Source organism: Rhinopithecus roxellana, chromosome 1 (assembly GCF_007565055.1).
Source record: "Rhinopithecus roxellana isolate Shanxi Qingling chromosome 1, ASM756505v1, whole genome shotgun sequence".
Taxonomy (NCBI): Eukaryota; Metazoa; Chordata; class Mammalia; order Primates; family Cercopithecidae; genus Rhinopithecus; species Rhinopithecus roxellana.
This window is the reverse complement of record NC_044549.1, coordinates 106,643,336-106,787,514: the sequence shown is the minus strand read 5'-3', so window position 1 is coordinate 106,787,514 and position 144,179 is coordinate 106,643,336. Positions and strand designations below refer to the sequence as shown.

The 144,179-nt window shown below is 38.1% G+C and overlaps 2 protein-coding genes and 1 long non-coding RNA gene across 7 annotated transcripts; 1 reads left to right on the top strand and 2 right to left on the bottom strand.

Annotated features, from left to right (window-relative positions):
• Positions 1-2,998: 2,998 nt before the first annotated feature.
• LOC104668000 lies at positions 2,999-8,001 on the bottom strand. The gene is made up of 2 exons (XR_748757.2): positions 6,559-8,001; positions 2,999-6,281 (listed from the first exon to the last, which is right to left on the bottom strand). It is a non-coding gene; the product is annotated as an uncharacterized LOC104668000 (long non-coding RNA).
• A 17,112-nt stretch (positions 8,002-25,113) lies between these two features.
• On the bottom strand, positions 25,114-26,700 carry LOC104667997 (translation initiation factor IF-2-like). Its single transcript, XM_010370599.1, has one exon. It carries the CDS (start codon positions 25,812-25,814, stop codon positions 25,491-25,493), a length of 324 nt encoding a protein of 107 aa, XP_010368901.1. The 5' UTR covers positions 25,815-26,700; the 3' UTR covers positions 25,114-25,490.
• On the top strand, positions 25,348-91,255 carry TSC22D2 (TSC22 domain family member 2). 5 transcript variants are annotated; one of them, XM_010370600.2, is made up of 4 exons: positions 25,348-28,335; positions 40,683-40,754; positions 75,302-75,353; positions 76,607-78,350. In XM_010370600.2, exons 1-4 carry the CDS (start codon positions 26,378-26,380, stop codon positions 76,865-76,867), a joined length of 2,343 nt encoding a protein of 780 aa, XP_010368902.1. In that variant the 5' UTR covers positions 25,348-26,377; the 3' UTR covers positions 76,868-78,350. The 5 variants fall into 5 exon arrangements, 4 of the variants coding, with proteins under 4 accessions (XP_010368902.1, XP_030784691.1, XP_030784692.1 ...); XR_004056836.1 differs by lacking the exons at positions 40,683-40,754; positions 76,607-78,350 and adding an exon at positions 56,071-56,227 and having other exon boundaries at positions 26,343-28,335; positions 75,302-75,342; XM_030928831.1 differs by lacking the exons at positions 40,683-40,754; positions 75,302-75,353; positions 76,607-78,350 and adding exons at positions 82,674-82,754; positions 91,239-91,255 and having other exon boundaries at positions 26,343-28,335.
• The last annotated feature ends 52,924 nt before the right edge of the window (positions 91,256-144,179 follow it).

Genomic DNA, 144,179 nt, shown 5'->3' with positions numbered 1-144,179 from the left:
TAGAATACTATACAACAACTAAAATGAGCCACAGGCTGGCTGCGGTGGCTCACGCCTATAATTCCAGCACTTTGGGAGGCCAAGGCAGGTGGATCACTTAAGGTCAGGAGTTCAAGACCAGCCTGGCCAACGTGGTGAAACCTCGTTTCTATTAAAAATACAAAAATTGGACAGGCGTGGTGACAGGTGCCTGTAATCCCAGCTACTTGGGAGGCTGAGGCAGGAGAATCACTTGAACCCAGGAAGTAGAGGTTGCAGTGAGCTGAGATCACACTATTGCGCTCCAGCCTGGGCAACAGAGCGAGACTGTGTCTCAAAAGGAAAAGAAAAGAAAAGAAAAGAAAAGAGAAGTGGAGCAGAGCCATATACAAAAACTGAATGACTCTCACATGCATGATGAGAGGTGGCACCCCGCCAAAAAAAAACTACATACTATTGTATGATTCCATTTATTAAAAAGTCTAAAACCAGATGCTGAGGGGAGAAGATCTATGCTTTACAAGTCAGGATCACTTTCAGCATAGTGCCTGGAAGGGGATATGAGGGAGGCTTTTGGGGTGCTGTTATGTTCTCTTTCTGGAGCGCTGTCCTAGTCTGTTGGTTACATGGGTATATTCACTTTGTGGCATTCATCAAGCTGCACACTTACAATTTGGGCATTTTCTGTATATTATACTACAATAAAATTTATATTAAAAAATCTTTTTTACACATATTTGTATATTTTCTTTTTTTGTACTTTTTCTATATTTCTTAGATTTCCTTAAGTGAACATATCACTATTGTAATAATAAAAGATAAACACTGTTTTTATGCTCCTGCCAGGATTTATACACAAAGAATAAACCAGATTTATCAACATATAGGTGGTCTTGCCTGCCTAGGCAAAAGAAAAAGTTTTAAGCAATTTTCTTCAATGGTTTGGAAAATTGTGTCAAAGTGCCAACCTGATATGAAATACATCTTATATGAAATAGATTATTGAGGTGCTGTGAAGTCAATATGGTCAATAACAAACTGCCTCTTCGATATCAGGAACTTCTTGCTTTAGAAAGTATCTGAAAAACTACCTCAGTTTGCCTATGAATCCTAGCATAGCAATAGTTTACCTGCCAATTGGACATTTTAAATACCTCATCAGAAGTCCAGTGAAGTGCATTTTAATAAGTCACAGGATATCCCAGCTTTCTTCTAATATAAGAAACAAATTGAAAAAAAAAAAAAAAAAAAAAAACAGCCTGGGCAACACGGCAAAAGACCAGTATTTACAAAAGATACAAAAATTAGCCGGGCATAGTGGTGTGTGCCTATAATCCCAGCTACTCGAGAGGCTGAGGTGGGAGGATTGCTTGAGACTGGGAGGTCAAGGCTGCAGTGAGCCATGATTGCACCACTGCACTCCAACCTGGACAACAAATCCAGACCCTGTCTCAAAATAAATACATAAATAAAAATAAAAGAAAAAAAGAAATGGGAGTAAATGTTTTCTCATTCTGTCCTTTTCTTCTCCTTCTTTGCTTGTGTCTTCTACCTCTCTCCCTTTTCTTTTCTTCTCTTCCTCTTTTTCTTCATTTTCTCTATTTAATCTCAGTCATGCGATCACCAGTGAGGCTAGAAAGTTTTAAGCTTAGTTCTCCTAGTGTTTGAAATACAAGCTGAAGTGAAGGCCCTTGTTATAACTGGGAAATTAGCCTCCAGCCTCTCTAAAATTGGAAGTGCAAAGAGAGAAGGGAAAGTGAACAAGTATCTGTTTCTTCTTCCCTCTCCCGCTCCAGTCCCTCCCGCTTAGTTCTCCAACAGGCCTCACTATAGGTCAAAATGAATGCAGCTGCCCAACACTGTGATGCGAGCTTGTTCACATTGACGGACACTTTTCTTATGTTCACGTGGTAGGTCACAGAGCAGTAGGGGAAAGGGAAGTGGTGATGCAGTATCTCCTAGCCACGCTAGGGGTGGGGGACCAAAAAGTTGTTAGGGGAAAAAAATACTCGAACAGTGAAATGGAGCGTGTATCAAAGTGGAGGAGAGTGGCTCTTTGAACCGCTATAGTGACAGAAAGAGCAAATCAGGTGCTGTACACATTACAAAAGAACAGGGAAAAATTGTACAAGTGAGATGGTGTGTATCCAAGTTATCTGAAGACCCTGAAATCCTTTAAATATTAGAGATTACAGCTATGATGCTAAATGCCTTAGGGACTTTCAGAAGAACTTATACATTTAAAAGGGGTGCAAAACCTTGAAAATTTATAGGCATCCTAGAAAGTCCCCCAACAGAAACTCTGAAACCTGCATCGAGACTTCCCATTTTACAGGACGAGGAAGGTGGGGGTAGGGGATGGGGTGGTTTCCACCAGGCCCAGCAGAAAAAAGTAGAAAGGTCACCTTCTTCCAATCTGCAAGTATTTGAAATCCCCTCATGGAGGATTGTGACATGAGACTGGAAGACTCAGAGCACCCAGGATGGGACCTCAGGCTAGAGCCAGGTCAGCTTGCAAAAGAAGGGCAGGAAGTCCCTACTCTGGTGCTGCTGGCACACCATCCCCCAGAACGGAGGCAGAAGTGGGAGGCAGGCTGCCTGGCAGAACTAGGTGGAGAGGGGAGCAAATGGCCTGAGAATGCTGACTACATTTGAGTATTTGATGTCTGAGGGGGAGTTGGGGCGAGGCAGAGAACAAATGACTTAAGAAAACCACAAAGGCAGATGAAAGACACAAGATAGAAGAGAGGAGGCTAACTATAAGAAAGTGATTGTGGGCAGGTTGAGAGATAGCCACTGGGACAAAATAAAGTGGTCAGTGATGGCGAGGAAGGAAGAAATCAGCCTCAGAAGGAGCAGAATTCACACCAATCTGAAGCTCATATCTGAAATAGATTCGCACATTATTCAAGCCCAAGAGTTGTGGTTTGGGGTGCCCTTATATTGGGCTAGGGGGAGGTGGCAGGAGGGGTTCTTTTTAAATAAATGAACCATAAATGATTCAAAAGGTTTTTTTAACTTATTATGAAAAATTGAGCATACAAAAAAGTAAGCAGAATATAATAATGACCTTCATGTACCCAGTACTCTGATCCAACAATTGTCTAATCCTGGCCAATCGTGTCATTCAACCACAACCATTTTCCCCCTTCTCATACTAGTTTTTTTTTTTTTAATTGTTGTAGTTAATGGCCGGGTACAGTGGCTCATGCCCGTAATCCCAGTACTTTGGGAGGCTGAGGCGGGCTGATCACGAGGTCAGGAGCTCGAGACGAGCCTGGCCAACATGGTGAAACCCCATTTCTACCAAAAATACAAAATTATCTGGGTGTGGTGGTGCATGCCTGTAATCCCAGTTACTTGGGAGGCTGAGGCAGCAGAATCGCTTGAACCCAGGAGGCAGAGGTTACAGTGAGCCAAGGTCGTGCCACTGCACTCCAGGCTGGGTGACAAAAGTGAAACTATCTTAGAAAAAAAAAAAGTGACCACAATGTCATTATAACTCAAAAATTCTTACCATCAGGGGACATTTTGGTGGCATTTCTATATTAAAGTCTCTTTTGTTACTGTACCCAAAAATGCTTGTGCGTTTTAGAAGAATTTGGAAGGGTGAGAAGAAATTTTACTAAGAGAAGGGATCAGGAGGTAAAGCTGTATCAGGAACCCTGGGAAGGACAAAGACCTAGGAAGAAAGACTGTTCTAGGCCGGGCACGGTGGCTCACGCCTGTAATCCCAACACTTTGGAGGACGAGGCAGGCAGATTACCTGAGGTCAGGAGTTCGAGACCAGCCTGACCAACATAGAGAAACCTCTACTAAAAATACAAAATTAGCTGGGTGTAGTGGCGCATGCCTGTAATCCGAGCTACTCGGGAGGCTGAGGCAGGAGAATCACTGGAACCCGGGAGGCAGGGTTGTGATGAGTCGAGATCATGCCATTGTACTCCAGCCTGGGCAACAAGAGCAAAACTTCGTCTCAAAAAAAAAAAAAAAAAAAAAAAAAGAAAAGATTTTGTTCTGTGGTTGGTCATAGAATACAGCTGTTCAGTGGAGGACATGCATCTTATAAAACTCCATACTTAGCTCTAGAGAAGTCTGCAGCAATCAGTAGACATCAAAAAGCCAACATTGAAACTGCTCTCATTGAAAGCAGAGAATGAGGGGATCTATGTAACAGGAAAAATGGTGTTTTCTGTTCTGTCTCCCCTCCCCCAATCTATTGTACTAATATATTATGTGCATCATAAAATATTTTAAAAATATATCATTAAAGGATGTGATTAAAAAATAAACTTCTCATATTTTTCTCACACTCTAATAGATCATCTTGGACCCCTCACTTTGGAGACCACAGAGCTTGATTGTCACTGTTACCCAAGTGTAGTCTTTAAGTGGGTGAGAGAGAAATCCGGTTTGGCAGGTTGAAAAAGAGCCTAGGGACACCTATGCAAAGGACAGTAGAGGCCAGTGGTCTCAACTCTACTATACATTAAAGTCAGCCTGGGAGGTTCTGAGAAATGTGAACACTTAGGTCCCACCCTATATGAATCGGATTAGTAATTCAGAAGGTGAAATCTGTGCTTTTTTTTTTTTTTTTTTTTTTTTTTGAGACGGAGTTTCGTTCTTGTTGCCCAAGCTGGAGTGCAATAGCGCGATCTTGGCTCACAGCAACCTCCGCCTCACCGGTTCAAGTGATTCTCCTGCCTCACTCAGCCTCCCGAGTAGCTGGAATACAGGCGCGTGCCACCACGCCCGGCTAATTCTTTTTGTATTTTTAGTAGAAACAGGGTTTCACAACGTTAGCCAGGCTGGTCTCGAATTCCTGACCTCAAGTGATCTGCCTGCCTTGGCCTCCCAAAGTGCTGGAATTACAGGCGTGAAGGTCTGTGCATTTTTAAAAAGTTCCTCCAGTGATTCTTACAGGCAGGGTTGAAAATCCACTGGTGTAGGTGTTTAAAAAAAACAGTTGCTTAACGTGAGGATATTAGTTCTGATTTTAAAACATTTTATTCTGCTATTTTCTCGTCTATGAGTGGGACAATGTTTCGCAGGGAAGTGAAAGGAAAAGGAGGGTAGAAAAACTTTAAAGTAGAAATCAGACCTAATAAAAGAATAGTGAAGTTCTCTCGAAAAAGGGTGGTTTTCATTTCCATATTCCAGGTTCTAATTTACTACATTTTAAACTGATCCAAAATTTTGACAGACGTTATTTTCATTCAACCAAAAGCACTTACCCTACTAGATTATTAAAATTATCTAATGACTATTTCATATTGTGATCATGGTTATTTCATATGTCAAAATAATTAATCCTGGCTACTTACATATTTTCTTTTTAATCAAGTTTATCTCTCAGTTGGGAAAAGAAACAAATCTGGTCTTAAAAAAATAGAAAGATATTTTCTATCTCTGAGGAACTGACTTCATCAAATTATCCTGGAGGGAAAAGCAAGTACAAAAATATGAACTATAGGCAGCTGGAAAGCAAAATTCTCCACAGTGAATGACATACCAAATCCTGCAGGGAAATATGCACCACAATACATTGTTTCCTGTGGCTTCCTGCCTGAGGAACACTGAAGAACAGTAAAAATTATTCCAGAAATGATTTCCTCAGCTGTCTCATGAAAGAATTTAGCACAGGTATTTGGTCAAAATGTTAAATCACTGTCAACTCCAAACGTGTATATTGATAAATGTTTATATATGTAATCACGGGTTCCTAAAAACGAAGGTTAAAAGAAACTTGAACTGGATTCCATTTTATCACAAGCCTGGAATGCTGAAAATGCTGTGGCAAAGTCATCCATTCATTCATCTAAGTGAAAAGCCTATAAAACCATGGGCATCTTCAGCCATATCCTTAAATTTCACCATTTTACGTTTCACAAAAGTTATACTGGCATTATATTTTGTGCTGGAAACAAAGTTAATTGTCTTCTGCAGGATACTTAAAATAAAATGGGCAATCTTAGTTTATTTTATGATACTTAAGAGGCTAAAATGAGCTTGTTCCACAAATAGCCTTCCTAGTAAATCCTGGGAAGTCATGAGAAGGCGTGTGATGGTAGCACGCGCCTACTGTAGATGGCATTGTGCATTTGGCTTGGCCACAGCAAGTATTTACTAAACTAGGGGTGGGTTGCCACAACAGACTCCAAGGTCATGCAGAAAATTAATATCAATAATTAATATCTTTGTATGGTTTTACATGGTACTTCACATTTTTAGATGATTTATAATTAGTTATCATCCATCTTTGATATGTTATTGCCATAATTTGGGACCTCCATATCTCTTACCTGGACCACCTCTTTCTTTTTTTTTTTTTTTGAGACAAGTCTCGCTCTGTCACCCAGGCTGGAGTGCAGTGGCGCAATCTCCCGCTCACTGCAAGCTCCACCTCCAGGGTTCACGCCATTCTCCTGCCTCAGCCTCCTGAGTAGCTGGGACTACAGGCGCCCACCATCATGCCCGGCTAATTTTTTGTATGTTTTTTAGTAGAGATGGGGTTTCACCATGTTCGCCAGGATGGTCTTGATCTCCTGACCGCGTGATCTGCCTGCCTCAGCCTCCCACCTGGACTACTTCTAAATAGGTTCTCATCTCACTCCAGCCCATCCTTGCCATCATATGTTCTCTTGACAATGCATCTGGGAGCCTGTCACTCCTGTTATTTATCTATGGAATGTTCTATCTCTTGTTTCTTGGTTCTCACCTCCTACTACCTTCCCACATTCACTGCTTAACACAACCACATGGAGCTTTGTGCCATTATGCAAACATACTGTTTGGTTCTAAGCTCTGTTTCTTCACTGTCCTTCATGAGTATCTTCAGTGTCTCTGACTGACTGGCAAGCTCTCACAAGGCCTGGGAAATCAAGCCACAACTTTATCTCTTCTGTGGAAGCCTTTTTGGAAAGCTCCGGGGTTGGCCTTTCTATCTTTTGTCTTATCTTAACCTTTGTATATACTTTTATTGTCATTCTTATCACCATTGTCTCTTTCCAAATCTGGGTTCCCCTCTCCCCACTATCACCCCCAAATAGAAATTGAGTTCCTCCAGGGAAGATACTCTTTCACAGTCATCTTAGTATCCCCAGAATCTAGCAAGTGTTCAATTAAAGAAACTGATGAGCTCAATTGATTATTAAAAGAATTTTTGTTCCTGTTTGAGGTAGAGAAAGTAGAATAATATAAAGCAGAAACAAAGTTATTTCAAAGTTATTTCACCTAAATCAGAGGTGAGAAATCTATTTTACTGTGAGCCAATTATGAAAATTTAAAGATGCTCACTGGTTATATTTTTAAATTATTTAAAACAAAAAATATTTCTACTGAATGAAAGAATTTCAAGGTGAAAATAGGTACTTCCTGTTATAGGCACTAAATTGTTAAAATGTGAGCAGATGTCAGATGCAGCAACACCGAGATGGTTTTCTGATCTTTGATCAAAGCTTAGAAGTGGCAGATTGCTCTTCATCAACCAGGATCATTTATTCTTGGCACTAAGTCTTGGCACTTAGATTACAGAGGATCACAGGACCACACGGTCCTTGTTCCTTAGGGAGGCCTTTCTTCAAAGGTTGACTTTCTTTGCCATCCTCTCTCTGCAAGGGGTCTCTCTGGCCTCTCTAACTTAGTGGATTTTTCCTTCCCCTCTCCCTCCACTTTCGTGAGTCAGGTGTTAGAGTTAATACTTAGCAAAGAAAATATATACACATATTAAAGTTGATCTTTAGCAACCTCATATAAAAAACACCCTGGGGAAAATGCCTATATCTATGAATAGTTGCTTATAAACTATGATTCACAGGGTCTCAAGGGGTTATGTAGCAATTTGGGAGACTGGCTGGATGGGGCATGTTTTGACTATTCCATCACCTACAGGCCTTGAGCATTTCTGAAGTCTTCTCACAGTACTAGGCCATATGTGACATATAAGCACTCAAGTTGTGTCTACGGGACATCAAAATAGCCATCTAATTGGACTAAATAAATTATATTTAAAGCATATCTTTCTAGGATAGGAAAACTGCTTGTTTTGTATCATGTAAAAGTTAAAACAAGGAGATATTTAAATATGTATTTTAATTCCCTACCTGATTGCATTAGAGATGAATATACATTATCATCATATGATTCAAATGATTACTGCTCTGAATCTGTGAGGAGATTCACTACTTCAGAGAGGAAGAAACTGATATTTTTTGAGCATCTGCCAGATACTTTACAAACATAAGTTCATTTAACGGCTTAGCACATGAGGTGGATATCACATGGCCCCATTTTATGGATGAGGAAATTAAGATTCAGAGGGGTTGGGTCACTTCTTAGGTCACATAAATAGTATATGATTGAGCTGGCATTTGACGTGGGGTCTGTGTGTCTACAAATCCAGTGCTTTGTCTTCACACCACACCACCGCTGGAGGCCCACAGAATTATAAGGAACCCAAATGAGACAGGGAAATGCACACAGCCTTACTCTAACTGCACCTAAACCATGCCAGGCTATTGAGTGTTGATTGCTAGTCCCCCATAGCTCCAGGAAAGGGAATGCCTCATCTGTTTAGAAACTCCCATACAACAATCCTTACCAGAACTTACCACTAAACCAAAATCTTGACTTTGTAAATACAACAAGCAGTTGTCATCATCCTGAGAAAAAACAAATTTCCTTACTTTTAGTGATTATTAGGTCCTTAAATATATTTTATGTAGTTAAATAATTTAATTTTTGTTTGCCTTAACCAAAGTTATACAAGCTCATGGTTTAAGTAAGCTTTAAATAAGGTTTGATGTGAAAAATAACGGTCCCTTGTTCCTCCCCTCAGTATATTTCTCTCCACTCCAAAGGCGGCCACAGTCAATGTTTTCAGAAATTTTGTTTTGCTCATTTGATTAATTTGTTGGTTGGTGGTTTTGATGTTTACTTCCACAACTTTTTAACGCTATATTTGCTTATGTTATTAATTTGATTTTTCAAGTGTAGGCATTTTCCATGACTTCTCACTGTGGAACACAAGGGCACAACTTTCTTTCACCACCCTCTCCCGCCCCATCCCACACATCCACCCTTCCCATCTTTTCATCTACTTACTATCTTTATATCAAAATTTTGATTAGATTAATACTTAGTATTTATGTTAGTTATAGTGAAGCTCTGTAGTATATATAATTTTTCTTTTCATTTTGGCTAAAACTTTTGCTTCCCTGGAGTTGGTTTTTGTTGGTTTTAGCAAACATTCTCTGTGTATATCACTAATTTAACCCCAAACTCTCCATCAAATGCTTAACATTGTTTCTTTCTTTTCTTTCTTTCTTCCTCTTTCCTTCCTTCTTCTTTTTCTTTCCATTTTTCTTTCTCTCCTTCTTTCTTTTGAAATGGGGGTCTTGCTATGATGCCCAAGCTAGAGTGCAGTGGCTATTCACAAGCATGATCATAGCATACTGCAGCCTAGAACTTCTGGACTCAAGCTACCTTCTTGCCTCAGCCTCTCAATTAACTGGGATTACAGGCATGTGTTACCATGCCCTTTTTCTTAAAATATTCAAATGCATCAGGAATTCTTTTATTTTCACCTTCCTGAAAAATATCTCCCCTTACACCTTATAACACCTATAACAGATAGCCCTGGACATCAGGTGCACTCTTGCTACCTGGGATGTCCCTTGCTTATGTCCTGGGAACTCCCTTTGCCTGTCTCTTGTATTCATTGTCTTCCTTTATATTGGCTTCATATCCTCATTTTGGTGGAGCACATCCTTGAGTAGCTTCTGAGAATGAAAATATGAGAGATAAAATATTTTGAGACCTTACATGACTAAAATTCAACTTATTTTCTTTTTTCACATTCCTAAATTTCTAACCTTCAATTATTTTCTATATCTTCTAAATCTCATACACTTTGTTACAAATCTCTTAAACTAGTAGGACTGAGACTGACCATAGTATTCCAGTAATAGTCTGAAGAATGTAATATAAGAATGATTAATACTTTGTTATTCTGAATTTGGTCTTCTAAATTCCTCCCTGCCACAGTTGCATACTGCAGTTACAGTGCATTTGTCTCCCCACATGTGTTCCTATTTAGGATCAACACCTCTCAATTTTTCCAAGGTCATTCTGAATTCCATTCTTACGTTCTGAAGTGCTAATAACCCTGTCTCTTAACATCAGCCATACTGAGCTTCATAAATATCATAAAAATTACTGATAAAGTACACAATATATAATACTTCTAGGCCCTCAAACCTGCTGCCATTACTTCTAATGGCCAATTTAAAATTATTCCAAACCACTAAATAACGAGAAAGCTTGACACATATGACCAAATTATTTCTTCATAAAAAAAAGAATGCTTTTGTGGTTGAGTACCAAGATGTCTGAGTTCTGGGGAATTTATCCTATTGTTTTTCCACGGGTGTTCAGCTTCTACCTTTCAAAGGTAATCTCTTTCCTTATGTAAAAAATTAGGCAGTACGTATAGCTCATTTTCCATACCTCAAGCATTCATCCTGTTAATACTAAACAGGTTTATAATTACAGAGGCAGCAAGGCATAGTGAAAAAGTACTTACTTCAAGAGTAAGAAGACAAATGCTAGTAATATTTTCCTATGATCCAGTATTTGTTGGAGCTACTATCCATCAAATATGTTTGGTGGATTTGTTAATCCATCAAATAGGTACTCAAATGGAGCATCTATTATGTGCCAGGTACTGTGCTAGGCGCTGGAACTACAGAGTGAAAAAGATAGACATGGTCCCAGTCCTTGTTTAAGGGATAACAGATACTGGGCAAGTAATAACAAGTTGAGCATTATAACTTAACCTCCATGAGACTCAGTTTCCTGTGTAAAATAAGGAAAATAATAACAGTACCCCATATGGTCAAATGAGGTCAGATTGTAGAAAAAACCTTATAAGCTCTCTTTTTCCAGATGAACTACAGGCATCTTCTACTAGCTTTTGATTTTCCAGAGCCACAGAGCATATCTTACTTATCTTTGTAATCTCAGCAAGTAATGCAGTGCTTGTCAAGTTAGCAGGACTCAACACGTGTCTGCTGAGTAAGCAACAACTCCAAAAGAAGACAAATCCATATTTTTACACAATTAAAAGTCTTTTCATTTTCTTACCAAGATTATCCACCCATTCATGAATTTATGAACATTATTAGTAGAAAAGCATAAAGTAAAACTACAGTAAACTGTTTCCAGTCAGCATGTATTCATCATCAAAGTGTATATGTTGGAATAACTTAAATATTACAGCATTTAAATTTTCATCTATTCAATTTAATATAACAAGTAATTTGTACCTAAAATAACTTCTGAGGGCAGAATGTAACTTTGCAAAGTTTGACAAAATTATTTGTGGCTTAAAAAGCACCTATGTAAGGTACTCAAAACAAGTGATTTACTTTAAATTTCAAAATAAGATGTAAAAAACTCGAATTAACTTCTAGCAAAATTTTCCCCTACAGAAAAATGTTCTAACAATGCTAAAACATGGTGAAATAAAAAGTGTATGAAAATGCCAACTGACTTGTTTCCCCACAAGTCTAAAAGATTGATGGACTTTAATCCTTTGGAACATTAAAATGTATATAGCAGACAGTTTTACCATGGAAGGTAATTGTTTTAGTTTTTTTCCTTTTGGAGGGCTTAAAGGATAAGCTGTGCTTTCTGTTTCTCGTGGAACTGCAGAACAGAAGGACTGGAAGTGACGCCTAGGAATTGTCTGGCTCAGCCTCCTTATTTTTCAGAGGAGGAAGAATAGAGGCTCAGAGAGGTGAGGTGATCTGCCAGTTGCAGAGCTGGGGCTAGAATTAGAGTGTCTTCTTCTCTAGGAGAGGAAGTAGCAGCAGCCTACCTCAAACAGCAGCCTGGTATCCTGGGAATTTGCTTGTATGCTGTGTGGACATAGTCTGACCCTGGAGAGTCAAATTCCAAGACAGTTCCACATACATTTCAGATAAAAATGCATCTTCATTTGAAGTGAAATACAATGACAGACCAACACCCCCCCACACATACACACGCCCCATTTTAGGAATAGAAACATAAAATTATCTAATATTTTAAAATCTCTACTCCTTAATATAACAGAAAGACCATCAGAGAGCATCATCCAACCACATCGGCAGTTCCCAACACACCAGCTTAACAGGTGCACCTTAAAGCCTACACTGGTCCATTGCTTCTTTCACTTGTCAAGCAGCTACTTTCTGCTCACTTCATTCCCCTGTGAAGAACCTCACACCTGTAATCCCAGCATTTTGGGAGGCCAAGGCAGGAGGATTGCTTGAACCCAGGAGTTTGAGACCAGCCTGGGCAACAGAGCGAGGGACTGCATCTCTACAAAAGCTTTAAAAAAAAAAATGATTAGCTAGGCCTGGTGGCGCGTGCCTGTAGCCCCTCACTATCAGGGGCTCTTATCCTCACATTTATCCACATCAGGTTCAACCTCTTTCTCCTGACCCCTCCCTCCACCAATATGAGGTTTCAAAACAAAACAAAAAACCAGAATGTAGTTCCTCTTCACAAATTCGGGAACATCTGATCTGGTGGTTCCTAAATTATAAAATGGAGTAATGGAGAGAACATACACCTGGGTATCACTCAGATCCAGCTCAAATGTGGCTCTGATTATAAACTCTTGAGGAAGCCCTCAATCTCTTGAAGGTTCAATTTCTTTATCTCTAAATTAGAGATAATAATGCTTATCCTACAGAGCTGTTATAGAGATTAAATAAAGACACATTTAAAATGTATTTACCACACTGCCTGGCTCATGCTAGATACTCATTCCTTTCCATCTTTCAATGAAATTATATTTCCTAGCTTCTGAATTATTGTTCTTTACTTATTAGGTTGGTGCAAAACCTAGCTTAATTGAAACTGACACATCTTATCAAATATCTGATGTTCTTCAGCAGGTTTTATACTAATACATGAGCTACGTGAAACATTAGTGACAAGGCTGACCACTTTATTGTTTATACAATATTATTCAGAAAATATATGTATTTGGAAAATATTATTTTGATCAGAAATATTATCAATTTATCTTCTCAGTTTATGTAATTCATAATAATTCTGGGATTAATTGCCTCCAAATTGGGTATCTTTTCAAGAAAACTGGTTGTCATCCACTGTTACATGTAGCCCGAATATTGATCAATAACTAATAAAATCATACTGTTTGACACATTTAAATAAAAGTAGTGAGTTCATGGTTCAGAATGAATATGTGGTTATATTCTTTAGAAAGCAATATTCTCTACTTATGAGGTAGTATTTTGCCCTTTATGATAAAATCTCATGCTCCTTATCTAAACCAGAAAACATCAACCTTTTAATCCATGGTTCTGTGTGTTTCCTGGGGCCAATGTGGCCACTTAGAGCCAACTCACTTAGTCTCCCTAAATTTTAGGGTCCCAAGCTAGGTGAATAAAATAATTTTGCATTTATAATAATACCTTTCTTTTACAGAATTCACAATGCATTGAACTACTCTATTATTAATTCTGAAGCATTCCTATAGACTTAGTAGAGGGTATCTATTAAACCCAGCTTCCAAACATGAGTCACAGTCATGGGCTGAGTGATTTGCTCAAGGTCACACAGATATAGGGTTATAAAGATCAAATGGTATCATGCATGCCAAGATTTTGACAACCATAGAGTGCTATATGTGTGCAGGGTATGACCAGATATATGAACAGATCTGTGATGAGTTTTCATAGTTATTGGCTGCTTTCTCAATACTCTTTTCCTTTGACTTTCTGGCCAAAACCAAAATAATATATGCCACCAAAAAATCTCACAGAGCATAATGAGTAATAACAAGAAGTTGGGACACATACAGAATCCCTTGGAAATATGATGCCATGTAAATGTTTTGAATATTACTGGTGACCCTATTATTAAAGTATAAAACAACTTGTTTATTTACTTTTTAAGAAACAATAAAACAAGTTTGAAATTCTGACCAAACTCTAACTTGGGGATTGACTTCCAATACTTTTGAATCTCTTCTGCTGCATCTACTTAATTTCCTACTTGGCTGGAGAATTACTGAGAAATCTTGTAGGATATTTTAAGTACTTGCTACACGATGCTGGCTATACAGTTATAGAATATCAGCAAAACTTGTGTATTATTCTCCCTGATTCTCAGAACTGTTTCAGAGTATAATGAACTGCTTCAGAGGGGTCTGAAGGCTTCTAGTGAAAAGTGGTTTAGGACGTGCCAAATACCATGGTTGCTATGAAAATTATCAACCAACTAGAAACATTAGCTATTTTACGCCAAAAAAAAACAAAACAGTGTTTTAATAATGATTCTTTTCTGGTCATTAGCTGATTATTCTGAGTTCTCATTATCCTGAAACTATATTAGCACTGAAGAAAAATATGTTTGCAAATTTGGCTTCTTTTATGTGATGGTTCTATCTCTCATGTACCAACCATAAATTCTTTGCCTCTGGGACTGCAAATGCTTCAGCATGTAATGGAAAGTTAGTATCACATGGCAAGACATTTGTTCTCATTGCAGAGTGAGGCCAGCTCTGAAATTCAAACCCTAATGAGAGCAAGTATGTAAATGAGAGCAGCCAAACCAAACAGATGAAGAAAACAAAGCCCAAGGAGTCTACAAAAGACATTTTTAAAAAATCTAAGTATTCATTATTAATCAATAGCATTTAGACTCTATGAATTCAAAATAGAGCTTTTCCTAATACTTCGTTACTACAGTGACATATCTATAGACCTACATTTAAAAAACTAAGGAGTTTGTACCCTTAGAGTGTCTACATTTTTTAGATTTTTCTATGCAAAGGTTATTTTAGTCATTATACCAAGTATTTAAAATATTTCAATGTGTCTTGAATTAAATATGATTAAGAATGGCTAGTGTCAAAGTAACGTGTATTCTTGATCAAGATTTTAATCTTATACTTTCTAAATACTAAATAAGCTATTTTCTCAAGGACTTCAACATATGATCCAATACATACCTTGCATATTTTCTGAAAATTTTGCAACAAATAAAATGCATCAATAAAAAGGTAAAGAAACCTTTATCTTGTAATTAAAATGGTATCTTTCTTTTTTTCCCTTTAAAAAAGACATGTTTTGGCCGGGCGTGGTGACTCACACCTGTAATCCCAGCACTTTGGGAGGCGGACGCGGGAGGATCACCTGAAGTTGGGAGTTTGAGACCAGCCTGACCAACATGGAGAAACCCCGTCTCTACTAAAAGTACAAAAATAGCCAGGCATGGTGGCACATGCCTGTAATCCCAGCTACTCGGGAGGCTGAGGCAAGAGAATCGCTTGAACCTGGGAGGCGGAGGTTGCAGTGAGCCAAGATCATGCCATTGCACTCCAGCCTGGGCAACAAGAGCGAAACTTCATCTCAAAAAAAAAAAAAAAAAAAGACATGTTTCAAAAGTATCTGTCATTGCAGGGAATTTCCCACTTTACCAATGTTCCACGCTTTTCAGTATGTTTATTTACTTTCATAAATATTGAATAAAATTGTTGTAGCATGTTGTAAAAATGGAACATTCATTTATTTATGTAATATTTACTTAGAATCCAGTATGTCCAGGTTATATTATTCACTCTGAGAATATAAGAATGAACAAGACAGATTAAAACCCTCTTCCTCTTGGAATAATCCATTTCAGTATAGGAAGAGAGACCACAAACAAAACAAGTAAATAATATAGTATATTAGAAGGTTATAAGTGTGCTAGAGAAAAATCAAGCTGAAAAGAGGGATGGGAGGTAGAGAGGCTTGCAGTTTTAAACAGTGTAGTCAGGGAAGTCCTCACTGAAAAGGTGACATTTAGGCTAAGACCTGAAGATGAGGGAATTAGTCATGCAAACAGCTTAGGGAATAAGGAGAAAGTATAGTAAGTACAAAGGTCCTGAGGCAGGAGGGTACATTGGTAGGCTACAAGAATAGCAAGGAGATCACTGTGGCTGGAGTAGGGTGAGCACAGAACAAATCATATAGGATCATATAGGTTATTGTTAAGACTTGACTCTTATTCTGAGTATGACAGGAAACAATGAATTTGAGCAAAGTTGTACGAATCAGAAAAATAGAAATGACTTGGATGTATTCACCTAGTCCTAGCAAGAAACTGAAGGCACAGTTCCAAGGGGATTTTGAGTACAAACTAATGTAAAGAACAATTACAGAAATGTGGGCAGTTAAGAGTCCAAAAAAGGAATGCTGAGGCATTCCGGGGCTAGTACACTGGGGTTCTATCACCACACCTGGATCTGAAGCAGCCCAATAAGAGTTAGAGCCATGGGCGGGGATCTGATATGGGATGCAGTTGTAGAGGGATGGCATCACTACCAGAATCTCAGCCTAGTTCAAAGGGAGGGGGAAAGAAATACCCCAAGTTCTTTTTTCTACTACCCTCTGGCCTCCTGCCTGCAGTTCTCATTGGCTAAACCCAGGGAAGACAAGGGATCCCTGGTGATGAGGGCCACAGCACCCCATTCCTGGAATGCAAGAGTGCACAGAAGAGCAGGGAAATGATAGAGAAGTGGAATCAGGCAATAACCAGCACACGTGAGTGTTACCAACGCTGAAGCAAAGACATCTTCTGGACCCATTTATGTATTTATTGCTGCACGTAAAAACAAGAATCCAAATTTGTTTGGGGAATTTAGATTCATGAAGTATTGGCACTGAAAATAGTCATCTGTTCAGCCAACTCTGTAATTTTACAGTTAAACAAACTGAGGCCCATCGAGACTATGACTTGTTCAGGGACACACAACTAGACACAATGCTGCAGAGACTGTAACAGAACAGAGGTTTCCCGACGTCCGTCTTTTTCAACTTTGCTTCTAATATTTTAATTATTTTTCTGTCCTTTCTGTCCTTGTAATTCCATTCTAAAATCCTTTTGTATTTCATAAATTAGCTCTTATAAGTTTCTCTGCATTAGTTTGCTTCAACTGAAAAGGCACCAATTATTTCTAATATTATCTTTGAGGGCATTCAAATATATACTATTCCCAAGGGACAATTTATCTTTGGATAGCAGTTATGAACTATCGTCGATCACAACAGCTAAAACTATAATCTTGGCTGTTGTTAATACACCCTTACAAAGTTATTTTTGGCTTAGCCTGGAGTCTGTGGGAACATTTTAAAATATATAAAAGTAATATATTTAAATAAAAATGATATGTGATCATTGCAGACATTTTGAAAAATATATATAAAGCAAAAAAAAAAAAAGCCTATTATCTCATCCCTTAGATATAGCCATTATTAAAGTTCTGATGTATTTCTCCCAAATTCTTTTCCTATGCATACATGTAATTTTTAAAAGGCATGATATAATTTTAATTTTTTTACTTGGTATTCTAACATACTTAACATTTTTTAAATTTTTCAACAAATGACAAATGTTCATCTTCAAAATGATTTTGACTTTTGAAAACAGAAGTCAACTAGAAGGTCAGGAGTTTGAGACCAGACTACCCAAAACGGTGAAACTCCATCTCTACTAAAAATACAAAAAATTAGTCAGGTATGGTGGTGGGCGCCTGTAAACCCAGCTACTCGGGAGGCTGAGGCAGAAGAATCCCTTGAACCCAGGAGGCAGAGGTTGCAGTGGGCTGAGATTGCACCATTGTACTCCAACCTGGCAGACAGAGTGAAACTCTGTCACACATACAAAAAAAAAAAAAAAAAAAAAAAGGAAAGTCAACTAGAAGCAAAGTTCATTAATAAGGTGGGCAATAAAGTTTGGGTAATATTTTTCTACCCATAACAAGGTGCTATTTTAAAGCAATATGATCAGGATTTGTAAGCTTTATAATTAAGTTGTAAAATAATCTAAGTTTTAGGATGATATTTAACAAAAATGCAGCATGAGCATGTGTACCCCTTTTAAAGAATTTACACAATAACTTTGGCATGCTATCCTTTTCTTTATTGAGACGGGGTTTCTGTCTTGTTGCCCAGGCTGGAGTACAAAGGCACAATCTTGGCTCACTGCATCCTCTGCCTCCCAGGTTCAAGCGATTCTCCTGCCTCAGCCTCCCATGTACCTGGGATTACGGGTGCCTGCCACCACGCCCGGCTAATTTTTGGTATTTTTAGTAGAGATGGGGTTTCACCATGTTGGCCAGGCTGGTCTGGAACTCCTGACCTTAGGTGATCCGTGCACCTCAGCCTCCCAAAGTGCTGGGATTGCAGGCGTGAGCCACCGCGTCTGGCCTTCCTTTTTTAGTCTTAAGGTTTTATCATATCTTATAAAATGCCAACATATTTCAACGCATTGGATAAGATAAGCAAACTTTCTTCTTTTTGCTTGGAATTTATATCACCTATTCACGTTTACATTGGAGCCTATGGTATAAAACATCTAGGTATTTCTTCTCTCGTGTTCAACTAGGAAAACAGATCACCTTTGTGAGCTCTAGAGAAAGTAATAATGGCCTATGGTGGCCTTGCTTTAGATTTTAATGGCCTTGCTTTAGATTTTAACTGAGTAGGAACAAATTTAACCTTTGAATATATAGGCCTGAGTTGAGAGAAGATAAAGGGAGATATGAAGAAAGTGCCCAGGCCAGTTGTCCCCACAGGTGCTTGAGAGTGTAACCTTGCTAATAAAGAAATAGCCTATGAAAGACAGTAATAATCATCTACTGTTCAATTGTACTGGACAAGGAAAAGAAAGTAGTTTCTACAAGAAAAGCAACCCACCAATATCAAAACGCATGGCCTTTCCACCGACCTCTTTCAGAAGAGGCTCCCGCTCTGAGGCCCTTGTAAAGTGTCCCTAGATTTGCCTATGGATATTTTTATCCACTGAAAAAAAGGAGTCTCAGCCCTGAGCATCCCTAAAATTAGCTCTATTTTTGTCACACTTATCTAATAATTACATTTAAACAAAATGACTTCTTTTTCCCTGTTGTCCAGAGTTGTTTTTTTTTTCAAGTGGGGCATTTCAAGCTTCTCTTAAATATCGAAATCACTGCCCTTAAATTAAAGTTAAGGTTTCATTAAGAAAACGATTTCTCTCTTACAAAAACTTAGTCATTTTGCAACAAAGTTATTAAATCTCTATAAGAAATGCCATATAGATTGTTAAATATTTCTTCCATTTGGTATCACACAAATAGTACAGTCCTACAAAAAGAAACTTACCTTTGACCATATAAGTTATTTTTAAATCTCTCTAAACATAATACACAATATATTATAAACTATTAGAGGTTAAGAAGATTTTTTTTTAAAGTTTCCTTGTAAGTGTAAATCAGATCATGTTAATCCTCTGCTTATAATCTGCCTGTGGCTTCTCATTGCATTTAAAATAAAATATCGGTTCCTTCACTTGGCCAACAATGTCCATATGATCTGGCCCTTGCCTACTACTCAGATGCCCCCTACTCCCTTCCAACCACATACTGGTTTCCAGCACAAAGGCATTGTCCTCATCTGTCTGCCTTCCTAAAATGCTCCCCTGATGAGCTTGTCCTTAGCTCAAAGAACACTTCCTCAGGCCTACCTGCAGGACATCCGAGTAAGGTACACTGTCTCCCTTCTCACCTTGCATTGTTGTTTCATTTTGTTGTTAACACTTATGAATATTTGAAATTATATTTTTTTGCTTATTTCTTTGGTGGTTGTTTCCCCCACTAAAATATAAGACCTATTTGAACAAGGACTTTGCTTTTCATGTCTGGTTCACAACTGCTTTCCCCAAGTCCAGCAAAGAGGCCAACATAGTAGGTTTCTTATGGAGTCTTGTTCTGTCACCCAGGCTGGAGTGCAGTGGTGTGATCTTAGCTCACTGCAATCTCTGACTCCCAGGTTCAAGCGATTTTCGTGCCTCAGTCCCCCAAGTACCCGTGCCTGCTACCATGCCCAGCTAATTTTTGTATTTTTAGTAGAGACAGGGTTTCACCATGTTGGTCAGCCTGGTCTCAAACTCCTGACCTCAAGTGATCTGCCCACCTCGGCCTCCCAAAGTGCTGGGATTACAGGTGTGAGCCACTGTGCCCAGCCAGGTTTCTAAATTTATGTTGAATGCATGAAGAAGTAGAGCTGCTATTATTATATTTGGAGCTGTTTGTTCAAGATACAAGCTTGATGTTACTATCATAAATCTTTTTATTCCACAGAAATAAAATATCTCAAACGAAATATTAATACAAAAATTATTTTGAACACAGTAGTTACGCTTAAAGAAATTCAGTGGTAAATACTTACTATGATTGAATCATCACAATGTAATTTATCTTTCTTGAATATATGCATTTTTGTGTGACGGGCTGATTTTTTTTTCCTTGGAGGGTAGAGTCATTGTATTGATGAAATACCAATGAAACAAACAAAAATGAAATGTGGATAAGCTAAAAATCAAAAATTAGATTAGTTGTTGAGTAAATATACACAATATGCAAAGAAAAAAGATTAGTATCAAAATCCAGAAACAATGGGGAAGGATAAAAATCCTAAACATTTGAAGATGAAAATATATTTACATCTAGTCAATTTAGTTTAACAATAGGTAAATGCCACAAAATGGGTATCAAAACAATACTGTTACCATTATTCACTAGGGGTTTGATGGCCAAAATTAAAACAACCCTCTGGTTAACTTTTCACCTTGATTTCGCATTTCCCTATCTCTTTAGTTTGGTCACTTCCTTTTCCTTCAAAGATCCCACATTAAGGATGGGAGAAGGGAGTGAATACTAATTTGCAGAGAAGCAGCTCATTACATGACCATTTTGAGTAACATCCAAATCCTTATGTAAATATGGATCATGTGTTGAGTTTTTAATGAATATGAATGCTTTCAAGGTAGGATTTCAAGTATTCTAAAGTTAAATGCTAAAAGTGTTTTATTTCCAGTGACTAAAGAGCTAGCTATTTTGGAATTAAAACATAACTGGGAATGCAAGGTAGTCAAGATTCTATCTGTACCTTTCAAAACTTTGGCTTCTATGAATAAAAGTAGTTCAATCAGCCAGGTTAGAATGACCTTCAGATTATCAGTCCGGAGCATTTAGGCTATCCTTCATGTGTGAACACAGTTTATATAAGTTTCTACACTCACACTTTTAAAAACTTTATAAGCTGATAGTAGTAACATACAGAGGGAATTATTACCCCCAAGTCTAGAAATTTGCAGTCTTTCAATGTTCTTTTGTGAGTATTAAAGTTTTACAACTTAAAATTCCAGGTATACTACAACTTTAATCAATACTTCAAATTCATATACAAGAAAGACTAGACAGTGATGATTCACTTTGTCAAAGAATGTGTCATTGAAAGTCTGTAAATAGCTCATCTATGACAGCATATGGCTTCTCCATAAAATCATGGATATCTAGTAACTGCTTTCTTCTTTTTTTTTTTGAAATTAACAAATGGTATTGCCAGTAGTATCACATTGAGTTGCTATCTTTTCTTCTGAAGATGCCAAAGCACTGCCACATCTGTGACCTTTTTCCAAAGTTTTTCAGTGGGTTTGGTAGTTTAACACCCCTTTACCACAATGTTATTTCTTTTTAGTGATAGGGAAACTGAGGGATTAATAGACTTGTCAGCAATCACAAAACAAGATTATAGCAAAACTGGAGCTTCCTCTTGATCTGTCCAACTAGGAAATGTAGTTTTAAAAAAAACTTTATCCTGAGTGGCCACTATCATATTTAAAAATAAAAGTAAAGAAGTAATATAGTCATTAATTGATTTTGTTTGGCTTTTCTGTTGCCCTACATTGCAGCATTTAAACAACTTGTAAAACCACAGAGCTAATATCTTACATTCTAAGTTAAATTCCATAAAATATAATACAGGCCTTAATAGGACATTATGTTTATTATCAGTTTGAAATGCACCCTTTACTTTTACCAAATTGCTACATTTTGCTTGAACATCAAAGGTCTTTGGACATCAAGGAAATCTTCATTAAAAAAAAAAAGACATCATTGTTTCACAGTATATTAAACTCAAAAACAGTATTTAATAGAAGTTTCCTTAAAACACCTCATTATCAAGTAGGCATTTGTGCATCTCAGTCAAATTATATTTTTCTTTATAAAAGTATTTATGGAATTTTATTAGCCTTAGTTCTCTCTCATTACATTTTTTTTTCCTTTTTGGGCAATACCACACAATGGACTCACTGAAAGGGTTTATTAATATGATATTGTTCCAGAAATGGAACCCTAGGAAAATCATACTAATAAATCAAGTACTACTTATTTAGACAACTGATATTTATTTCTACCAAATGCTTTCTGGAACCTGAAAACTATTTCTCCATTTTGTATTTTTCTATTAGGTTGACGCAAAAGTAATTGCGGTTTTTGCCATCATGTAAGTGGCAAAAACCACAATTACTTTTGCACCAAACTCTAATAATTTGGTAATAAAAAACACAGAAAATAAGCATAAGCTATTTCTAAACTCCGGAAAAAATTGTTAACTGGGCTATAGGTAGTCCAATTCTTAATTCACAACACAGAGAATGTTCAATAAATGTCACTGTCTGATAGTATTAATGCTAAAGGGTTACTTCTCTTTGCCTAGGCCGTTGCTTAATTTCTATGGAAAGTATTTTCTTTATCCCATAATGTTTAATGTATCATTATTATTTTAAATATATTATATCTTCATTTTAAGAAAAAGTCAGGTTTTCTTGAGTATCTAGAGTTTACATTCCAAGATTTTCTATGAAATAATGCACCATCTGGTACTGATATGGTTAGATAATAACCTACAAAAATTTGGGGGTATGATGTTTACAGATGATGAAAAGATCTTGCTGCAGCAGTTTTTTATTTTATATCAGTAGAAACTCTCCTTAATTTTTAACTGCTTTTATTCCCCTGCATTATGTTTTCTAAACGTACCTCATGCATCACTGCAATTTGAAATATTTGAAAACAGTACCAGGTACAGAAGAAAGAGTCAAATTGGGGGCTCTAAGAGCAGTAATCGAGGATTCCCACAGCCTCTAGTATGGTCTCTGGGTGCAGGCATGCAGCCTGGTAACTGCATTAAGACTCCTAGTCTTGAGGTTTGGGACTCCAGGGATCTCTTTCTTCCAGCGAGTTAGGCTACCATGCTACTTATTAACAACGCTCTATACAGGGAGAATATGTACTTGCATATACATCCTCCTTTCTATCATTTAAATTAGTTATTTAAAGGCTTTCATTTCTTTGTGGACCAACTTATGAATTACATACTTTTTTATTTAGATATAACTATGCCACTTTTTGTCCTCTACATTGATTTCAAACTTAATTGCAAAAATCAGAATTCTTATTTCTTCATAGCAGTTTGATGTAATAAATTCTGTACATTTTTTTAAGGGCAAATTTATAAAAGTAGCTAGGGCCTTTAAACTTTTGGAAAACAGTATTTTCAAGAGAACTATTAAACACAAACACAAATCCTTAAACATCTAAATGAGACTTTTAAAAGTTATAAATCATATGCTTTTCCTAAGATGTCTTTGAACACCTTTAGCACCCTCATTACCAGAAATTTAGTCCACTTCTGGATCTCTTCTAAATTATCTTTATCTTTCCTTTCACCTCATAATATAACCTTTTAAGGAGAAATGGTCTTACAGATTAAGATTTTTCCTTTAAATATATGATTTAAGAGTATCATAACGAGTAATCAAGAAGTTTATATGATAAAATAATGTAAAGGGATGAGCAGGCATATAATACTCATTTTTCCAAAAGCACCACCATCAACACTACCCATTGATAACCACCTTAAACAATCTGGTAAATCAATCCAAAATTAAATTAAGCTTTTATAAATTCATATTGGATTTAACCATTTGATCTAATTTATTGATGGAAAACTGCCTCTGACAATTACTGAAATTACAGATTTAGAAAAGAAACATTCCATTAGCTATCGCTGCCACAATAGCATAACGTCACATTTTATTCCATTACTTTCGCCCATCTGCTTAAGAAATAGGGATTTTATGTGGTCTTATTTCACATTCTGACTCTAGTCACTTGGGTTTGGAGGGCATGGTTTCCACTCAGATTAAAAGACCTGGCTGTATAAATTACAACTAAAGACCTAAAAAATTCTCTGCAAATTTAATTCTCAAAACACCTTTTGGGATTAAAAAGTATTTCTATTCTTCAAAGATTAGAGAACCGAGTTCAACGATTTACTGTTATAATGTGATTGCTAACGCTGCAGTAGATATGAAATCTCGATTTCCATTAAGACTTAGATTTTACCTAAATGATGACTGCTCTAGTATGTCAAAGTTTAGGAGCCCATCCCCATTTTTTTTTAACTGTTTAAAAGAATGGCCTTACCATTTTCTTTGGCCAGGAACTAGCTACAAGATGATAAATTTGCCAGTACTTTCTTTTCATAGTTATGCTTTGTACCGGAACAGGAAAGGGTGCTTTATCACTCGTTATGGTTGTTTGTGGCCCAGTCCAAATCATGTAACACCCTGGCTGCTACTAACAGTTTTAGAATAAACAAAAAGAAGAACTATAATGCAGTAGGTTCTACATTTATAAAGCCCATAAGCTGATTTCGTGCCGAAAGTAAAAACAGTGTCAGGAGTTTAAATGAATCCTGGAATCACAGCAAATTCAGGAAATTTAGGAATACGTTGGTAACCCTTAAGCTTTTTAAAAACTGACTTCACCCTGGGCAAGTAACCATCCCCTGATGCCGTTGTTGGAGACAGAATTTCTGGCAGGAAGATAATTTTCTGACTCAATCTGGCTTGCTGTTCTTGTTTAATCATCCCCATTTCTCTGAACATTTTACTCCTCTGACGACAATGGTCAACATTTATTTTCAGAAGTTTTAAAGTGATTTAGTTCTTTCAGCCGCATCTCTCTTTATCCCATCTAAGTTTTCCCCAGCCCCCATTCCTATCGCCCTCGTTTCACTAAGATTTTGCTAAACATTAGACACAAGCACATGACCTCCAGTCTTCCAATGTCTCGGAACAAACCGACGTAAAAACATCTGATTAGTTCCATTGTAAGCTTCGCTAGGCTTGGAATTTAAAAATTGTCTTTAGCTCGTCAATTCTTAAAGAACCTTCAACACAAAATTTAAATTTAAAAATTTTTAAATAAAGAAACCGCTCCCTTTTTTAACCTTTAGCTCCGCCCATTGACCCCCCACCCCAGGTTCCACGCGATACTGCAGGAAACCGGAGGGGGCGGAGCGGTGACGTCACGACGCCGGTGCGTCACGGAACGGCGGCGGCTGCGGCGCTGGCGGTGGCTGCGGCAGCGGCGGCATTTTAATCGGCAGCGGCGGCGGCAGCGGGGCTGCTGCTTCTCCCAGCATCCCTGGCGCGGCCATTTCAGCCCCATCTTGGCCCAGCGGAGGGAGCTGCAGCCGCCGCTTCAGCAGTTTGAATTTCAGTTTCTCCGGGGTTTAGGAATTGGGCGCACCGAGGAGGAGCCGAAGAAGCCACCACCGCTACCTCACACAGCCGGGGCGCCTCCGCTCCCGTGCCAGCGGTCTGCCGCCGCCGCCGCCGCCCCTCTCTGAGAGAAGCCGCGAGGGGAGGCCGAGACCGCCGTCGCCGCCCGCCCGCAGGGGTGGTTCCCCCTGTAAGGGGAGGACCGAGCCGGCTTTCCCCTCCCCCAGAGCGGGTTTCCGCCAGAGACAGTCGACATGTCCCTGGGGTTGAGCTCCGGCTAGAGCCGGGGAGGGAGGGCCGCCTGCCCGCGCCGCAGCCCCACCGCCCGCCGGCGGACCTTCAGCCAGCCCCGGCCCGCGGCTCCCGGCTGAATCAGGCATCTCCGACTCCGGACTCGCCACTCCTTCCCTCAGTCGGAGAGCCCAGCGCTGACGCCGGCACCGGCCTGAGGAGCCCGAGCGGGGCAGCACCGCCCCTCACGCCGCCGCCGCCACCGCCTCCTCCTCCTCCTCCTCCTCTTCGCCCTCCCACTCCCACCCCCAGCCAAGGCCTGCTGACCGCGCCGAGCGCCGAGCTGGACTGACCACGGCTGCCCGGAGACGGGAGAGGAAGCAGCCGGCCCGCCCCTGGGTTCGCGCTCTCGCCGCCTCTGAGGGAATTGAATTGAGGCGCCGCGGCTGCGGGAGCTGAAAAGGAAGGAGGAGCCGCCGCGGGACTGAGACGGGGCCAGAGCCGAAGAGACAGACATAGAGAAGGAAACGAGGAGGAGGATGTCTCACCGGGCGACCAGCGCCTGGATCAGCTCGTGACTCTTACAGCGGCGGGCCTCAGACCCCAGCGCAGACTCGGACTTTTGTCTTTGGGGGCCGTGCTCTGCCCTCCCTGGTTTCCGGCAGGACCCGGAGGAGTCGGCGTGCCTCTCTGCCCTCCAGCCTTCTTCACCATGTCCAAGATGCCGGCCAAAAAGAAGAGCTGCTTCCAGATCACCAGTGTCACCACGGCCCAGGTGGCCACTAGCATCACCGAGGACACTGAGAGCTTGGACGACCCGGACGAGTCACGTACAGAGGACGTTTCCTCCGAGATTTTCGACGTCTCTCGGGCCACGGATTATGGCCCTGAGGAGGTCTGCGAGCGCAGCTCTTCCGAAGAGACGCTTAACAATGTTGGGGATGCGGAGACTCCCGGGACCGTATCCCCAAACCTCCTTCTGGATGGGCAGCTGGCAGCGGCGGCTGCTGCTCCCGCCAACGGAGGAGGAGTCGTTTCGGCCCGGAGCGTGTCTGGGGCGCTCGCCAGTACCCTGGCGGCAGCCGCCACTTCGGCCCCCGCCTCAGGAGCACCCGGCGGCCCCCCGGTCGCGGGCTCATCCGCCGGGCCAGTGACTGCAGCCCCATCTCAGCCTCCCACCACTTGTAGTTCCCGTTTTCGCGTGATCAAGCTGGACCACGGGAGCGGAGAGCCCTATCGACGCGGCCGATGGACGTGTATGGAATACTATGAGCGGGATTCAGACAGCAGCGTCCTGACTAGATCCGGGGATTGCATTAGACACAGCAATACTTTTGACCAGACTGCGGAGCGGGACAGCGGCCTGGGCGCCACCGGAGGGTCGGTGGTGGTAGTAGTGGCCTCCATGCAGGGAGCGCACGGGCCCGAGTCGGGAGCTGACAGCTCCTTGACTGCTGTGTCACAGCTACCCCCGTCGGAGAAAATGAGCCAGCCCACTCCGGCCCAGCCGCAGAGTTTTAGCGTTGGGCAGCCACAGCCGCCGCCGCCGCCCGTAGGTGGGGCTGTGGCTCAAACCTCGGCTCCGCTGCCGCCGTTCCCTGGAGCCGCGACCGGGCCGTCGCCAGTGATGGCAGCCGCGCAGCCCAGCCAGCCCCAGGGAACGGGGCCCGGGGGACAGACTCTGCCGCCGACGAATGTAACCCTGGCGCAGCCGGCTATGTCCCTGCCTCCGCAGCCGGGCCCTGCAGTCGGCGCTTCTGCTGCGCAGCAGCCCCAGCAGTTCGCGTATCCTCAGCCTCAGATACCGCCCGGACATTTGCTGCCCGTCCAGCCCTCCGGCCAGAGTGAGTACCTGCAGCAGCACGTGGCCGGCCTGCAGCCGCCAAGCCCCGCGCAGCCCTCATCCACCGGCGCCGCAGCGAGCCCCGCCACGGCGGCTAGCCTTCCCGTGGGCACTGGCCAGAATGCCTCCTCGGTGGGCGCGCAGCTTTTGGGCGCATCTTCCCAGCCCAGCGAAGCCATGGCCCCCCGGACGGGACCAGCGCAAGGTGGGCAGGCCGCGCCATGTCAGCCGGCTGGAGTGCCCCCGGCTACTGTGGGAGGCGTGGTGCAGCCGTGCATGGGTCCTGCCGGGGCTGGGCAGCCCCAGTCCGTGCCTCCGCCGCAGATGGGTGGCAGTGGTCCGCTGTCAGCCGTACCTGGTGGCCCTCACGCCGTGGTGCCCGGAGTTCCAAACGTGCCTGCAGCCGTGCCCGCTCCAAGCGTGCCTAGTGTGTCTACCACTTCTGTTACTATGCCAAATGTACCCGCGCCTCTGGCCCAGTCTCAACAGCTGAGCAGCCATACACCAGTCAGCAGGAGCAGCAGCATAATCCAGCACGTTGGGCTGCCCTTAGCGCCAGGCACACACAGTGCACCAACAAGTCTACCACAGTCTGACCTAAGCCAGTTTCAGACTCAGACCCAACCTTTAGTCGGGCAAGTCGACGATACTAGAAGAAAATCAGAACCCCTACCTCAACCACCACTTTCTCTCATTGCTGAAAATAAGCCTGTTGTGAAGCCGCCTGTTGCAGATGCCCTGGCAAACCCCCTTCAGTTAACACCTATGAACAGTCTGGCCACCTCTGTATTCAGCATAGCTATTCCTGTTGATGGTGATGAAGACAGGTATGGAAATCTCTATTTTAAATATTTGATAGAAATGCTTGGCCAACATTGTAGCTTAGGATGCAACTTTGGGAGATTTGTTGTCAACTGAGGCCCTTAGCATTTTTAAATACAAAATTTAGTGTTTGGTAAAATTGATTTAGATTGCTGATGTCAAAGAGTGTAATGAGCGTATTGGTCATGTCACAGTTGTTTAAAAGCACTAAAATGGGTCAGGATGCAACATTGTTTACTCAAAAAAAAGTGAATTTAAGCTTAATCCTTACCATTTAATGGTGGTAGCTAGTATGTTATGCTCCCATAGAATTGTCCTTTTCTTACATATCAGTCACACTCGAACACTTAAGGCAGAGAGATTTGTCAGTGTGAGTTCTGAGGCTGAGACATAATATTACTTACAAGTTTTCCTTTCTGGAAAACCAGAAGGCCCTCTAGTGAAAAAAAAAAAAAAAAAAAAAAAAAAATATCCATGTGAAGAATCTCCTCCAGTGTATCTGGAAAGGCTGGAGACATAGTGGTGAAATGTCAAACCCGGCTTTGAAGATCATACTTAGTTCAGCCTTTTGATTAAAGAAGGTACACCCAGAGACTTCTCTAAGATACTTTTTTTTGTTGTTAAGTAAAAACTGTACTGGAAAGATGTTCTTACCTTCCATCAGTCTATTTACTATAGGAAAGAGAGGTTGAGATCGATCCTTCAACTGTAGTGAAAGCTATAGTTCTTGAAATTTAAGAGTAATTTTTTAATAAAAGTGTAAATGTTAATAACTGGCTCCCTGTATTTAGGGATGCTTTTTTAATGGCCTAAATAAGAATTGGTGTATTGCTACACCAATACCACAACAGCTGATGTTTGGTTATGGTTTAATGAGGATTTTTGTGGTTTTGAGGAAATGTCACATGTAAATTTGACATACATATTGCAAATTTTTAAAAGCTGACTTGTTGCAGTGTTTTAAAATTATATTTTAAAATTATAGAAAAAGTTTCACGAATTTCACAGACATTTCTTTGCTGGGGTTTTTGTTTAGCGAGAGGCTAATTTTAGGTGTTTTTAAAAGATGAAAACTGGTATTACGGATTTCCAGAATAATGAGTGTGTGGAAGAATACAATGACATATATGTTAAAGCTTTCTCTTTCTATGGTTTCTTCTGAGTTCCTTCACGTTTCTTAACCCCCCATTTCTAATTAGCCTTGTATTTTTGTTATATACTTCTGTTGGTTTGAAAAATACTCACTGAAATTCATTCATCTTCTCTGCTTTTTGTAATTCAAAGTTCATCTTTTTTTTGTAGGTGACTTACTTATGGGGAGTCTTTCTTCACTTGAGAACGCTTAGAGAACACCACGTGTCCATAAGTGCACTCAGCTAGCTAGTCATTGAGAAATTTTGTGTCGATAGGACTACCAAGTAAACTGATTCCACAAGCCACTCAGAAAAATCTGTCTACTTTTTATAGTTGTTCCCATTGTCATACACAGGGACACACCTGTAACACAGATTGAGTTTATTTTTTTGCCTTTGGTAATAATCAACAGGCATCTTCTCTTTTCTAGCTGCCACAAGCCAATTTTTTCCTGATAAGTTGGCAAATAACCTTTTCTTTCCTCTGTTCCTGTATACTGCCCCATATCTCTTAAAGAAATGATGACTGGTTTCCTGACCTACCCCACTTTCTATACACACACACCCCTCCACCCAAGAATGCACCCAAGAATGCAGATTACGTTTTCCCTCCTCTTCACACCTCTCAGTTCACAGCATACATACTTAGGTTCCTCAGAACTTTAGTATGATGATAAGGCATGAAGCAGATAGTTCTGTTGATAGATGGAAATTGAAATGTATTCTTTAGGGTATGACATCAAAAATGCATTTATTTTTCCTCTTATTGTGTTAACAGTTGGTAATCTGAAGAATCTCATTTCCAAATTTGTGAATGTTTGAACTACAGATACCGCTGTATCAGTGTTCTTATCAATTGCAACAGTTAATTCAGTTCAGGGGTTTTGATGTATGTGCAGTCCTATTTTAAACATGACACTTACCGCCCTCACCCCAATCATTTAAAATCTACATTGCTTACCAAATGTTCATTTCTAATTTTTGTTATAGTCTTTCATTGGTTTTTAACTTGACATGTTAGTTTCCAAGATGTAATCTTACACATTTGACTGTTTTGTCACTGGTCCAACATACCTGGTGAAGGAATAAATCCATTAAGTAGAAATAGTTGGGGTTTTTTTGTTTTGTTTTGTTGTGTTTTAATAGAAAGCCTTAGTAAAAAACAGGGCATTTTAAAATTTTGTGTTTGAAATTAAATAACAGTTTTCCAGGCATATGTTTAAATTACTGAGATGAGTACTTTTGAGGAGGCTACTATCTTAACTGAAAAATTTAATTTTAATGTGATTTTGGGTTACCGCCTTAAAATCTGCATACAGTTTTATATGTAGTCATTCAAATTTGAAATAAAACCAACTGGAGTGAGAGGTCTTGAGTAATTACGATTTAAACTTTGCAAGTAGTTTGACAAATTTCAGATCCTAAGGAAATATTTGTAAATAAGATGTATGCTTTTTTAAAAAAAAAAAAATTAGGACTTTAGTAAACAGTCTATTTCTTTGAGAAAAGGAAGGAAAATGCGAAATTAAAAAGATTGAGGTGGTTTAGGTTGATACATTGAAAACTCTATCTTGAGATTTTGGTTCCACTACCTAATACAAAGCTCTATATTGGCTTAATTTTTGAGATCATTTAGAATTAAAGAACCAGGCCTTATAGTAATACATCTTAATATTATCACACCTTTAAAAGGCTGATGGTTGTATATGCAGAAGGTTCTCAATTAGTATTGCCTATTGACTCTACGTTAATTACCATAAAGTTTATCTTTCTGGCCATTTTCATTAGAAAGGTTTATGGTCAGTTGTTGAGACTTTTCAAATTGATTTTGTGTAAACTGATGGATGTAATGGTTGAAAATACAATTCTTAAATGTGTAACTCCTTTTATAGTGAACTTTACAAAACTTGTTTAAATTGCATACACACTTAACAGTCTCCTATAAATGAGAGGAGGTCCAAAGTATTACTGGCCCTTTTGGAAAAGGACTACAGTACAGATCACTTTCCATAGATAGCCGACCAGTGTGAACTCTGTAGGCCGCATTCCAGGAACTCTTATGAATGGCTGCAATTGTGAGCTGTCATCTGTGGCCAAAAGACTGTTGAAAACCTGATTCTAAGGATCCTTTGGTGGCAGATATTTCTATGTCTTGTTAATGGTTTTGTGTGGTTTGCTAATGACCACTGATAAAGTATTATACATTGTGAAAGTTAAGTGGTATGTCCTGGTATGTGCCATAAATACACATTTTGTTTGTACACTTATATATATTTTAAAATTCTGCCTTTTTTTTACTTGAAGTTTAAGTGAGAGGATTACATAAATGTATACCAGGAGGCAGAACTGTCTCAATCTTAGACCTCTGTTACATGAAAGTCTCACTGAATTGAAGTCTCTAAAGATGGACATTTCTGTCTTGAATATATTTCTTGGAAGCTGACATTTATGTGTTAAATTGTGAAGGTAATTTTGCTCTTGTAGGTTTACAGTTGATGTGTGAATTACATACTAGATACTATCTTAGGCTTATCTACATGTTTAAGAGTGTTCTTACTGAGGAGTTAGTAATAAAAATGTAAAATCATATATATGTGATATTATTGCTTAGTATAAAAACTGATATTGATGTATTCATCAGGAGCGCCACATGGATTACTAAAACATACTTTATTCATAAACGTGGCTTGGAGTAAAAGGAACTGACAGTTTTCCAAAAAGGCTTACGATTTTCCGAAGTACCTGAAATTCCTGAACCGTGAGCTATATCTGTAGGAGTGTGGCCTTTTGTATTCACAGTGACACATATTGTATAAAATTTTATGTGAACTAAATCATATAGGCCAAACATTGTTAAATATTTTTAGAAAACATAATGGCTTATATGTGTGTGAATAATACAGATTCCAACTAACTATTTTAGTAACACTTGTTTTTTCTCTTTAGGAGATCACAACCCCTGAACTAAATCACCTTTATGAGAAGTCATTTTATATAGGACTGGTGGTAGGGGTATATATGTTCTCTACTTCCTGAGAATAAATATAATGCCAATTCATTTGTTATTTAAGAATCCTGGGCCAGGGGTGGTGGCTCATGCCTTGTAATCCCAGCACTTTGGGAGACCAAGGTCGGGATTGGTTGATGTTTGAGTTTGAGACTAGCCTAGGCAACACAGTGAGGCCTTGTCTCTACAAAACATTTAAAACTTAGCCAGGTCTGGAGGCCCACACCTATAGTTTTAGCTACTGGGGGAGGCTGAAGCAGGAGGATCGCTTGAGCCCAGGAGCTGGAGGCTACAGTGAGCTATGTTATAATTTTGCACTGAAGCCTGGGCCACACAGCAAGACCCTGTCTGTAAAAAGAAAAAGAAAAAACAATTCTGATAGCACTAATTTGGAAATAGTGAAATACAGTACTGGATCTGTGAATCTGGTACTTCCCAATTAGGAATGGGAGTCTATCTGTCTCTGCACCAGAAAAGATCAGAAGCAGTTATGAACAAATGGCAGCCCCACCAATCAAGTAGTAAAGAAACCCAAATAAATCTGTTTTCTAATAGAGGAATGGTAGTTAGGAAAGTATAAAAGGATTCTGACCTTCCTTTCCTAAAATGGCAGGAGTTGGGGGCGGGGAAGTGTAGAATGATAGCAGATAACCAAGATGGAAGAAAATACAGTGGAATAGCATGAAATATAGTCTCAAAAGAAATAGGAACACTTGTGAATATTGAGGAACGATGTTCTAATTCTTTCTTTGAAGAATTGTTTTAGTCCAGTGTGTATTTCCTTTTCTGAAGATTCTGTTTATTTCTTAATTGCATTACTCTCTAAATACTTAAAGTATGAGGAAGGAGAGGCCTTACAAAAGCAGGTCTGTCTGGTTAAACATAGCCTGGATGATATTCCCTAAGTAATTCCTTAATTGGAAAAGCAGATTTTTAGTAAGAAATATTAAGAATATTTAAGGGGTATGTGTAGCAAAACTCCTGATATTTAAGTGTATGGTTTTTCTTTATACTAAACCAATGGGCTTGTGATTTGAGGCTACTATTTTCAGTGGTATTCTGTGAATTATTGAGTCCACAAAGAATATGTATACCTGAATCATTGGTATAATGTCTTTCCCACAGCAATTCTTGAACGTATCAAATTACTCAATATTTGTTATATTCTTAATCTGGCATTGCTTAGGGCAAAAACTGGGTCTCCCTCATAAAAAGATAGGAACAGTAGCCAGTTTGCACCATTCCTATACATCGTTCCATGACTTTAGTAAGCATCTTTGATATATACTCTTCAAATTTGGCTTAGTAATGTTAAAGGTGTATTGATGGATTGTTTCTTGTATGAAAGTATTGCATGAGTTCTGCTCTTTTTGGTTTTTTTTTTTTTTTGAGATGGAGTCTTGCTCTGTCGCCCAGGGTGGAGTGCAGTGGCCGGATCTCAGCTCACTGCAAGCTCCGCCTCCCAGGTTTACGCCATTCTCCTGCCTCAGACTCCTGAGTAGCTGGGACTACAGGCGCCCACCACCTCGCCCGGCTAGTTTTTTTTGTATTTTTTTTAGTAGAGACGGGGTTTCACCATGTTCGCCAGGATGGTCTTGATCCCCTGACCTTGTGATCCGTCCGTCTCGGCCTCCCAAAGTGCTGGGATTACAGGCTTGAGCCACCGCGCCTGGCCCTCGAGTTCTGCTCTTAAATCAGGTGAATTAAATTTCATCTAGATTGCTTATCTCAAATTTAAAGCCGCAAATCAGACTTAAATAATTAGTGTTTAGTATTTATCCTTTTAAGTTGTACATTTATTTGTGATGTTAAGTGAAAATTCTGCAGATAATTTAGTTAATTTTATTAGAGTTTGCCTGGGACATATACCTGTTGTTAGGGTAGGCAGGACAAATAAGTAAAGTCTAAATGTTAAATTACTTAAAGCTTCTTTTCCCATAAGCCTTTACTAAAATTTGTCTAAAGAATATTGCCTTGTAGAAGATGGAGTTTGTGATTAATGTGTCAATTATTATAAATAATGATGGCATAGTTTTAAATGTTAGTGTTAGGCTCTTCATCTTCATTATTACACAAGTATATCATTTAATCTGAATAAAGGATTCCCAAAGCTAAGTGTAAAGCCCGCTAGTTTCTAACGTAGAGTTAGTATTTAGTTTTTATCAAGTGGTTTTATATGTTAAAGCAAAACAAATCTTTGCTTGGTATACTGTCTACCTAGTCTTTGAAGACAAAACAAAGGAGGGAGGAGCTATTTTGATCAAATAAAACCAATAGCATGTTTAATTATGTGTTAATATATGTGAATGACCATTACAGAGACAGTGGAATCAGACATACCTGAGCTAAAATCTAACTGCTGTATTTGACCTTGAGCTAGTTGGCGTAGATCCCTTGTTTCCTCTTATGAAAAATGGAGATTGTACCTACCTGGGAGAGTTTTAAAGTATTAAATGATGTATGCAAGTAATTTGAACAGTCTGTAACGTAATATATGTGGCAAACGTATGTCACAGAAATATTAATATTTCAGTGTCCAAACTGTTCTCCCAGATCACCCCTTCACATGCTATAAATCATACCAAGAATATTCCATTTTAGTATAAAAGCATAATTGTATGGTATGGTTGTAGTCAGAAAAAAGGAGATGATGTTTTAGTGCAGAGGAGTCATGATGTTGTAAGAAGTATAGGGAATTGTGTTCCAGTCATGGCTCTTCTATCATTTAGCTGGTTTCTTTGGTCAAGTCATTTCACTTGTCTGTTTTTCTTTTTTGAGACTTTGTCAAATTTTAACATTTCTTCTAGCCTTATGTATATGAGACCATACATACAGGTGTGCTTCATGCGAGAACGGCAAACTTAAACCTTGTCACCCCTTTCCTGCCACTTGACTATTGTGTGGCAATAAATGAAGTTTGCAAATACTCATTAAGTAGGTTGATGGCCCAAGAAAACATTTAAAACAGCGTATCAGTCATTCAGCTTTCATGATGCTCTGCGAGTAGTGAGCACTGGAATACAAATATGAGACTATCCTGCCCTCCATCTTAGATCTCAGGCATTTTCATCACCATGAAAATGATGATCAGATGTGTACTTTGACATCATTGTAGGTGGTGATGGAGTAATATAAGGTGCTAATGGGAACAATTTGAGACGTCGGATCAGGTTGGGATTGGGAGGGTAGTAGACTGACTTCTATTTAAAAATTATTCTCTGCATAGGTATTTATATAGTTCAAAACTCAAAATGTATAAAAGAGTAAAATCGAAAGCCTCTCTGCTTTCTCTGTCCTCTAGCCACCCAGTTTGTCCTTAGAAGTACCCATTATTACTTGTACATTCTTTTGAGGCTAACTCTTGAACTAAATCTTAAAATGGTCATTCAGATTAGGTCACTAAGAAAAGAAGGTGATAGTTTTCCAAGCAGAGATAAAAGGCAGTTTGTATAATGATTTGTGAAAGAGTGAGAATGTATCGTTTGGAAAATGGTATTATTAATTTGACAGGAAACCAGAGTGAAGGACTTAAATGTCATGGTAAGAAATTTAGATTTTTTTTTTTTTTTTTTTTTTTTTTTGAGACGAGTCTCGCTGTGTTGCCCATGCTGGCGTGCAGTGGCCGGATCTCAGCTGACTGCAAGCTCCGCCTCCTGGGTTCACGCCATTCTCCTGCCTCAGCCTCCCGTGTAGCTGGGACCACAGGCGCCCGCCACCACGCCCGGCTAATTTTTTTTTTTTTTTTTTTTTGTATTTTTAGTAGAGACGGGGTTTCCCCGTGTTAGCCAGGATGGTCTCGATCTCCTGACATCATGATCCGCCTGTCTCGGCCTCCCAAAGTGCTGGGATTACAGGCGTGAGCCACCGCGCCCGGCCAGAAATTTAGATTTTTATAGTAAGTTGCTGTTAAAGGTGTTTATTGAAGCTTTTATTGTTAAAATAATGTATATCTTGAAATGATTTCAGTATCCTTTCAGTGATTATTGCATTTTAAATTATAATCTTATGATAAAGTTGTGTTAAGGGAATACCTTCGGAGTGCTGAGTCCCAAAAATCAGAATTCTTATCTAATGAAATGTGCTAAATATTTTGGTACACCTAGCTCTAAGTTTAAGTATTTTGTTTCCCTCAATATTACCTTGGTAATATCAGAACATTTGGTACATGTTGAGATACCCTACCAAAATTTGATTTATAGGCAGCATAATTTGGAAACTAACCCTATATTAAACACAAAGGAAACTTACTTGTGTCAGGTTCTATGTGTATAGACTTTCATTTGATCTTTTCAACAATTTGTAAGAAAGTGGTTTCTTCCCTTCCTCCTTTCTTATGGTTTAAGGAAACAGAAACTCTTAGAATTTGAGTCACCTAGGTATTGGGTGACAAAGCATAGACTCATATTCAGACCTTTAACCCAAAGCCGGTGTTTTTGAATATTCCGAGTTACAAATTTGTTTTATTACTTGGCAAACAGTAAGTTAGGAGGAAGGAAGAGCTACCATAGCCACTGATTTGTTGTGTTGTAACCCTTTACCTAAAGGATATTTTTAATCATTTAAATTCCCCAGGTGATAATACTGGAGATGGTGCTTGTTGATCTTCTTCATATCGGATTTCCCTGGTTTCTATTTAGAAATCTCTGAAGTCATATTTTGGCATAGATAAGAGAAAGAGGTGTTTGTTGAGTGCTCAAGTACCTTATGCTTTAAGCGTTGGCAATTTTTGTAGCTTAGTTTTGAGGTATGGAATGTTTGTGTTTTTCTCCCTGTTGTAGTCAGTTACCCTACAAAGTAGTATCTTGCAAAAACAGGTAGACATGCCACATGCTTTGAGTCATTTTCTGATGTAGTATTTTGACTTACTTGGAAATTAATGTGATGGACTATTGAGTATATAAAGTCAGGGAGAAAACAATATATTTTGTTCAGTGATGTTGAAGAATGTTTACAACTAGGAAAACAGCATTTTTGTTTAGGTGGCTGAAGTACAGTGTAAACCACATGTTAGTCTTCCTATAATTGCTTCATTGTCTCTACATTTAGAGTGGTAGTTTATATTAATATCAAATAAATTGTTAGAAAGCTGGTTTCAAATTTTACTTCCTGAGTGGAAGATAATTTGTGACCACAGCTGCATAAAAAATCAGTATTTCCTTCTAATAAAATATTTAATTTCAGTTGCCTCTTCATGCTTTCAGGTTTCATAGACTGTAACCTTGAAATGATCCCATTAACAGCCTTTTCCTTGGGCTGTTAATCTCCTCAATTTTATGCCATTCCAAAATAGAAGTCTCTCTGATGATCAAGTCCTTCAGTCTTTACAAATGGCTCTTTTCCCTTCTACTTCCTTGATCAGTGATTTCACAGACTTGACTCCTTTAATCTATACCTGTTAATCAGTGTTTGGAGACTAATTATTGTTGCTGTTTGCTACAAATCCCTCAGTTTATGGATAACATCCCAGTTGAAGTATCCCAGAAATAAAATTTCATAGCTTATAAGACTGTCTAAATTTTTACCTTTAAAATCTAGGCTGTTTAAAGTTTTATGTAGTACATAGATTGTATAACTATGTACTATAGAAAACCAGGTACTGTGGCTTCTTCACTTTGAATGTATGTAGAGTGATTATTAATTGTTAGCTTTTTTCTGATTAAGTGTATTCTAATATGTTCTAAAAACTTTTGATCCATTTATACAGTATTTTATTTCACAGGTTCTTTCCACATCCCAGTATTTACTACTGACTACAAATATGTTTGTTTTTCACTTTTACATTTGTCTTAAGAGATATTTCACAATTCTGTAAAACTGCTGGAGTTTTATAACAAGTCAAATGACTTCATTTGGAACCAACTTACCTGGAATATGAATTTGATTCAAATTAAATATTTATATTTCCAAAGTCAGAGGATCTAAAGTTCTTTTAAAGAGGCCAGGTGTGGTGGCTCATGCCTGTAATCCCAGCACTTGGGGAGGCCAAGGCGGGCAGATCACCTGAGATCAGGAGTTTGAGAACAGCCTGGCCAACATGGTGAAACCCCATCTCTACCAAAAATACCAAAAATTAGCTGAGTGTGGTGGTGGTCACCTGTAATCCCAGCTACTCGGGAGGCTGCGGCAGGAGGATTGTTTGAACCCAGGAGGCAGAGTTTGCAATACAGCCACAATTGTGCCATTGCACTCCAGCCTGGGTGACAAGAGTGAAACTCTGTCTCCAAAAAATAAATAAATAATAGTTATTTTAAAGAATATCATCTCTATAAATATATTGTGAGTACTCTTTAATGAATTTTGAATTGTAGACTTGAAGAATAACTTCCAAGTACTCTCTTTCTTATTCTTTTGTATATACTACCTTCCTCTCTGAGTCACTCCATTTAAACTGGAGGTTTCCAAACAGACCTTTGAGGAGAGCAAACTAGTTCTCATATGTTCCTGGGCAAGCCTGTTTTTTTTTAAAAAAAAAAAAAAAAGAAAAAAGAAAAAGAAACAACAACCAAAAAAAAAAAAACAAATTGAATGTTCAGTTGGTTCAGTTTTCATTTGATTTGGCAGACTGACTTCTAAGTACAGTGAAAAAAGTGGCCTGACAAATACATCTTAAGAGGATGTAAGCCGTTAAACAAACAGTAGTTAGAAACCTCTTAAGCTTTTCTTGTTATTAGCAGGTCTAATCAGTGTCTTTGATTGCCTTAGACCTAGTTAGGAGAAAAGCGGAGAAGGAGTTAAAAGAATAGAAAGGAGTTGAAGTAGGGCAAGCAATGAGAAATACACGTATTAGTCTCCTAATTAATCAAACAGTTACTTTAATGATTATCTGGCATCTTGGAAGTCATTTTTTTTAATTGTACTAATAATTCTGCACAGAGTTTAAGGCTGTTAATAGGACCCCAGAATTGCCATGTTGTATCTAAACCTCATTTTGTAGATTAAAATAATAGCTATTAAGGATTCACTGTATGCCAGGAACTTTACATTTAGACTCAGTTCTTCAGCCATCCTGCAAAGCTAGGTAGTAATGTAACCAGTTAACAGATAAAGAGACAGACTTAAAGAGGTCAAACTAATGCTGCTATGTGTTTAGTGTAGTGGTTTAAGAGCATAAACTCTGGAACTAGATTGCCACCTACTAGCTCAGTGATGTAAGCCAAGTTACTTCTATCTGACCCAGTTTTCTCATCTATGAGATGGGAATAGTGGTTCCTACCTCTTAGGACTATTGTCAAAATGTAGTTAATGAGTGTAAAGCACTTAAAATAGTGTGCGGTACCTAATAAACACATTCTTAACCACTGCTGTTCTGCTACAAAGTTATGTGGCAAAGTTTTTGTTAGCTTCCAGACTTACAGGTTGAAGGTGGGGGAAGACTATGAAAGCATGCTGAGGAGGAGGGAACAGGTTTGTCAAAAGTTTAGGTCCCCGTGGAACCAGTCCCTAGATAGGAGGTGAATCATACTTACTGGGAGATAGTCCAGAAGAGCCCATCAGTTAAGAGTCTGTGGTGATAGCCCTAGGGAATGTATCCCTAGGGAATGTTAGAAATGAAAAATAATTACGATAAATAGGCTTTTACCCCTTAAAGTGGTACAGTACCAATGCTAGAATTAGAAAGCTGCCAAACAATTAATTGCAGCACCATTTTTTGCCCTAGACGAGAAAAAAACACATATAAATAAATGGGTTTTGAAGGTAGAAATGTGTCAAGTCCAACCCAGGAAAGAACTCTTCATTGTTAATTATCAAACCTTTGCTACTTTTAACAGAGCCTAAGAAAAGTTTTTACATCGTGAAGATATAGCTTAACTTACTTTATATGGATACTCTACCTGAGAATAGCCTTGTTAAACTGTTAAACAAGATAGATATTTATAAAGGCATTTGGTACAGAACAGTGTTGATTAGGCTATGAATTAGTCACATTTATATGCACACACACACAAAATTGGATGCTACTTAGTATTTAGTTTCATCTGCATTACCTCTTTATAACTGTGATCCTGAATTATTGTTGAAGTCTGCTGGATTTTGTCCAGTTTTTAATTTCTTTCGAAGTGTTGTTTTAAGCAAACTTACGTGGTTTTTAAATCTTTTTATTATTAAAAGTTACACTGTTTTAGAAATCTAAAATCTTCCATCTTCTTTTGAAAAGTAGTGATTATACTGTACGTTCTCAACCTCATTTCCATTTGATTCTCGGATCTCACAGGAATCCTTCAACTGCTTTCTACCAAGCGTTCCATTTGAACACGTTACAGGAATCAAAGAGCCTCTGGGATAGGTATGAATATTTACATATGGAATGCATACATGCAAAACTGTATGCATGAATTGCTTTGCACTGTACTGGTTTCTCATCATTAAAACTGATCTTTGTTATTTTATGGGGGGGAAATCACATGGTATCTAGCATGGGACAAAGCAGCAAAATAAACCAAAAGGACAGTCTATATTTTATATAGAAAATAAACATACTTTTCTGCATCCTGTGTACTTTAAGTTTATATTTCTGAAGGGTTCATATTGTGTTGAATTTTTGATATGAAATAGTCACTTCCCCAGTGTATTTTAATGCAAATGCATATTCTATAAAATAAACTCTATTTTAATTTTTGTGCTATTTTATGTTTTTTTTTTTTTTCCTGTAAAAGCCATAGTGATTCAAAGTAAAATGTTATTTCAAATTGTGAAATTGGAGGAGGAACAAGACCAAGGTATCAAAGTAATCGTTGTTTAATTTTTGGCAAGAAACCTTAACTTCAAGTTTGTTTGCTAGAATTCACTAGGTCTGCATTACTGATTTTTAAGCCCCTAAAACAGTTTGCTTTCTTACAGAAATGCTATATAGATTTTACTCTTAACTTTTAAAAATACAGAATGAAGTCTTGGAGTTCTTTTATGGCAAAAGATACTTTGGTTTATCTTTCTGCTTAACACACATTTTAAGTAGTGTATGCTCTGTTCAATCGTTTTGCTGAATATTTATTAGCACTCCATCATTTTGTGTTTAGTTAATAGAAGTTGAGTTCAAACAATGTTTTTAAAATTCACACAAAGCTCGTTAGATTCTTTTAACTCTGCCTGGCAATGCATTTGTTTCTTCTGCCATAGGTTTGGATAACACTCATGAACTCAACTCCATCTCTTTCATTAGAAAAGAGTATTGCTAAGTGCATGTACATGTCATATTAAGACATGATACACATTGCCTAGAAATGCTAAAACAGTCTTACTTCTTCGGCTTGATTTGCTTGTGTGTGTCACTGTAGGGAAATAACAGTTTTTTTTTGATGGTGTGTTCCAGAAATGTTTTTAAATAGTTACTTTTAGAACAGGAAGTTTTAAAATTTGTAGTACCATGTTTATAAAATAAATTTTTAAATAGTTTTCTAGCCATTTAAATTAATACATAAATGTAAATTGTGAGATGAAATAAACATGAAGGTTTAATCATTCAGATAGTTTTCCAAATGTAGCCAGAATGTGAGTACTTTGGAGTATGCTTTATAGTTTCCCTTAGAAAAAGGAAAAATAGCACTCTGTTTAGAAATGTAATAAGAGTAGCTTTCAAAAGTTTGATGATTTATTTCAAATAGCTAACTTTGAGCTGTCATGGTGTCAATATGAATGATATATATTATTTTTATCAGTGTAGAAAGGTTTGAGCTATGTTTTTAATAATTTGAATCTAATATTGAAAGGTTTATTTTGTTTCATAATAAAACAACCATAGAAGGTGGCTGTACATCATTTGTTGTTACAGCTAAATACTCCTTATATGTTTTCTTTTTTAGATACCAGAACCTTTTAAGTATCAGAAATGAGGCAGGTTGCGTATCTATGGTTTCTCATGAGTTGAAAATACTTATTTTATCTTCTCCTTGGAGCCTGTTGTTCAGAGCCAAAGAAGTTAGTGGATATTTGTCTGTAGTGTGTTAATGCCAAAATATAATAAAATCAAAATATAATCAGATCAGCCATTCTTCACTGTAAATTGGCCTTGTTCGTACTAAGGTGACAAGCCCAACCCAATAGAAACTGGCTAGTGGCTTTCTTTGAACTTTTCAACTAGCTTATTAAATTTTCCATTGAGAGGAACAATCATGGCTAACTTTGTTAGTTTTAATAATCTACACTTTCAATTGGTAACTACAGAATTACTGATAGGTATATCAGCTGATAAAGTATCGTGAGACCGTTTATTCCTTGCAAACGGGTTGAAGATTTGTGTGTGTTAAGCTTTAAAAAATATTAAATATAACTTCTGACCTTGTTTGTTTTGGATATCACCAAATTACATTGTTCATTTTTACTCTTATAAATTCAGGGTTTTTTATTTTACTAATTTGTCAAAGAGGTATTTGGCAGGGATGATTCTACTATTAAAGAGAGACATTGACTGGGTGCAGTGGCTCACGCCTGTAATATCAGCACTTTGGGAGGCTGAGGCAGGTGGATCACCTGAGGTCAGAAGTTCGAAACCAGCCTGGTCAACATGGTAAAACTCCATCTCTACTAAAAATACAAAAATTAGCTAGGTGTGGTGGCACGCGCCTATAATCCCAGCTACTCAGAAGGCCAAAGCAGGAGAATTACTTAAACCTGGGAAGCGGAGGTTGCAGTGAGCTGAGATTGCGCCATTGCACTCCAGCCTGGGTGACAAGAGCGAAACTCCATCTCAAAAAGAAAAAGAGAGATGTTTGGGAGTTTAAGGGACTGCAAGTCCCTAATGTTATCTTCTACATTATCTATTTATTTTGAGGCATAGATTTGTCTCGCTATTGCTAGATAACAAATTTTAGGCTCCAATTTATGAAATGTTGGAAATCATTTTCAGTAGGGGCAGCTTTTAAGTGCCCATTTTCAGTAAACCTGCTCTAAATAGCTGAATATCCCTAGTTTGATTTTGCCTAACTAGAAAGACAAGAATCTCCTTTTTTCCCCAGGAAATCTTTCAATGTAGCAGAATATCTTTTAAAATATAAGTAACTAATGTACCTTTCTCATATTGACTTAAAGTTCTCTAATGGCCCCTTTGTTTCCTTCCATATTTAAATTATAATTGGCAAATTAATAGACTTTTCACCAAGCAGCCTGCCTCTGCCTGTATTTAGATACTTCTCCTTGCATTTATATCCAGTGCTTTACTCAGTTATTGTACTAAAATTGAAGCTACCCTCAAGCCTTCCTTTCCCTTTTTCTGTAGGTGCCATCATGGTTTCTGTCTTCTCTGTTTGCCATTTGCAGAGTCCTCAGGGAATCAATTAGCTGAAACCATCTTCAAATGTAGGGACAGTAGATACTGATAACTCAAAAATAATCCAACCCTTTCTTCAGTAGCCCAAACTGTTTTTGAGTTGACTCTTTACTAAAATAAGTACTATAACTGCCGTAGCTTTCTGGGAGATTATCTTATTATGGAGGAGTTAATTTTTCATGAGATCCTGGCCTATTGGTATTTCAGAATAGTAACTTTAAAATTTGACTTCCTATTTTCTAAACAACAGTTTTCCAAAGTTAATACTTGGCATTGCTTTGTTAAATTGGCAGAATTAGTTTAGAAACCTCTCCTGATGATCACTGGGGTGCAGGGAGCAGGTTGTCTTTGGGAGTCCTTTGTTTACAAAAGTTCAGCGTAAGAATTTATAGCAAACAATTTTACCCTCTTCTAAATACCAGGTCACTAAAGTAAAGGAGTACTAAAGGGAAGAAACTTCAGCTAGACTAAAGGAAGAAATTAGGTAGGTTGTAAGGCTTTAACCTTATTGATAAGCACTTGCAGAGCTTTTGTCTTCATTAAGAAATGCATAAATGTTGTTAAAACAAGTGAGAGAACAGTTGCTAGGTGTACATCCCCTTGAGTCTGCTTGTCTATCCTTATGCTAACATCAGTATTTAGAGAGAAGTTTATAAGGAAAGTAGTAGAGATGGGTTATTAACTTAAAATGAAAGTCTAGTAAGTTTATCCTAAATTTTTTCACTAGATAATTGATCTCTCAGATTGTTTTCTACAGTGATTATTCACTTACATTTATTACCTCTAATTTTAAAATTATTGGATAAAAAACGTCTTCTTACTTCAATAGCCTCAAGTATTTTGTGTAGGGAACACCTTCCAGTATTTCCTATCATTGTTCCCTATGAGATGTTTTTGAAGCTAGGAATAAATTAGAACTAAACTGCTTGTATCATAAATACCTTTGGTACCATATGAGACAATTTATTTTGTTTTGCTCATCTCTAAGAAGCTTGTCTCCATCATGAACATCCACCAGTACTTGTTATCTCAAATGGTAAAACTCAAGTTGTACAACTTAGCTGATCTAGTTTTTGAATGCTTGGTGATAGGACTTGTTAATTTTTTTTATTGAAGTATAATTTGTATCAGAAAAGTGCACCATTCATAAATACATAGCTCTAATTGAACACACCTGCGTAACCAGCACCCAGCTCAAGACATAGAATATTATAAGCCCCTTTCATGTCCTCTTCATGCCCCCCATCAGTCACTTCCCCTCCCAATCCTAATTTCTAATGTGTTATATATGTAGGACCATACACTATGTGTTTTGTGTCTGAGCTCTTTCACCCAGTATTATATTTGAGATTCATCTGTATGGTTCTGCATAGTTGTAGATATGAACTATATAATTTTAAAGAATCACCCAAGTAAGTTATTTGTTGGAGATTGGTATTGGTTAGATGTTCTCTCCTAGTGATTATGCATAAGTATCTTGAGGATATGTACCTGAACCATTTTGTGATCAACCCCAACAGATTCCTTACTAATTTGTATCTAGTACTTACATAATTTATTATCTGATTATATTTCAACCAATTCCACTAAAAGACGTCTAGTAGAGGATAGTCCAGGAAGCTAAAAATTAATAAGAGTATAGCTTTTTAGTGATTGTCACCTTTTATTCTTTCTCCCTCCCTCTTTCCTTCCTTCATTTCCTCCTTCCTTCCTTCTTCCTTTCCATCCTTCCTTTTATTTTACTTTTTAATCTGAAATAATTTTAAAGTTGCAAAAATAGTGCTGAGGGTTCTTGTATGTCCTTTACCTAGCTTCCCTTAATGTTAACATGTACAACCTTAGTACAATTATCAAAGTTAGGAAGTTAACATTGATAGAATACTATCAACTACAGATCTTATTTTAATTTTACCAAGTTTTCCACTTTTTTAAGTGTCCTTTTTCTGTTCCAGGATCCAATTCAGGATTCCACATTGTGTTTAGTCATTATGTCTTCCATTTTAATTTGTAACATAGCCCTGTTCCTTTATTGAACATAGTAAGTACCAAGTCTGGTCTGATTGGTGTGGAGAGTCAGTTAAGTAAGGTTGCCTCCAAATTTCCACCTTTTCTGCAGTGCTTACTACAGTTGCTATTCTCACAGGACTCTTTCGTACCACGTATATAAATATTTTCATCAGTAGTTTAATCTGTAGTTCTTAAGTGGGGAATGGGACAGGCCCAGGGTAGGAGGGGCAGGTAATCAGTGGTACTTAGAGGATGAAAGCTTTATATATTCATTCTAAAACTCATTTTTGAATCTCTGATTTAGATGGAAACCTCAGGGTGTGGTTATGTTCAGATGATGTTAAATCAAGGAAGTGACAGCCATTGAGGATGACAGCATTTATACATTTAACTGAAACAAATACAGAAACCAAGAAATTGGAAGAACTTACATGTAAATTCAGGGAGGTTGAAACGTAGGTTGACTAGTTATAGCATAAAAAAATACTTAGATATGTGTGTTAATGTCATTTTGTAGTATTGGTTAGCAAGTGACAGGGCTGCCACAAGAACTAATGTGATTTTAGGTGATGTTTCTAGAACTAGAGTAAGAAATGATGGTGACTAATCTGTTGTACTCCATTTCTGCAGAATAGTTGTTCTAAATACAAAACTAACTAGAAAACCAAATTTTTTTATACTCTACTTGCACATCCAGGGGTATTTCAATAGGCAGACCTGAGCAAGCTTACTAAAAGTAAACCGATCCCTTGGGAAATGGTCTTGCCATCACTGTCTTCCTGTCTGTTAACCAAGGATGCTGATTTTAAGTGAAATTTAGTTTTAGTTACTTTAAAATGCCTACGCTGGAGTTTTATTTCCCCCACTTTTCTTTTTTTTTTTTTTTTTTTTTTTTGAGACGGAGTCTCGCTCTGTCGCCCAGGCTGGAGTGCAGTGGCCGGATCTCAGCTCACTGCAAGCTCCGCCTCCCGGGTTTACGCCATTCTCCTGTCTCAGCCTCCCGAGTAGCTGGGACTACAGGCGCCCGCCACCTCGCCCGGCTAGTTATTTGTATTTTTTAGTAGAGACGGGGTTTCACCGTGTTCGCCAGGAAGGTCTCGATCTCCTGACCTCGTGATCCGCCCGTCTCGGCCTCCCAAAGTGCTGGGATTACAGGCTTGAGCCACCGCGCCCGGCCATTTCCCCCACTTTTCTAAATGGAAAAGGAAAGAGGTAAGTACAAGCATTGGAATTGAACTCATTTACTTGTTTTGTCATTATTGGCTGTGATTATCAGTAAACCTTAAAGAGCTGTGTATTTGCTTAAGGAATGGAAGACTAGCAAATTATTCTGCTCTTTTAGGAAAGAATTCCATGTCAGAGGCAGTAAATGTTGGTCTGAATAGAGAAACCAGTGGAGCTTCCCTCAGAAGAAAATGAGTGACAGTAAGCTTATTTGGAAATGAGAATTGCTGTAGATAGTGGTGGTAAATGAAGCCCCACAAATAACTAGGCACCAGTTATCACCATGCTGATCATTTCAGCAGCATCTTAAAAACTAGTGAATTCTTCATACCCAGGTGCCAAGTGGAGGTAGAGTAACTCATGGAGAGAAATAACTACACATTACAGACTGACTGGCAGAATTTAAGGTTAACTTCATTTAGAAATCGTGGACTATATATATAAATGGGCATCATCAGTCTAGGTCACAGTCATAGGACCATAGGGAAAACCAGGCCTCCAAGTTTTTAAAAGCCACATGGTTGGTTATGAAATTGATGCTCTCAAAAATTCAAATTCTTGTTGATCTGGAAATAAGAGTAGTAGGTAGGAAAGAAATACAATTGTATGTAGAGTGTAGTGAATGTAGGTCATTGGAATTTTAATGAAAGATGAAAGAAGCCACTTGAAACTGTTTGAAACCCGTGCCTACAATGTTCTGAAAAGCTACTTGGGAAGCTCAGTAAAGTATTAGATGCTTGGTCATATTATAAAGTAGTCTGTTTACCAATACATGTTTGTCCCAAATTATAGATACTTGCTGTTTAAGGCATTTTCCTGTTACTATCCTAAGTGGTCTTAGATCACCTTTTCCAACCAAAAGACTCTAAAACCTTAAAAATCTCACTTTTTTAGAGTAGCTCTGAATGAATCTAAGGGAAAATATCAGGAACGTTTGCAATTACTTGACTCAGCAAAAGCTTGTTCTCCTGTAATTAAATACTAGAAGAAACAGTAAGATTTAGTAGCATCTTTCAATGAGCTTGGTGTTAATAATGGAAAATAGTAAAGACATTATCACATGATTGAAAGTGATAACATATAAAATGTAAGCACTTCATGTCTCTCAAGTACAGCTGGAGGGATTGATCAAAGTTTCTTCAAGAGGTGGCTTTTGAGTTGGAAACTGAAAGGTGGGTAGAATTTGGTCACGCAGAATTAAAGAACTGAGGGGAAGGGATCATTCCAGTTAGAGGAAATACTGTGCGCCACTATGAAAGTACTGGGCTTATATGATAAGGATAAAATTAAATTTGGTGGGTGTATAACATATTTGAAGACAGGAGAGGAGAGCGGTTAGATTAGAGACGGTGATTCTAGAAAGGTACTGAAGCCTGAATTAGGCAGTGGGGATGAGATAGGAATTGCAGGATTTTACAACTGACTGGTCATGATAGGGGAGCAGTCGAACCTCACTCCAAAGTGCCAAACCTAATTGACTGAGGGAATGCTGGTATTGTTAGGAAGTATTAGTGAAAGAATTAGTTTGGGAAGGAGGAAGTAGTGATGAGGTTTTTGGTTTTAGCTGTTTTTTGGATAAGGACATCCAAAAAACTGGCTGGTACAAAGTCAAAGTGAAAATATTTGGTGTGCAGCTGAGGCTGCAGACTTGCAGCTTGATATAGAAATTAAAGCTAGTTGAGATTTAAGAATGTTTTAGTAGAGTTCAAGCTTTAGGAAAGGCCAAGGTTGCCAAAGATTAGAGTAGGGTAAAGGGTCCAGCCAGGACCTTGGGCAATATCACCTGTATTTAGAGAACAGAAGGAAGTCTGAAGAGGATGATTGGTCTTAGAGATTAGAACATTCTGAGGATATTATTTTCCTATCAAAAAGAAGAGAAATGTCTGAATCTTTATTTTGAAATAATTTGAAATTTACAGAAAAATTACAAGAATAGTGCAGAGAATTAAATCTTCTTACCAAGATTCAATGTTTGTTAACATTTTGTCATATTTGCTTTATCATCCTAACATTATTTTAGGAACTACTAACAAGGTGAAACCCCATCTCTACTAAAAATACAAAAATTAGCCAGGCATGGTGGCAGACACCTGTAGTGCTGGGTACTCGGGAGGCTGAGGCAGGAGAATGGTGTGAACCCAGGAGGTGAAGCTGGCAGTGAGCCGAGATTGCGCCACTGCACTCCAGCCTGGGTGACAGAGTGAGACTCCGTCTCAAGAAAAAAAAAAAGTGGATAGGAAGTACCATATCCATTTAACTTCAATACTTCAGCGTATGTTTCCTAAGAAGATTATTCTCTTAACAACAATATAATTACCAAATTGAGGGTATCTTATATTAATGTGCTGTTATCAAATACAAATATACAGTGCATATTCAGATTTTGTCAGTTATTACAATAATATCCTTCATAACCATTTTTTAACCTATTAGAAGAGCCAGTATAGGTTCACCAATTATACTTATGTTGTCTTTTTCCCCTCCTGTCTTGTTTGAATATGTGAGTACTTGTATTAGTCACCTATAGGATTATTTAAAATTTAGATATTTACAAAAAAGGCAGTATTAACGTTTTGGATAAAATACTAGAAAAAAATGTATTTGCTTAGCTAGTTTCTATTATTGGAAGTATTGGGAGGCAAGGGAGTACTGCCTAAAATCCAGCTGAAACAAATACTAGAATTGGTGAAGTTTTATAAGGGGAGGTCTTTTATTGCTCAAAGTTGGGGTGGTGGGTGGCAAGACTAGGAGAACATTTGTATATTAATGTATCCATTACAATAGAAATTGAAGTATATTCATGTACTTCCCTTTCTGTACTGTGATTTTTGTATGTATGTATTAAATTGGGCTTTTAATTATTTTGAGTTGGAAAAAATAGTATAATTTTAAAGACATTTTACATCACCATTTGGGTTTGCAAATTATGTATTGCTATCCTTTATATTCTGTTGTATCCTCTTAGTTTTATTCTGGTAGTTGTGTTAGGTGTCTTGTCTGCTGTGAGATTTTTAACCACAAATCCAAATCTCATTATTCGAAGTGGTGTTTCACTGAACCCTAAACATCTCTTCTCTAAGCTTTTCTATGGCTAGCTGAAGTGGGACACTAGACATTCTGACATCTATTTTCAGCACATTACTAGATTTCAGAATTGGCAAAGAGAAATTATTTCTTAACTGCTCACCCACCATTATATATGCTTTCTGCTAATACGTCTACCACCTTCCTCTTTAGTAAATTTAATGTTATTTAATAAATTTCTCAACCTAAGTCATCCCAGCCTATTTTGAGATGTTTTGATAATTATTTTCAGGTGAAATTTGAGAAACAGTTTTGAAAAAGGTGGGAATAGCTGGTAAGGTCTCTTTATTATTTATTTATTCATTTATTCAATTCTTTTAACTTTTCATCAAGTAGATTTTGAGTAAACCAAGGCTTTGAATAGAACAGAAAAGTGTATGTATGTGTGTACATATGATCTAATTTGCCAAACTCAATGTATTTTTTTCTACAGAATCTAAAATTCTATTGCAGAGCTTTAAAAAAAAAAACTAACTGAACTTGTTCAGACAAGAAGGAAATTTAAGGAACCTGGAATTGTTGAACCAGGATAAACATAGAGCATCTTTTTGGGTTTTGTCATTCTTGTTGTTTTGTTTTTCCATTCTAGTCCTCAGCAATTTAAAATTTTAAATTCATACCTCTTCAGTTGTGTTAAGTCCACAGTTGGGCAACCTTTTGGGAAGAAAGAAATATTAATGGAATTATTTTAATTTTTTATTTTTATTAAGATTTGGGGTGGTAGGTAGAGGTAGAAGAAAGAGATGACTGACTGTATTCTAGCCTGACATTCTTTTAGTTTGTGTGCCTAAACATGCTCATAATATTCCAAGTTACTCAAATCAGGGAATATATTAGATTTTTGTGATTGATACAGAGCTTTTAAATGCCTTAGCTTACCAAAAATTAGCTCCTGTGTTTAAGCTTTAGTTGGCTACTTCTAAAGTATTTTTCATATTTGACAGAAATAAATTTAAATAAGTGATAATAATTTAGAGTTTATCCATTAGTAAATATCCTTAAGAAATAACATTTTTATGCCAGTTTATCTCCCACTTGTTTCAAAGTTTGAAGATTGTTGGTTATAAATAATAAAAGATTTGGAAGGTGCTATTGTGTTTTTCACCTCTTAATTGTGTGATATTTAGCCCAAAAATAGTGGTGTCTTCACTAAGTTAAATTATGTATGCGGGCAGCATGGCTGTCAGTGTCCTCAGCTATTTATATGGCCACATATTGAGAATTTTCTTTGTGACTTCAGTATCAATACTAATGGTGGTATCCATAGTAGCTACATATTTTCTACCAATAGCAAGATGTTCAGAATATATGTAACCTTTGTCGTAGAAGACAGAAACATCTTTCTACTTATCTGCCTGCTAATGAGGTATATTTTCCCTAGTCCTACACACTATTGGAAGGGGAACAAAGAGGGAAAAGAGTTGCAGTGTCTGGCTAATAACACTCCTGTTCACAGTGATGCTAACCATTGGTCTTCAGAAAATTTCTGCGTTTATTTGTAGTAGCTGTTTTTATTTTAGATAGTACTTAGTCCAGAAAATGTTGCTAAATGTGTTTTTCTAGAGTGGTCGTAACTACTTTTGTTTCAAGAAATAAGAGATACCATCTCTTCAAAAAGCGTAATATATTACAGTCTCTTTACAAGTTCTATTTCTCCCGAGCATGATGGCTCATGCCTGTAATCCCAGCACTTTGGGAGGCCAAGGTGGGCAGATTGCTTGAGCTCAGGAGTTGCGTCCAGCCTGGGCAACATGGCAAAACCTCGTCTCTACAAAAAATACAAAAATTAGCCGGGTGTGATGGCGCATGCCTGTAATCCCAGCTACTTGGGAGGCTGAGGCATAAGAATTGCTTGAACTCACAAGGTAGAGGTTGCAGTGAGCCGAGATTGCACCACTGCACTCCAGGGCCACAGAGTGAGACTCTATCTCAATAAATATATAAATAAATGTTCCGTTTCTTTTGTGTTAGCTATTATTAAGCTCTGAGTCAAAAAATAGGAGGCTTTTTTTTTTTTCTTTTTGAGACAGAGTTTTGCTCTGCCACCCAGGCTGGAGTGCAGTGGCACAATGTTGGCTCACTGCAACCTCTGCCTTCCAGATTTCAGTGATTCTCTTGCTTCCCGAATAGCTGGGATTACAGGCGCCACCACCAGGCCCTACTAATTTTTGTACTTTTCATAAAGACGGGGTTTCAGCACGCTAGCCAGGCTGGTCTCAAACTCCTGTCTTCAAGTGATCCACCCTGCCCTGGCCTCTCAAAGTTCTGGGATTACAGGTGTGAGCCACTGTGTCCAACCCAAATATTCAGCTTTCTGCTAACAAAACATGCGGTTCCTTATTATACATATATTTGAGTGTTATGTAACTGGCTTACACTTACTTTGATTTTCAGTTTTTAGAGGGAGCTCTACCTTTAATTTCAATATCTTTTTCCTTTGCCTTCTTTATAAGCTGTTTCTACTCCTTTTGAAAGGATCAAGTGTATAAATCATTTGAAAATAAGCATGTTAAAAATACCAATAGCCTATCTTCTTAGAGCTGTTTTTCAAAGCTGTATTAATGAAATTCTTAAAGTTGTATATTTTGTGTTTCTTCTACCAATAGGTGCATTTGATTTAATGCATAAATACCCAACACTTTATATATGTGTATACATGTACTTATGCTTATATATGTATGTGTATATATGTACATATGCTTATATATGTATATATATGCTTATATATATTTAGTTTCTGGTATAGCTAATTGTGTCTTAAATGATATCTTGGATCAACCACAGATAGATGAAGTTTCTTGTCATTGTGTGTTGTGTGTCTTTTTATATGTGTCTTTTTTATTTTATTTTATTTTTTGAGATGGAGTCTTGCTCTGTCACCCAAGCTGGAGTGCAGTGGTGCGATCTTGGCTCACTGCAACCTCCACCTCCCGGGTTCAAGCGATTCTCCTACCTCAGCCTCCTGAGTAGCTGGGATTATGGGTGCCCACCACAATGCCTGCCTAATTTTTGTATTTTTTAGTCAAGATGGGGTTTCTCCATGTTGGTCAGACTGGTCTTGAACTCCTGACCTCAGATGATCCACCACCTTGGTGTCCCAAAGTGCTGGGATTACAGGCGTGAGCCAGTGCACCTGGCCCGTCTTTTTATATGTTAATTTTTTGGGACATACTGTCTTCCCAGCAGTTTTATTTTTATTTAGGTACATTTGTACTAATTTTTAAAGTAAATTTATCTTTGATATTTTAAAGCTTGTTTTTTCAATGTATAACCTATGGAATGACTCTGTGTTATTTATTGGAGGACATAAAGAGTTGCCCTGTTTGCCCCCTTTCTCCATTTAAAAATAAGTATTTCTGACCAAGCATTGTTTTATCATGGCTAGGATTTCTCCAAACAATGTAGTGAACTTTTTTGAACAGCAGGGTGAAAATATGGCTATATTAGTGGATAGTCTTGTAGAATTTTCAGAATCTTTTAAGGAAATATGGTTTAAACCTGAAAACAAAATTTTCTATCAAACTAAGATAAGCACATTCATTAGAAAACCAAGTTCCTTTAAGAACTCTTGTAGACCTGTTTGAGTTAGCTTATCCATTTTCAAGTAATTACGTGGAAATTATAAATCATCCACCTTCCTCCCCTTTCACTGTTTTTTTCTTTTAATATAGATTCACCTTCTCACAAAAGGAAATGATAAATAACTGTAGAGAATATATGGGATTTGGTTTTGGTAGCAGTCTTGCCAGAGAATCAAGATTATGATTGATAATATTAGTACAATTTTCTCATTAAGTATTCATTTTTAGGAAGAATTCTAATTTTAAATTTTAAAGGGTATCTGGTTAATCTGAACGCTGTTCATCTGTAACCACTTTACCCAGTTTCATTTCAGGTTGTTAATAAGGATGTCCTACATGTTGGAATTTAATGATTTAAACTCTTGGAATATGACCCTGTACTTGGTAACAACTAGTTTTGAAAATATATGCTTAGGAAAATTTTGATACATAAGTTTTGTATCTTTTAAAATGTATACAGTTCTAAAGTCCTGATTTAACCGTACATTTGTGTAATGTACACACTCTTAAAAAAAAATTTTTTTCTACGTTTTCGTAGTAAAATAACTGCTTCACATGACTGGTTTAATTGTATCTTCCAAAAAGACTTTCTAAGCATTTACCATAACAAGGCTTTTTTGTTGGCAGGCCCTTTAACAAAGGGTCAAGCAGTCGGCCCTTTAAATGACCTTAAATCAAAGCCTTGCAGACAAGCAGATTTACCAACATTATAGATAAGTATTTCAGGAAGTATTTACTTTACTAAATATGACTGTATGTTTGTCCTATAAAAAGTACATCTTCAAAAGATTTAAAAATTTTTAGTATATTGGTTGATAGGAGATAAGAGTTTTATTAACACTTTCTAAAAACGTTTGGTAATACACTAATGAAATGACCACAACTTTAAACTACTTATCCTCATAAATACGGATTTTTGCCTTCACCAGGTGATTACATTATAAGGCTGTGCTTTCACAGAAGACAAAATAAAGTTGTATGATTTATATTGAAGTCAAATGTGTTGTGAGATTACATTTGGAAAGATTATATTGGAAAAATTCTAATAGTTTTTCAGGCTGTGTGAGAGACTTAAGTGACCATGTGTAATAGAAAAGTTCCATTGAAAGTTAAAATCTGCAACAGCATGACCCAACCTGTACATTCGGGTCAAGTATCTTTTTAGATAGCTGCAGAGCAATGCTGTCTTTCAGTTTTCTATAGCTTTATGCGTATTGATCATCTTCAGTAAGGGCCCTTTTCTTTTTCCCCCATCTCCTCTGCCCCTTTATAGTGTTCTGTTTAGGGGGTTAATTTAGGCAAAACTATGCCCACAAATCTATAGGTTTCCTTTTCTGTGGATTACTGGCAACCAAAAATATAAATGTACATTCTTATCAGACAGAAAATGTTATTAATGATATTATTCAGTGATTAGCATAGATGCCCAACTGAAAACTTTCTGGTAAAATTTAATAAATTTAACATGATATTTTTAATGAAGTGATTTTTGCCATTATTAAATCTTCCTACCTCCAGTTTTCTTCCCTGCCCATATACAGATGAGCAATAGGGACCACTGCTGCATAGGATACATTGTTATGTCAGTTACATAAAGCACATAATAAAATTTAATTCTTGCCATTATGTTGTCTGTTTTCAAAATCGGGGATAGTAGAGACAGATGAAGATTTAGATATAAAAATGGAATTCTTTCTTAAGCACTGAAATGATCGGTATGGATTGTTACTGATCCAGCCACCCATGCTGTAAGTCTAGAAACTCGGCCAGGCATGGTGGCTCATGCCTGTAATCCTAGCACTTTGGGAGGCCGAGGTGGGTAGATCACGAGGTCAGAGATGGAGACCATCCTGGCTAACATAGTGAAACCTTGTCTCTACTAAAAATACAAAAAAAAAAAAAAAAAAAAAAAATTATCCGGGCGTGGTGGCACTTGCCTGTAATCCCACCTACTCAGGAGGCTGAGACAGGAGAATTGCTTGAACCCAGGAGATGGAGGTTGCAGTGAGCCAAGATCGCGCCACTGCACTCCAACCTGGGCGACAGAGTGAGACTCCGTCTCAAAATAAATAAATAAAATAAAATAAAATAAGAAACTCATATACATGGATGTGGACCAAACAATAGAACTCAAATGCTGTTCTACAGGACTACAAAGCTGTCTGTATCAGGTTATGGTGTTAAATCATAATTTCTGGATTATGATCTTAAACCTTTAATTGGTTCCATTTCTACTTTACTCTCTACTAACAAGTATCCTGATGGCCTGAAAATCCATGTTGAAATTTAAAGTTTGAATTTTCCAGATCAAATATGAAATTTATTTTCATTTTTTAAAGTACAAAATAGCAGTTGTATAATCATGGTAAAACATAGAATTTTGCTATAAAAGATTTTTAAAGGCTATTTGATTAAAACACTTATTTACTTAAACTCTTTGCTAGAATTTTTTTTAGAATTCAGCATCGGAGGAGGAATGTGACATAATAATGATCGAAAGCCGAAAGTTTAAAAGTTGTGATGCCCTCACATGGTTGGAGGGTTATTCTAGCTTCTAAGGACTGAATGTTGTCCACAAGAGTGTCATCAGGTCATAAATTGGTAAGACTTAATGGCTTAGATTTTATGTATTATACCTGATGTTATTGTATTGAGATGAATATTTATGAACAAAATGAGCACATTGTGTAAGAGTACAGTATTAAATATTAAGTTAAAACGTGGAATTTTAAATATTTGGAGTATGTAAGCCTTTCAAAGTCTCTTGAGGCTGAAGACTGTATCTTTGCAGTGGTGTTTACTAAATACATCAGTTTAAAAAAAAGAAAGTGAAATCCTGTATTATAGTAAGATTATTAAAATATTGCTATTGCATCTGCTGTAGATGCCTACAATATAGTGAAGAACCCAAATACTTTCTAGGTGTTATACCAGGAGATATTTGAGAAATAATATATTCATCTTTTCTTTAAAAAAAATCCATTTTTCTTAATAATATGTAGCTTAATTGTATTGCTTTGGAGGATTTTGTTTCTTAATAAAAGACATGTTTCCTCTAAATGTCTAAAATAAAGCCAAGAAAATGTTTTCAGTTCTTACATTGAGAATACCTAAGATGCTAATATCATATGAAAATGATATATTAGAAGTCATTGCACATTTTTTATATTCCCTGAAAATTAATTTTCTCTCAGAATTGTATTCTGCTTAGAAAAAAACTACTTTGTTTTGTGCACTTTCTTATTTTGCTTTGTTTTACACAGCTGTATTTTGTAGGGGGACCATTGGAAGGGTAGAGTTTAGCTCAGGATAAGACCTTATACCTTTTAATCTGAAGATCATATTTTGTAGATGAAGAAAAGGAGTCTGGATTATTTGTCCAAGGTCATATAATTGTAGAATTCATGTTTTCATTAAAGTGTGGTATACATATCCTGCATGTCAGTCAAGAATTACTTGAAATTATTTATTTTCCAAAAAAGCCAGAAGGTATGGGTTGATACCAGCTAAACAGGCCACTATATATATATTCCAACTTTATCCTTAACCAGAGATATGTTATTTTATCCCTTGCCCATTCTGCCTTTTGAATAATATTCTAAATTGTTTCTGATATAGTATTCCATGATTTCATTACATTCTGTAAGCTTAAGTCCCTTAAGCCAGTAATTACAATCAATAGTAGTCTGGAGGGAAATACAACAAACTAATTAAGTTATCTCTTATTCCATATACTTTTCTATTTTCTTTATTTTCTATAATCTACATAACTTTGATAATCAGGAAAATAATTTCTAATTTCTCTAGTATAGGATATCCATATTTAGTACTCAGTGGCTGGGACTCAGGAGATCATGAACCATGTGGAATTTTGGGTAGAATTTTTTTATGTTCACTTTTCTGTGAAAGGTTCAGAGCATTTGTCAGATTTTTTTTTTCAGGGCGTTTGTCAAATTTTCATCTGTCAAAAACAGTTAGGAAACATTGCTAGTGAATGTTTTGTGTCAAAAGGACAATCCTTGTTGGACACCTAAGTATGACTCATGAAAAATTTCTAGCGAGAACATTGATCCTATGACTCTTACTGATGTTTATTCAGTGCTGGGTTACTATAAATGCCCATTAGACTGATGGGACAAATCAGAGCCAAGCCACATTTAGTTTAGGAATTTCGTACTGTCAGTCTCTGTGCTCAAGGGTCAATTGGATTTTTCTGCAAAGTAGTTGTATTTTGGCCACTGAGTGTCAGGCACTGTGCTGAATATTTTTGGCATGTTATCTCATTTAATTTTCACAAGGTCATATATTAATAGACATTATCAATATCCTCAGTTTACAGAGAAGAAAATTGAAAGCTTAGGGAAGTTAAGTAACTTGCTTAAGCCACATAGCCGTTGAGTTCTGGAGCTAGAATTCAAATCTTATTACTAACTGGAACCTGGGTATCAGTATGCTGGTATGCTGGTAACCTCTGAAAACTTGAAGGATAAGATAAAGGAGAATTTTATATTGTAGGAAGATGTGAATTCATAAATTTGATTTTATCTTGAACTTAAGTAGCAATGGGTCATCCTCCATTACAAAACTATCTTTTAAAGTATTTGCCAAAAAATAAATGTTGGAGGTTACTTACTATCTAAAAGTTAAGTATTAATTGCATTTAAAAATAAATTCTTTTCAGATTTAATGCTTATGAATATATGCAAATATATGTTTTTTGTTTTTTTTTTAGAAAAGTCTTAGTACTTATTAGAATAGTGTTATTAAGGAACTCATCCTTTCATATTTAGGATTTATAAACAGCAAACACTAGGAAGCATTAATTTAAAAAGCAGCTTTGAACTGCAGATATTTCTTGGGATAGTGGAATATATTGCATGTAAAACCCTTATCAAATGCTATGTGAGAGTTTTCCATTTGCCTTTAGTTATGAATAATTCTGTTGAGAAACCTCTTTTTTTTGCCCACTTTTAAAGCATTTATCAGGCAAAATTAATTTTTTGGGATACATGAGATTTTTTGGTTTTGTTTTCTCTTGTACTTTGTCATATCCTTTTTATTGGTTTAATTTTACTCTCAGATGAGCTCCACGCCTTATAACCTTTTCCCTATTTTTAAGTATTAATAATAAAAGGTTGAATCTATAATAATAGTACTGCTTAAAACCGTAAGAATTTGTTTGCTTCTGAGTGATGTTGAAACAGTCTGCAGATCTAGTATAAACTGTTTCTTTAGCACCATGGTTAAAAATGCACAACTTGGTAGGTCATCAGAATACGAGAATTCTATCTAAAAGTCTTTTTATTTTTAATAATACATTTGTACCCCAACTCCTGTAGTAGTAATATGTTTGCCTTTTCAAAATTCAAACCGGGAAATTTGGAAAATAGAATAAGAATAATCATACTTAATCCAAGTTTTTAACAATTACCATCTTACTGTTTGCATATTCCCAGACTTGGAATACATATATATTAATAGTTGCAATCATGGTAGATAAGTAGATTTTCAATAGTTTTAAAACTATTTAGTTAAAACTAAAGCTAAAACTGATACGTGATAGGTTTTTAATTTTGAACTGATATTTGTTATCTGTGATACTATTCCCTCCTGTTTTTCCTTCTGCCTTGCTGGTTGTTGCTTCTCAGACCAGTTTGCAGGCTTTCCCTTCTGTCTGTTCTTTTAAATATTATTGGAGGCCGGGCATGGTGGCTCATGTCTATAATCCCAGCACTTTAGGAGACTGAGGTGGGAGGATCACTTGAGCCCAGGAGTTCAAGACCAGCCTGGACAACATAGGGAGACCCTATCTCTACAGAAATAATTTGCTGGGCATGGTGGTGCACACCTGTGGTTTCAGCTACTTGGGAGGCTGAGGTGGGAGGATTGCTTGGGCCTGAGAGGTCAAGGCTGCAGTAAGCCATGATCACACCACTCCACTCCTGCCTGGGCAACAGAGTGAGACTTGGTCTCAATAAATAAATAAATAAAGGAGTCATCAGAATGCTGTCTTCTTCTTACATTCTTCATCGTAATAAGAGCTTATAGATGGCTTCCAGGCACATACCATCTTTATGCTATAGGAAGTCACCTGTATGCTCTAAGGTGCTCAAACCTATTACTTTCAGCCTAGGTATCTCTCCTTACATTCAAACTTCCCTGATCTCTCATAGCCAGTTAATCACAAAGTACTGCCATGTCTGCGTCCTGAGTGTTTTGCCAGCCTATCCATCTCTTGTCCCCATTCAGTGCACTATCCTTTCTTATGTGAAAATGCAACAATCTTCTGACTGCTCCTTGTGGTTGGAGTTTTCTAATGTGGCCAACTGCACCTACTGTTCTTTTTACTTGGAACATTTTTTTGTACCTGTCTTTTTTTCTCCACCCAACTGTGTCACTTCCTCTTTCCTGATCCAAGAGCTTGATTATGTGCCCCCAGAACACCCTGTCAGATCTTGCTCTGTCTTAGCACTTATCACACTTAACATCTTGTATATCTCCTGTACTAATTGTAAACTCACAAACTCTGGAATTATGTTTATTTGATGTATCCCCAGTGTCTGATAAATGTTTTAAGTTCATTACAACCCCTTTGGAATGTGGCATCACAAAATTTGGTATCTGAAAATAATGTTAGAGATTATTGTATGCAATTAGAGACAAGACTCAAATGTAGAAACCACATTACCTAACTCCTAAGTCAGTGTTTGTTGTGTATTTCATGACATTTAGATTTTGACCACTGTAAATTATTACTGCAAGTTATTAGGTAACATAGTAAGTGTTTACCATGTGCCAGATACTAATGCATTATCTCACTGAATCCCAGTACCCGGTCCTATTATTGTCCTTTGGGGAGGCTAAATATTAGCTTGTCTAAAGTCATATCTCAGTTTTGATGCAGTGGCTCAAGACTGTAATCCGAGCACTTTGAGAGTTCAAGGCAGGAGGATTGCTTAAGGCCAGGAGTTCAGGAGCAGCTTGAGTAACCCTGTCCCTACCCGCAAAAAAAAAAATTAGCTAGACATCATGGCACATGCCTGTAATCCCACTGAGGCAGAAGGATCACTTGAGCCCAGGAGTTTAAGGCAGCAGAGAGCTATGATGGCGCCATTGCATTCCAACCTGGGAGACAGCAAGACTGTGTGTTATAAAATAAGATGAGAGATGGGATTCCAAACTGGGTATAACTCCAGAACCGATGCCCTTTTATTTAATACCACCTCTCAGAATTTATCTTCTGAGTTTTGAATTATAAAGCTGAGTTAGAAGGGAATTCAGTGGTCATTTATTCTAACCACCTATCCTGTACTTGGATCATGTCTACAGTGTTCCTTCCAAGTTGTCATCTAGTCTCTCAACACCTCCAGTGATATCTTACTTTGCATCCTGGTCTCTTTTTGTATTTATAAACCTCCCATAAACCCTTTCTGTAAAACAGAATCTTAAAATGTGAAGCAGAGAAATCAAATGATTGCCATCACTTAAATCATATATAAGCAGCACTAAAAAGTCTGTGGAGATATTGAACTGGGTACATCCTCTAGTTATTTCTGTATTTTCATAGCTGCTGTAATCAAGAATGTGGTTTCCAGTTCATGGCTGTAAGTCACTGGTTTTAGTACATAGTCCTAAAGTTCTTTTTCAAAAATGGATAAGGAGACATTGCTTAATACTTTAGAGATCACAAGGACGTTTCTCTACTTATTGATTGTAGTGATGATACAAGGACTTCATGGGAAACCTTTATGTGTGACGTGATGCTCAATGTAAAAAGAGTGAAATAAATGTGAATTATCTTCAGACTCCTGGGTCTAGTTTACATAGAACTTGCACTTATTCATGAGTCATACTTAAAGGCATGGTAGTTTGAATTGTCTTTTTTATCTGACCAAAAGCCGTTAGGATTTTTAATTCTCCCTGTAGACCTAATTTTGATTGAATAGAAAGTGAGATTAGTCAGCTGAGAGAACCCATAAATAGATACTATGAGGCATGATTATACAATCAAGCTTTTCACTAGATTTACAAATGGTTTCTCCTTAAATCCATGATTCTAATGTAAAAAAGTCTCTGTCAAGGTTTTTATCTTAAGATCATTTAGAGTTTTTAACATCCACTTTATTCATGAAGTCTTCTGTGATTTAGTCATCATCATGATCAGTATATGGAGTTACCAAGTTTCACTGGCCATGGCAGCGATAACCTGGAAATTCATAGAGCCTGGCCCTTTTCTGTTACTCAAACTTAAAACCGTTTTTCTATTTACGTCAGTTGTCTATACTATATAGAAACTGGCACACTTTTCTTCTTAGTGGGTAACAACCAGATTCAAGAAACGTCAAAACCTTACCTTTATTAGCAAGAAAAAAAGTCTGGAGGTCTGCCCATATTTTACTCTGTTCCAGTGATACCCTTAATTAGTTTCTAATAGTTTAAATAGTTGGTTAATTTCTTAGATCTTTGTCCTGGCATGATGAGCCCAATATAACATCTGTTTATACCAAACTTATAAAAATATATATTAGATAATATATTGTAAGTCGTATTCTGTCTTTTTCTTCAAGTAATATGTTTACTATCAATTCTATGCAGAGTAGTGTTGTAATAAGTAGACCCTGGGGATGGACAGTTTCTGCTTTTATGGTTTAATTCAAGAGAAGGGAATATTTGATAAAGACAAAAAATTATGGACAAATCAGAAGTGCAGCCTGTTGGCAAGAAAGGAAGAAGGCTAAGGACAATGTAGGTGGAGCATTCCATCTCAAGTGACAGTCTTATCTCTGGAATCTAAATCGATTTAACAAATTTCAGGTCATGATGTAAGTGTAGAATTCATCGTAAAAGATTTCACAAAAACAGTTGTAAAATTCTTTCATTCACCATGTCTTAATTATTAGAATTGTTATTGCCTAAAAGAATTCAAGGACATGAATCTAGACTGAAATGATAAAAACTTGGATGTCAAACTTTTTGTCTCTGAAAATGTGCCTACTTGAGTACAGTTTTGCTTGAGTGAAAAAAACCTAATGACCCTTCAGATTTTATAGTAGTGCTGTTTTTTACTTTACATCAGAATTCCTTCTTAAATAAGGTAATTCTAAAGCAGTGATTCTTAGCTAAGGTAATAATTTGTTTAAAAGCAAACAACACTTTATACCACTTTTCTTGCTTGCTTTTAGTAATATTTATTGTTGAATTTTCATATAACAGTACTAAAGGAAGACCTGGGATATTTTTAAATACCCATTTTGGAAATTTTTATTTGAATTAAATTGGTTATATTTCAGTGGCCTTTGGAAAAATTTCCCACAGTAAGATAAGTTTATTTTACTCTAAATAATGAAACATCAAGATCCCAAAGAAGATCCATAAGAACGTTATTGACATTCAGTCCACAGGGATCCTGTGTTTAATAAGCCTTGTACAGGAGAATCACTTGAACCCAGGAGGCAGAGGTTGCAGTGAGCAGAGATCATGCCATTGCACTCCAGCCTGGGTGACAAAAGCAAGACTCTGTCTCAAATAATAATAATAATAATAAGCTTTGTAAATGTAAATCTCAAGTCAAACAATTTTTGTTAACATATATTTTGTGGCTGCATTAAATCTTTAACATTTAATTGAATACAAAAAAATCAATTTATTAAGGAATAACTAGGATTTTATTTTGGGTGAAACATAAATATAAAACCTGTTTCTTAATACTAATCATAATTGATTTTTATTCGTGTTTCACTGCATTGGGAGATTAACTCTCATTTAATTTTCCCAAGATACACTGGGAAAGTAGACCTTATAAAGTATCAAAATTCAAATTGATCCAAATGATAAAAGGAACTAATTGGGTTGTTGTGTGTACTGTTGTAAACAGTCTCACATAATCCTTATAGCAGTCCTTTAATATATGTACAACTGTATCCCATTTTATAGTTGAGATAACTAGTTTCATTATGTTAACTTGCTAGGATCACCCCACCAGGAAGTGGGTGGAGTTTGGATTAAAGGTCAGCTAGCCTCACACCTGTAATTCCAGCACTTTGGGAGGCCGAGACAGGCGGATCATGAGGTCAGGAGTTCAAGACCAGCCTGGCCAGCATAGTGAAACCCCATTCCTACTGAAAATACAAAAATAACTGGGCATGGTGGTGTGCACTTGTAGTCCCAACTACTTGGGAGGCTGAGGCAGGGGAATCACTTGAACCCGGGAGGTGGAGGTTGTGGTGAGCTGAGATCGTGCCACTGCACTCCAGCCTAGGCAACGAGACTCCGTCTCCACACACACACAAAAAAAAACTAGCCTAATTCTAAAGCCTATGTTTTTAAACCATTTTATTATTCTTTCTGAATTCAACTTTTTGCTTAGGCTAGGCAACTGCTAAGTGAGAGGTTGTCTTACCCCTCAGTGTCTGACCCCAGAATGAAGTAGAGAACAGAAAATACTTTAGACAAGAGATAGTAAACTGAAACGTAGACAACTTTAATTCTTCAGGGCCTATATTTAGAGCGTTGACTTTATATTTGTTGAAAGTGAAAAGTGTAATCCTTGGCTGGGTACAGTGGCACACGCCTATAATCCCAACACTTTGGGAGGCCAGGGCAGGAGGATTGCTTGAGCCCAGTAGTTTGAAACCAGCATGAGCAACAGAGGGAGATCTGTCTCTACAAACAAATAAAAACATTTTAAAAAAGAAAGATGTAATTCCTTGTTCAAACCCAATCCACTATAATTTTAGAAAACATTCCAAATGGAAAACATTCATTGGTTTATTAAAAATAAAGACTAGGCTTCCCCCCACCCCCAATATGATATATTCTGTTCATTTCACTAAGGAATGATGACCATGCTTGGTGCTCTCCCTTTAGTCTAAATCAGAATCAAGCAACTGTCTCTTTAAAAACCTGATGATACTCTTCTGAGTTTCGCCCTATTTTGAAACGGTTCCATGACAACCTTTATTTATTACCATACTTGGACTTTGGGGGACAGATTAGGAAGGAGACTTAAAGTAGCAAAGAAAAATTAGTTAATAACTTCAGAGCAAATTGTAGTCACGAAATCCTAGTGACTAGCCTAATAGAATTTTACTTTGTCAAATACATTGTTCATAGAATTATACTTTTTCTAAAAAGCTATTTTAACTAACATTTCTGCACTTTGAAGAAATAGTCATAAAGAAAAGAAATAGACAAAATGAAAAGATGGCAAAAATTATGTACTTTTCACTGGTGTTTGGCTTTTGGTATATACATATACCAAAGGGGATAGTCTCATTTTTACTTTAGTTAAGTCTCATTGTAGAAATGGGATTGAGAAGATATTTAAACAAGGCATCTAAATAAGAATGACCTTAATAAAAAGAAATAATACGTAGAGAACGAGGAGGCAAATGTGAGGCCATTAGATGAATAAGTAGCATTCCTAAGAATAGTTTCTTCCCAATCCCATCTTTTTCCATGACTCTTTACATGTTAGTGTTCTCCAGTGTTTTGGCCCCACTTGTCTTTTCATTGTTTGTGCAGGTTTGTCTTCTCCTATGGTTTGAGTCGCGTACTGCATTCTTACAGCTTTCAAATCTAGACTTCTAGGCCAGAGATTACTCTGGAATTCTCAATACCTATTTCCAGCAGCCTTCTCTCTATGTTTCTCCAACAGGATTCTACATTTCCATGTCTCCAAATTCAGTAGTTCCAAGTGAAACTTAAATTTCTTTTCTCATCTTTATTTGCAGCGCTTTCTTTGCACATCTTTATTTGCACCACCTACTCCCCACCCCACTTCATCCTCCCCAAAATGTAACCACCTTTCTGTAATACACCAGCCAACTCCTAGTTGCTCCAAGAATAAAGCCCTAGGCATCCTTAGCATTTTCTTTGTCATAGATAGTCTCTTTCCCTTATCATCTCACTGATCTCTCAAGATTCAGTGTGCTTCAGTTGAAACTTGAAATATTTTCTAATTCCTCTCACCCTTTTTTTCCTCTGAGGTACCAGTGTACATCTAAGTCTAGGTAACTGTCAGTCTTATACTATTTTTCCAGTCACCAAGAAATAATTTAAAGTAGCAGGTATTATAGTGTCAAGTTTTTAATTTGGGCTTATTATTGGTATGTATTATCAATTACTTGGTATGTATTATTCACTCCTCAATAATATACTTTCATCAGATTAGGTAGTAGCTGCTATGTAAACAGTAAAATGAAATTTCTTTCAAGAGAGCCTGCTCTAAATGTTAAGTACTTCAATATCAAGGAAAATGCCACCCTCCTCATATCCCTTTATCCTGTCCTTTCTTAGATCTTACTCAGAGGAAGGAAATAATCTTTTCAACCTGTTAAACCTTGCCTATTGTTAGTCTATTAAGAAGTAATGATTTCATCTAATAAGAAATAATGCTAGGTATGATGACTGGTTCCTGTAATCTTAGCTACTCAGGAGGCTGAGGTGGGAGGATTGCTTTAGCCCAGGAGTTAGAGACCACCCTGGGCAACAGGATGAGGCCCTGTTTCTAAACAACAAATTTTAAAAATCGGCTGGGAATGGTGGCGCACACCTGTAGTTCCAGCTGCTCGGTTGACTGAGACTGAAGTAGGAGGATTGCTTGAGCCCAGGAGTTTGAGGCTGCAGTGAACCATGATCATGCCATGGCACTCCAGCCTGGGCATCAGATCAAGACCCCATCTCTAAAAACAACAACTAGCTAGCACACAAAGTCAAGTATCTTAAATAAATGTAACTCCATATTATTATAACATTTAAGTGTTAACTTGAAATAGGATATTTGACTTTGGAATATTTGGACTGCATAAATAGTGAAACTGCTGTGCAAATTTTACTTTTGTACCAGTCTTCAGTTTTTCCAGACTAAATTCTTATCTCTTCGATTTTGAGTATTTTTGTGGATTTTTAGTTCAGCTAGTTTTAATACGAAGTTTCTTTAAAATGGCTCTACAAGAAAAATGTAATTTTATCAGAATTTTACTACCAAATATTAAAGTGATCCCCCCAAAATATCATAACTTGGAAATGTGAAAGAGATCTGGATAAAGAAGATAATGTTAATTTTAATCTTGTATATATATTGGGGGATAAATTTTTAATGTAAAGTTTTTATTGTGTAAGTTTACATAACTTTTTGTAGTGGAGATCTTTACCGCAAATTTTTATCATTTGCTTACCAGATTTACTTTGAGTAAACAGAAATCACTGTACTGGGAGCTATAATCATAATTTACATCATATTTGCAGATGGTTATAATTCACTCTAAACCAAGAAACGGAATTTTTACAAATCACAAATATCACTTACGTTGATCATTGTTTTGTTTGTTGAATATAGTACCTTATCTTGCAGAATGAAATAGTTCCTAGAGAAAATAGAGTTGGCACCTTTTCTCTCCTTTCTCCCTTTTCTATTTTCTATCATTACTTTTCCTGTCTGCCATTTGTTCATGTCTGGAGTTTACACTGTACAAGATAGCTCCTTCATGAGTCATTTTCATTTTGGAACACGGTTTTCATTGTTCTTCAACATGCAGTAAAAGTACTCTTGCTTCTATCTCTGTCCTGCATCCGCCTGCCTTCCCAAACAGAGAGCCACTTCCTTAATGTGTGTGTATCCTTCTTTATGTGTATATAAGAAAACCAATGTGTATTATCTTCCTTAATGTAAATTATGATGTATTGTACACACATCTGTACCTTTACTTTTAAAGATCTCCAGGATACATTATTTCCATCTCAGTACTGAGAAAAGTATCTTCATGGTTCTTTAATAGGTGCATACTATTTAATTGAATGGATGGCTATGCCATGATTCATTTAACCAGAATTGTTGCTGTTATAAACAGTATTGTAATGAGTAGCCTTGTTAAATACATTATTTGCTATGTATATAAAGTATCTAGAGGATAAATTCCCAGATGAATGATTGCTGGCTTAAAGAGTGAATAATTAAGGGGAGGTCCGGAGAGAAGAAAGGGAAAAGGAGGCCGGGCGCGGTGGCTCAAGCCTGTAATCCCAGCACTTTGGGAGGTCGAGACGGGTGGATCACGAGGTCAGGAGATCGAGACCATCCTGGCTAACACAGTGAAACCCCCGTCTCTACTAAAAAATACAAAAAACTAGGCAGGCGAGGTGGCGGGCGCCTGTAGTCCCAGCTACTCGGGAGGCTGAGGCAGGAGAATGGTGTAAACCCTGGAGGCGGAGCTTGCAGTGAGCTGAGATCTGGCCACTGCACTCCAGCCTGGGCAACAGAGCGAGACTCCATCTCCAAAAAAAAAAAAAAAGAAAGGGAAAAGGAGAGAAATCTGTTTTAGAAAATAGTATTACATTATAGTTTTAATTTGTATTTTTATTTTATGAGTCAGATGTTGAGTCTTTTTTCAATAGTATTACATTATAGTTTTAATTTGTATTTTTATTTTATGAGTCAGATGTTGAGTCTTTTTTCATGTCTTTCTTGTTAATGTTCAATGTGAATTCCCTCCATTTTTCTATTGTGCATCTGGTCTTACAGATTTTAGGAAAATTATTAGAGACTTTTTAACTTTAAAAAGAAAATTAGGCATGCAGTTACATAGTCCTCTCTCACCAAAGTATTAAAGAAATTCTAATTAAATGGGTTTATTTAAAGTTCTTAGTACAGATGATAAGACTGACTCTAGGCAAAGGGAGTCTAAGGTAGGACTTCGTATAGATTGCATGCTCTTTCATCTACGCTTTACTGGCTAGCCATTTGATAAAATTAACAAGATAAATATAAAATATGCTGAGGGCATTGGTGAACAAGGTTTTTGTAGAAGATGCTGACAATAAATATCAATCATTATATAAATATTTAACTGGGTTTTTAATAGTTCTTTGGTAAAAGCATTCATCACACCATTGCAGGACTGGCTACTTGAGAAAAAGTAACACTTAAGTTTTATAAGTAGAAATTTTACCTGTTTGCTCAGGATGAATAATAGCTTTAAAATAACTTATTTTGTGTTACTGCTAATAATAATCTCTATGGGGCATTTTGGGTTTCTTTTTTTTAATCATGAAATTAAACATTATTTGTTTTACATTGGTAGAACCTGATGGTCAATAATTAGAATAACATAACATTTTGAGTTCTTATTATTAACTTCACCCAATTTTTATTCTTAACCATAGAGGTTTGCATTCAGCTAGAGATTGTCTACATGAATTTTATTTATTTAGGCCGTTTTGAAAGGAAAATTGTTATTTGTTCTTGAGTAAGCTATAAATATTTTTTTAGTCCCCTCTTACAGAAGAGTGGTGGATTTTTAAAATTACATTTAACCTCACAAGCTTGCTGAACTGTAGATTTATTCGATTTATTCCTTTGTAATCAGTGACTTGCATTTTCTTAATTTTCTTTCTAAAAAACAAAACATGCATTTGTTAGAGAATAGGCAAAATGTTACCCAGGTTAGAATTAATGTATTTTAGTAGTAATGATGTTATTACAGTGCTTATTTTGGGAGATGGGAGTGGGTGGAATAAAGGTTATAGATGATTTACTGGAAACAGTATATGATTCCTGAGGACTGCCCCCAAAGAAAGGTATAGCTTCCTTCTGCTTGTGCGTTTCTGAAGAATCAGTTTCAGTTGGTTTGGGCAAGGGGGGGTGAGCATGAAGTACGCCAGATTTACCAACTCAAAGGAGTTTGTATTACAAAAAATTTGTGTAATTTGGAGAGTTCCTGTAGTGCATTTATAGTTGTGATTGTAACTCAATGCAAAGTTAGAGGAGTCTTTGAGTAAAACAAGGCATGCATTTTATTTATTTATTTATTGCAGTATTCTAATTAAAGATACATAAAATATTTAAGACATCTTCAGCTTTCTAACAAACCAGAAGAACATTTTCGTTCTTAGCAATTAGGTAAACTATATTGGCTATAAAAAGATCACTAAGCAAGTGCCTTTTCTAAGAGGTTCCCTCCCTTATTCTCAGAGCTGAACCTCTTCTAGGAATATGCCAGATAAGATAAATGGCATATTCTGAGCATGGTTTAATCTTTGGATCCATGCTTATGGTTTCACAACTTAACATTTGGTACTTCGTTAAAGCACTCTTAATAATATACATAATTCTGGATTTATTTCAGGTCACTAGAGATTATTTTTTCACAGTCTTACTATTATGGAAGAAAATACATGTGTTTTGACATTAGGTCCAGGTTTGAATCCTGTTCCTAGTGTTGTGTCTTTGAGCAAGTTACTTGACCTCGGTTTCCTCAACTGTAAAATGAGAATGTTGCTCAGGCTTGTTGTAAGGACTCATTAAGATAAGGTGTGCCTGCCCTAAAGTAGACAATCATTAAGTTTTCTTTTCCTCTATCTTGTTGATTTGTTAATTAGCATTTATATCTAGGGGAAGATGGAAAGACAAAGTAGTCAAAATATGTCCATTTTGAAAAAGAGAAGTAGTTATTTTTCTTAGAGACAGGTCTGGCTCTCTCACCCAGGCTGGAGTGCAGTGATGAACCCTGAATTCCTGGGCTCAAGCAAGCTTCCCACACAGCCTTCTGAGTAACTGGGACCACGGGCTTGCCTTCTTTTCTCTTTTTTCTTTTCTTTTCTTCTTTCTTTTCTTTCATGGGTTCTCACTATGTTGCCCAGGCTGAATTTTTTTATTTTAAATAAGTAGTCATGATGTCTCTGTCCACATTACTACAGATAAAGAAAAAAGTTGGTTTCTCATAGTTTTTTAAAAATAGAGATCAAGGAGGCCGGGTGTGTGGCCCATGCCTGTAATCCCAGCACTTTGGGACGCCGAGGCAGGCAGATCACCTGAGGTTGGGAGTTCGAGACCAGCCTGACCAACATTAGAGAGTCCCCATCTCCACTAAAAATACAAAATTAGCCGGGCATGGTGGCACATACCTGTAATCCCACCTACTCAGGTGGCCGAGGCAGGAGAATCGCTTGAACCTGGGAGGAGGAGGTTGCAGTGAGCCGAGATCGCACCATTGCACTCCAGCCTAGGCAACGAGAGTGAAACTGTCTCAGAACAAAAAATTAAATTAGATTACCTGTTTCTTTAGTGATTTTAACTTGTGAAGTTGGAAATTCTTCATCCGTCCTCTTGCTTTCTCAGTAATGTTGCAAGTAATCTCATGGTAAGAGTAAGGAAACCTAGGAGGAAAAGCTGTGGTAGGGAACCAGTTAGGATCAATTAAAAGATGAACAGCATGGAAAGCCAACCTGTCTTACTGTAGCATTGATACTTTGAGTTTTACTTTTTCTGTGAGTGTAAGTGTAATTAGCTTTAAACAGTGAATTCAAGGTCATTTATTTGTTTTGCAGCAGCAATTCTGGTAAATAAATACTTTGCTATAGGTCTTTCTTACTTTCCACAGCTCTATATTTCTGTTCATTCTCTCCATATCCACAAGTTTTAATGCATCTATAAATGCTAATAATGTTTGATTTTTATTCTAAGAATAATTAATAGTAAATAGAAAGTTTGTTTTTAAAAATTATCTTTTGACTTTATTTAGCACTTCTAGTTTACCATAATAGTTTAAAAAAGAAAATTCTGAACTCATTTTTCCCTCATGCTTCTGTGGCAGTAATTGTAACACTTGGTTTAAAATTGACGTATTTCAGTTTGAGTGTGTATATACACATTCACACTAATCTGAAATATTTGTTTATACTACCACCATTATAGGTTACTAGGTATATATACTTTGTGCTGGGAATAAAGACAGAAAGCCTTTTCTTAGGGAGCTTAAGTTTGGAAACTGGTTAACCATCAAAATATAATGTGCTGAATGTGATAATTAAAAGGAAAACAAGGTATACAGTATTACAACGTTAGGTGAAGGAAGGAAATTATTGATTCTGCTTCAGTTGATCTTTCTCATTTTAAAAGAGAGTCAAATCTCAGTATGATAGCTTTGAACATAATAGAAAACATCTTGATACCCTCATTGAAACAGTATTTTTAAACCATATTCTAGGATCTTGAAATAAAATAGTCTCTTATTTGCTTAAGACTACCATATTGGTGTCTTCATTGTAAATCTGGCTGTTTAAAGCAGTGGTTCTCAAACTTTAGTTTCTATCTGAACCGCCTGGAGAGTTTGTTAAAATAGATTACGGGGCCCACCTCAAGAGTAAATCTGGGATGGGTCCAAATATTTACATTTCTAACAAGGTCTGGGTGGGTCCAAATGTTTACCTTTCTAACAAGTTTCCAGGTGATGCTGATGCTTCTGGTTCAGGGGCTACACTTTGAGAACTGATTTATCTGAACTTAAAGAATTTTAATGCCTTCCTCATATGAACCAATAATTGTTTCAAGTCTATCATATCTAATTACTGTCAGTATGCATTGAGTTGCTGTGTGCTAAGCACTGAATTCACTTATTCACAAAGGTGAAGAAGTTATGGAACCTTTCTCAAGGAGCTCAATCTAATAGGATCAACAGTGGTAGTATTATAATACTCAAAGTAATCACCATCTGTATTGAGTGCTCAGTGTGCCAAGTACTATGCTGAGCATTATTTAAACTCATTTAATCCTCACAATTGGCATATAATCCTTATTTTAAATGAAAAAACTGAGGTCTAGAAAGATTGAATAATTTCCATATAGTGAGTATATGGAGGAGCCAGAATTTGCTATTCTGCCTTTTTGCACTACAGAAAGTTTGCGAAGATTGGTAGACCCCAGAAGGGATGGAGTAATTGGCTCTACCTTAGAAAATCAAACAGCATCACAGAAGAGGTGGCACTGGAGCATCTTAAGGGACAGGTGTAAGATAGCCAGATGAATTGGAACTGTGAGCATTTCCAGCTGAGGGAGCAGTTTCTGCAAAGCCAAGGAAACCTGAGAGAACATATTTCAACAGACTGCAAATAGTTATATAAGACCATAACACAATAGGCAGATGGAGTATAAGAGGAAAACAGATTGTATAAGGCAGAGGTCAAAGTCATAAAGAATTTTATGTACCAGGCTAAAAAGTTTTAAAAATAGAATTAGGCTTCTTAATTTTTCCTCCTATAACTTTCATTTGTAAGCCTGCAGTTCTCAAAGCATAGTCAGACAGCAGATTCCACATCATCTGGGAACTTGTTAGAAATGCAGATTCCTGGTTCCATGCCTACTAAATCAGAAACTCTGAGGGGGAAGCCCAGCAACCTGCGTTTTAACAAGACCTCCAGATGATTCTGGTGCGTGCTAAAGTTTGAGACCCCTGCAGTAGGTTATAGAATTCTTGAATAATAGCCTTCAAGATAGTTAAAGGTCACTATAGTGGTAGTAATTATATTTGACACTGATTTATTCTATTAGAGTATAACACCTAATAGTTGAAATATTAATACCTGTTAAGGGATACATCTTCATCATTATCTATTTATATCTTGCAAACCTGTTTCTTCTGTTGTCAAAAGAGATCTTAGGAAAAGAGTTTGTTAAATCACCATTCAAAGAATAGCATGCTAATTATTCTTCCTTAGCTATGGGAATCATTTTAAAACTCGCTGACTGATTTTAATTATCAAAAAAACAAAACAGTAAACCCTTTTTTAAGGATTTTGGGGTTTTTTGTTGTTTTACTGCTTATGAATACATAAAACTGATGTTGTAGTTAGTATTTAAGGTGTGCTATTTAAACCAAATGTGTTGAAGGAATCAAATGATTTAAGTCATGAAATGACTTGAAAGTAATTCAATCTTTCCTTGCCATGTCAGTAAAAATATAGAACATATAATCTGGGATTCCCAAGCAAGCTAATCTAAATGCCTGTCACCGTCTTTTTTGCCAAAATGTGTTCAGTATTTGTGGTGAATATATCTGCATGGTATCTGGCACTGAAGTACATATTAAAGCCTTATGGTTTACTTAGTGGTTCTGTAGTTTATAGTTACATATAGTCACACTTTGCACAGCTCACTAAAAGCATTTAAAGCCCAGCATGTATAAAGTATTTGTTAATGATCCATAAATCCTTTCTAGATATTAGATATACAAAACCTCTTTTCATCTTAGAAATAGTAGCAGCAAGAAGTAAAGGTAGTATGCTGTAATTAATGTGGTTAATGCTCAAATAAACAAACTTAGTTTTCCATCTAATGATTTAAGGTTTCAAGGATTTAGAAGTGGAAAATCCATTGAGGCATTGACATCAACCCCTTTGTTTTACAGATGGGGAAACTGAGATCCAGGGAAGTTAAATAGGTGATTTGCTGATGGTCACATAGGAAATGAATAGCAGGAAATCATAGGACAGGATATTTCTGAGCCTCAATCTGATATGACATTGTGGGTCCACACCATCAAAGTAAAGTAGTTTCCATGTATTTTAGCACTAAAATCTTAGGTGGAGTATACTTTATGAAGAGTATTTAGTAACATATGAAAATTATCTTTTTGTATTGATATAGTAAGCTAAAGTATCAGATTTTTCTTTACAAGAGTAATTTTTAAAAACCTAATAACTGTTTTTTGAAATAAAATTTAAAGAAAAGAAAAGAAAAGGGTATAAATTCCAGCTATTCTTACTACTTAATACATGGTAGAATATAAACCACCAGAGAAGACAATTATTCAGCCTTCTGTGTTGTTATCGTACAGTTGCTAAGGTGATATTTGAACTTGGAATGTGCTTACAGGCTGGATAACTTTTCAGTTATTCCCAGGTAAAACTGATCTAAACTACATACCTTATAGGTGATTAGGTTATTCTCGCCAGCAAGTAACCTACAAAGACGTGTAGGTCTGCCAGAATGTTGAGTTTCGTTTCTTTTTTCTTTTTTTTTTTTTTTTTTTTTTTTTTTGAGATGGAGTTTTCTCTTGTTGCCCAGGCTGGATTGCAACGAATGGCATGATCTCAGCTCACTGCAGCCTCTGCCTCCTGGGTTCAAGCAGTTCTCCTGCCTCAGCCTCCTGAGTAGCTGGGATTACAGGCTCCCGCCACCATACCTGGTTAATTTTTTTTGTATTTTTAGTAGAGACGGGGTTTCACCATGTTAGCCAGGCTGGTCTGGAACTCCTGGCCTCAAGTGATCCTCCCACCTCGGCCTCCCAAAGTGCTGGGGTTACAAGCGTGAGCCACCACACCTGGCTGAATGTTGAGTTTCCTGTTAACCAATCCTGCCCAAAGGCTTTCTGAAGCATTTTTAGAAGCCATTAAAATTTTTTTAAAAAACTAGATGTTTATAAAACTTAGAGCAGAAAAGTCTTACTAAGAGGACTAGAAAAAAAAAGTCAACCCATCATCTGAATTTTACTACAATAAGTAATTACTGGAATTTCTACATGAAAGGCAATTAGAATATATAGTTGGTTAATGAAGAAATTTAAGAGATACAGAGAAGGCACTGCCCATTTAAAATGTATCCTTTTAAAACCACTGAACAGAGAAATTCTTAATACAATAGAGAGTTAAAATAGCATACATATATCACAGGCAAATTAGAAATGTTGGCACTACGAAAGACCTGTAGAAGTCGTCAATTTACTAAGACTCTCATTTTAGAAATGAGAGCTTTGAGTACTGAAATTGTTAGAACAGAATAAGCTATTTTAAATTACTAGATATTTGGTTTTAAGTGAAGCATGAATGTCTTTTACATTCTTTAAGAGTTGGAAGGGAGGTTAAATTTTTTAGAATAATTTAATGACATATTCTAATTTTTTCCAGTGCATCTGGGGGAGGTGTTGTAGCCATTGACAACAAAATAGAACAAGCAATGGTAAGTAAAAGTTTACAGTTCTCCCATTTCATAGATTGTTGGTTGTATGAAACACTTAGCTTTTGTCAATTTTAGAAAACAAATAATTTATTTAAACCAAAGATGACCAAATCATGTTTTTTGATAATGAGATTTCATTGTAGATGCCAGAACATTGAGAATTTTTAGTCTAGAAATACTAATTGAGTAAATATTTCTCCCATTTGAATATCTCACATTTCATGCATTATCATTGATAAGGGTCATTGGTGAGGGGGCATACATATTTAAAGACAACATGTTCCCCAAATATTTCAGCATTGAAAATACTTTAGAGCAAAAAAGAGTATTAAAGCAAAAACATCTAGAGGTCTGATGGAAGTAGACTATAAGTAAGCTATAAGTAGGCCAGGCACAGTATCTGTAATCCCAGCACTTGAGCTGAGGTGGGAGGATCAGTTGAGGCCAGGAGTTTGAGACCAACCTGGGCAATATAGCAAGACCCTGTCTCTACAAAAAAAAAGTTGGTATTTTTGTTTGTTTTGAGATAGTTTCGCTCTGTCACCCAGGCTGAAGTACAGTGGCACGATTTTGGCTCACTGCAACCTCCACCTCCCAGGTTCAAGTGATTCTCCTGCCTCAGCCTCCTGAGTAGTTGGAACCACAGGTGCATACCACCACATCTGGCTAATTTTTGTATTTTTAGTAGAGACGGGGTTTCACCATGTTGGGCAAGGTGGTCTCAAACTCCTGACCTCAGGTGATCTACCCGTCTCAGCCTCCCAATGTGCTGAGATTACAGGTGTGAGACCTTACAGGACTGTTAGTCTCAAACTGTTTTTTTTTAATCCTAAAATTTTAAAGTCCAAAATGTTATCTTTAAAGCAGAACTATGACTAGTTTAACATCAAACAGCTTTCCATTGGAATATTGTTCCTTTGTTCTCTTGATCTACCATTTTAAGCATGTGATTTTAACCTTTTTTTTTTTTTTTTTTTTTATTCTAAGCCTAAAGAGTTGACAGTTTAAGAAGCTAGTATTTTTTGGAAATCGTCCCAAACTTTGAAAAGAAAATTCTGAGCTCACTGCTCTAGTTGGGAACTGGATTTTTTCCAACCCATCTTCCATAGGCTCGGTCAAGATAAAGCAGAAATCTTAAAAGCAAGAGCAGGAAAACTAATATAAAAACTTAAACGGCACCAAGTAGGCCAGAACCAGATAGCACCACCTTTACCTTTTCACTCTTTTGACATTCCTAATTTTGTTTTTCACAGGATCTGGTGAAAAGCCATTTGATGTATGCAGTAAGAGAAGAAGTGGAAGTTTTAAAGGAACAAATAAAAGAATTAGTTGAAAGAAACTCTTTACTTGAACGAGAAAATGCACTGTTAAAATCTCTTTCAAACAGTGATCAATTATCCCAACTCCCAACCCAACAGGCCAATCCTGGTAGCACTTCTCAACAGCAAGCAGTGATAGCACAGCCTCCGCAGCCAACGCAACCTCCACAGCAGCCGAATGTCTCCTCAGCATAAAGCTTTCTTAAGCCTCATTAAGAAAAAAACTGAAAGCAATCTATCCTTGTGTGCCACTGGTGTTCTTTCCACTTTATACGAAAGCAAGTAGCCATGCTTTGGTTGTGTGTTTGGCCTTTTCAGTATTAGACAATCATTCTACAAGAGCTTTTCCTCTCTCTGAAATGTCATGCAGCGCTGTTGATGTCCAGTTCTATGTCATCAGTACACAAGGAGAATAATAGATGGGGTTTATTAAAGCGAGCAAAGTCTGCATTTTACCTGGTGCGCATGAGTGGGGTCTTTAAGAGTTTTGGTGGCTCTCCCATGTTTCCTATTACCCTTGGATTTACCCTGAGCCTTCCTATCACATTATAAATAACAGTTCATCTAAAGAGCCACTTTTCTTTCAATATCAGTAACATTTGCCTACATAAGTTTTCATTTATTTGTGTTTTATTTATTACAGGGCTGCTATTTTCATAATGTACATGAACAATGTCACAGAACTTTTTTAATTTTTTTGAATAATTATAAGTATCAGTAAAGGAAGTGAAAGACAGGATTGCATTTAATAGATAAAAAGTTTAGGCAATAATTGAACAAAAGAATCCTGGCATATTTCTAACACTAATGGCAATTTACTTTTGGTATTTATTTTCAGTAGTAAAGACCCAGCTTGAATGTAAATTTTGTATAGTGTAAGTATGAAGAACATAGTGCAACTGTACAGGTAGTCACCAGTTATTGTGATATAATAAATAATTGGGCTATTTTGATGAAGAAAACTTTGTTCATTTGTTTCTACTTTCTAAGAGAAATTGCCACGATTCCTCTGCTTTTCAACATTTCGTATGACTTTTTTTTCGGGTGGGAATAAAAAGCTGTGAAATTGTTCAACCTACTTTGTAACCAAAGAAGCAAAGCTGTGTAATGGAGTTTTTTTTTTTGTTTTTTCGTTTTTTTTTTTTTTTTTGTCTTTTTTTTTTATAATGCACATTCTTTATGTATTTTTATTTAGTGTTTTCTCAGTCACAATTTTCTTTGCTGTCTAGCATGATCTGCATGACCTATAATCTTTGAACCACTTTCGTACCTCATGTTTTTATCCAGCACTCTTATTGTAATATGTACTAGTCTGTGAACAATGTCAAATAAAAGAGAATGAACAGGTAGTTTGGTGGAGCTGAGCTAGTGTACAATACACTAGTTGTAAAAAAAAAAAAAAAGTGAGCCATCTTTTGTTCATTTAAAATGGTGTTTTGAATTTCGTATGCAGAAAACGTTTTGTTACATTGCAGATTTTAATGTATTTAATAAATGCAACATGCAGATTAAGTGCAGTGTATACTGAGTATTTAAATTAAAATGTACATTTCATAAATACAGTTTCAAAAGAAAGCATCATTTTGTGTATACTAACACATTAAGTGTATGTCAGAAATTGATGTATAAATATATATTTTAACACATTTTCTGAAATTAAACTGCAGTTTTGTTGAAATATTTGGCTCTATATGTGTTCAAAATTTGACTAGATTTGTATTTTCACAATTCAAAATACTCCTTAAAGACCTGTTAATAATGACTTACTGATAGTTCTTAAATTTTCAAAGTAAAACAATTTAAAGAATGCAAGAATAGTGAGCAATATTTGTACTCAATATTCATATTATGTTAGTGATACTTAAGTAGGAAATCCTTGTCTACCAAAACTTTTACTTGAATTCAGAAAGGTGCCTGTAGAAATTAATATGCGCTGCATCTGTAGCCAGCTAGCTAATCAGAGTTAATGAGAACCAGTAGTTAGTTCTCCCTGTTAAAAGATGGGTTTATTTGAAGTAAAAATTTAATCAGATTAGCCACAAACGAGGCATAAAATTGGGATGTACATGAGATTGCCAAATATTTTCTATTCTAGTTGCGCTGTAAGACATTGAACAAAGTGTTAATGAATAACATTATAAATAAAGGAACTAAGTACATAGGCTTGAGTAAGCAACCCTAAGGATGTGTAGTAAGATTCCAAGTAGAGCTGCTACAGGTGAGATACTTAATGGAATGTGAAACTTCACTGTTGGACTGTTAACCAGAAAGGTTTGCTGGCTGTGCCCCTCCAGTGCTAACTGTGATATATGATATTTAATACAGGTGGAGAAAAACTAGTCTTAGAAAAAGGTGGGATTTTTGTGAAAATGGATTCCATTTTGATTCTGGGGCTGGAAAAACACTTTATAAACAAAGTAATAGTCTCCAAGGAAATGAATAATATGTAAAGGTTTAAAATGGTAACAGCAGTTATTACTACTTTTATAGTAAGAAAAAAATAGAAAAGGAGAGAAAACATGGGTAGTTCACAGAAGAGATAGAGCAGTTTCTAAAGGTTCAACTTCCAGTAACCTAAAAAATGCAAATTAATATTTTTAGCTAATTGTAATAAGTGTCCAAAGTAGCAGGACTTAACATAGAAAGACAGGCTTTCCTGTGTACTTTTAGAAAGTAATTTGGCAATATGTTTCAAGAGCCTTAAATAATAAGCTTTTCAGTGTAACGACAGAAGATACTCAACTTATGGTGCATTGTTCAAAAATGCAAAATTATTGTCGTGCCTGCCCTCTGCTTTCCCATCATCCCCTCCTGCTGTCAAAATCCAAACTATCCCTACTGTCAACCCTTCCCCCAGCTGATTGTTTAGGATCTTAAGTAACTTCCAGTTCAGCTATTTGGAGTCTTACAGGAATGCCATCTATCTAATTCTGCCAGTGTAATGCCCATAGAGCAAGGTCCCACATAAGCTTTTCTGTTTTAGCCAGTAAATCATAAGTAAAATTTTTTCTGATATGGTAATTGTGTACAGTTCAAACCTAACTTTCCCCAAATAAAATGTATTTTAGGTTGTTCCAATGTGATCTCACAGCTTGCCACACCAAAAACAGATAGTAGGAGTTAGGAGGCGTTAAATGTACAGTTTCCTTAACTCCTAATTGTCCAAAATAGCTGAATTTTTCCAATTCTATTTATAATATCCTATACTAATTTAGAAGTATTGAGATAACATTTTATAATCAAGCCTCCAGTGATTGGGGATCACAACTGCCATTATTCACAAGAATTTTCACAGGTGAATGATTATGTTTCTCAAAGTTGCAAACTCCAGTAATTCATGGACCTTAAAAAAAAAAAAAAAAAAAAAAAAAAGTCTTAATAGTACCAGAATATCTCTGTTCTTGAAAATTTATCTTTGCAGAACCAGAAATAGCTAATTGTCTGGAAACAATTTTTAAGATTTGAAGTCACATTTTTAAAAGAAACTTGACGACTCAGTGACAAGCACTTTGTGACATGGCTCAATTTTCTTAAATAATCCTAGGAAAAGGACAAAACCCAGCCCTCAAGATTGACAATTTGAGGACATAATAAGCCAACTAATAATGCAGCGAGAAATACTTGTTACTATACACAGTCAGGGATGGTTTTTTCAGGGTAGGTTTCCTCAAAAACATGACACCTGAGTCTTGAAGGTCATAAGAGCCAGAGGGAAGGGCGTTCCAAGCACAAGAAAAGAGAATTTAATGGCTTAAGAGCATAAACAAGGCTCCTAGGGCAGCCACAGAATTGCATTGGAGACAGGCAGACAATGACTTCCCTTCCCACTGACCTAGTAGTTTGGCATCTATTCAGAAAGCAAGAATGATTTATTGAATGGTTTTAAGCAATGGGATACTGTGCTCAAATTCTGCTGGATGTGCACAATTCCAGTGGCAGATGGGAGGTAGATTAGAGTAGCTGAAACTGGAAGCTGAGAAATAATTTAGGAGGGATGATAATCCAAAAAATAAACAACGCAAAGGCAAAATTACAAAGGCAATTTTGTGAAGCTCATGAAGGAAGTTTGTCTTGTGTCTTTCTGTACTATTTTCCTCTGCACAATGAACATCCCATTCCCAGTATCAGGTGTTAGGTGCCTATTTCCTTTTTTTTTTTTTCTTTTCTTTTTTTTTTTTTTTTTTTTTTGAGACAGAGTCTCGCTGTTGCTCAGGCTGGAGTGCAGTGGCAAGATCTTGGTTCACTGCAACCTCTGCTTCCCAGGTTCAAGCGATTCTCCTGCCTCAACCTCCTGAGTAGCTGGTGTTACAGGTGTGTGCCACCATGCCGGGCTAATTTTTGTATTTTTAATAGAGACGGGGTTTCACCATGTTGGCCAGGCTGGTCTTGAACTCCTGACCTCAAATGATCTCCCCTGCCCGCCCGGGCCTCCCAGAGTGTTGATTACAGGCGTGAGCCACCACACCCAGCTGCCTATTTTCTTGTCCCTCCAAAAAAAAGATTAAAGAGTCCCAACTCTTACTTGAAAGTTTGACTCAGTCTTTTCCTTCCAACAGTCATAAATCTGTGAAATGAAAGTCTTTGTTTCCTTAAAGGAATTTCAAGAATTTAACAAAAGGGTCGGGGGAATGGAACCTTTGCTGTTGCTATACCTCTGTGTCAATTCTACCCTAAAGGTAAACTAAATGTAATTCTTTTATAGTGACTAGGATTAGGATGATTCCAAAGTCTCCCTAAAATCTATTCCTTGCTCCCTGGAAAGGATAATATTGGTTCTGGCCCCCACTGTAGGTACTGACAACCCAAGGCAGAATAGGTTTTGCTAGGCTTTGGCCTTTTATTCTTTGACATAGGTCAGTCCTGCAGGCTTCTTTTTTCTAAGTCTCCTGCTTATCCAAAACTAGGCCTTTTCTCCCACCTCCTTCTGCTTCAAGCCTCTTAATAATCCATATTTCTATTTCCTAGCAGTAGTAATAGTTTATTATTTAGTGATGTATACTTGCACCCTATTTACTCCTTTTCAACATTTCAAGATAAATCTTTGTCATATATTTCTGTACCAGTACACAGAATTTCTACAGCAAGATCCCTTTAAATGCATGGCTTTCCTTCATTGGTTGCAAGGATTACTTTATACAAGTGCTATTGTAACTATATCTTTCGTGGAGTATAATTGGTATGACATGCTGTGTTCATAGATGAAAATGCTAAGTGAGGCACTCTGAAGCAAGTTAAAGTTCACAGACATTCTTGCTTCCCCCCCCCCCCCCCACACCCCGCCATGGAATCATCAAATAAGAAAAATAAGACAAATTTTCAGATTGGCGATGGTCAAGTAAGACGCTGGTATTTTGCACTGGTGCTGTCCACTTAGTTGTTGAGTTTGTTCAGCATACCTGGATGGTGAGTGAGTTAGCTTTATTTTTCATTCTCAGCAGGGAAACTGATAGACTAGGCAGTTTGGGGAGTTTTCCCATTGTCTACTGTCATGGGTCCAGAGTATCTAAGTTTACAGACTACGACGTTGTCCACAGAAGCCATATTTATCCCTTTGGAGGGAAGGGAAAGGTGTGCTTAGATCGTAAAAACAACTGAATTTTAAAACAAGGCAAATGCCACAGTTCAACTTTTCCATAAAAAAGTTAAGTTCATCTCTTCATCCTTTTGCATTCCTACAATATTTCCATATAACAACTGTAAAATACTCTTGCCTGCTGCAATCCAAATGTTATCCAGATCACAGTTCTTGCTGTCATTTCACAGGCATGCAATGTATCTATAGATAGGTCATACCTGAGGGAGATCAGAGACAGCAAGGGAACATTTTCCCCACATTTGAGACTAAAATAATAACAGGTCAGTGTCTAATTCTAGTTTTCCTACTAAAAAGAAACATGTATGACATTGTAAAACCCTAAAAGTGACGTTTTCAAGAAATTTAGGCTTCATTATTTTATTTTTAAAAAATATTGACATGCAATTTAATTCTATTTCAATTTAGGTGCTGCAACCTGTACTGGATGTTTGGGGATAGAAAGATGATTGGGACATGATTTGTGTGCTCCCATGAGCTCAGTCCAGTGTAAGTGTAAAAGTTAAAGTGCCATATTGTTTATTCAGAGTATATGTTATAGTTTGTGAACCTTATATCATTTGTTAAATGAAAGGTTTTTATAAATCAACAGTAATATTGCCATCCCATGTAAAAATCCTTTGATATTGCCAGGAAACAACTTCAAATCACCAGAAAGCTTTAACATCAAATAATACTTTCAGAAGGAGGGGAAAAGCCTCCCACCTCGACATTGAGCCTGTGAAGTATTCCCTAAAAAAGAGGAACTAATCTGAGAAAAGTTTACACATTTTTAATACTCTTAAGTTGTAGATAATGGAATTGATTTAAATCAAAGTTAACTAGAATAGGATTCATGTGTCATGAATTATATTGTCTATTGTCTCATAAGCAACACACTTATTATCTTGGCTGACAAAATCAGCTACCATTCAATGAACCAAGTTAAGAATAACTCAGGTGACTGATGCCAAAAATAAATCTCTAATAGAGCTGAGAATCCAGAAACACAAATATATGTTGAGTAAGTAATAAAAGTGATATTTCAAATTAGTAAGGAAAAAATTGATTATTCAATAAATAGTATGGGATAGCATAACAATTTAGAAAAAATATAAAGTTAGATCTTTCACAAAAATTAACTCCAGCTAGACTAGCTGTTAGTCTTCTACTTTTTGGTTACTCCCTTTTAGAAATTGGAAGCTATATACCCTTTCCCTTTGAAAATGCACATAAGCAAAGAACTTTACAAATCGGTTATGAAGAGATGCTCCATCTCAGCAAAATAAGGAAAGTGCACATTAAAACACAAGAAACCATCTCAGATCCAACTAATATTTAGCATGCATACAAATAAAAAACTGGAAAGGGTGTGGAAAAACAGGAATACATTGCTAGTGAGCATACAAATTGGCACAGCCTCTTTTAAAGACAATTGTGTATCACCCATTAAATTTTAAAAGTCGCACACCCTGTGACCTAACAATTCCAACTTTTAATGTCCTAAAGAAACATACATGTGTTCACAAGATAACTTGTACAATGATGTCAATTGCACCTTTGTTTGTACAGTAGACCCCCTTATCTGCAGTTTCACTTTTTGAGGTTGCGGTCATCCAAGGTCAACCACAATACAAAAATATTAAATGGAAAATTCCAGAAATGAACATAAGTTTTAAACTTCAAACCTTTCTGCATAGTATAATAAAAATCTCTCACTATCCCTCTCCATCCTGCCTGGGACAGGAATCATCCCCTTGTCCAGTGTATCCACAGTGTGTACTCTCTGCCCATTAGTCATTTCTTTTATCAGATCATAAAAAAACATAGTACATAGAGGGTTTGGTACTATTCATGGTTTCAGGCATTCAGTGGGGGTCTTGGAAAATATCCTCCATGATGGGGGAGCTACTGTAATACTATGAAATTGGAAAAACCAAAATACTCATCAAGAGGATGGAATATGGTACACATGATGAAATATTAAGTATCAATGAAAAAGAGAAAGTCCTACATGTCTGGCATGGAAGGATCTCCAGGAGACAATGTTAAAAGTTTGAGGGAAAAAATTGAAAGACAATACCTGTAATACATACGATACTATTGATGTTACATCACACACACACACACACACAAATACTGTATAGTGTACTTCTACAAGTACATATTTGTGTATTATATAGAGAGAAGGTCTGGAAGGATACTAACCAAACTGTTAACAGTAGTTTGGTAGCGTGCATTAGCTTTAACTGTAATGTTTGATGTTTTTGAATATGCATTTATGTATTGTTTGTGTAATGACAAATTAATAAATTAGAAATAAAATAATGTTTTCTTCTTGTCTGCTGCTGTTTCCACTGGTACCTGGGGTCTCATCATGTTCAGTGTCTTTCCTCCCCAGGAATATCTTCCCCTTCTACCTGTTTCTTCTGCTTCGCCTTCTCCTATGGCTTTTTCACATCAGTATTTATACAGGCTCAATAAATAACTGGCCAATAAATGAGTAGCCCACCTCCCCTAACTGAAAATGTGTTCCCTCCACTTGCTTTTTCAGCTCCCTCCGCTTCCTTTCCACTTTTACCTCTTCCACGTACAGCTCATCACAAACGCAGTCTGGCTTTAGCTCCCACTGTGCCACTGAAACTGTTCTCGTCAAGGTCTTTGATGATCACTTTGTTGCTAATTCTATCCCATATCTATTGAACTGCTTTACTCCTAATTTCTCTTTATGATCATTTCATTACTCTAGTAGTTTTCTATCTCTTCATTTTCTAACTTTACTTTTTTTTTTAAGAGTTTCCCTTATGAAAAGTATATAGTTGAATTTTCTTTTTTGAACCAGGCAACACTTCATTCCATAAAATAGAATAAGTGTTCCCAATTTTTTCTTTTATAGAGATGAAGTCTTGCTATGTTGCCCAGGCTGGCTTTGAACTCCTAGGCTCAAACAATCCTCCCTCCTCAGTCTCCCAAGTAGCTGGGACTACAGGTATCCATCACTGTTTCTGGCTTGAATTTTTAATTTCTTAACCCAATCTGTCTTTTGATAGAAAAATTAGTCGATGTCTGTTTCATCAGTGGCATATTTGGATGTATTTCTGCCACCTTATTTCATGTTTTCTCCTTAAAATGCTTTCTAGGCAAGCCCCACTCCCACCCCCGGCCACTGCCCCACCACACACACACCCTTTTTCCCTTTTCTTGGCTTTCATTCAGTTGTTTCTTACTCATTTTTGATCCCTCTCTTGGTTGGGAAGTTATACATTCCATATGCATTCTTCCAGTGGTTACAATTTTGTTTAGCATTTTGTTGTGGATTTCTCAACCATATACAAAAGTGAACTGTATAATGAACTCCCATGTACTTATCATCTAGTTTAAACAATTACCTACTCATGGCCAATCTTGCATTATTTATACTCCCACTCATTTCCCCTCCCCAGGATACTCAAGAATGTCACCCCCCAGAAGAGAGTTCTAAGAGGAGGAGGAAAACGTGAGCCCCAGGAGGGGAATTCCAGGCGGAGGAGGAGAAAGGGCTCTGGGACCTACATATGGGGTTTAAAGTGAAGACCTAGGAAACTTGGGGTGAGAGGATGCCAACACTTAGAAATAATCCATGATGCTCTGGATTATTTTGAACGAAATCCAAGATATCATAGACTTCATCCATATATATTTCAGTGTATACCTCTAAAGGACAAGGATTTTTTAAAGAAAAATTATAACCAAAATACCATCACCCTACCTCAAAATTAACAATTCCTTAATATCATTAAAAATCTACTCAATGTCCACATTTCCCTGATTATCATACATTTCTTATGGTGTATTTGTTTGAATGTGGATCAAAATAAGGTCCATACACTGCAATTGGTTGGCAGGCCTCTAAAGTCTTTCTTAATATGTGGGCTTCCCATACCTCTCTTTTCCCCTTGAAATTCTTCAAGAATCACAGTTATTTGCCTCATAGCTTTTTCTGAAGTTTGAGTTTTCCTAATTGCATTCTTGTAGAATCCTCTGTCCCTGTATTTCCTAAATTAGTTCTAGAAGTTTAATCAGATTTATATTTTGTCAAGATTAATTCGTAAGTGGTGGTATATACTTCCATCATATAATGTCTGTCTCTATTTTGTGATGTTGGAAGCATTGATAATCATTACCTAGACCCATTAGCGTATTAATTCTATTATCCCTTCTCACTCATTAGCGAAATACTTCTCTAAAGAGAGACTTGCCCTTACCAACTATTCAGCTACCCTGTGGTACAGTTTGTATAAGAAAGGGAGAGGCTTAGTTCTTTCCTTTTATTTCCCAGTTTTCAAAATAGTGAGTACCTACCAAGGAATAAAAATAAATAAGGTATGATTAGGGAAGACTTACTCTGATATTTTATTCTGGGAAGAAGGCAAAGAGAATGTAGTGAGTTGATTTTGGATGCTATGACTCAGGGGTTAGTAGAGAGAAGCCAGGAAAAAGCCCCCAAAAAGTTGTTAACAGGAAATGATGACCTGAAGATTTGTCTGTTTACTGCTGAGTCTGGGAGTAACTTCTAAGTGAAGAGTACCTTGAGGGAATAGGGGTGGGAAGCCCCATATCTGGGCAGAGGCGGGGCTGGTTCAGAAGAAGCATCTGCGGGTAAGAAAAGCAAGTCAGTTAGCCCACGGATTCAGAGAGTGAAGAGTTACAGAAATGAGCAGTGGATTTTTGTGGGTTTACTTTCTGCCAAACGGAGACTAGGCATATTCTCCTTACAATCTGAGCATGAACCAGAAAACCTACTAAGAAAGGCTGCATGGGGTAGGTAACATTTAGCACATGCAACAATATTTTTTATTTTATTTTATTTTTTAGATGGAGTTTTGCTCTTGCCGCCCAGGCTAGAGTGCAATGGTGCTATCTCGGCTCACAGCAACCTCCACCTCCCCGGTTCAAGCCATTCTCCTGTCTCAGCCTCCCTAGTAGCTGGGATTACAGGCATGCGCCACCACGCCTGGCTAATTTTTGTATTTTTGTAGAGACAGGGTTTCACCATGTTGGTCAGGCTGGTCTCAAACTCCTGGCCTCAGGTGATCCACCTGCCTTGGCCTCCCAAAGTGCTAGGATTACAGGCGTGTGCCACCGCGCCTGGACAACATGCAACAATACTTCTAAGTATTTATTTATTTTTGAGACGGAGTCTTGCCCTGTCGCCCAGGCTGGAGTGCAGTGGCACCATCTCTGCTCACTGCAAGCTCCGCCTCCTGGGTTCACGCCGTTCTCCTGCCTCAGCCTCCAGAGTAGCTGGGACTACAGGCGCCTGCCACCACTCCCGGCTAATTTTTGTATTCTTAGTAAAGACGGGGTTTCACCGTGTTAGCCAGGATGGTCTCAATCTCCTAACCTTGTGATCCGCCTGCCTCGGTCTCCCAAAGTGCTAGGATTACAGGCGTGAGCCACCACGCCCAGCCTAACTTCTAAGTATTAAAGATCAGCAACTCTGGTGCTGATGTGTTCTATTGCCTTTGGTATCTGTGTCTTGATTCTCCATGGAGACCAATTTTGTTACCATCCTCATGGTCTTTCCCATAAGGAACGCACTAAGAGGTTTCAGTGTTGGGACATTAGCTTAAGAACCTAGGTGGTCAGCGGGAGAATCTGTCTGTGGGACCCTCCTATTAATGACTCCTCTTACCTACCATTCTCCAGCCAGCGTTGTCTCCTGTTCTTCTCCCCTCCCCACATTCTATCCTGCCCCGAGTAGTCTATTCGTGCTAAAGCATTCACTGAGAAAAATTGCAAAGGGAGAGTCCCTTCTCAGAAATATCAGCTTATTTTAAAATGGAAATTTTGAATACCTGTTCTGTTCTCTGGAGAGAGTGAACAAGTGGAGACTTGGCAATAGCTGTGGAAACACCGCCAGCCTCTTGCTTCCAGCAACCTTGAATTCCAAACCTGTGAATCTTAGTTTTATATTCACTGACTTCAGCTTCCTGAACCCATCCCAGTTCAGCATTAGGTAATGGCTGTGATGACAGCTGACTCATCTGGGAATGCAGCTTTCCTGGAGGCTTCCTCTGCTCAGATAATCACACTCTGGGAGGGAAAAAAGGTTACAACAATCTTCTACCCCGGGATACTCAAGAATGTCATCCCCCAGAAGGGAGTTCTAAAAGGAGGAGGAGAATGTCAGCCCCAGGAGGGGAGGTCCAGAGGGAGAAGGAGAAAGGGCTCTGGGCCCTACATAGAAGGTTTAAAGTGAAGAGCCTAGGAAACCTGGGGTGAGAGGGTGCCAGTACTTAGAGACAGAAGCTGAGTGGTGTAAAATGGAATGAGAATCCCCTCATTGCCCTTTGACAGCTGGGAAACTTCAAACTGGGCCCCGTTTAAGGGTAAGTTCTGTAAGAGTAGAGACTTCTTATTTATTCACAGTTGTATTCCTGGTACCTAGTGCAGTGATGCTTTGCTTAACAACAGGAATACATTCCGAGAAATGTATCGTTAGGTGATTTTGTCATTGTGCAAACATTATAGAGTGTACTTATACAAACCTGGATGATCTAGCCTACTACACACCTGGATTATATTGTATAACTATTGCTGCTAGTCTATAAAACTGGACAGCATGTCACTGTACTGATACTGTACTGTGACACATGATAAGTATGTGTGCACCTAAACATAGAAAAGGTAAAGATACAGTATAAAAGATTTAAAATGGTACACCTGTATAGGGCACTTACCATGAATGGAGCTTGCAGGACTGGAATTTGTTCTGGGTGAGTCAGTGAGTGCGTGGTGAATACAAAGGCCTGGGGGCATTACTGTGCACTACTGTGGACTTTATAAACACTGTACACCTAGGCAACACTAAATTTATTTTTTAAAACATTTTCCTTTAATAATAAATCAACATTAACTTATTGTAATTTTTTTTTTTTTTTTGAGACGGAGTCTTGCTCTGTTGCCCAAACTGGAGTGCAGTGGCACGATCTCGGCTCACTGCAACCTCTTCCTCACAGGTTCACGCCATTCTCCTGCCTCAGCCTCCAGAGTAGCTGGGACTACAGGCACACGCCACCATGCCCGGCTAATTTTTTTTGTATTTTTAGTAGAGACGGGGTCTCACCATGTTAGCCAGGATGGTCTCAATCTCCTGACTTCATGATCCGCCCGCCTCGGCCTCCCAAAGTGCTGAGATTACAGGCGTGAGCCACCGCGCCTGGCCTTTTGTTTGTTTGTTTGTTTTTGGTTTTTTTTGTTTTTTGTTTTTTTTGAGACAGGGTCTTGCTCTGTCACTCAGGTGGGAGTGTAGTGATATGATCATGGCTCATTGCAGCCTTCATTTATTGGGTTCAAACAGTCTCTCACCTCAGCCTCCCGAGTAGCTAGGACTACAGGCATATGCCACTGGGCCTGGCTATTTTTTTACAGAAATGGGGGTCTCCCTTTGTTGTCCAGGCTGATCTTGAACTCCTGGCCTCGAGAGAGTCTCCCTTAGGCCTCCCAAAGTGCTGGAAATACAGGTGTGAGCCACCATGCTTAGCCACTGTAATTTTTAGTTTTATAAACTTGAAATTTTGTTTTAACTTTTTTACTCCTTTGTAGTAACATTTACCTTAAAACACAAACATTCTATAAGTGTACAAAAATATTTTCTGTCTTTATATTATTACATAAGCTTTTTTCTATGTTTAAATCTTTTAACTTTTTAAACTTTTTTGTTGAAAATTGAGACACAAACCCATATATTAGCCTAGGCCTACACAGGATCAGGATCATCAATATCGCTGCCCTCTACCTCCACATCTTGTCCCACTGGAAGAGGTCTTTAGGGGCAATGAACATGCATGGAACTGTCATCTCCTATAAGAACAATGCCTTGTTCTGGAATAACTCCAAAAGGGCCTGCCTGAAGCTGTCTTACAGCTACTTTTTTTTTTTAATAAGTAGGACTGCACTCTAAAAGATAAAAAGTAGAGTATGTTAAATACATAAACCAGTAACGCAGTTGTTTATTATCATTATTAAGTATTATGTGCTATACATAATTGTATGTGCTAGACTTTTATACGACTGGCAGCGCAGTAGATTTGTTTACATCAGGCATCACCACGAACATGTGAGTAAAGCGTTACCCTATGACTTTACTGATGGTGGCCCACAGTTGACCTAAATGTTCTTATGCAGCACATGATTGTACTCTTATTAAATGAATGAATGAGGGTTCACGTCTATCTTACGTATTCTTTATTCTTGAGCTTTCTGATCTCTAAATGTAGCCTGAGATAACCAAATCATAGCCTTGTTGTGAGGATCAAACAATATAAAATATGTAAATCACGTAACTGGGATCTGGCCCACAGCAAACATGCAGTAAATGCTGGCTCTTGCTTTCTTTCTCACCCCTTTCTAGGCATCTAGTTGAAGCAACGCTCTTTCTCCTCACTGCTTTTTGACCAAAACCTTGGGAAAAAGACTAGGCAATTAGCACCTGTGATAAATCCAAGGTCACCTAGATAGGTTTAATCACCTTCTCCAAATAATAACACTACCAAGTTTTACAGCACTCCTGACAAAAAAATCTATTTTTCCTCCTTTTTTTTTTCCCTTTAAGACAGGGTCTCACTCTGTCACCCAGGCTGGAGTATAGTGGCACGATCACAGCTCACTGCAGCCTCAACCTCCTGGACTCAGGTGTATTTTTCCTCCTTTATCTCTTTAGAACCTCAAAACTACCCTAAAAGCCTTGGGAAAGCAAGTGTTTGGCTCATCTGACAGATAAAGAAACAGGTTCAGAGAATCCAGAGAGCTTGTGACCTGCCCAAGATCTCAGATCAGATTAGTGGTAGAACTAGATTCCAGCCCATGGGACGCCATAGCCCACATTTTTCTCCCCATTGTGCTTGAATAGGTTAGAGGTCACAGAAAGAAAGAACTCCTTTTCTGGAAAAAATTATGTTGAAACTACCCAATTTATACTTATTCATTGATTTGTCTACTTGATTTCATTAGGCAGCTCTGTGATTCAAGAGATGGCCATTTAGGATGGGCAAAAGAGAAAAATATATGACAATATACACTCCTTGGAATGAAGAAAGGTAAGTCTCCATCCACAAAACACCAAACAGACTTCAATCAGAACACTCTCAGTTCAAGAGGATGAGCGCTGATTGTTTATTTGTTAGAAATGTATATTTTCTGGCTGGGCCCAGTGGCTGACGCCTGTTGTAATCCCAGCACATTGGGAGGCTGAGGCAGGCAGATCACTTGAGGTCAGGAGTTTGAGACTAGCCTGGCCAACATGGTGAAAACCCATCTCTACTAAAAATACAAAAATTAGCTGGGCCTAGTGGTGTACACCTGTAATCCCAGCTACTCAGGAGGCTGAGGCAGGAGAATCACTTGAACGTGGGAGGTGAAGTTTGCAGTGAGCTGAGATGGCACCACTGCACTCATGCCTGGATGACAGAGTGAGACTCCATCTCAAAAAAAAAACAGAAAGAAAAAGAAATGAAAGGTGTATTTTCTTAATAACCAGCACATGGTTACATACACACCATGGAATACTACGCAACCTTAAAAAAGGATGAGTTCATGTCCTTTGTAGGGACATGGGTGAATCTGGAAACCATCATTCTCAGCAAACTATCACAAGGACAGAAAACCAAACACCACATGTTCTCACTCATAGGTGGGAACTGAACAATGAGAACACTTGGACACACGGTGGGGAACATCACACATTGGGGCCTGTCGTGGGGTAGCGGGAGGGAGGAGGGATGGCATTAGGAGATATACCTAATGTAAATGACGAGTTAATGGGTGCAGCACATCAACATGGCACATGTATACATATATAACAAACCTGCATGTTGTGCACTTGTACCCTAGAACTTAAAGTATAATAATAAAAAAAGCTTCAAAAAAATAAGTAGCACGTGCTCATTGAAATATTTCAATAAAGAATTTTCAAAAAAAGGCAAAATTATTCATCTGCAATCCCACTCTGCAGAATAAAACTGCTAAGTTTTCTCTGCACATAATCGAGATACATACACACATTTCATGTTTTCATTTACCATAAATGAGATTATACTAAACATATTTTTCTTCAACTTGCTTTCTACATATCTAAAGTAATCATGGACATCTTTTCATGACAGAACATAGAGATTGTCTTTATTCTTTTAAATAGCTGCATAGTGTTGTATAATAAGCCATATCACAACAGTCCCCTACTCATGGATGTTTAGATGGCACTTAGTTTTTTTCTGTAATCAAAATTGTTTATCTATACATCTTTGGCTAGTTATATGAGAATTTCTTTAGAATAAGAGCGGCCAACATTTCTTGAGCCCTTTACCTTCACATCATGTGAGTAAGACAAATTGCTGAGCCAAGGGTAGGGCATTTCACTGTAGAAAAGTAGAGACCTGAGGCTCACAAAGGGTAAAGCTAGGATTTTTTGATATGTAATCAGAGTAGAAACTCAGTTCCCTAGCTCCAAAACCCAGATTCCTTTTAGCCTCCAAATATATGTATCTTTTTTGTTTTGTTTTGTTTTGTTTTGTTTGTTTTGAGACAGGGTCTCACTCTTATTACACAGGCTGGAGTACAGTGGCAGGATCTCAGCTCACTGCAACCTCTGCCTCCCAAGCTCAAGCTATCCTCCCACGTCAGCTTCCCAAGTAGCTGGGATTACAGGTTCATGCCACCACACCTGGCTGATTTTTGTATTTTTTGTAAAGACAGGGTTTTGCCATGTTGCCCCACTGGTCTCGAACTTCTGAGCTCAAGCAATCTGCCCACCTCAACCTCCTAAAGTGCTAGGGTTACAGGGATGAGCCACTGCACCAGTCTAGCCTCCAAATATATTGATATTCTGATAAGATGTCACAGGGCTATTTATCTTTTATTTGAACCCCTTGTGTCCCTCTGTTCCACTTAACTAAAAAATTACCTATCCCCAGGGGGAAAAGCCGAGTGGATGAAAAAGCAAAAAATGGTTAAGCTGCAGTGCTCCAAGGAGACTAATCAAAGCATGTAAATATTATTTAAAATATCCTTTTAGGCTGAGTGTGGTGGCTCAATCCCAGCACTCTGGGAGGCCGAGGTGGGCGGATCGCCTGAGGTCAGGAGTTTGAGACTAGCCTGGCCAACATGGTGAAACCCCGTCTCTACTAAAAACACAAAAATTAGCTGGGTATGGTGGCAGGCACCTGTAATCCCAGTTATTTGAGAGGCAGGAGAATTGCTTGAACCTGGGAGGCAGAGGTTGTAGTGAGCCAAGATTGCGCCGCTGCACTCCAGCCTGGATGACAGAGCAAGACTCATCTCAAAAAATAAATAAATAAAATAAGATAAGGTATCCTTTTAATATATTTTAATCAGCTTTATTGAGGTATAATTTATTCACTAAAATGCACATTTTAAATAAAGCTTGCTAAGTTTTGAAAAAGGATACAGCCATGTAACCACAACCACAGCCAAGATGAATGTCTTTGTATATCCTATACACAGTGTCATCAGATATAAGTATTGCAGATATCTTCTTCCAGTCTGTGACTTGCTTTTTCATTTTGAGCAGAAAGTTTTCATGTGACAAAGTCCAATTTATCAAAGTTTTCTTTTATGGTTCACATTGAGTCTAAGAAGAAATCTTTGCCTACCCCAAGATCATGAAGATTTTCTCCTATGTTCTCATCTAGAAATTTTATATAGTTTTTACGTGTAAGTCTCTGATCCCTCTTAATTTTTGTATATAGTACGAAACAACAGTATGAATTTATCTTTTGCATATGGATATCCAATTGATTCAGAATTATTTGTTGAAAAGATTATCCTTTCTCTATTGAACGATTTTGGTACCTTTGTCAAAAATTGACTATAAATGTAAAACCTTTAAATGTAAATACAAACTCTATTTCTGTCAATTCTATTCTGTTGAGCTATATGCCTATCTTTATGCCAATACAACAATGTCTTGATTTCTGTAGCTATATAGCAAATTTTGAAATCAGATAGTATAAGTCTTCAAATTTATTTTTTTTTTCAAAATTGCTTTGGCTATTGTAACTATAGCTGATAGAATTGACCAATGAAGCTGCAGTAGGCAGAATTCTAAGATGCCCTGGGACTGTAAATATGATGGGTTTTACTCTTATGATTAGCTTATGTTATATGAAACAGTTGACTTAAAGAAAGGGAGATTAGCCACATGAACCTTTTAAAAGCAGAAAATTTTTTTGGTTGATGGAAAAAGAGAAAGCTAGAAATCTGAAGCACTAGAAATATTTAATGAACTGTTGTGGCTTGAAGATGGAGCAGGCCACATGACAAGGAATGCAGGCAGCCTCTAGGAGCTAAAAGCAGCCCCTGAGGGACTACCAGCAAGAAAATGGGGCTCTCACTCCTACAAGGTCAAGGAAATGAATTATGCCAACAACCTAAGAGATCTTGGAAGTGATTCTTTTCCAGAGCCTCCAGATGAGAACTCAGTCTGACAGACACCTTGATTTCTAGTCTCACCATGTCAGACTTCTGGAATACAAAACTGAGGGCTAATAAAAGGGTGTTATTTTCAGCCTCTACATTTACAGCAATTTGTTATTCAGCAATAGGAAATGAATACAGAGCTGTCTGGACCCAAGCTTTTCTTTATGGGAAGCATTTTATCTATTAAATGAATTTCTGTACTTGTTATAGGTAGATTCAGGTTTTCTAATTCTTCTTAGGTCAGTTTTGGTAATTTGTATCTAAGAATCTTTGCATTTAAGTTTTCCAATTTGTTAATGTAAATTTGTTCATAGTAGTCCTGTGAACTCTTTAATTTCCATAAGACTGGTAGTGACGAACCGTTTCATTTTTGATTTTGAAAATATTCTATTTCTCTCCTCCTTGGTTAGTCTAGCTCAAGATTTCTCAATTTTGTTGACTTTTTTCCAAGAACATGATTTTTATTGGTTTTTATTTTCTTTTCTCAATTTCATTGATTTCTACTTTTTATTATTTCTTTCCCTTTGCTTGTTTTATTTTATTCCTTTTTCTAGATTCTTGAGGTGGAAGGTTAGATTAAGATTTTTCTCTTTTTATAATGTATGTGTTTAATACATTTCCTCTCTGCACTAACTGCATCCCACAAACTTGATTTTGTGTGTGTTTTCCTTTTAACTCAACTCAAAATATTTTCTAATTTCCCTCATGATTTCTTTTTTGACCTATGGGTTATTTAAAAGCATGTTATTTAATTTCCAAATATCTGGAGATTTCCAAATTTCCTTCTATTGCTCATTTCTAATATAATTCTGTTGTGGTAAGAGAACATACTTTGTATGATTTCAATTCTGTTAAATGTGAGCCTTGTATCATGGCCTAGCATCCAGTCTATTATGGAGAAGGTTCCATGTACACTAAAAAGAATGAGTATTCTGCTGTTATTAGGTGTGGTGTTCTAAAAATGTCAGTCAGTTGTATCAGGTTGGTTGATAGTCTTCTATATCCTTACTAATTTTCTATCAAATGGGGTATTGAAGTCTCTTTGAATAGTGTTTTTCAATTCTATCAACTTTTGCTTTATGTATTTAGGAGCTCTGTTGTTAGGTACATATTCATTTATAATTGTTACATATTCATTATAAAGCATCCCTCTGTCTCTAGTAATATGTCTTGCCTTAAAGTCTATTAATATAGCCACTCCAACTCTCCTAGGGTACTGTTTTTATGGCATTTCCCCCCTATCCTTTTACTTTCAACCTGTTTTTATCTTTAAATCTAATGTGTCTCTTGTAGGTAGCATATAGTTAGATCTTGCTTTTATTAGTCACTCAATCTCTGACTTTCGAATAGCATTTAGATTATTCATATTTAATATAGTTATTGATAAGGTTCAATGTCTGTCTTCCATTTTCTATTTTATTTATGTCCCATGTGTTTCTTCTTCCTTCGTTTCTCCTTTACTGTCTTTTGTGTTAAATGGATATTTTTTTGTGTGCAGCTTTTATTCCTTTGTTAGTTTTTAAAAATTATTACATTGTTTTGAGTTTTGTAAATTTTTTTACTGTTTGCTATAGGGATTATAATATGCATCTTAACAAAATCTACTTCAAATTAATATGAATGTAATTCTAGTAAAATTATAAAAATTTGCTCCAATATAACTGCATTCCGCCCTTTTTGTTATTTTATTATTGTCACATATATTACTTCAAGGTTATAAACTCAAACTCAACAATACACAAGATTATAATTATCATTTTATAAAAGTTAAAAGATTTGCATATATGCTTATATATTTTTATGTATATATAATATTCCTATTTACCTATTTACTTTTTAATATGCTTTTCATTTCTATGTATGAATCTGAGTTACTGTGTGGTATCATTCATTTTCAGCCTGAAGTATCTTCTTTTAAAGCAAGTACACTGGCAATAGATTTGCCTGAGAATTTATTTCTTCTTTATTTTTGAAGAATAATTTTGCTGAATATAGAATTCTCGGTTAACAGAATTTCTTCTTTTTTTTCTTTGAAATGGAGTCTCACTCTGTCAGCCCAGGCTGGAGTGCAGTGGCACAATCTTAGCTCACTGCAACCTCCACTTCCTGAGTTCAAGTAATTCTCCCACCTTAGCCTCCCTAGTAACTGGGACTACAAGTGCATGCCACTACACCTGGATAATGTTTTTGTATTTTTGGTAGAGACAGGATTTCACCATGCTGGCCAGTCTAGTCTTGAATTCCTGAGCTCAAGCCTTCACCTCCCAAAGTGCTGGGATTACACCCAGCTCTATGTATACTTTTACATGTTTTTTTTTTTTTCCCACGTTTTTAGGTTGGCAAAAACATTTAATACAAATGCTAATAGATGCAAAGAATATAATGTTTAGATTATTATAAAAACTGGGTTTTTTGGGGTTTTTTTTTTTTTTGAGACCAAGTCTTTCTCTGTTGCCCAGACTAGAGTGCAGTGGCATGATCTCAGCTCACTGCAACCTCCTCCTCCTGGGTTCAAGCAATTCTCCTGCCTCAGCCTCCCGAGTAGTTGGGACTACAGGCACATGTCGCCACACCTAGCTAATTTTTTGTATTTTAGTAGAGACGGGGTTTCACCATGTTGCCCAGACTGGTCTCAAACTCCTGAGCTCAGGCAATCCACCCGCCTTGGCTAGGATTACAGGCTTAAGCCACCGTGTCTGGCCTATGGCTGGTAATTTTAAGAGTTAATTCATGTATCCATGGATGAATATTACTTGCTGCTGGGCACAGTGGCTCGCACCTGCAATCCCAACACTTTGGGAGGCCAAGGCAGGTGGATGACTTGAGGCCAAGAGTTTGAGACCAGCTGGGCAACATGGCAAAATATCTTCTCTACTAAAAATACAAAAATTAGCCACGCATGGTGGCACATGCCTGTAATCCCAGCTATTCTGGAGGCTAAGGCACAAGAATCGCTTAAACACTGGAGGCGGAGGGTGAGCGGAGATCATGCCGCTGCACTCCAACCTGGGAGAAAGAGCTAGACTCCGTCTCAAAAAAAGAAAAATTACTTGATGGTAGAACAAGACATATTTAACATCAATTTTATTTCTTTTTTAAAATCTGAGTTAGTTTTGTTTCAAGCATCAATTCTATTTCTATTTTTCATTTTTATAGATGTTGGCTCTGAAAAACCTTGTTGACTTAAGTAGATAAGAATGGGAGAGTTGTTACATCAACATCAATCTTTGAATTGAGTTCTATGCCAAAATTTACATAGTGATTGCTCTTCAGATATTATTTTACATGATCAATAAGCTAAAAACTCAATTAGGTCTTTCTTCAATTTTGCTGAAATCAAAAATTGAGAAATTCCTGCTTTGCAAAAGGACTTGTTACCTAGTCAATAAAACCTAAGGTGATATTTCAAATTGTCCATTTGTTTGGACCCCAGAGCTTTTTAGACTCCAGGGAAAGGCCACACAGTAAGAACAGTATGAGAAGAAGGAGGAAGGGAGGGTGCATTCTCAGTAGAACAGTGTTAGGAAAGAGTACCTATGGAAGTTGAAGATACGAAATTGATTGCCTTAAAGCTATTCTTGCCTGATTTCCTTTGTAAAAGTCTTTGGACCTCACTTCAAAGACCACTGATCTAAATTTCTTTTCAAAGTATGCTTGCAGCTGGGCACGGTGGCTCACACCTGTAATCCCAACACTTTGGGAGGCCAAGGCAGGCATATCACCTGAGGTCAGGAGTTCAAGACCAGCCTGGCCAACATGGTGAAACCCCGTCTCTACTAAAAATACAAAAATTAGCTGGGTATGGTGACACACGCCTGTAGTCTCAGCTACTCGGGAGGCTGAGGCAAGAGAATCACTTGAGCCCAGGAGATGGAGGTTGCAGTGAGCAGGGATCATACCACTGCACTCTAGCCTGGACAACAGAGTAAGACTCTGTCTCAAAAATAAATTAATTAATTAATAATAATAAAACAAAATATGCTTATAATGCCCCCCAAATGGGTAAATTTAAAAATATATCTTAAGAAATAAAGCAGTGGTACATAAAGCAAAAATCTTAATGGTGGCCAAGTGACTGAAGCATAGGGAATCCCACCATAGTGAATACAGTACAGGCTTTGATATCAAACAAATACAAATTTGAATTCTAGGGACCTTGCACAAGTCACTTTACCACTCTGAGCCTCAGTTTCCTCATCTGTAAAATGGTAATACCTACTTCATAGGGTGTTTTTAAGGGCTAAATGAGGTAATATATAGAAAAATGCTTCTATAGACTACAAAACAAAGCTATAAATCCTGTTGAAAGTAATATATTTCCACCTTGTCCCCTGGTATTAATTGAACTAGTCATAGATATCTCAGTAAAGGAATATCCTCCCTTGGGCCTGAGTCCTAGGTTAAATAACCGAGATTCAAGAGTTTGACTCTGATATCAGACGTTAGTTGGACCCAAAATTTAAATCTATAGTATTTTATCAGTATTTATTTATTCCCTTACTAAATATAACAATTGTGTTCTAAATCATAACGCTTCAGAGAATACTAAGGTTGCTTCCTATCCCATAATACCAGGAAATGGAAGGAGAAAAATACCTCATGCAAAAGTGTGTAACTATTTCCTGAGTGCACACATGCTGGGAAGCACACACCACTGTCTCCTTGCACATCCTATCCTGTATGATGGCTCCATTGCCAGGTGTCTTATCTCATAATTGCCACACATATTTGAGGTTATTATTTGATGTTTATGGTATTATGAAACACATACAAACTTGTTCCTCATGAATCTAAGGCTGACAGAAGAAATGAAAAAATCGTCTTATAGTTCAAAATCTGTGTGTGAATTAAAAGAGCAACATGGTTAAACATAAAAATGAATGATAGTACCCATAAAGTTCTAGAAAAATCAACAGAGAGCTATAAAAGATGATATAATTGAGGCTTTTTAGAGCATGTAAATCAAGAATACATAGAGATTGTAAAATATTTCTACTCTGTCCATGCCCTTCTTTCTTCTGTTACAGCATTCTTATATTTTTAAAAAAGGATTTTTCTATATTGTGCTATGATGAGACAATATGTAGCAACAAATCTGACATTCTAACACATAAAACATTTTTTACCCCAAAACAATATTGCGGCTACTACACTATGGATAAAATGGTCCCAAAACACTATTATTTTAAGAGTTGGCTTTTAGGTCACATTTTATAACAAAACAAAATGAAAACATTTTATTCATATCAATATGAGACATATTGATCTTAGAAATACAAGGATTTAATTTTTCATTTTTAATACTGTTCTTGGTATAAAGATTTTTAAATGCAATACATTATTTATATAATTTCTTGCAGTAATAATCTATTTAGGAGACATTTTTTAGTCTCTATCAAACCAAGCACACATTATCTGCCTTGTTCTCTTGTAGATATTCAGTTAAAATACATCCTAATGTTTAAAGTGTTCAAATACATTTGGTAAATGTTAAACATTTAAAATCACCTAGTGCCCAAAAGAACTGCATAGATATGTAAAGATACATATGACTATTCAGGACCTAGGTTTACTGAAGAACTATGGAATACATCAATAATAATTTTATTTACAAAACTCTGTATGTATTAATATATGTACTTAAAAATCAGAAAAATATTCTCCAAAGTGTCAGCAATGATTAAGTTTGGGCTAGGGCAGAGAAGAAAGGGGTACCACAGGATTTTTAGATTTTTACACATATTTTTATTGAATATTTTTATAATGGGCAGACATAATTTTTCTGATATAAAGATGTATATTTAATTAAAATCAGTTGGGAATGCAGTTTCAGCAGTAAGGAAACTAAGTCAGTTGTGACAGTTATTTTTTATTTATTTTTATTTTTTAAGACAGAGTCTTGATCTGTTGCCCAGGCTGGAGTATAGTGGCACAATCTCAGCTCATTGTAACCTTTCCTCCCAGGTTCAAGCAATTCTCCTGCCTCAGCCTCCTGAGTAGCTGGGATTACAGGCATGCACCACCACACCTGGCTAATTTTTGTATTTTTAGTAGAGACAGGGTTTCACCATGTTGTCCAGGCTGGTCTCGAACTCCTGGCCTCATAATCTACCTGCCTCAGCCTTCCAAAGGGCTGGGATTACAGGCATAAGCCACGGCATCCGGCTGACAGTTACTTCCAAAAGTGAGGCCTTAGCCTAACAACATCTTTGAAATCTGCCTAATCCAGCAGTGAAGGAATTTAAGAGCACCTCCTCTGTGCCTGCTTCAAGCTCTCTGAGTCCAAGAGCAGGAGACTCCTGCCTAAGGAATAGATGTTATTGATATGTAAGACTCATTTCAACTAGCCCTTTTATCTACCAAGTTCTTGATTTGAAATGCTGTAAAAAAGTTCAGAGCAACCTTTTCAGAAGAGAATATCTTAGTCTCAGCACTCAAAATGACAACAAAGTTCATTTCATTCAGTTTAGAAATATTCAGATAATTCTTAGCCTTTTGGGTTCTCTTTTAAATTGCTTACTTCCCTTACTTATACTTGGTTTCTCTATAACACTGTTTTCTGCTCTGTGAAATAGTTACTGTCTACACACTCTGTCTCTAATCTTCATAGTTTTTGGTAAAGTGTTTCCCCAACTTACCTGATCACAAAAGTCACAAACCAAGGATGTTTGTTAAAAATAAAATTTCTTGGCCTTCCCTCCCTCAAGAACTGCTTAATTATGATCTGTGAGGGATCTTAAAATCACTGCAGGTGATTTTTATGATCAGGTAAGTTTCAGAAACACTGCCTTAGTTAAACAAATATCTAGTAGAGTCCTAAGTTTTTGCAACTGGTTGAGTCCAAGAAACACTCTAGACAAGTGGCTCCAAACTTTAGCATTCATCTGAATCACCTGGAGAGTGACAATAGTAAGGTGGCAGAAAAGGAAGTCTCAACCCTCATTTCCCACAAAAACACAGATTTAACAATGACATAAGTAATAAAATACCTTTATGAGAAGTCTAGAATCCAGTTAGGAAGTTACAGTACTGTAGACAAGCATAAAATCAAGATCAGCTGCACTGAATTGGGTAAGAAGAGCAATTTCACTTTACTTGCATCAGCCCCTCACCCAAGCTGTATAGCTGAACAGTGAGATTGGGATTGGGAGTCTATTTGAGGGGCTGGAGGAGATGGTGTGGCAAAAATCCAATGTCCCTGTTTTTTTTTTTTTTCTTTTTCCTTCAGTATAATACCCACAGAGTTGGCTTCTACCTCATTTTACAGAAAGTGCCAAAAGAACTGCACAGTCCAGATCCCTGGGGCAGCTAAGGGGACAGGCACTTTCCCAAGGCCAGCATAGCTGTGAGAGGCTTAGAGACAGCACAGCATTGAGATCTGTCCTCCAGGAGGGAGGGTGAAATGGAATATGCCCCCAACATCCCCACCTTTCAGTGTACTGCCCAAAGGGCCAGGCTCTATCTTACCTTACACAGAGTGACATAAGACTTTTTTTTTTTTTTTTTTTAGGAGCAAAACTGCAAATTTATTTTGGTCACCTAAGGTGTTGGGGAGAGGTCTGTCGGCCTCCGGCAAAGAAGGCAGACAGAGTCCCCCGGTGGGGCTCTCGGGCGGGGTTCCTGATACAGTCCCGACATCCCGACAGGAGTGGGGCTGGGAAGTCCGCCGACTTTTTTTTAAAAAAAGGGCCAGGTGTGGTGTCTCACACATGTAATCCCAGCACTTTGAGAGGCTGAGGCAGGTGGATCACTTGAGGTCAGGAGTTCGAGACCAGCCTGACCAACATGGTGAAATCCCGTCTCAACTAAAAATACAAACTTAGCTGGGCATGGTGGCACATGCCTGTAATCCCAGCTGCTTGGGAGGCTGAGGCAGAAGAATGGCTTGAACCTGGGAGGCAGAGGTTGCAGTGAGCCATGATCACGCCATTGCACTCCAGCCTAGGCAACAAGAGTGAAACTCCATCTAAAAAAAAAAAAAAAAAAAAAAAAAAGGACTGGATGATGCCTGGCACAGCTAGGAACAAAGACCCAGAATCTATATCTGGGATAACTGGTGATAATTTTTCCCAATCAAAGCAAGTACATAAAGACTAGGAGAGGCAGCCACTTTTTTCAAATGTGCTAGAAACCAATGCAAATCTATAAGGAACATAAAGAATCAGGAAAACATTATACAATCAAATGAACAAAAGAAATCTCTAGTAACTGACCCTAAAGATATGAAGATCTACAAATTGCCTAATAAGGAATTTGAAATAATCAAAGAAGTTCAATGAGTCACAAAAGAACACAAATTGACAACTTTAAAAAGTGTCAGGAAAACAATACATATACCAAACAAAATTATCGATAAAGAGATAGAAGTAATAAAGAAAAAATCAAACAGAAATTCTGGAGCTGAAGAATTGAATAACTGAACTAAAAAATTCACTAGACTGAATATCAACAGCACACTTGATCAAGCAGAAGAGAGAATCAGCAAACTCAAAGGCAGGTCATTTAAAATTACTGAGAGGAGCAAAGAGAAAAAAAAATTTAAAGAGTGATGAAAGCCTCAGTAAACTATGAAACACCATCAAGTGAACCAATATATACATTATGGGAGTCCTGAAAGGAAGGAACAAAAAGCTTATTTAAAGAAATAACATGCATCCATAAAAAAGAATAAAATCATGCCCTTTGTTGGGCATGCATCTATGCCCAATAACATAGATGCAGCTGGAAGCCATCATCCTAAGCAAATTAAGGCAGAAACAGAAAACCAAATGTTCCATGTTCTCACTTACAAGTGGATGCACACGGACATAAAGATAAGAATAACAGACACTGGGGACTCCAAAAGGATGGAGGGAGGACAGGAAATAAGGCCTGAAAAACTTCCTATTGGGTACTATGTTCACTATCTGGGTGATAGGAAGCCAAAACCTCAGCATCACACAATATACCCTTGTAACAAACTTTCACATGTACCCTCTGAATCTAAAATTAAACATTTTAAAATAATAATACTAATAATTTAAAAATTTAAAAAGAAATAATGATTATAAACTTCTCAAATCTGAGGAAGGAAATGGACACACAGATTCATGAAGTCCAAAGGACTTCAAATAGACTTCAAATAGAATGAGCCCTATAACATCAGCATCAAGACACATTATAGTCAAGTTGTCGAAAGTCAGCTGCATGTACACACACACACACACACACACACACACACAAAATCAAGCAGAAAGAGAAATTTTGTTTCTGTTTTTTGAGACGGGGCTCACTCTGTCTCCCAGGCTGGAGTTCAGTGGTGCAATCATGGCTTACTGCAGCCTTGATGTCCCAGGCTCAGGTGATTCTCCTACTTTAGCCTCTTGAGTATCTGGGACTACAGGTGTGCACCACAACTGACTAATTTTTTGTATTTTTTGTAGATACAGGGTCTCCCTATGTTACTCAGGCTGGTCTCAAACTCCTGGGCTCAAGCAATCTTCCCACCTTGACCTCCCAAAGTGTTAGGATTACAGGCATGAGCCACCGTACCCAGCCACAAAGAGAAATTTTGAAAGCAGTAAGAGAAAAGTGACTCATCATGTTCAAGCCCCCCACCCCCACCCCCTGCCCCCTGTCAAATGAGACAATCAGTGGATATCTTGGCAGAAACCTTGCAGGCCAGAAGACAGTGAAGTGATATATTCAATGCACTGAAACAAAAAAAAACTGTCAACCAAGAATACTATACCTAGTATAACTATCCTTTAAAAATTAAGGAGAAATAAAGACTTTCCAAGACAAACAAAAGCTAAGAGAGTTCATGACTACCCAAACCTGCCTTATAAGAAAAGCTAAAGAGAATTCCTAAAGTTGAAATAAAAGGCCTCATATGGGCTGGGTGCAGTGGCTCACACCTGTAATTCCAGCACTTTGGGAGACCAAGGAGGGCAGATCATCTGAGGTCAGGAGATCAAGAACATCCTGGCCAACATGGTGAAACCCCGTCTCTACTAAAAATACAAAAAATTAGCTGAGCATGGTGGCACATGCCTGTAGTCCCAGCTACTCGGGAGGCTGAAGCAGGAGAATCACTTGAACCCAGGAGGCGGAGGTTGCAGTAAGCCGAGATCATGCCACTGCACTCTAGCCTGGTGACAGAGCCAGACTCTGTCTCAGAAAAAAAAAAAAAGGACTGATAAGGTTTGGCTGTGTCCCCACCCAAATCTCATCTTGAATTGTAGCTCCCGTAATTCCCACATGTTGTAGGAGAAACCTAGAGGAAGATAATTAAATCATGGGGGCAGTTTCCCCCATACTGTTCTCATGGTGGTAAATAAGTCCCACAAGATCTGATGGTTTTATAGGGGGTTTTCCGTTTCACTTGGCTCTCATTCTCTCTTGCCTGCTGCCATGTAAGACATGCCTTTTGCCTTCTGCCATGATTGTGAGGCCTTTCCAGCCACGTAGAAATGTGAGTCCATTAAGCCTCTTTTTCTTTATAAATTACCCAGTCTTATGTATGTCTTTATCAGCAGTGTGAAAACAAACTAATACAAGGACACTAAACAGTGACATAAAAGCATATAAAAGCATAAAACTCAGTAAAGGTAAATTTATAGATAAATACAGAATACTGTAATAGTATAATCATGATATGTAAATCATTTTAGCTCCAATAAAAGTTAAAAGACAAAAATATTAAAAAGTACTATACAAAAAAATGTATTAATGGATACATAATATAAAAAGATGTGAAGTATGACATCAGTAACAAAGTATATGGAAGGCAAAGTTAGTTTTTGTATGCAATTGAAACTATTGGCTTAAAAGAGAAAGTTATAATTATGTTTTATGTAAGCTTCATAATAACGACAAAGGAAATTCCTATCATAGATACATAAAAGAAAAAGAAATCAAAGCACATCACTAAAAAAAGAAAAATATCAACAAATCACAAAGGAAGACAGCAAAAGAGCAACTACAAAAAAGAAAACATTAACAAAACATCAATACTAAGTCCTTACCTATCAGTAATTACTTTAAACATTAATGAATTAAATTCTCCAATCAAAAGAAATAGAGGGGCTGAATGGATTAAAAATTAATGAGATGCAATTATATGTTGTTTATAACAGACTCATGTTAGAATCAAAGACCAACAAAGGCTGAAAGTGAAGGGATAGAAAAAGATATTCCACACAAATGGTAAACAAAAAAGAGCATGAATAGCTATACTTATATCAGACAAAATAGACTTTGAGTCAAAAACTGTCATAAGGGAACAAGAAGGTCACTATATAATAACTAATGGAACAATTCATCAGAAAGATATACTATTATAAATATATATGCACCCAACATGAGAGTACCTAAGTATGTAAAGCAAACACTGACAGATCTAAAGGAAGAAATAGATAATAATACAATAATAGTAGCAGACTTTAATATCAAATTTTCAATAATAGAACATCCAGACAGTAAATCAATAAAGAAGCAACAGAAAATAAATACTATATTTCAAATGGACCCACATGACATATTCAGAACATGACAACAACAGCAGAATACGCATTCTTGTCAAGTACACTTGGAACATTCTCTAGGATAGTACACATTTTGGATAACAAAACAAGTCTCAACAAATCTAAGAAGATTAAAGTCACATCAAGTGTCTTCTCCAACTACAATGGAATAAAACTAGAAATCAAAAACAAAAGAAAAAATTCACAAATACATGGAAATGAATATACATAACCATTGGGTCAAAAAAATCCAAAAGGAAATCAGAATATATCTCAAGACAAATAAAAATGAAAACACAACATACGAAAACTTAGGAGATGCAGCAAAAGCAGTACTAAGGGGAATTTCATAGCACCACCATCAATACTTCTATTCAATATAGTACTTAAGTCCTAGCCAGAGCAATCAGATAAGAAAAAAATAAAAGGCATCCAAGTCAGAAAGGAAGAAGTAAAATTATCTCTGTAGATGACATGATTTTATATGCAGAAAATCCCAAAAATTACACACACACACACACACACACACACACACGAACTGTCAGAACTCATAAATGCAGTAAAGTTGCAGGATACAAAATCAACATACAAAAATTAGTTGAGTTTTCTTTTTTCTTTTTCTTTTTTTTTTTTTTTTTTGAGAGAGAGTCTTGCTCTGTCACCCAGGCTAGAGTGCAATGGTATGATCTCAGCTCACTGCAACCTCCACCTCCCAGGTTCAAGCAATTCTCCTGCCTCAGCCTCCCGAGTAGCTGGGATTACAGGTGCATACCACCACACCGAGCTAATTTTTGTATTTTTAGTAGAGACAGGGTTTTGCCATGTTGGCCAGGCTGGTCTCAAACTCCTGACTTCAGGTGATCCTCCCGCCTCAGCCTCCCAAAGTGCTGGGATTACAGGCATGAGCCACCATACCCAGCCAATTAGTGGAGTTTTTATACACTAACAATGAGCTATCTGAAAAGGAAATAAGTAAACAATCCCATTTGTCATAGCATTAAAAATAATTAAATATTTAGGAATAAGCTTTTCCAAGGAAATGAAAGAATCATATACTGAAAACTACAATTCATTGATTAAAGAAATGTTAAAAGACAGAAATAAATGGAAAGATACACCATGTTCATGAATTGAACCAAAAGTGATCTACAGATTCAGTGCAATTTCTATTAAAATCCTAATGACATTTTTTATAGAGATAGATTAAAAAATCCTAAAATTTATATAGCACCATAGAAGACACCAAGTAGCCAAACCAATCTTGAGAAAGAAGAACAAAGCTGGAGGCATCATACTTCCTGATTTCAAAATACATTTTAAAGCTATATTAATTAAAACTATGGTACGAGCATAAGTACAGTCTTATAGACCAAGGGAAAAGAGTCAAGAGTACAGAAATAAACCCATGCATATACAGTCAGCTTATCTTCAAACAAGGATTCCAAGAACACAGACTGGGGAGAGCATAGTCTCTTTGTGCCAAGGAAACTGGATATCCACATGCAAAATAATGAAATTGGACAGTTATCTTATGCCATATACAAAATAAACTCAAAATAGACTTGAAAAAGAAAACCCAGAGCCATCTGAGCTCTGTGAGGTATCAAGTTCAGAGAGACATGCATATGGGACTTCAATCATTGTCCCTTCTGCCTACCCTGTATCTCCCTCCCACACACATGCCTGGGACAATTGTTCAAAGGTATTTTGTTCCTGACTGGCTGTCTCCCCCATTATCTTCATGTTCCTGGAATTTGTGATAAAAAGAACAATGTATATCCAATAAATAGCTTATTTTGTTTTAATGTAAATTCTCAGTAAGCAACTTAGGAATGGCCTCTTCTTTTCCTCTAACAACCTACTTGTAACTGTTGCTAATTCGAGTGTATATTCAGGGCAACTTGAAGCTATGTTCCTGGGTTGCAATCCTCAAGTTTGGCCCAAATAAACTCTCTACTTATAATAATTTTGCCTCAGCTTTTTCCTTTTAGATCAACATATCAGACTTAAACATAAGAACTGAAACTATAAAACTGCTAGAAGGAAATATAGGGAAAAATCTTCTTGATATTGATCTTGGCAATGATTTCTTGGATATGACACAAATAACACATGCAACAAAGGCAAAATTAGACAAATGGCACTACGTCAAACCAAATATCTTCTGCACAGTGAAGGAAGGAAACAATAGCATGACAAGACAAGCTACATAATGGAAAAATATTTACAAATCATATATTCGATAAGGGATTAATATCCAAAATATACAAGGAAATTCTGCAACTCAACAGAAAAAAAAATTTAATGGGCAAAGGACTTGAAAAGACATTTCTCCAAAGAAGACATACAAATGACCAAGAAACATATGAAAAGATGCTCTACTTCACTAATCATCAGGAAGATCTGGATGAAAACCAAAAGGAGTTATCACTTCACACGTTAGGATGGCTATTATCAAAAAAAAACCAAAAGATAAGTGTTGGCAAGGATGCAGAGAAATTGGAACCCTTGTACACTGTTGGTGGGGTTGTAAAATGATGCAGTTGCTATGAAAAATGGTATGGCAATTTCTCAAAAAATTAAAAATAGAATTACCATATGACTGACAAAAGTGAAATCTTAAGCCCCCCAACTAACTGAAAGGACCCCCTTTTGGCCAAGGGGACTCCAGAAAAACCTTGGGAGCTACGTTCCCAGCCATAATAACATGATAGGAGTTCAGACACACCTTGTACTCCCTCCCTTCCTACTGTCATTAGTCCTTTTTTCCTAAGACTTAAACAGAAACCAGCCCTTTGGACTCATTCCACCTCTGATATCAACCAACTGCCCTACACTGCCCCTCTCTTTTATAGTTTCAACAAAACAAACAATTAGCATTCCCCTTCTTGATAAGAGACCACCAACTCTGGCGTGGTTCATGACTAGTCTACAGAGGATGCATAGTAAAGGTTTGTGTCTTCTGCTTCACCTTTTGATATCAGAGGGCCAAAAACTCCACCCTCAGATTATGCTAATACTGCCATTTTTTGAACATGGGTTCCATGGAAAGGCCTGAAGCTCAATTATGCATGTGCAAGTTTCTCCTTTCATAAATATTCATGACTCCTCCTTTAGCTTATTAAATATATGTGTGTGTGTGTGTGTGTGTGTGTGTGTATTCAGCCACCCTGGTCAGCATAAATTCCTGTTCCCTTTGCCCCTCCCTAGAAGTGTCTGTTTCTGGCTTCTGGCTGGAGGCTACACTTACCAGCCTTTCAGAATGGTCACCCTGCAGGCTGCAACACTTTATGAGAAATGAAGTTATCCTTACCAAATTTACGAACCTCGTTATTCTTCAGTTGATATGAGCCAGCAGTCCTACTATTGGGTATATATTCAAAAGAACTGAAATCAAGATCATGAAGAGATACATGCACTCCCATGTTCATTCCAGCATTTTCCACAATAGCCAAGATATGGAAATAACCTAAATGTCCATCAACAGATGAATGGATAAAGAAAGTGTGGCATATACATATAATGTAATATTATTCAGTCTTAAAAAACAAGTAAATTTTGCCATATGTGACAACATACATGAAACTAGAGGACATTGTGCTAAGTGTAATAAGCCAGTCACAGAAGAAAAACACTGCATGATTTGTTTATATGAGGTATCTAAGATAGTCAAACTCATAGAAACAGAGAGTAGAATGATGGTTGCCTGGGGATGAGTGGAGGGGGAAATAAGTATAAAGTTTCAGTTATGCAAGATGAGTAAGTTTTAGAGATCTGCTGTACAACATTGTGTTTATAGTTAACAATAATGTATTGCACACTTAAAAATCTGTTAAGACCGTAGATCTCACTTTAAGTATTTTTACCACAATAAGATAAACAAAAATAAATTAATTAAAATAAATGGCTAGGTGTCAAATTGACTGGATTAAAAAATAAAATAAATGGCAAAAAGCAAAAATATGTCATTAAATGCAGATAAAAATACAAGGTAAAAATAGTGCTGAGATTAACAGAAGATATCATAAAGGTAAACTTTCATTATACAATGTTTTTATTATTTATTTATTTATTTATTTAGCTTTGTCACCAAGGCTGGAGTGCAGTGGTGTGATCTCGGCTCAATACAACCTCCACCTCCTGGGTTCAAGTGATTCTCCTGCCTCAACCTCCCAAGTAGCTGGGATTACAGGCATCTCCACACCCCCAACATTCAACTAATTTTTTTGTATTTGTAGTAGAGATGAGGTTTCACACTGCTGGCCAGTCTGGTTTTGAACTCCTGACCTCAAGTGATCTGCCCACCTTGGCCTCCCAAAGTGCTAAGATTACAGGTGTGAGCCACGGCACCCGGCCTATTTTTTTTTTTTTTTTAATTTTAGGGGTGAAAATAGTTGACTAAAATAAAAAAAGAACTACACCAAAAAAAAAAAAAAAAATCACCTAAGCATTAAATAGCTGTGGACTGATACAGTAAACCTTAGATGGTCCTAGAGATTCGCATTTCTAATAATCTGTTTCTGATACAGTAAATCTTAGATGGTCCTAGAGAATTTGCATTTCTAATAAATGCCCAGGTGATGCTGCTGATAGTCCGAGGACTACACTTTGAGAAACACTGCTCTCATCCATTTCTTTCAATTTTTCAAAAGATAACCCACAATGGAAGATATACTTTACATCAGAACCCAAAGCTCACACATGTGTTCATCTGTAAATTTTCACAGATAACACCTAATTGTTACTATGAGCAATGACATTGATATTTTATTTCACTCTTTAAAAATTCACTAAATTGTTTGCACAACCCATCAAGCAGGTTGTAACTAACAATCTGAAAAAACACTAAATCAGCTGGGTGCAGTGGCTCATGCCTGTAATCCCAACACTTTGGAAAGCTGGGGCAGGTGGATCACTTGAGGTCAGAAGTTCAAGACCAGCCTGGCCAACATGGTGAAATCCCGTCTCTACTAAAAAAAAAATACAAAAATTAGCCAGGTGTGGTGGTGTGCGCCTGTAATCCCAGCTTCTTGGGAGGCCAAGGCACGAGAATCACTTGAACCTGAGAGGTGGAGGTTGCACTGAGCTGAGATTGCACCACTGTACTCCAGCCTGGGCTACAAAGTGAGACTCTGTCTAAAAAAGAAGAAAAAGAAAAAAGAAAAAAAAAAACACCAAATCTGGCTTAATCTTTGAATGATATAGGTCAGTAATCTCCATATATTTTGGAATCATACACCAGTAACAGGAAAGCATGTTTGAACACACATTCCCTAATCTGTACATGTACAAATTATATACTTGTACTCAGTCAATCCATACAATATCAAATATTAGTAAAGCTTAACATTTTCCCTTACATTTTTGATGGAAAATTATAAGTAAAATTTCTAACATTTCCTCCAGCTCCTCAGTGGGTCATCTTGCCCATGTCCCCGGGACTGCATGCTCCACCTTTGAGACTCAGACACCCAGCAAGGTTGAGTGAGTAGCCCAAGGTCACACAGTGGCTTCCAGTGAGGCAATTTTAATGCTCTTAAAAAGTAAGTAGGTACTTGTTAAATAAGAAGACAGTGTTGACTTTATTTTTTTGCTCCAGTTTTTTTTTTTTTTTTTTTTTTTTTTTTTTTTTTTTGAGATGGAGTCTTGCTGTGTCATCAGGCTGGAGTGCAGTGGTGCAATCCTGGCTCACCACAACCTCCACCTCCCAGGTTCAAGCAATTCCCCTGCCTCAGCCTCCCAAGTAGCTGGGATTACAGACACACACCACCACACCCAACTATTTTTTTGTATTTTAGTAGAGATGGGGTTACACCATGTTGGCCACAATGGTCTCAATCTCCTGACCTCATGATCCGCCTGCCTTGGGCTCCCAAAGCGCTGGCATTACAGGCATGAGCCACGCACCTGGCCTTTGCTCCAATTTTTTAAAAATCCCCAAGTGTTATAGGAAGAAATGTGACATTTTTGTCAAAAGGCTACCAACTTTCATATAATTTTACCAAAGTCACAAATGTGGTAAATTGTAATGATTCACAATGCCTATGAGATGAGTTTTTCTAAAACAGGCTCGTTCCAATACCCCCCATTACTTTGTAGGTACAATGACAAACTGTGCCAGACATTTCATCTGAACAATGAGACTCGTGAAGAAGTTCAGCTCATTACTGGGACCTTGCTCCTAACTTCATTGCATCCAGTTCCTAGTAAATAATGAGAAGTGAGCTGCAACCGAGGGCCATTTCCTCCTCTTTGTGGTGAGCTATGGTGACTGAAACTCTTGGATCCTTCAATAGGCAGAAAGAAGGGTCTGCTGTTACCTCATCTTCCCAGAGAGGAAATTTTGTCTTTGTTCCTATAGTAGAACATCTTCACAGGGCTCTAATGAGGCACACAGGCATGTGACTGCTAGCATACACACACATGCACACAATAGGTTTGATTGCCAATAAGGTTCAGAACAAGTATATGGCCACTAGAATTATAACTTCCAACTACTATGAAATGAAAAACCCCTAAATATAAAATAATAGAAATAAGGCTACCTGACCACCTGTGACTATTAACTATATCACCCCCAAATTTCTAAAGTTACAAAGAGGGAACTTTTAGAAACTCGAGTTTTTAAAGGGGTTTTCCCACCCCCTTTACATGGGGTGGGAAAAATCTTTCACTTTTGGTGGAAAGAGAAATCTTCATTGTGAAATTAAACTTTGAAGTTTGAAAATAAAAGCAGAACCAACTCCCAGTTCAGAAAGGGGATGATTGGAGGTTAATCAGTCTCTTAAAGAACTCTGTGGGACTGTTGACCCAGATACCCTCAGTCCACTTGGAGAAGGAACAAAACCATGCTGGCCCCATAATAGGCCTAGGCCGCCTCTGTGTGTCAGTCTCACACTCTAGGCCAGCTTCAGCCACTCAGCGTTTCACTCTGTGTATGCCTGTCTGTTTCTGTGTCTGCTTTTTGTTCTTCCTCTTTCTTTCTTCTCCTTGTTGTTTTGTTTTTCCTATTTTTCTCTACTTCATCATTCACATTCTCTAACTGGCCATAGTGTCACCTGGAAATTTTATTTTTTATTTTTTTTATCTGGCTCCTGCAGGATGAAAATGTATTTGCTTTTTAAAAACTTATTTAAAATATACATATTTCCCAATTTTAACAGACTGATTTGAACACATTATGACTCTCTTCAAAAATTGTGCTTGTTTTGAATTTGTATGTGATCTTTGACCTATGAAGTTTTTGGCCCTATGAGGTCAGTGGCTTATTCATAAGAGAAAAGAAAAAAAAAATTCTCCTTACTCCTGATTTAAAGAATTGCTCAAATTCAATGTAAAGCACAAAATATGGGAAATACTTTAGTTTTGTTTTGTCTCCACCTGGTGGTTGTAAATCAGAACACAAGCCCTTAATGGAACTGGAAAAATAATCACTTCAGTGCCTCCCTTATGTATATGAGATCAAATTATTTAATTAGAAAATGTTTTCAAACTGGAAAAAAAGATAATTATCACAAAAACTTTAAAAACTGATCTACGCTTTTCTTTCTTTGTTTTGCTTCCTCGTAAGAACCAAGAATAGAGAAAGCTTCTTAATTTTCAAATTTATTTCTGGGTTTACTTTCTACCAGGGGCTGGTATTTTCCCTAACGTCCTATCTTCATCCACCTCAGCAAAAAAGCTGCCACCCTCCAGCCCCCTGGCTCCCCTCACTCCAGATGCATTCACAGTTTTGAGTGTAGATTCCAAATCTGGAACTGAAAAACTCACAGCATTGAAAGTCCTACTATTGTAGCAATCTTATTTTGTTAAAAACACAAACAAATTAACAAATAAATAATACGGAGCAGGACTCATGAAAGCCCGTCACACTTTGAGCTATATACTGCATAATGAGACTCCAATGTTAATTTTTCCCCTCATCTATTATTTTTTCTGATATGCAGTATTTTTTCACTCTGTAAATACGTTGAATGAATATATTAAATATAGACCCTTATGCTTCTATAGAACCTTCTCATAGACTCTTATAATGTGCCTTCACATTGCAATTATGAAATAATTAATTTCATAGTTACAGTTATTGTTATTCTTGGTAGTTAGTGTTCCATGAAGTTGCAAATACTGAACCACTGCTTTTAGGAGAAATATAGGGTTAGGATCTTGCGAACCTCTGGTCACATTTTCATCAACTGATCAATACATAACCTTGTTTTAGGTGTATTGCCATTAAAGAATTTCATTTTATATATATATATATATATATATTTCAGATGGAGTCTGGCTCTGGCGCAATCACAGCTCACAGCAACCTTCGCCTCCCAGGTTCAACAAATTCTCATGTCTCAGCCTCCCAAGTAGCTGGGACCACAGGCACATGCCACCACGCCTGGCTAATTTTTATTTTTAGTAGAGATGTAGTTTCAGCATGTTGACCAGGCTGGTCTCAAACTCCTGACCTCAAGTGATCCACCCGCCTCAGCCTCCCAAAGTGCTGGGATTACAGGCATGAGCCACTGCGCCCAGCCTAATATGTGTTGTTGATTGACTAACAATGAAATCATGGCCAGCTCATGCCTGAATGAAGCTTATCTAACACATGTTTTATCTGTAAGACACATCTCACCCTTCTGCTTAGGAACACTAGACAGCACTTCAGCACGATGTTTGGGGCCATTTTAAACAGTGAAATCATCAACAAAAAGCACAAAAGTGAGAAAAATATGGGACTAATAGACCACAAAAAGAACACTTGTTTACAATATGGGAGCCGAAATAAGTCAGAGAGTCACCTCGTTCAGCCTCAGCTAGGAATGTGTGCAATGGACAACACAAATCTCTTGCTGCTCTGCACATGTCTATAAATGACCACCACAAAGTGCTGCAAGTATTGATTTGGGGGTTACAAGCAAATTTTAGCAGGCAGGCTGTTATAGACTGTCCTGTATCCTCCCAAAATTCATATGTTAAAGCCCTAACCCCCAATGTGACTGTGTTTAGAGATAGGCCTTTAAGAAGGCGATTAAAGTTAAATGCAGTCTTATATAAGAATGGTCCCTAATTTGATAGAACTGGTGCCCTTATAAGAAGATAAAGAGATACCAGAGAGCCCTCCTTCCCTCCTCCTTCCTCTCTTCTCCTGTCTATCTCCCCCGCCTCCATCTCTTTTCTTCCCTCTTCACAATATGACCAATAGTGAGAAGGCAGCCATCTGCAAGCCGGGAAAAGAGGCCTCACTGGAAACCAAATTTTCTAGCACCTCAGTCTTGGATTTATAGCCCCCAGAACTGTGAGAAAATATATTTCTGTTACTCAAGCGCCCAGTCTGTGGTATTTTGTTATGGCAGCCCTAGTAGACTGACCCAAAGGCGAATTCACAAACTATAGAATCCACAAATAATGAGGATTGACTCTGTTTCCTTAATGTCAGTCTCCCTGCTGAATTGTAAGGTATCTGAGGTCAGAAGCTGTGGAACTGCTTGTTCATCACTATTATCTCAGCATGTACTGCCTTACCTATGGTCAATAATCAATAAATATAACATGAATGAACAAAGAAATGCAAAGCACTTTATGTAGTTTTGTTTCTTATATCTTTTCTTGCCCTCTTATTGTCTTGCTCTTTTAAATATACTGTCTTTCACGATTCTACTGTCTTCTTATTTTAATACTGCAGAGAAATTGGGATGAGTCATATAATCTGATGGTGTCTTGTGTTTGCTGTTAGCCAGGCAGTAGCTGTGATAGAGATGTCATTGCCTGTGATTCATGAACCTGGTCATAGTTGTTTATATTCTATTCACTTTACTATTTTTATTTTTCTTTGTTGGTTTTAGAGACAGTTGTCTTGCTATGTTGCTCAGGCTGATCTCAAACTCCTGGCCTCCTGCCTCAGCCTCCCAGTAGCTGAGATTACGGGTGTGAGCCACTGCACCTGACATAGTACCTTCACTTCTGTTGAGTCATGTGCATTGTTCCTATTGGATATGTTCATCTTAATTGCTCTTTAAAAAGTCTTCAAAAATTTTACAGTATAATTCAATGCTAAAACAAAAAGGCATACAAAGAAAGACCTAGTAGCAAAGGTGGAAATAAGTTTGATTATTTGTAAAGGAAATATTTGTTGTTGGAGGAATTACTATAACCCTGTTTTTCTGTGAAGCAACAAGCAAGTAGTTTATGAGATCTAAGAAATGAAGAGACCCACAAGTAGATGAAGAGGAGCTACATTTGGTTAGGGAGATGTATGTAAAAGATCACCTGTCACCTTGCTACTCAATGATTGGTCTGCAACCAGCAGCATCCATATCACCTGGAAACATGTCAGACATGCAGAATTTCAGGTCTATCCCCAGACCTACTCAGTCAGAACCTAACATTTTTTAACAAGACACTCAGGTGATTTATCTGCCCTGTCAAATGTGAGAAACATTGGCATAGCACATGCTATGAAATGCATCCTGAATATATTTGGAGATCTTGCCAAATCCTTCAGAATAGATGAAAGAATTGTTAAAGCAGTGAGAGGTTAGTATAATCAATTACTGCATAAGTATTACAGCTAAGACACTGCATCCTAGTTTAATTGGCAACATTCCCTTTTGTTCTTAGTGACATATAAAATAATGGTCCTTCCTACAATCAGTGTCACCTTAGAATTGATGGAATACCATGGTATGGGTTCAAGACCTTTCTTCTGTTCTAAATTGTCATGGTCACAGGTGTGGAGATCCAAGAGGAGCTCGTTTTGTGTCAATGTATAGTCATTTAAGCAGCAACCTCTCAATATTTTAGTTTCTGCTCTTGGAAAAGCCTAGATTACAACAGCAGTGGAGCAGAGAAAGAGACAAAGTGCTCTTCTTCAGAGAGGAAAAATAGTAATAAACCACATCTTCATGGGTTATCAGAGTGCATGAAGTAGATACTACTTTGACTGAAGATTGATGGAGGATTCAAAAGAAAGGGAAGTAGAAGATGAAAATATGCAAGAATACTCCTGATGTTGAGAGATGAGTGTTCTTTAAATCTTTTAGTTAAAAAAACTTAGTGATAATCTTCATAATTCTGGTCTTCAATGGGGGCCAGTAAATGAAAATAGACATGGGGGTAAAATGCACAGTTGGCTTAATATTAACATTTCTTTTTTTCTTAAGCATTCTGAGTTTTTATAACTACAAGAAAATGCAAAATGTATGCAAGCCTACTCAGTTCAAATTCTCAAACACATTACTTCATATGATAAACATTGATTTAAACCCATGGACTCTGAAACTGACTACCAAAGTTCATAACCCAGCACCAGCACTTAGTTCCGATGTTACTTTGAGAAAGATACTTAACCTCTCTGTATTAGCCCATTCTCACACTGCTATGAAGAAATACCCAAGACTGGGTAATGTAGAAAGAAAAGAGGTTTAATTGACTCACAGTTCCACATGGCTGGGGAAGCCTCAGGAAACTTACAATCATGGCGGAAGGCACCTCTTTACAGGGTGGCAGGAGACAGAATGAGTACCAGCAGGGGGAAATGCCAGACACTTATAAAACCATCAGATCTTGTGAGAACTCACTCACTACCACCATGAGAACAGCATGGGGAAAACTGCCCTCATGATTCAATTACCTCCCACTGGATCCCTCCCACGATATGTCAAAATTATGGGGATTAAAATTCAAGGTGAGATTAGGGTGGGAACAAAGCCAAACCATATCTTTTGGCCCCCTGGCCCCTCCCAAATCTCTTTCTCACATTTCAAAACACAATCATGCCTTTCGAACAGACCCCCAAAGTCTTAACTCATTCTGGCATTAATCCAAAATCCATAGTTCCAAAATCTCATCTGAGACAAGGCAAGTCCCTTGTGCTTATGAGCCTGTGAAATCAAAAGCAAGTTAGTTCAGTGGGGGTATAGGCACTGGGTTAATACGCCCATTCAAAATGGGAGAAATTGGCTGGGCATGGCAGCTCACACCTGTAATCCCAGCACTTTGGGAGGCCGAGGTGGGTGGATCACCTGAGGTCAGGAGTTCAAGATCAGCATGGCCAACATGGTGAAACCCTGTCTCTACTAAAATTACAAAAATTAGCTGGGCATGGTGGCAGGTGCCTGTAATCCCAGCTACTTGGGAGGCTGGGGCATGAGAATCACTTGAACCCAGAGGCAGAGGTTGTAGTGAGCTGAGATTGCGCCACTGCACTCCAGCTTGGGTGACAAAGTAAGACTCTATCTCAAAAAAAAAAAAAAGTGTTAGAAATTAGCCAAAACAAAGGGGGGGCTACAGGCCCCATGCAAGTCCAAAATCCAAGAGCACATTCATTAAATCTTAAAGTTCCAAAAAGATCTCCTTTGACTCCATGTCTCACATCCAGGGCATGCTGATGCAAGAGGTGGGCTTCCACAGCCTTGGGCAGCTCCATTTCTGTGACTTTGCAGTGTACAGCCCCCGTCCCAGCTGCTTTCGTGGGCTGGCATTGAGTGTCTGCAGCTTTTCCAGATGCACAATGCAAGCTATTGGTGGACCTACCATTCTGGGGTCTGGAGGACAGTGGTCTTCTTCGCACAGCTCTGCTAGGCAGGGCTCCTGTGGGGGTACTCTGTGTAGGGGCTCCAACCCAACATTTCTCTTCCTCACCGCCCTAGCAGAGGTTCTCCATGAGAGCTTCCCCCTCATCAGCAAGCTTCTGCCTGGACATCCAGGTGTTTCCATACATCCTCTGAAATCTAGGCAGAGGTTCCCAAACCTCAATTCTCGACATCTCTGCATCCACAGGCTGAATATCATGTGGAAGCTGCCTAGGCTTGGGGCTTGCACCCTGTGAAGCAGTGGTCTAAGCTGTGCCTTGGCCTCTTTTAGCCATGGCTGGGATGTAGGACATCAAGTCCCAAGGCTGCACAGAGCAGCAGTGGGGCCCTGGGCCTGACCTATAAAACCATTTTTCCCTTCTAGGACTCTGGGCCTGTGATGGGAGGGGCTGTTGTGAAGTTCTCTGACATGTCCTGGAGACATTTTCCCCATTGTCTTGGTGATTAACATTCAGCTCCTTATTACTTATGCAGATTTCTGAAGCTGGCTTGAATTTCTCCCCAGAAAAATGGGTTTTCCTTTTCTTTTCTTTTTTTTTTTTTTTTTTTTTTTTTTTTTTTTTTTTTTTTTTTGAGACAGAGTCTTGCTCTGTCACCCAGGCTGGAGTGCGGTGGCCAGATCTCAGCTCACTGCAAGCTCCGCCTCCCGGGTTCACGCCATTCTCCTGCCTCAGCCTCCCGAGTAGCTGGGACTACAGGCGCCCGCCACCTCGCCCGGCTAGTTTTTTGTATTTTTAGTAGAGACGGGGTTTCACCGTGTTAGCCAGGATGGTCTCGATCTCCTGACCTCGTGATCCGCCCGTCTTGGCCTCCCAAAGTGCTGGGATTACAGGCTTGAGCCACCGCGCCCAGCCGGGTTTTCCTTTTCTATTGCTTCATTGGGCTGCAAAATTTCCAAACTATTGTGCTCTGCTTCCTCTTGAACGCTTTGTCACTTAGAAATTTCTTTCACCAAATACCCTAAATCATCTCCCTCAAGTTCAAAGTTCCACAGATCTCTAAGGCAGGAGCAAAATGCCACCAGTGTCTTTGCAAAAGCATAGCAAGAGTAAGCCTTTACTCCAGTTCCCAGCAAGTTCTTCATCTCCATCTGAGAACACCTCAGCCTGGACTTCATTGTCCATGTCACTGTCAGCATTTTAGCCAAAGGCATTCAGCAAGTATCTAGGAAGTTCCAAACTTTCCATCTTCCTATCTTCTTCTAAGCCCTCTGAACTGTTCCAACCTCTGTCTGCTCCAGAGTTCCAAATTCACTTCCACATTTTCAGGTATCTTTATAGCAGCACCTCACTCTCTGCAGTACTGTTCTCATATATTAGTCCATTCTCTTTTTTTTTTTTTTTTTTTTTTTTTTGAGATGGAGTCTCGCTCTGTCGCCCAGGCTGGAGTGCAGGGCCGGATCTCAGCTCACTGCAAGCTCTGCCTCCCGGGTTCACGCCATTCTCCTGCCTCAGCCTCCAGAGTAGCTGGGACTACAGGCGCCCGCCACCTCGCCTGGCTAGTTTTTTGTATTTTTAGTAGAGATGGGGTTTCACCGTGTTAGCCCGGATGGTCTTGATCTCCTGACCTCGTGATCCGCCCGTCTCGGCCTCCCAAAGTGCTGGGATTACAGGCTTGAGCCACCACGCCGGCCCTATATTAGTCCATTCTCATGCGGCTATGAATAAATACCCAAGACTGGATAATTTACAAAGAAAAGAGGTTTAATTGACTCACAGATCTGCATGGCTGTGGAGGCCTCAGGAAACTTACAATCATGGCAGAAGGCATCTCTTCACAGGGTGTCAGGAGAGAGAATGAATGCAAGCAGGGGAAATGCCAGACACTTATAAAAGCATCAGATCTTGTGAGACTCACTCACTGCCATGAGAACAGCATAGGAGAGACACCCCCATGATTCAATTACCTCCCACCAGGTCCCTCCCATGAAACTCGGGGTTAATGGGGATTACAATTGTGGGTAACACAAGTGATCAGAGTGTCACAAAGACTAACACAATGTACTAGGAGAGACTTTCTTCTAAGACTGTGTAGATGCTTAGAATAAATAAATATCATGAAGTAGCACATAATTCTTTTTTTTTTTTTTTTTTTTTTTTTTGAGATGGAGTTTTGCTCTTGTTGCCTAGGCTGGAGTGCAATGGTGCGATCTCGGCTCACCGCAACGTCCGCCTCCCAGGTTCAAGCGATTCTCTTGCCTCAGCCTTCTGAATAGCTGGGATTACAGGCATGGGCCACCACGCCCAGCAAATTTTGTATTTTTAGTAGAGATATGTTGGTCTCCATGTTGGTCAGGCTGGTCTCGAACTCCCAACCTCAGGTCATCTGCCCGCCTCGGCCTCCCAAAGTGCTGGGATTACAGGCATGAGCCACCTGCACCCGGCGAAGTCTCACATAATTCTTTTTCCATGTACTTTTCCTTCAAATGAATGTTGTCCTCAAATCACAAAAGTATTCCTTATAGCAAAAATTATTTTTAAAAAAACAAAAGTATAAGCAACCCTATTATCCATCAATGGATAAATAAAATGTGGTATGTACATGCAATGGAATATGATGTCTTAATATTTTACATATATATAATGTAATATTATTTAGCCATTAAGAAGGAAGGAAATTCTGACACATGCTACATCACAGGTAAAGCCTAAAGACATTATCTACGTTAAACAAGCCAATCACAGAAAGACAAATACTGTATAATTCCACTTATAGGTGATACCTAAAGTATTCAAGTTCACCAAAACAAGGTAGAATGGTGGCTACTAGAGGCTGGGGAGTGGGGAAAGAAGTTGTTTAATGGGTTTCAGTTTGCAAGATGAAAACATTTTGGAGATCTGTTTCATAATTATGAATATACTTAACCCTACTGAGCAGTACACTTAAAAATGATTATAATGGTACTTCTTTTTTTTTTTTTTTTTTTTTTGAGATGGAGACTCATTCTGTGGCCCAGGCTGAAGTTCAGTGGCACGATCTCAGTTCACTACAACCTCCGCCTCCCGGGTTCAAGCAATTCTCCTGCCTCAGCCTCCTAAGTTGGGATTACAGGTGTCTGCCACCATGCCTGACTAATTTTTTATATTTTTAGTAGAGATGGGGTTTCACTATGTTGGCCAGGCTGATCTCGAACACCTGACCTTGTGATCCACCCGCCTCGGCCTCCCAAAGTGTTCGGATTACAGGCGTGAGCCACCACGCCCAGCCTTGTGTGTGTGTGTGTGTGTGTGTGTGTGTGTTTAACCACAATTTTTTAAAAATTAGGCTTCCCCTGAAAAATAGTTAAAATGGGATAAAATAGAGTGAAATCCTGACACTCATCCCCACCACAAAGACAGCCAATATAATGAACAAACAACTACATTTTAGCAATAATAAATAAAGAATAGCACCAGAGAACATCGAAGGAGTGACAAAAACCCAAGTTAGCACTTAAACTGAGGGTAGCCACATACAGAATAGAAGGAAACAAAGGGACTCCACCACCACATACCTCAGACTGCATCAGCAGAGAACCAGGAGAAACTTCTCCCTATGGCAAAAAGGTAAGCAGGAGGATCCCAGCAGCCCCCATCAACACCCTGGACATGGAAAGTCTTCGCCATTGGGATCCCCTGCAGTTCTCACAAGCACTAAGACCAGCTGAGGGAGCCACCTGGAGTCCCCACAGCTGTGCTTGCCACTGAGACAAGGAGCTGACACTGTGCCCTGCCCCTAGTGGCCCTCAGGGCTACTGCACTACCTTATCTTGGAGCAAATGAACAAATGTTGGAGTGTGTCTTGCTCTGGGTACAAGTAGCTATGGCACGCCTTCATCCCTGAGACTAAGCCACCAAACCACCTTCACCTGGTGGCCTCACATCCCCAAGTTGAGCTGCAAGCAGCTATTACACCCTTTCCTCTGGGGCCAAAGCTGTACAATCCTTCCTGGGAAAACAGTACTTTGTCAGAACCCTCTATCTACCTCTCATAGTTGTAGCGGAGCCTGCCCCTCAGGCTGGAGCTGAAGTAGCACACTCCCTCCTGGAGGAAGGGCATCCTTGGTGGAGCTACTCCAGCCACCCTTCACAGTCACTGCCGCCGCTGCTGCTGCTGCTGCTGTGCCCTACACCTAGGGACCAGAGCTAAAACAACATATGCCCTCCTGGAGAAAAGGTGCTGAGGCAGAGCTGTTTCATCCACCTCCCCTAGTCACTGCTGTGCCCGGCCCCTCAGGGCCAGACCTAAAGCTGTGTCCCCACTCCTGGTGAAACGGTATCTTGGCAGAGTTGTTCCACCTGCCCTTCCCAGTTGATGCTGCACCCTGTCCCTAGGGGCATGAGCTGAAGCCATGCACCTCCACCGGAGAAAATGTTAGATTAGCAGAGCTCCTCCAGAAACTCCTCCTAGTTGCTGCTGTGCCTTGCCCCACAGGATTCAAACTGCAACTGCGCACTACCTCCAAAGAAATAGTGCTTTGGCAGAGCCACTTCACATAACCCTCCTAGTCACTGCTGCACCCTTACCCCTTGTACTACAGCTAAAGCAACACCAGGCAACCAGGGGAAAATGGTGCCTTAGCTTCCCAGAATAGCCACACTTCCCTGGTGCCTAAGTTGAAGCAGCACACTGCCTCTCAAAAAATAGTGCCATGGCCATCCAGCACAGTCATGTACCCTGGTACCTAAGCTGGGACAGTGCCCTGCATTCCAGGGAAGTGGTGCCTGGGCCACCCAGAACAGTCACACTCCCAGGCCTGAGCTGCAGTGGTATATCACTCCTAGAGAATTAGTGCCTTACCTGAACTGAGCAGAAGCACATCCTGGAGCTGACCTGACACAGTACCCCATGTTCCAAGGAAACGAAGCAGTGGCTGTGCTGAGACACAGTGCCATCCAGGAAAACCAAATCTAGTAATCTGCTTTTCTGAAGCTGGACTAGCCTCCTAGAGAATGAGTTGCTGAGACACTTCTTTCCCTAGGGAGTTGAGTCATTGTTGTGATGGTCCCTGGCCCCCAGAGCCCAAACAACAGCTGTGCTCCACCATTCTTGGGGTACTTGTTGCTACTGCACTTGGCCTCATAGAGTCTGGGGTACTGCCAAGCCTTACCACCCCAGGGCCTAGCATCATACCACATGGTGCCTCATCCCCTGGGACCCAAGTTGCTACTGAACCCTATTGGCTCAGGTTCTCAAATTGTAGCTTACCCTATTCCCCAGGCCCAAACCTTCAAAGCACCTCTCCCCCAGAATTAGGCCAGTGCTGTGTCCTTCCCTCCAGTGATAGAATCACAGCTATAACCTAGCCCCCTGAATATGAGCTGCTAGGGGGTGTCCCAGAGTCATAGATCCTGGCTCTATGGGTAATCTATATCCAACACAGCCACAGAGAGAAAACTTGTACCCCAAGACCCACGTACCAGAATAGTTTTGTGAGACTCTGAACCTAGGATCCTGGCCCCACAGTTGTTCCAAACACCTGCACCTGGAATCCAACACCACTGTGGCTGTTTGTAGGCCATGTCAGACTGACACCAAAAAGGATCATCTTGGCTATGTCTTTTCATTGTGTCCCCATGAAAAGAGAAAGATTCCCCAAACTCCTTGCTACTAAGGGCATCAACAACCTACGCCACCATGGTCTCTGCAACAAACTTCTACAGCCTAGACAACTGAGGTGGCTATAGTTATTGCTGATGTTGCACACAGCTAAAGAAGTTGAACGGAGTCTATACCACCAGCACCTACCTGGATACAAAGTCACCACACCCTTCCCAACCAGCACACTAAGACTCAACTGCAGGTGAAAGTCTTTCTGTATAAAAGTCACTCTAAAAAGTTTGGAAGAGGTGATTGTTCTACCAGATGCATAGGCACTAATGCAAAAAGGCAAGAGACATGAAAAAGGAAATACGACACACCAAAGGAACATAACAACTCTCTAGTAACAGACCCCAAGGAAAAGGAAATCATGAATTTCCAGAAAATGAATTCAACATAGTGACTTTTTTGTTTGTTTGTTTTAAGATGGGGTCTCACTCTGTTGGTCAGGGTCAGGCTGGAGTGCAAAAATAATGATCTTAAGGAAACTTAACAAGACACAAGAAAATACAGATACAAAATTCAATGAAACCAAGAAAACAATTCACAATATGAATGAGATCCTACTGCTATCCCTCCCCTGGTCCCCCACTCCCTGACAGGCCCCAGTGTGTGATGTTCCCCTCTCTGTGTACATGAGTTTTCATTGTTCAACTCCCACTGAGTGAGAACATGCAGTGTTTGCTTTTCTGTTCCTGTGTTAGTTTGCTGAGAATTATGGTTTCTGGCTTCATCCATGTCCCTGCAAAGGAGATGAACTCATCCTTTTTTGTGGCTGCATGGTATTCCATGGTGTATATGTGCCACATTTTCTTTATCCAGTCTATCATTGATGAGCATTTGGGTTGGTTCCAAGTCTTTGCTATTGTGAACAGTGCTGCAATAAACATACGTGTGCATGTGTCTTTATTGTAGAATGATTTATAATCCTTTGGGTATATACCCAGTAATGGAATTGTTAGGTCAAATGGTATTTCTGGCTCTAGATCCTTGAGGAATCGCCACAAGGAATTTAAACTGAGGTTGGCAGGAGCCCCTGGGGTTACCAATTCACCTGATAACAGGAAAGAAGAGATGAAATTGTGGTCATAGAAAACTACCGCAGTGTGCACGTGGAATACACAGGAGTGGAGCCAGGACTGAGACAAGACTGAAGTAGAGGCAAGTATCATTACCTCATTTTGATTTTAGGTTTTAGATATTTTTATGGTTTCCAAATTTTCTACAATGAACAAATATCACCACTTTATTCAGGAAAAAAGGTACAACTTCTCTTTTCAAATCTGTAGCAATTATCTCTTAATCAATTTAGTGCAAAGATGTACAGTTCCTGTTAAAGGTAATGAAAACTCACAGACTATTGTATATTTTTTCCATATTAAAAAAAAATAAAACTAAATCCCCAATTCGCACCATGCATTAAAATAAATTTCAGATACATTAAAGAATAAATGTTTAGGCCGGGCATGGTGGCTCACACCTATAATCTCAGGGCTTTTGGAGGCTGAGGTGGGCAGATCACTTGAGGTCAGGAGTTTGAGACCAGCCTGGCCAACATGGTGAAGCTCTGTCTCTACAAAAATTACAAAAATTAGCCTGGCATGGTGGCATGTGCCTGTAAGTCCAGCTACTCAGGAAGCTGAGGTATGAGAATTGCTTGAGCCCAGGAGGTGGAGGTTGCAGTGAGCCAAGATGAGCCATTGCACTCTACCCTGGGTGACATAGCGAGACTCCTTCTCAAAAAACAGAGAAGAATACTAAGATAAAGATAGAATATTTGTACATTTCTAGATGAGAAAGCCTTTTTTAACATGACACCAATGCCAAAACTCATACAGAGTTGGCAATTTACTGGCAGTTCCACATCCATAAAATAAAACCACCAAAATAAACAAAGGTTCTGGAAAAATATTAATAAAAATGTATAAATGTTACAGATAATAGAATGACTTTATTAATAAAAAAGGCTTAAAACACAATAAAAAAACAAGTATCTTATTTTTTAAAGGCAAAGAACGTGAACAAAAAATCTACAGAATACAAAAGACTAAGAAAGCTATGAAAATTTGTTTCAATATCATTAATAGTTTTTAAAAATTGAAAACAAAAATGTGTTATTTTTCTCACCTTATACAGGCACAAGTTAAAACCCTTCATTTTCCCCACCCTACTAACCACTCCCACCAAAGCGCCCATGGAAGTGGTGACTCTGCTACTCCTGCATTTGTGAAAGTATAGGAACCCCTGCCCATAGCCATGGTGCTGGCTGGGCATGCAGCTGTCCCCTATTTTTTATGGCAAAGGTGAGCAGATGGTGCCCTTAGCGGGTAGTTTAATAAAGCAGCAACCTGCAAAAACAACTGGAGTCCTCATAAGATGCTGGTAGGAGTGTTCATTAGTACAAGCGCTTTAGAAAACTGACAGGTGTGGTGCCTCACACCTGTAATCCCAAGCACTTTGGGAGGCTGAGGTTGGCAGAACACCTGAGCTCAGGAGTTTGAGACCAGCTTGGGCAATATGGTGAAACCACGTCTTTACAAAAAATACAAAAATTAGCTGGGCATGGTGGTGTGTGCCTGTAGACACATCTACTTGGGAGGCTGAGGTGGGAGGTTGGCTCGAGCTCCAGAGGCAGAGATTGAAGTGAGCCATGATCAAGCCACTGCACTACAGCCTGGGTGACAGAGCCAGATCCCTGTCTCAAAACAAACAAACAAACAAAAAGCTGTTTGACAATGTCTGCTAAAGCTAAACTTATTCATACCCTATGACTCAGCATTTCCAGTCCTTGTTATAGCTACAACAGAAATGAGTACTTAATATGTACCCAAAAAGGAATGTACAAGAATATTTACAACTTCAACAGCTCTTCATGGTAAAATCACTCAGCAGACTAGGAATAGAAGTGGACTTTCTTCAGCAAGCTAAAGCTGATCATAAACAAAAACAACAACAAACATGAGCTTCGTCAACCTGATAAAGGACGTCTACAAAATACCCACAGCTAATATCATTCTTAATGGTGAAGGACAAATGCTGTTTTCCTAAGATCAGAAACAAGACAGAGATGTCCACTCTCAACACTTCTATTCAACACCACACAGAAAGTTCTAGCCAGAGCAGTGAGACAAGAAGTAAAAGGAAGTAAAAGGAAGTAAAAGTCATACAGATTGGAAAGAAAACCTCTATTTGTAGACAATACGATTCTGTAGGTAGAAAATGCTACAGATTCCACTAAAAAACTACTGGAACTAATTAAAATTTTCAGTAAAGTAGCAGGACACAAAATCAATATACAAAATCAATTGTGTTTCTACAGAGTAGCACTAAGCCAACAGAAAATGAAATTGAGAAAACAATTCCATTTACAAGTACATCAAAAAGAATAAAATACTGGGGAGTAAATTTAACAAAAATATACACTCAACACAAACATTGTTGAAAGAAATTAAAGAAGACTTAGTTAAATGGAAAGCATCCTATTTTCATAGATTGGAAGATTTAATATTTAATTTAAAATAGCAATGTTTCCACAAACTAATCTATGGATTCAATGCAATCACTGTCAAAATACAAGATGGCTTCTTTGTAGAAACTGAAAAATTCATATGGAATTACAAGGGACCCAGAATAGCCAAAACAATCTTGATAAAAAGTAAAGTTCGGCCAGCAGTTTGGGAGGCTGAGGCAGACAGATCATTTGAGTTCAGGAGTTCAAGACCAGCATGGCTAACATGGTGAAACCCCATCTCTCCTAAAAATACAAAAATTAGCCGTGCGTGGTGGCATGCACTATAATCCCAGCTACTCAGGAAGCTGAGGCAGGAGAATTACTGAACCCAGGAGACGGAGATTGCAATGAGCCAAGATTGTGCCACTGCACTCCAGGCTGGGTGACAGAGCGAGCCTCTGTCTAAAAAAAAAAAAAAAAAAAAAAAAAAAAAAAAAAAAAAAAATTTGGACAACTCAAACTTCCTGAATTCAAAACTTACAACAAAAGCTACAGAAATCATGATAGTGGTACTGGCATAAAGCTAGACAGACAGATCAATGGAATTGAAGTCAGAGTCCAGAAACAAACTCTCTCAACTGATTTTGACAGGGTGCCAAGATAATTCAATGGGAAAAGAATAGTCTTCAACAAATGATGATGAGACAACTGGATAGCCATATGAAGAAGAATGAAATTTTTCCCCTACCTTACAATATATACAAAAATTAATTCATAAATGGAACAAAGACCTAAATGTAAGAATTAAAACTATACAACTCTTAGAAAAAAAGGCATAAATCTTGTGACTTTGGGTTTGTTAGATATGATGCCGAAAGTACAAACAACAAAAGAAAAATTAGAGAAGGTAAACATTATCAAAATTTTAAAATTTGGGGCATCAAAGAACACTATCAAAAAAGTGAAAAGATAAGTTAGCCAGGGGTGGTGGTACACACCTGTAGTTCCAGCTACTTGGGAGGCTAAGGCAGGAGGGATCACTTGAGCCCAGGAGTTTGAAGTTGCAGTGAGCTATGATTGTACCACTGCACTACAGCCTGGGCAACAGAGCAAGACCCTGTCTCTAACTTAATTAATTTAAGTTAAAATAAAATGAAAGTGAAGAGAAAATCCACAGAATGAGAGAAAAACTTGACAAACTGTATATTTGATAAGGGACTTATATCTAGAATATATAAGAAACTATTACAATTCAAAAATAAAAAGGCAAACAACCCATTTTTTAAAAAATAGGCAAATGATCTAAAGAGACATTCTCCAAAGAAAATATGCAAATAACCAATGAGCACACAAAAAGATGCTCAATAGCATTAGCCATCAGGAAAATGTACATGAAAACCACAGTAAGATACCACTCACATCTAGTAGGCTGGCTAAAATAGAAAAGACAGATAATAAGCTTTGGTGAAGATGTGGGAAAATTGGAATCCTCATACACTGCTGGTGGAAATGTAAAACGGTGCAGTTGCTTTGGAAAATGGTTTGACAACTCCTGAACCAGTTAAATATAGAGTTACCATATGATCTAGCAATTTCACTCTTACATATATACCCAAGAGAAATGAAAACGTATTTCCACTCTCCACACAAAAACTTGTAGACAAATGTCCATTGCGGCTGGGCACGGTGGCTCAAGCCTGTAATCCCAGCACTTTGGGAGGCCAAGGCAGGTGGATCACGAGGTCAGGAGATTGAGACCATCCTGGCTAACATGGTGAAACCCCGTCTTTACTAAAAATACAAAAAATTAGCCGGGCCTGGTGGCCCGCACCTGTAGTGCCAGTTACTCAGGAGGCTGAGGCAGGAGAATGGCGTGAACCCGGGAGGCAGAGCTTGCAGTGAGCCGAGATTAAGCCACTGCACTCCATCCAGCCTGGGCGACAGAGTGAGAATCCATCTCAAAAAAAAAAAAAAAAAAAAAAAAAAAAAGTCCATTGCAGCATTATTCATAATTGCCAAAAGGTGGAAACAACCCAAATGTCCATCAGCTGATGAATGGATAAATACAATGTGGTATACTCAATATTTTTCAGCAGTAAAAGGAAATGAGCTACTAATGTATGCTACAACATGAATGAACCTTGAAAACACACCAAGAAGCCAGTCACAAGGACAAAATATCGTGATTCCATTTATACGAAAATTTCAGAATAGGCAGATCTATACAGACAAAGTGGATTAATAGTTTCCTAGGGCTGGGGAAATGGGTGATCAGGGTAGGGGTGAAAAAGAACAAACTCTTGCTACATGCAACAGTATAGATGAATTTAACAGACATAGTGTTGAGTGAAAGAATCCAGACACAAAATAGTACATACTGTATGATTCCATTTATACAAAGTTCAAGAACAGGTAAAATCATTCAATGGCAATAGAGTCAGCAGCTATTACCTCTGGGGGTAGGAATAAAGCAGCCTTTTGAGGTATTGGGAATGCTCTACTATCTTGATCTGGAAGGTGGGTACAAGAGTGAGTGTGAGTATCTATGTTTGTGAACACATACATGTTAAAGAATTCATTTAGTTGTATACTGAATATTTGTTCACTTTACTATGTAAGTTCAAGCACTGTAACAAAAATTGTGTAGATAAAATAAAAAGCGCTATCCCACCAATCTAGTTAGCTTGGAAACTTCCCTATAACTGAAGCAAACTGGATCAAATGCTTCTCTCCTCTTCTCCAGGGCCACATAGTCTGCATATTTTTAACTTTTCCTCTTCATGGCTGCCTTCGATTGTCACTAACTGATTTCAGAGAAACCTGGAGGCAGAGAAACCTTGTGGCTTCAGGGACTGCTGGAATTTGGACCTTTCTCAGAACCCCTCTAAGAAAGGTTTTCCTTTATGGCTGAGGCCTCTTTCTCTTTCCAATTGAAGGCTTATCAGGAAGGAGGGTTCCCAGGAAGCAAGCTGGGCAGGCTACGTTATTTGAAGTCTCAAAGAGTCATATAATTAACACTCCTTTGTATTGCCTGGGTTTTCCTCTCATTATTCAGTAACCACACCCTTTTTATCACACCTGTGATGTTACCTGCACATACACTCACTGGGAAACAATGTGAAGTTAAGCCTAGATCTATGACTAACACCGTAAAAGCAAAACAAATGCTCTACCTCATGGGAGTGCTGCTAAAAAGACCCAAAGACATATTTTAAAATATTTACATTAAGAGAAATACCATAACCAGATAACACAGATATGAAAGAGGTCACACAAATGACCGAGACATAGTTTTAATTATATCATGGAAATCTCCAAAAATTACGATCATCTATAAAGTAAGTGAAAGCACTGGAACAGCTTCCTCCAAATGAGCCTTGTAAATGAATCTATTAATAACACACTCTAAATGTTCCACTCTTAAATCTGAAAATAAACCAAGCCAATATTAAGTGAAAAGTAACCTCTGGTGAAACTGACACACCACTTTAGGTAGCTGCAGCCATGCAAACGTTTGATATCAAATTATCTGAAAAGCATAGCATTCACCAGTTGTGGAAGCACCGTCTTGGGACTTGCAGCATCGGCTTCACTTGAGAACCTGTTAGAGATGCACATTCTCAGGCCCCAACCCAGGCCCACTGAATCAGAAACTCTGGGGATGGGCGCCCCAGCACTCCAGGTGTTTTTTTGTTTGTTCGTTTTGTTTTTTGAGACGGAGTCTCACTGTGTTGCCCAGGCTGGATCTCGGCTTACCGCAACCTCCGCCTCCCAGGTTCACGCCATTCTCCCGCCTCAGCCCCTGGAGTAGCTGGGACTACAGGCGTCCGCTACCACGCTGGGGTAATGTTTTGTATTTTTAGTAGAGATGGGGTTTCACCGTGTTAGCCAGGATGGTCTGGATCTCCTGACCTCGTGATCCGCCCGCCTCGGCCTCCCAAAGTGCACTCCAGGTTTTAATTATCCCCTCGGGTGATTGTGGTGCACGCTCAAATTTGAGAACCTCAGCTGCACCCAATTACTTTAGGTAGGCAAGGACTTTCTACAAGATCAAACATATCAAACACCTGGCTTCAGCTCACAAGCGCGGGACAAAAGCTCTCGGTCCTCCTCGTTCTCCTCGGGGTTTGTTGTATGAATCTCAGGTCACAAACTCGAACTTATTATTACCTTAATTCAGACCCTCCCTCCTGGTGTCATCTAGGTCATGTGTCGTCTCTCCTCCTCCGCTGTTGCAGCACAGATAGAACTGGAATGGGTCTCGCTTGCAGTCTGTCACGACCTCCACTGACTTCTTCAGGGTCGTCGCTCGCGGTGGTCCTAAGGGCGCTCTCATTCTCCACACCTCGCTGGGGGACCGGCGATCTCGTCCAAACGGTCGCTCCAAACCCCGCCGCGCCACCCCCAGCCCCAGAAAACCCGCAGCTCCGCTCTCCAACCCTCCACAACGCCAGGTTTCCTCGCTTCCCCGGCTTTTACAAGAGGTCGGGAGAACGTTTGAATTGTGGTTGCTTCTGCTTTTAATCCTGCAACATTCCTGAAAGCCCTACGGAACCGAAATTTGGAGAGAACACAAATTACCAAGTTCCGAAATCATCTTGCCACAGGATAGTAGGTGCTTCCTACCATTACCTAAGTAACCTGACATCATATGTTATTTAATACACTTCAGGGTTATACGTAAGGGTAAAATGTGAAAGCTTGCAACAAATTACAGCAGTAAGCAAACACATGTTTTTCCTCTTTAGTTTTGCTTTTTAAAATTATCAAATTATGGACACAGTAATCAAAATATAAACAATTTAGCCTAGGAAATTTAGCAAGACCCCATCTCTACAAAAAGTAAAACAATTAGCTGGGTGTGGTGGCTGGTCCCTGTAGTCCCAGCTACTCCGAAGGCTGAGGTGGGAAAATTGCTGGAGCCCGGGAGGTAGAGGTTGCAGTGAGCTGATCACACCACTGCACTACAGCCTGGGCAACAGAGACCTTGTCTCAAAACAAGCAAACAAACAAATATATTATACATTTTTTTAAAACACGCACATAACCCTATCAAAAAAATCACCAAGCTAATATTTTCCATATTCCTTTCCCATTTTAGTATGTATATATCAGTACACATATTTTGTGTCCTGCCCTTCTCACTTATTATTGATTTCCACGTTACCAAGTCACCTTGTTGCCACATAAGCTTTATGAAATTAATTTACAGGGTCCACATGACACTGATTATAATATGCACATATCCTTCAACCTATTAATTCCACTCCTCAGACTCTACTTAAGTATTCAGAACAAAATTACCAGTCTTTTCTCCCTTGTAAGTTTTTCATTTCTTCCCACATTTAGAGGAAACAGAATGCTTTCCACATTTTACTGTACTCCCGGCTCTCTTTTGCTCAGTTAACAGCAACTGTCTCAGTCAAGCGCCTCTCTGTGGAACACTGTTGTTGCTTCACAGACAAAGCCATAAAATCAGTGAAAAGCAGAGCCAGCTGCTTGCCCACTGCTAGAGGAAGAGGTCATCTCTCTTGCCTTTTATCCCACCTTAAAACATGTTATCCCTCTAACGCCTTTAGAGTTCCCTGGGCTGGGCACACAGAGGTGTCCACAAAGTGTTTTCAGAACTCTGATAATATAGGAGCAAAATCTGCTGAATCTTCCTTCCTAGAAACAAAAGTGATAAGGCCTAACCTTGCCTGACTGTAACTTCATCTTTCAAGCTTCTGCAGTGGTTTCCAAAATGCATTTCACAGGGAACTGTTTGGCATAGGTCAATGGTGAACGGATTTTCTGTTCCCAGAACCTTAAAATATGTATACTCTGTGCATAGTCCATAAATCAACAATAACTCCATACTGCCCATCACCAATTCTCCCATAAATAGATAAAGCATCTGATAGGTAACTCCCTGACAGTGGCTAGAATCAAATGTTCATTTAATGGCCCCTTAGAGTTTCTCAGAAGTTTCTGGAGAAAATGGGAATAATGATGTTAAAGTGTAGTCAGGTGTCAACAACAGGAACATCTGAGAAATACGTCACAATTTCACAGTTATGGGACCATCTTACACTGTACTAAACCTAGATAACATAGCCTACTACACACTTAGGCTGCATGGTATAGCCTATTGCTTCTAGGCAATAAACCCATACGGCATGTTGCTGGCAATATGTGGTAGGCAGTTGTAACACAATGTTAAGTATTTGTGTATCTAAATATATATCAACATAGAAAAGTAAGTGCATTGCATTATGACATTATGATGGCTTATGACAGCTATGATGTCACTAGGAAATCGGAATTTTTCAATTTCATTATAATTTTATAGGACCACCATCATATATGTGGTCAAATGTTGACCAAAACATTACTATACAGTACCTGACTATAATTCCTTTTCTTTCTTTATCCCCGGCTCCTACTCCAAAGTCTGGCTCTATCAACTGAGCAAAAGATACAGGAAAAAATACTGTTTTCTTTCACTATGAAGGTGAAAAAATATAAGAAAGTCTTCTCTGAAAAATTCCTATAAAATCCAGGGTTAGAACATTTGGAAATAGCAAAAAAGATTATTGGGTATCTCAAATGGAAAACTAAGCACTATTTAGAACCCACCTTTCAGGTTATCTGATTGTACCTTTCCATTGCTTTTGAATTATTTTACAACTCCGTAAATTGTCAGTAAATGATAACAGTGCTAAATTAATGTTGTTTACAAAGAAATTTTGTTAGAGATCCAATTTTCTGCTCCCTGTTGAAAAAGTCAGTTTCTCTATCCATTTGTAAATTCATTTTAGTATTGCTTTGCTCCACATAAATCTGTGCTTCTTTGACATCTCCTTTGAACTTGTTGTTTAACATCTTACTATTTCTTCATTTATAATGACTTAAATAAAATCTTTAACACATTCATTTTATATCTGTATAGAGTCATAATTTTACCTCTTTTTGAAAATCATCCTTGGCCCTGCACAGTGACTCATGCCTATAATTCCAGCACTTTGGAAGGCCAAGGCGGGAGGATCACTTGAGCCCAGGAGTTTGAGACCACCTGGACAACATAGTGAAACCCCATGTCTACAAAAAATAAAAATAAAAAATTAGCCAGATGTGATGGCACACGCTTGTAGTCCCAGCTACTTGAGAGGCCGAAGGGGGAGAATTGCTTGAGTCCAGGAGGTCAGGGCTGCAGTGAGCTGTGATTGTGCCACTGCATTCCTGCTTGAGTGACAGAGACCTGGTCTCAAAAAAAAAAAAAAAAAAAATAGTGAAAATCATCCTTTAACAAGGTCAAGCCTTCCAATTTCAATAAGAGGACCAGGAAAATCGACCCTTACATTCAAAGAATTGCTAAATAAAATACAACAATAATCCTCTTGAGTAGCTAAACCCACAAGTTATAAAGGAGAATCTCCAAGTGCCAGAGTGAAGAAGGAATGGAAAACTTAGCACAGCAGATAATCCTGTAGCTGTCCTAGAAGCTCCAAAGGGACTAGAGATAAACTCTTGAATCCACAAAGGTTAGGGAGGTGAAGGTGAATAAATTGAGATCTTTGAGTAAAAAAGTGGAGCAGCATGAAATGTATCTACCAACTCAGAAAGATGCTTAATTAGGAAGCTTATCTTTCTCTTTTCTGGACTTTGGAATCCAGAAAACAAAATTTATTTATTTGTTTGAATTTTAAAATCTTGGGCCTAATTACCTCACCCCAGATCTGGTGTAAAATTATTGTTATTATTATTATTTGAGACAGAGTCTTGCTCTGTTGCCCAGGCTGGAGTGCAGTGGCACAATCTCGGCTCACTGCAACCTCTGCCTCCCAGGTTCAAGTGATTCTCCTGCCTCAGCCCCCCGAGGAGCTGGGATTACAGGTGCCTGCCATCACGCCGGGCTAATTTTTATATTTTTAGTAGAGATGGGGTTTCTCCACGTTGGCCAGACTGGTCTCAAACTCCTGACCTCAGGTGATCCGCCCACCTAAACCTTCCAAAGTGCGGGATTACAGGCGTGAGCCACCGCACCCAATCTAGTGTAAAATTTTAGAATCCAAGAACTTTAACCCCCAAACCTCGGCTGAAAAATTAACATAAAATAATGTGAGATTAACAACATCCTTGGGTCCCATGGCTCTTTGCAAAGCCAATGCCCTTGTGTGAAAGAATATTTCTACAACTCAAGCCACTGATAATTTTCAAGGAAAACACAGCCCCCACTAAAGATAGCCTACTGTAAAAAATTGTTAAAGCACAGTGAAGTATTCCACCAGAAGTGGGAGTCAGTAAACACAAGTACCAAAACTTGAGACAATAAAAAAAAGAATAATTATGTTTAAAATTATTAAAAATGTGTTTTTAAAAAATCAAAACCTCTGGTCTGAAGAAAGCCAAATTAAAAAAAGAAAAAAGAAAAAGAAAAACCAAGGAAAGTAAGACCTTATTTAAAAAACAAGCATGATCGCAGAAAAAATCTTAAAAGAAATCAAATAGAAATTTTAGAAGTTGGCTGGGCGTGATGGTTCACGCCTGTAATCCCAGCACTTTGGGAGGCCGAGGTGGGTGGATCACTTGAGGTCAGGAGTTTGAAACTAGCCTGGCCAACATAGGGAAAACTCCGTCTCTACTAAAAATACAAAAATTAGCCAGGTGTGGAGGCAGGCACCTGTAATCCCAGCTACTCGGGAGGCTGAGGCAGGAGAATTGCTTGAACCTGAGAGGAGGAGGTTGCAGTGTGCCAAGACAGTGCCATTGCACTCCAACCTGGGCAACAAAGCAAGATCCTGACTAAAAAAAAAAAAAAAAGAAAAGAAAAGAAAGAAAAAAAAAAGTAGTTTTAGAAGTGAAAAGGAATTATTGGAACTTCAAAGCCACAAAGGATGAGCAAAACAATCCATTAGACCAAATTAAAGAGATCGTTATCAAGCTAGGAGGTAGATATGAGAAAATGATCCAAAATGTTGCTGAGAGATAAAAAGAAAGGATTGTAACAAAGAGATTAGGAAACATAAAGACAACATGAGAAGGTTAAACATATTTTAATAGGAATTCTAGAGGGAAAGAGAGAGAAATTTGAAGAGATGAGCTAGGCATACAGTGGCTTGCATCTGTGGATCACTTGAGGCCAGGACTTCAAGACCAGCCTGGGCAACATGAGACTCTTGACTCTACAAAAAAAAACATTTAAAAATTAACCAGGAGTGGTGGCACAAGCCTGTAGTCCTAGCTACTTGAGAAGCTAAGGTGGGAGGATGGCCTGAGCCTGGGAGGTCAAGGCTACAGTAAGCCCTGATGGTGCCAATACACTCCAGCCAGAGCAACAGAGAGAGACTTTGTCTCTGAAAAATAAAATAAAACAAAGAAATTTGAAAAGATAAAGGGCAGAAAAGTTTCTAGCCTTGGTCAAAGACATATACCCCAGATTCAAAGATCACTATGTTCACAAAGTCGGAAAAGTAAAAAATAGAACTACTGTTCCACGTACCTTAGTGAAACGTCAAAACACCAAAATCAAAGATAAAGTACTTTTAAGACTTAAAGACCCTGAGAAAAAATATATATTACAAAGAAGGACAATCAACTGGCCAGGCACAGTGGCTCACACCTGTAATCCCAGCACTTTGGGAGGCCCAGATGGGCAGATCACTTGAGGTCACGAGTTCGAGACCAGCCTGGCCAACATGGTGAAAACCCATCTCTACTAAAAACACAAAAATGAGCAGGGTGTGGTGGCACATGCCTGTAGTCCCAGCTACTCCAGAGGCTGAGGTGGGAGGATCACTGAGTCCAGGGGGGTTGAGGCTGCAGTGAACTGTGATTGTGCCACTGCACTCCAGCCTGGGGCGACAGAGCAAGAGTCTGTCTCAAAAAAAAAAAAAAAAAAAGACAATAAAACTGATAACTGACTTTATAACAGTAATAATAGAGAGGCCAGGAAATAATCTGATTGGTGACCATGGTGACTAAGACCAGCCTGAGCAACATGACGAAATCCCATCTCTACAAAAAATACAAAAATTAGCCGAGTGTGGTGGCATGCACTTGTAGTCCCAGCTACTAGGAAGGCTGAGGTGGGAGGATCACTGAGTCCAGGGAGGTTGAGGCTGCAGTGAGCCATAATCATGCCACTGCACTCCAGCTTGGGCAGCAGAGTGAGACCCTGTCTATAAACACATACATAAATAAATAGAATAACATCTAATGGCTGAGGGAAAATTACTGTCAACCTAGAAGTGAATACCCAACTCATTCAAGAGAGAAGGCAAATCAAAACATTTTCCTACAAAGAGATGAAAGGACTTGTCCTTGATGGTTGCTGAAAGAACACTAAAGAATGTACTTCAGGAAAAAGAAAATGGAACCCAGAAAGAATAAGATGCAAGAAGGAATGATAAGCAATGTAAAAACAAAAAAAAGTGCATGCTTATAAAAAACATCATAATAATAGCTAATTTGGGCAAAAATACTAGATAACATTAATGTAAAATATGGAAGAGATAATTGAAATCAAAGTATTTTACAGGCTTTGTTCAAGAAGAAAGTAGAAATAAAGATTCATTTTAGACTTCATCAAATATACCTGATTATGTTTAAAGGGTGTTTTTGAGAGAATAGAGATAGAGCGTGTAACTGTGAAAAACACAGAGGGGAGAATATAATAAGGAAATCTCAAATGGACGCTCTCCCATATGTGCCAGTGTTCTCCCACACACAGTACCAGGCCTCCTGTAACTGCTGTGCCCCACACACCACGGAGGGAGATAGAGACCCAGCCCTCCATCCAGCTCTGCCCAGAACAAAGGTAAAAATAGGTATGGTGGTAAGAATGAGAATGAATCTGAAATGAGAATGAATCTGAAAAGGACAATGGACCAGTAAGCTCAGTTAATGTACATGTTGGCAAATGGACAGTTAGAAACAACATTTGTTTGCTTGTTTGTTTGTTTGTTTGAGATGGAGTTTCACTCTTGTCACCCAGGCTGGAGGGCAATGGCACAATCTCAAATCACTGCAACCTCTACCTCCCAGATTCAAGCGATTCTCCTGTCTCAGCCAGGCTGGTCTCGAACTCCTGACCTCAGGTGGTCCACCTGCCTCAGCCTCCCACAGTGCTGGGATTACAGGCATGAGCCACTGTACCCGACTGAAACAACATGTTTTGTTGGTCAAAAGAAATGGAAAGAAAAAGTTTGGATAAAGACTTTGGACATTATATGGCTGGGCTTGCAAGACTACTAGACAACAAAGTTACATACTTTCACGTTACATTACTAATAAAGCTGGACATCTAAAGGTCCATGTTGAGCTTCCAGGACAAATCACTGTCAAAAGCAGATTACGTCTGTTCCAGGAGATGATGCCTAAATCCCGTCAATGACACAGGAAATGATGAAGATAACCGGGGATATTTAAATTGAACTCAACATTTTACATTCCGGTTTTTCAGAGAATCACTGCACATTTGGATGATAGCCACAATCCATGAAGAAGACTTAGAAGATCATCAGAATGAGTGAAGTTTGTTAAAGTAGACTGATTTTTGATGTTTGTTTTAAAATTGTGTGTTTCTTTCGCAACTTATGATACTGATTTACCCTAAGACAAATGTTAAACCTACTTGTTCTTTTGTCGTAAGGAATTTATTTGGATGAAAGACAATAACATCTGCTGTTTAAAGAAAAAAGGAGAAAATGTGTTGCTAGTTTTCCTGCTGTGACCACTTCACCTCCAGTAAATGGATGTTTTGAATAATTCTATGCCCTATAATTATCATAGACTATGTAAAAAACCACAGTTTTAACTAGTTTGTGTACTGATTAAGGTCCTAGGGGAGGCAGAAATCTGCATTTGATATCATAATGCATGGGTCTGGTTTCATATTTTAGTAGCTTGTGGCTATTTTTCTTTTATACAAATGTTGATATTATACACATTCTTCTCATAATCTCATGTTACAGAGCAAGACTATGTCTCAAGAAAAAAAAAAAAACATAATCTTATGTTGTCACCACAAAAAAAAAAATCAACAAAAAGGCATTTCTAAATACAGCTGTAAGAAGTTGGGTTTGAATTTGTAAGATTAGTAGTTGTGAAAATTGAACACTAGGGGGCACCCAATCATTATAAAAAATACTATCATTCACCTTAAAATTTAATGTGAATGAACAATTTCACAAAGAAGAGATTTTTGTAATCCTTTGCTAAATATGGAGTTTAAAACTTTTTATTTGGAAATAATTTCAAAGTTATAAAATGCTGCAAAAACTTTTTTACAAGTACCAAAAACAGCCATATATATACCCTTTACCCAGATTTACCTATTCAACATTTTACATCATTCATTTCATTATTTTCTCTCTTTCTCTCTGGATATAATTACTTTCCTGAACTATTTGTGGGTAAGTTATATACATCATGGGTTTTTACCCCTAAATATTTTGGCATGTATTTCCCAATAATGGGGTTATTCAAAAGAGTCTATCTTTTGATAGTAAGCATTACATATATTATTTTTACAGTACAAAAGATTATGATAAAAATGTCATTTTCACCCCAAAAGCTACACGGTAAGCTACAGTTTTCTGTACTTTATGTGAACATAAATTATGATTTCTAAATGAAAAAACAATTTCATATGAATTTCTACAAATTAAGCCTTTCTCAAATTATCCCTAAAGTGGGAGAGAGGAAAGAAATACAACTTAATGAAAAGCTCCCCACTAGTTTCCGAAATAGAAGAGCCACAGGTAAGCATTACAGTAAACAAAATGTTGCTGGGCGCGGTGGTTCACACTGTAATCCCAGCACTTTAGGAGGCTGAGGTGGGTGGATCACCTGAGGTCAGGAGTTTGAGAACAGCCTGGCCAACATGGTGAAACCCTGTCTCTACAAAAATACAAAAATTAGCCTGGCATGATGGTGCATGCCTGTAATCCCAGCTACTTGGGGGGCCGAGGCACGAGAATCGCTTGAACTCAGCAGGGGGAGGTTGCAGTGAGCCGAGATTGCACCACTGCACTCCAGCCTGGGTGACAGAACAAGACTCTGTCTCAAAAGAAAAAAGAAAAAAAAAAAAAGAAAGACAGAAAAAAGAATATGCCATGCGGGAAATCCCAAATCCCAATCAATCCAACAGAAGTAACTTAAAAGTAAGCAAAATAATAAAAACTAAAACATACAGTAAACAGAAAGGCAATAAATATGATAGTAAAAGTAAGTCCAAAACATTACTAATTTTAATATATGTAGATGAATTAAACAGTATTTTTAAACTACATAAAAACATAATTATAATCCACATATTTATACTAGATACTTAAAACACAAGGACATAGAGATATTGAACATAAATGAGTAGAAAAAAACTGTGCAAACTGCATCCAAAAGGAAGGTAAATACATACATTCATTACACATATTATTTGAATATATAAATATATATTTGAATATGTATTGTTCAGTATGTTTGAATGTATACAGTTGCCCTAGGTATCCATAGATTGGTTCCAGGACCCTGGCAAATACAAAAATCTGTGGATGCTCAAGTCCCTTATATAAAATGGCACAATATTTGAATATAACCTACTCGCATTCTCTCACATACTTTAAATCATCTTTAGACAACTTACAACATCTAAGACAATGCCTACATATCATTTCATTCGTGTACATTCAACACAGTACTAGGCATGGCAAGTTCAAGTTTTGCCTTTTGAAATTTTATGGAATTTTGTTCTGAATATTTTCAGTCTTTGGAGGGTTGAACTCACAGATGCACAGATATGGAGGGCTGACTACGTATTTGAGTATATGTATATGTACATGTATGTGTGTGTGTGTACATAAGATTATATGTAACCGTAATATCAAATATAATAGACTGTAAGTGAAAAAGCACTATTAGAGACTTGGATGGATGTTACATAATGAAAAAGAAATAATCTATCACAGAGATATCTCTAAATTCGAATATACCTAACAGGGCCTCAAAATATTTAAAGAAACATTTACAGAAATATTGGAAGAAATTTACAAGTCCATAAACCTGCATCAAAAAGTAAAAAACTGGTAAGAATCTAATCTACACGTAAACAACATAATTAACAACTTGAACAAAGGAACTAACATAGAACTGGCACCAAAAACTAGAGAATACACTTTTTAAATTATTATTATTATTATTATTTTGAGATGGAGTCTCGCTGTGTTGCCAGGCTGGAGTGCAGTGGTGCAATCTCAGCTCACTGCAATCTCTGCCTCCTGGGTTCAGGCGATTCTCCTGCCTCAGCCTCCCGAGTAGCTGGGGATTACAGGCATGTGCCAACACACCCGGCTAATTTTTGTATTTTTAGTAGAGACGGGGCTTCACCATGTTAGCCAGGCTGGTCTCGATCTCCTGATCTCGTGATCTGCCCGTCTCGGCCTCCCAAAGTGCTGGGATTACAGGCATGAGCCACTGCCCCCGGCCTATTATTTTTAATCATATATAGTACATTTTAAAAAGTGACTATATAGGGAAACCATCATTCTGATACATTGCTGATAGGAACATAGAACAGAATAATCTCAATGGAAGGGAATTTGATAATACTGAACTGCATTTATCCTTTGGCTCAGAAATCTTACTCCAAGAATTTATCCTTAAAACACACTTGCACAAATATGAAAAGATATAATACATAAGGTAATTTATTCCAGTTCTATTTATAATGGCAAGAGACAGTAAAACTAATGTCTATGAATAGTGACTGGTTGAATAAATCATGGCACATCCTGATCATGGTGCTATAAAAAGAAGTGAGGAATATCTCTATACACTTACATGGGCTGATGCCCAGGATATATATTTTTTGCTTTTGCTTTCCAGGATATATTTTAAGTGGAAAAAGTAAGATAAAGAAAAGGGTATCTGTGCAATCCTACCATTTATCTAAGGAAGTGAATAAAAGCATAAAAGAAAGCCTTTTTTTAAAAGGTTATCTAAAACCCAAGAATTGCTCTCCTAGGTATATACTCAAGAGAAAAAAGAAATCACATATGTCGAACACAAAAACTTGTACATGAATGTTCATGGCAACATTATTCATAATAGCCCCCAAATGGAAACAATCCACATGTCCATCAACTGATGAATGGGGAAACAAATCAAAAAGAATGAAATACTATTTCGTGCTCTAAAATGAATGAGCCTCGAAAACATTATGTTAAGTAAAAGAAGTCAATCACAAAAGGTCACATACTGTATTATTCCATTTATATGAAAAGTCCAGAGTAGGCACATCTAGAGAGAAAGTAGACTCTGTGGTTGCTAGAGATTAGAGGAAAGGGGAGGGGCAATGAACATCAATAGGTATGGGGAAGGGAGTGACAGATACAAAGTTTATTTCTGGGGAAATGAAGTATTCTGAAATTTGGTAGTAATGATGGTTGCATAGCTTTGTAAAATATACTAAAAACTACTGAAATGTACACTTTAAAAGGGTGAATGTTACACTATATTAATCTCACAAAATATTGTAGCCTTATCAATAGGAAGAGACAAGAAAGTAGAAAGAACAAAAATAGGAACGGAAGGCAGGCACAGTGGTTCACACCTGTAATCCCAGCAACTTGGGAGGCTGAGGTGGACAGGTCGCTTGAGCCCAGGAGTTCAAGACCAACCTGGCAATATGGTGAACCCCCCCATCTCAACACACACACACACACACACACACACACACACACACACACACAAAATTACAAAAAATTAGCCAGACATGGTGGCACACATCTATAATCCCAGCTACCCAAGAGACTGAGCTGGGAGAATCACCTGAACCCAAGAGGTAGAAACTGCCTGCAGTGAGCTGTGATCACACCACTGCACTCCACCCTGGGCAACAGAGTAAGACCCTGTATCAAAGAAAGAAAACAAGAAATAAGAACTAGATTTCTCTGACTATATCTGGCTTAATAGATTTGATATTAAAACAAAGTAAATATAATATATAGTTATTAAATTGAATTAAAAATGTAAAAGCAACCACTGAGATTATTTTTCTGGCATGGCAACCTGAGGACCTCTATGGACCCATTCCACAATGAAACTGGTGAAAATCATTAAAACACGAAATTTAAGTTCTTTAAAAATTGTCTTAAGGCCATATAGCAAATGAAGAAACATTTATTCAAGAAAACCTACTAAAACTGGTCGGGCATGGTGACTCATGCCTGTAATCCCAGCCCTTTGGGAAGCTGAGGCAGGCAGATCACCTGAGAGGTCAGGAGTTCAAGACCAGTCTGGTCAACATGGTGGAAACCCGTTTCTACTAAAAAATACAAAAATTAGCTGGGTGTTGTGATGC

Bases quoted from the DNA above. Each gene is read 5' to 3' on its own strand.
- TSC22D2 (XM_010370600.2), top strand. From the start codon at position 26,378: ATGTCCAAGATGCCGGCCAAAAAGAAGAGCTGCTTCCAGATCACCAGT. The intron at 28,336-40,682 runs GTATGGAAATCT...CGGATCTCACAG, and splicing joins GTTGATGGTGATGAAGACAG to GAATCCTTCAACTGCTTTCT. The intron at 75,354-76,606 runs GTAAGTAAAAGT...TGTTTTTCACAG, and splicing joins ACAAAATAGAACAAGCAATG to GATCTGGTGAAAAGCCATTT.
- LOC104667997 (XM_010370599.1), bottom strand. From the start codon at position 25,814: ATGCCTGATTCAGCCGGGAGCCGCGGGCCGGGGCTGGCTGAAGGTCCG.